This window comes from Heterodontus francisci, chromosome 13, assembly GCF_036365525.1.
Source record: "Heterodontus francisci isolate sHetFra1 chromosome 13, sHetFra1.hap1, whole genome shotgun sequence".
Classification (NCBI taxonomy): Eukaryota; Metazoa; Chordata; class Chondrichthyes; order Heterodontiformes; family Heterodontidae; genus Heterodontus; species Heterodontus francisci.
The window spans coordinates 120,649,418-120,792,817 of NC_090383.1; the positions used below are offsets into that span (position 1 = coordinate 120,649,418).

Below are 143,400 nucleotides of genomic sequence, written 5' to 3' on the forward strand. Positions count from 1 at the left end.
TGAATCTGCAGTACACTCTCAGCCAGGCATGCAGTCAAACCAACCCCTCTGACTAGCAGCAATGGTGTCTATAAATTGAGCCATTACCATCATTTATTGTTAGATTGGGGGGTTCCTGAGTGGCTGGATTTGAAGTTGGTGATGCACTGGGATCTGGGGGAGCTCTGGTCGTGGAGAAGGTCAGCAGCAGGAACATGATGCCACACTTGTGATTCAATGTTGAAAGTGGTTTAATGACATAACAGGGTCGGAAAGGTGAATAAAATGCCACCTTCACCTACATCCTGATGTGTATCGTCCCCTCACTCTGCCTTCTCAAGCCTACTCCAGTACATCACTCCTCACACAACTTATGTCGTATGTGCACCCACCCGTCTCTGTCTATCATTTCCTCACATCCCCATCTGTCTATCCGCCACCGATGGTCACCCTCATCTTTATGCAATGCCATGCCTCTCCCTCAGAGGCAATCTCAAGAAATGCTCTCCATCCATCTGTTCAATACACACAATCACAGAATTGCTACAGCACAGAAGGAGGCCATTCGGCCCATCGTGTCTGCACCAGCTCTCCGAATGAGCAATTCACTTAGTGCCATTTCCCCGCTTTCTCTCCATAACCTGCACATTTTTCCTTTTCATATGTACAGGCTAATTCCCTTTTGAATGCTTTAATTGAACCTGCCTCCACCACTTTCTCAGGCAGCGCATTCCAGACCTTAACCACTCGCTGTGTGAACAAGTTCCTCATGTCACCTTTGCTTCTCTTACCAGATACTTTAAATCTGTGCCCTCTCGTTCTTGATCCTTTCACGAGTGGGAACAGTTTCTCTCTATCTACTCTGTCCAGACCCCTCATGATTTTGAATACCTCTATCAAATCACCTTTCAGCCTTGTCTTCTCCAACGAAAACAGTCCTAACATATGTACATGCCATTACTCTCCCTCATAGGTCTCTGCTGTCCCTGCTTGATGTCAGCAGCAAGTGAAATATGATGATGTGCATAATGATCACTTAAAACATTCTTACCTTGACTGTTCGAATTAATGTCTTTAATCTCCTACACTTTGCACAGGTGGTGGTTCAGAAGGACATGACAATTCCTCGAGGGTGGTCATTCCCTCGGAGGGGGCACCATCACAGGACCCACACAGACTATGCATCAGCTCAGATACTCACTGTGGGGCCATAGGGAAGCTATTTGGGTTTTCACCTGGTGACTCACAGATCACAAGTGAGCAAGAATCTGGGCACAGACACGATGGGCCGAAGGGCCTGTTTCTGTGCTGTATAACTCTATGACTCTAAGAATAGATGGTGGAAACAGGGACAACATTGGAAGTCTGTATCGAAGAGTATAGTGCAAGGTTGTAAATATTAAACAATTCTGATTGGGGATCTTATATGTTGGGGAGGAAAGTGACTTTTGCATGTGACTGGCAGATGGGTGGAATAGTGGAACCTAAGTGAACCGCACAATAATGAAGGAATCCAGGGCAGCAAAGTGCACTGCCGCTGGTATCTTGGCCACATCACGCTCCTCCTTTTCATGATTTTCTGAAGAGACTCTATGCCTTGTTCCTCCTGCAAGTCCAAACCTTGGTGCTGTGCAATGTTGTGCAGCTCAGCGCACCATTACCAATATAGAGACCCTGGTTGGTGCCACCTCCAGAAGGACACCTCCAGATCTGTCCAGCTACCTGATGTGCATCTTCAGCCTGCCGGTGGCTTGCTTAATGATACATCTGGTTTTGTTGTATTACTGCTGGGCCTCATTGGTTGGGTTCTTCGTGGAGTCATTAGCTGCATTTTAAATGGGGCATCCCTTACCAGGCTGTAAATCTGCTTCAAGGTGCAAAATGGTTAGGGAGGGTGAACTGCTGTCGGACAAAAGCCCATCATGGGCAGTTGCCCAGGACTCTTGTGCATGCCTGCTGAAAGATCTTGTGGTTTCATATCAGCTGCATGTTGATGGGGTGGAAGTCCTTTCTGTTGATGAATACTCCTGGTGATCTGGGGATGCCTGGAATGCCTCGTGTGTGCAGCCAATGATGCCCTGCACTTGTAGGAAGCCCGCCAGAGCTGCACACCTGAGCACTCGCTTCTCTGGCTGGCATCATCTGCGGCAGCAATGATATAATTTCCGGTCCTGGCAAACATGCCATCATCCATGTGTAGCATGCACTTGTGAATGGCCAATTGCAAGATTCTGCAAATGTTTCCAGCTGATCCCTGGAAGGATCCAAAGTCAAAGATGTTCAAGGCAGTAGTGACTTTAACAGCCACTGGTAAAGCATGGGCACCAGGTCCAGCAGGGAGCAGGTCTTGTTCCAGTAGGCTGCAATGTGAGACCCTGAACCTCCTGAGACACTGATGTTTCGATATGTTTCCTCTGCCTGTATAGCTGTTGTGGATATCGCCTCTTGTGAGTTGCACCTCTCTGCTCATCCCCTCTTGTGTGAAAGGGTAGGTCTGGGATGAGCAGCCTGTTCCTGTTGATCTGAGGCCCAAAGTAAAACAGCATAAGCGGCACCCTTGCTGATCTGATAGATCAGAGCTGCAAAGTGGAAATTAGACAGACAAACCTCCAAAGTTGTGAAAGTTACCTCTCAGTACAAGTACAGTGAACAAGGATTTTCACACAAGCAGGCAAGATAGCAGCTGTGAGCTTTCATATGGATTGGCATATTTCCTTGTCATGTCTCCAGATCCCTTCATTGCTGCTATGTTTCACTAGTGAGTTCCAGGCATCCCAGGAAACCCGTGCACCCACAGTTAATTTACTGTATCAGAGTGCTTAACATATTGAAATTGACAGCCTACCTCTCCCGAGGCGGTTGCTCGCTCACAGCTTAATCTGCTGTGCTTAAATGTGGAAGTTGGCAGGTTGAACTGGCTTCCCAACGCATTGTCAATTTCCCGCTTTAACCACCCCACCCACTCCCAAACCCATGCACACCTGCAAGTTAAAATTCACCCCATTCTGTCAGTGTGTGTCATAGTGAGAAGGTGAGTTCCTTTTATGAAGAATTGACAATCCTTCTAGACCGTCATTTGTAAAATATACTTTGCGACCATATGCCTGAGTACTTACTTATACAACAGTTCTACTCTAATTTTTTGAACTGGAACAATGAAAGTGGCAAGATTGGTCTAGAAGATGAGTTTGGAGAATGTTTTCGGAACAGTTTTTTAGAGCAATGCGTGGTGGAACCGACTGGAGATAAAGCTATCTTACATCTGGTATTGTATGATGAAGCAGAGATAATTAATAATGTCATAGTAAAAGAACCACTGATCATGATACCATTGAATTCCATGTTAAATTTGAATGTGACATACTCCAATCACCAACAAGAATCTTAAACTTAAACAAAGCCAATTATGTAAGTATGAGTGGAGAACTGGCCAAGGTAAATTGGGTAAATAGACTAAAAGTATGGCAGTAAATGAACAGTGGGAAACGTTTAAAGAAACAATTCAAAATGTTCAACAAAAATACATTCCATTTAAAAACAAAACTCAGCAAGAAAGACGCACTCAGGAAGTTAAGGATAATATTAGATTGAACAAAGAGGCTCACAGTATTGCAAAAAAAGTAACAGGTCTGAAGATTGGGATTGTTTTAGAAACCAGCAAAGGGCCACCAAAAAGTTGATAAAAAAGGAAAAAATAGAATGAGAGTAAATTAACCAGTAATATAAAAACAGATTGTAAGAGCTTTTATAGATATATAAAAAGGAAGAGAGTAGCTAAAGTAAACGTTGGTCCCTTAGAAGCAGAGACAGGAGAAATTATCATGGGGAATGAGGAAATGGCAGAGGCATTGAGCAAATATTTTTTGTCTGTCTTCACAGTAGAAGACACAGGTTTCATACCAAAAATAGAGGGTAACCTAGGGGCTAAAAAGAGTGAACAAATTAAGGAAATTAATGTAAGCAGAGAAAAAGTATTGGAGAAACTTCAGCGACTAAAACCCAACAAATCCCCAGGACCTGACAACCTGCACCCTAGGGTCCTAATAGAGATAGATGCAAAGATAATTTATGTGCAAGCTATGATTTTCCAAAATTCTTTAGAATCCCATCAGATTGGAATTTGGCAAATGTTACACCACTTTTCAAGAAAGGAGGGAGGGAAAAAACAGGGATCTACAGGCCAGTTAGAATAACATCAGTTGTTGGGAAAATGTTGCAATCTATCATTAAGGAATTCTTTACAATGCACATAGAAAAGCACAGTATAATCAGACAAAGTCAACATGGCTTTACTAAAGGGAAATCCTGTTTGACAAATGTATTAGAGTTTTTTGAGGATGTAACTAGTAGGGTAGATAAAGGAGAACCAGTACATGTAGTATACCTGGAATTCCAAAAGGCATTCGATAAGGTACCACTCAAAAGGTTAATGGACAAGATAAGGACTCATGGTGTTGGGGGTAATATATTAGCATGGATAGAGGATTGGTTAATGGACAGGAAGCAAAGAGTGGGTGCAAACAGACATTTTCAAGTTGGCAGGCAGTGAATAGTGGAGTGCCACAAGGATCAGTGCTGGGGCCTCAGCTATTTACTATTTTTATTAATGACTTAGATGAAGAGACAGAGAATAATGTATCTAAGTTTTATGATGATACAAAAATAGGTGGAAAGGTAAGCTGTGGGGAGGATGCAGAGAGGCTTCAAAGAGATATAGACAAGTTAAGTGAGTGGGCAACAAGATGGCAGATGGAGTATAATGAAGGAAAGTGTGAAATTATTCACTTTGGTCGTAAGAATAGAAAATCAGAATTTTTTTAAAAGGTGTGAAATTTGGAAATGTTGATGTTCAAAGAGACTTGGGTGTGCTTGTACAAGGAATGCCGAAAGTAAGCATACAGGTAGAGCAAGCAATTAGGAAGGCAAATGGCGTGTTGGCCTTTATTGCAAGGGGATTGGAGTGCAGAAATACAGAAGCCTTGCTACAATTGTACAGGGTTTTGGTGAGACCACATCTGGAATACTGTGTGCAGTTTTGGTCTCCACATTTAAGAAAGGATGTACTTGCATTGGATGAGGTACAGCGAAGGTTCACCAAATTGGTCCCTGGGATGAGGGGGTTGTCCTATGACGAGAGGCTGAGTAAATTGGGCCTGTATTCTCTGGAGTTTGGAAGAATGAGAGGTGATCTTCTTGATCTTCTGTACCTACCCCACATGGACTGCAACGGTTCAAGAAGGCAGCTCACCACCATCTTCTCAAGCGTAACTAGGGATGGGTAATAAATGCCGTCCTAGCCAGAGATGCTCACTTCCCATGAACAAATAAATTTAAAAAAATATGAAGGGCAAGTGGTTTAGACTTTGTTGTTGAAGATGGTCATTGCCTGGCACTTGTGTAGCACCGACGTTTCTTGCCACTTCTCAGCCCAAGCTTGGATGTTGTTATTTTGAAAGCGAATATAGATATTTGTCCCCACAAGCATGTCTTTACCTTTAAGTGCATATTTGCCTTTAATTGTACCTGTGGGCCAGAATTTCCCTTTGTCCAATTGGACTTGCTCCCTGCACAAAGGAGCAACTGCTTTGGGAGCTACAAATAATTATTCAGATAAGCTGAGTGGTTGAAGGATAAATACTGGATCTGCGTTCCCCAAATGTAAAAACTTCTAGGGGATTCTCCTGTTCAGGCGATGTAAACGATGGAAGATGTGTGGAAGCCCTGGTACCGTACTGTGAATATGGTCCTGAAACTGTTTGCTGAACCCCTCTCTTATGCTGTTTTTGGGGTTTTTTCATGTCTTGTGCTAAAGATGATCTTTAAAGGAGTTTAGTTAATGGGGAAGGAGAGTTCCTGGACCTCTCCTTACTAACTGTAGTGGTACTGTTGGACACGTGGAATAGGAGACCTGTCCCACCAGGCAGCTCCAGTGAGGTCAATGAGGAAAAGGATTCCCTACACACCCAGTCCAGCATGAGCCCCGGGCCCCAGGAAACCGTACCATGAGCCAGGCCTTCCAGCAATGAACACAATGTGACCCCCAGAAAGTGTCATTTTCCATTCAGCTGAACTTTTTGTTGCTGGAAAGCACCGTGACTTCACTTTGTGAATCCGGTAACTTAAGCAACATGTACAACAGTAAGTTAGAAAGGGGGCATGGGGGGGGGGGGGGGGGGGTGGGTGGGGGTGGTCGGTGCGGGGATGTTGGGAGGGAAACCATCTTTGAACTATTGTAATGGCTGAGGCAAAGCAGTGGTTCTTATGCGCTGACTCGGTTAACACTTTCTGTTCAGTGGAAGTTGTGGCTTGTGGTGAGGCTGAGCCTGCACTGAGCCCTGTATCTAGGCCAGGGCTGACACAGCAGGACTCTGCCCCAGGCAGCACAGGAGCTGCAGCTGTGTAGGTGACTTTCGGGAAACAGCCCCACTCTGCAACTCTCTTCCCCACATAGCTTCCTGGCAGTCAGGCAATGCTCTGGAGTCACTTTCCTAAAACTGTCAAATGTTGCCTTCCTCGAAGAAAGGATCAGAGCAGCAAACAGCACCAGACCTCGCTCCCTATAACTTTATTGCTTTATCCTCCCTCCTCTCCCAGGCATTAAGCTACCCAGGGATTTCTTCTCCCCCCTATTTAAAAAAGGTGGTAGAGAGAAAACAGGGAATTATAGAGTGATTAGCCTGACATCAGTAGTAGGGAAAATGCTAGAGTCCATTATAAAAGATGTAATAGCAGAGCACTTGGAAAACAATGACAGGATCGGACAAAGTCAACATGGATTTACAAAAGGGAAATCATGCTTGACAAATCTACTGGAATTTTTTGAGCATGTAACTAGTAGAATAGATACGGGAGAACCAGTGGATGTTCAGCAGGCTTTCGATAAGGTCCCACATAAGACATTAGTGTGCAAAATTAAAGCACATGGGATTGGGGGTAAGGTGGGACATGGATAGAGAACTGGTTGGCAGACAGGAAACAAAGAGTAGGAATAAACGAGTCTTTTTCCGAATGGCAGGCAGTGACTAGTGGGGTACCGCAGGGATCAGTGCTAGGACCCCAGCTATTCACAATATATATTAATGATAAAGATGAGGGAATTAAATGTAATATATCCAAGTTTGCAGATGACACAAAGCTTTGTGGGAGTGTGAGCTGTGAGGAGGATGCAGAGAAGCTCCAGTGTGATTTGGACAGGTTGAGTGAGTGGGCAAATACATGGCAGATGCAGTATAATGTGGATAAATGTGAGGTTATCCACTGCGGAGGCAAAAACAGAAAGGCAGATTATTATCTGAACAGCGATAGATTGGGAAAGGGGGAGGTTCAGCGAGACCTGGGTGTCCTTGTGCACCAGTCGCTGAAAGTAAGCATGCAGGTGCAGCAGGCAGTTAAGAAGGCAAATGGTATGTTGGCCTTCATAGCGAGAGGATTCAAGTACAGGAGCAGGGATGTCTTGCTGCAATTATACAAGGCCTTGGTGAGACCACATCTGGAGTATTGTGTGCAGTTTTGGTCTCTTTATCTGAGGAAGGATGTTCTTGCTATGGAGGGAGTGCAGCGAAGGTTCACCAGACTGATTCCTGGGATGGCAGGACTGACGTATGAAGAGAGATTGGGTCGATTAGGCTTGTATTCGCTAGAGTTTAGAAGAATGAGAGGGGATCTCATAGAAACCTACAAAATTCTAACAGGACTGGACAGACTAGATGCAGGAAGGATGTTCCCGATGGTGGGGTGTCCAGGACCAGGGGTCACAGTCTAAGGATAAGGGGTAAGCCATTTAGGACTGAGATGAGGAGGGAATTCTTCACCCAGAGAGTGGTGAACCTGTGGAATTCTCTATCACAGAAAGCAGTTGAGGCCAAATCATTAAATATATTCAAGAAAGAGTTAGCTATAGCTCTTAGGGCTAAAGGAATCAAGGGATACGGGGAGAAAGCGGGAACAGGGTACTGAGTTTAGATGATCAGCCATGATGGTATTGAATGGTGGTGCAGGCTCGAAGGGCCGAATGGCCTACTCCTGCTCCTATTTTTTTCTATGTTTCAATATTGCTACCTGCTGTCTGGATTGACACAGGGTACAGACATGCTGTGTGCTGAATCCTGAGTGTTACTGTGAGCCTCTTGTAGCTTGGCTGTGAATTGCTGTGGTTGTTGCTGATCTCTAACTGTAACCGTCATGGGAGATAGAATAACAGAGCAGAGAATGAGGCCATTCAGTCCACCACACTTGTGCCAGCTCTTTGAAAATTCTGTCCAATTTGGTGCCACTTCCCTACTCTTCCCCATTACTCTACAAACCAGTCCTCTTCAAGCACATGCCCAATTGCCTTTTGAAAGTGTCTGTGGAACCTGATTCCCTCAGCTTTTCAGGCAGTACATTCCAATGAAGTCCATCTGTGGGAAGAAATTTCTCCTTCTTTCCTCTCTCGTTCTTCAACTGAATATTTTCAATCTATGGCCTTTGGTTACCAAGCGACTTGTCAGAAGAAAATGTTTCTCCCACCTTGCTCTATCAAAACTCCTCATAATTTTGGATACTTATGTCATGTTTCCCCTTAATTGGCAAAGACATCCAGAGAAATGACATGGAGGCTGGTTATAGCACCGACAGTTAAGGCTGATTGTAATCAGAGTCACCAACCCTCCAGTGTTGTCTTGGTGTCGCTAGGAATTAAATATTGATTACCTTGGTACATCTGAAAGAAACCCAGCAGAAAAATATAGCAGTATTTCAAAAAATGGTGCTTTTTTTTTGCATTTGTGAACAGATTTGCTCATTTATTATAGTAATATTGGAGGGGGATAAAAAGCTCTTCAACAATCAAGGATTATCCAATTGGCTAACTGAGCCTGGGAAGGTGGGGCTCCAAGAGGATGGACATGTCTGATGACCAATGTTGGGAGAGCGAAGGCGGGACATTGGTGGCAGGTGGTCATCAAGAGATTGAAAGAACCTGTACAGATATTCCACCGGTTGCGTGTGCAATGACTCATCATCTTTTTATTTTACTTTTATTTTTATTTTATTAAAAGTATGACCAGTGGGTCATACTCTCGCCTCTGAGGCAGATGATTATGAGGTCAAGACCCACTGCACATGAGCACAAAAATCCAGGCTGACACTCCCTGTGCAGTACTGAGGGAGTGCTGCACTGTCAGAGGTGCCGTCTTTCCGATGAGACGTTGAACCAAGGCCTCTTCTGACATCTCAGGTGAACACAGAAGATCCCATGGCACTATTTCAAACAAGACAAGGGGATTTCTCCCTGGTGTCTTGGCCAATATTTATCCCTCAATCAACATCACTAAAAAAGATTATCTGGTCATTACCACATTGCTGTTTGTGGGATCTTGCTGTGCACAAATTGACTGCTGTGTTTCCTATGTTACAACAGTAACTGGACTTCAAAAGCACTTCATTGGCTGTAAAGTGCTTTGGGACATTCGGAGGTTGTGAAAGGTTTGTAGAAATACAAGTCTTTTTTTTTAATCTGTTAAATGAATTTGATCGTGTGGGTGTGATATACTCCAATTCTGGAGTATAGTCTCTATTCAACCCCAGGCTCACTACATTTACCTAAATATTGGAGCCAGGTGAAGGAACATTCCAGATCGTAGGGGTCGTGAAGGACGCCGACATCAGTAGGTGCTGCCAGTGAACTTAGGTAATATCTGGGGTAAAACTCAAGTAATGAATCGTGAATCCATGAGTCTACATCCCTCCGAGCCCTGTGGCCTGGTTTCTCTGGGTGCAGAGCGGAACTTTCCATCAGGGTCACTGAGTGACGAGAGCTCACAGGAGTGGAAATTGCTGATTGTTTAGAAACTCATTATTTTGGTCAGCACACAGTTAACCCTCGCAGCACCACCTCCCTCAGAGTTAACCCTCTCAACACTATCTCCCTCAGAGTTAACCCTCCCAGCACCATCCCCCTCAGAGTTAACCCTCCCAACACCATCCCCTTCAGAGTTAACCCTCCCAGCACCATCCCCCTCAGAGTTAACCCTCCCAGCACCATCCCCCTCAGAGTTAACCCTCCCAACACTATCTCCCTCAGTTAACCCTCGCAGCACCACCTCCCTCAGAGTTAACCCTCCCAGCACCTTCCCCCTCAGAGTTAACCCTCCCAACACTATCTCCCTCAGAGTTAACCCTCCCAGCACCTTCCCCCTCAGAGTTAACCCTCCCAACACTATCTCCCTCAGAGTTAACCCTCCCAGCACCATACCCCTCAGAGTTAACCCTCCCAACACTATCTCCCTCAGAGTTAACCCTCCCAGCACCATCCCCCTCAGAGTTAACCCTCCCAACCCTATCTCCCTCAGAGTTAACCCTCCCAGCACCATCCCCCTTGGAGTTAACCCTCCCAGCACCACCTCCCTCAGAGTTAACCCTCTCAGCACCACCTCCCTCAGAGTTAACCCTCCCAGCACCATCCGCCTCAGAGTTAACCCTCCCAGCACCATCCCCTTCAGAGTTAACCCTCCCAGCACCACCTCCTTCAGAATTAACCCTCCCAGCATCATCTCCCTCAGAGTTAACCCTCTCAGCACCACCCGCCTCAGAATTAACCCTCCCTGCACCATCCCCCTTGGAGTTAACCCTCTCAGCACCATCCGCCTCAGAATTAACCCTCCCTGCACCATCCCTCTTGGAGTCAACCCTCCCAGCATCATCACCTTCAGAGTTAACCCTCTCAGCACCACCCGCCTCAGAATTAACCCTCCCTGCACCATCCCCCTTGGAGTTAACCCTCTCAGCACCATCCCCCTTGGAGTTAACCCTCTCAGCACCATCCGCCTCAGAGTTAACCCTCCCAGCACTATCCCTCTCAGAGTTAACCCTCCCAGCACCACCTCCCTCAGTGTTAACCCTCCCAGCACCACCTCCCTCAGTGTTAACCCTCCCAGCACTATCTCCCTCAGAGTTAACTCTCCCAGCCACCACCTCCCTCAGAGTTAACCCTCTCAGCACTATCTCCCTCGGAGTTAACACTCCCAGCACCACTTCCATTATAGAGTTAATCCTCTCAAAGACATAGTGGTCATTAAGTTAGCCCCCTCAGCTCCATGACAATCTCACTGATAATCTCGTCACAGCAAGGCAGATCTAGCAAAGTTTAAATACCAGACAGAATTCCTACTTTCAGAGCTCCTCACCCAGTTAGATATGGAATTAGGTCACGGATCAGCCATGATCTCATTGCATGGCAGAACAGGCTTGAGGGGCTGAATGGCCTACTCCTGTCCCCATGTTCCATTAACGCCACCTGTTTGGAGTTTGTCAGAGGCTCACTGAGTGATGCAGCATGCAATGTAGGACATGCTGGGTAACAATACTGAGGGAGAGAGGCTACCCATAAAAACATAAGAAATAAGAGCAGGAGTAGGCCATTCAGCCCCTCGAGCCTGCCCCACCATTCAATAAGATCATGGCCGATCTGTCCCAGGCCTCAACTCCTCTTTCAGGCCTGCTCTGCATAATCCTCAACTCCCCGAGATTTCAAAAATCTATCTACATCCTCCTTAAATACATTTAGTGATCTAGTCGCCACAGCTTCCTGAGGTAGAGAATTCCAGACATTCACCACCCTCTGAGAGAAGAAATTCCTTTGTATCTCAGTTTTAATTGTAACTCCTTAATCTGTAACTATGTCCCCTAGTTCGAGATTCCCCCACCAGTGGAAACATATTCTCAACATCTCAACACTGCAGAGTTCAGCTGTCTCAGTGGGAGTTGAGTTTCAGTGGTGGTGGGGGGGGGGGTGGGCCCACCTTGCCCTGTTGTTGGTGAAGGACTAGATTGGTCTGATGCTAATTACCACAACAAGTGACTCACTGGCAATCAGTGGCCAAGGAAAATGGCAGCTTGGGGGAAGAGTGAGTGCTGGGTAGGGGCCCGGAGGAGCACTAGTCCTGACCTCCTGACCTCATGGAAAAACCGGCACCTCAGAAAAGCAATGGTAGAAAAACTGAAAGGGAAAATTAACGGAAAAGTGTGTTGAGGATTGCAATGACCCAGTTATTAATGTAATATGCATCGCACCACTGCTGACATCACTGCGCCTACTCAGTGACTGAATGAGTATCTTTCCACCTTTACACTGCAATGAATTGACATACTGATCTGTCATCATTCAAAAATTGGATCAGTGCCAGGTTCCTGGAAACTCAGCGATGTTAATAGTGCAGTCCATCAATGTACAGCTGTCAGCATCAACCCAGCACGTACTTCGAACAGGACGTGATTGTACACTCGTCTTCCTTATCCCATCGAGGCAGAGTTGTGAGAGGAGGCCGTGTCAGGAGTTAACACCGAGCACCGCACAGGCCTTCACCCTGGGTAGCCAGACAGCCTGGCTCCGAGTTCCTCAGTTAGATTCTGACGACAGACGGCTGGCCCAGACAATAAAATCCCACAACATACTGCCATTCTCTCACCCTCATTCACCGTCCAGCTCTACTCTGTACAATTAATGCTAGTGTTCGCCATCTTGGTTAATACTGACACTCTCCCTCCCTCCCTCCCTCAGTTAACGCTAAGTAACAGAGAGGCTCTGCCTTCATTGTGTCCCGTGAACATCCCATTAACACCAAGTGAAGGGTTAAGGTTAGGATCAGGACAATCAGTGGAAAGGGAACTATGCAGCCAGACACAATGTAGACCCAGAGTCCAGGACACCAGATAATATTTTATTGAGATGAAGTAACAGTTCTGAGCAGGCAGTGAAGGCGGAATTAGGGAGCGAGCAGTTACATTTACACACCGATTACTAGCGTGTGAAGTTTCTGTCAGAGGGGCAGTACTGAGGAAGTGCCGCACTGTCGGAGGGTCAGTACTGAGGGAGTGCCGTCTTTTGAATGAGATGTTAAATTGAGACTCCATTTGCCCTCTCAGGTGGATGTAAACCATCCCATACCCACTATTGAAAGGAGAGCAGGGGAATTCTCCCTGGTGTCCTGATCAATATTTATCCCTTCACCAACTTTACCAAAACATTGCTGTTTGTGGGATCTTGCTGTGCACAAATTGACTGCTGCATTTCCTACATTACAGCCATGACTACACTTTAAAAGTACTTAATTGGCTGTGAAGTGCTCGTGGACGTGCAGACGTTGTGAAAGGCGCTATCGATGTGCAAGTTCTCTCTTCTTTGCTGTGGTGCATCTTACAGATAATACACACTGCAGCCACAATGGGCCCGTGGTGGCAGGCGTGGATTGTTAAGGGGTGTGTGTGTCCGTGTGTGTCGGAGTATGTGTGTGTGTGTCGGAGAGTATGCGCGTCGGAGTGTGTGTGTGTCGGAGTGTGTGCGTGTGTCGGAGTGTGTGTGTGTGTGTGTCGGAGGGTGTGTGTGTGCGTGTGTCGGAGTGTGTGTGTGTGTGTGTCGGAGTGTGTGTGTGTCGGAGTGTGTGTGTGTGTGTCGGAGGGTGTGTGTGTGCGTGTGTCGGAGTGTGTGTGTGTGTGTGTCGGAGTGTGTGTGTGTGTCGGAGTGTGTGTGTGCGCGTGTGTCGGAGTGTGTGTGTGTGTCGGAGTGTGTGCGTGTGTCGGAGGGTGTGTGTGTGCGTGTGTCGGAGTGTGTGTGTGTGTGTGTGTGTCGGAGTGTGTGTGTGTGCGTGTGTCGGAGTGTGTGTGTGTGTGTGTGTGTCGGAGTGTGTGTGTGTGCGTGTGTCGGAGTGTGTGTGTGTGTGTGTGTGTGTGTCGGAGGGTGTGTGTGGGTGTGTGTCGGAGGGTGTGTGTGTGCGTGTGTCGGAGGGTGTGTGTGTGTGTGTGTCGGAGGGTGTGTGTGGGTATGGGCCTCAGGATATCTTTATGGGGAGGTTATTTTTTAAAACTTTACTATCTTGGCAGTGTCATACTAGACCCCCCTCACCTGCCAAGAGTGAGGCATATTAATTTCACCATGTGGACATTAAATTTCAAACTGTTGCTGAAGTGAAGAAAAGATGTGTTTAAAAAAATCACCAGGCCCTTGGCTAGAAAAACATTTTTTGCATACTAACAGCCATTGCTTGGAAAGACAAAGGGGCTATTCCCTGCTCCAATTTAACCCACAATGGACTTTGAGCACCAGGTATTGTGTGTAAGAAGAGACATTTCAGGGGCGGCTAAGACCAGAGAATCCACAAACAGACATGGTCAGACCAGCTAGTCACATGACTAACCTGCTTGGCAACCTGGGTTTTTCTGAATTGTACAAACAGTTTGAAATCAGAGACCGCAGACTGTCTGTTTGCTCCTGGACTGAAAAGACCTCTCCTGTCTGGCTCTCCCTCTCTTTCTCACCGAACTCCAAATCCACTGACGACATATGAACCCCAAGAGAGAAAGGTCTCCTACAATGAACAAGGTTTAAGAAGAAAACTGGGCCCCAATGAAGAGCAAGATCTACCTACAATCAAGGACTCTACAGTGAGCTTGAAGAACTGTAACAAAAACCGTCTTCAGAGATTGCCTCAAACTTTTCCGCTTGATTTTTCTTCTGCTGTTTTCTGTCTCTATCTGCATGTATGTCTCATGTATGCATGCTAGTGTGGGTGTGTCACAGATCCATAGGCACTAACCAAATTAGTGTTAATAAAGTTCAACATTTTTTCTTTAAGCCTAAGAAAACCTGTTTGGCTACTTTCTTTGCCTTATAATTGCAAGTTAGTGAACAAGGATTCGCCAAGGGGGAGCTAAAAACACGGTGTGTTTAAAATTAAACCCAGTTACGGTAAGACCAGGTGACAGCTCAGAGGGACCCCTAGACCCCTTTCTCACCTGGTCGTAACAGAAATTTGGGGGCTACCGCCCTAGATTTTACCCACAGACAAATGAGAGAAATTGGAAGTGGGAAGCCAAATTGTTCCCGATCAAAAAAGGGCAAGATTTCAATGCATGTTTTCTTGTGGTTGTGTGTGATTGAATATGAACATGTCTGCAACTGAAGCTAGTAGCTCTCCAAGCCAGGGTGAAGTAACTTGGGATAAGTTAAAAGCACTGTCTATGGAGGAGTTGAGGAAAATGGCTGAGCAGTGTGGGATCACTGTACGTGGCAAGGCTAGGAGGTCCGAACTCCTAAGGCTAGTGGCCAACCATTTTTCCCTTGAACCTGAAGAAGCAGAAACGGTTAGAAGCAGACTCCGACAGGGTATTGTTAGCAAAGATATAATTGGAACAGAGGAAACTTGAATTAGAGGAAAGGGAAAAAGAGAGAAGGAGGCAGGAGAGGGAGAAAGAAAGAATATTCAGGGCTGGGTACAGAATTGTTAAAACTAGCTCAACTAATCCCAAACTTCAATGAGGAGGATGTAGAAGCATTTTTGTGTCATTTGAGAAACTGGCAAGGCAGCTAAAATAACCAGCTGAGACCTGGCCTCTTATACTACAAAGCAAGCTAATCAGAAAAGCCCATGAGGTTCATTCCCTGTTGCCAGATGAGAGTTCATCAAACTATGAACTGACAAAAAAATGCTATCCTAAGGGCATATGAATTAGTACTGGAAGCCTATCGCCAAAAGTTTAGAACCCTTATGAAGCAAACTAATCAAACTTATCTGGGGTTTGAGAGAAGTAAGCAGCTGGCTTTTGACCAGTGGCTGAGGGATGTAAAAGTACAGCTCAGCTACGAGAATCTCAGAGAAGTAATTCTGTAAGAAGAATTTAAAAACTCTCTCCCACTCTCCATAAAGACCCATGTAGTGGGTTCAGGGAGCCCAGCAAGCAGCCATTCTGGCCGATGAGTTTGCTTTGATTTATAGGTTTGGTTTCCCAGGGGAGAACCTTTCCTAATCACCCCCAGAAATCCGAAAAGGCCAAATGGTGGGAAAGTGATAGGAGCCCAAGCAGTCCTGGGAGAGAAAGAAAAGGAGGAGACACAGGGGGTGATCCTCTAGCCAAAAAGGAAGGGGCCATCCAATCTCTTCTGCAGGGAAAAGGCCTGACCTTTCCCCCTGAGAGTGCCGTGAAGGTCAGAGTGTTAGTGAATGGTATCGGAGGGCGATATCGGCCCGTACATTTACACCGGGTGCACCTGGAATGCGATCTAGTTTCGGGACTAGTGACCGTAGGGATTATCTCTAGTTTGCCTGTGGATGGGATGAACCTGCTCCTAAATAATGATCTGGCGGGGGTGAAGGTAGTATTTTCCCCAGTCGTGTTAGAAAGACCAAAAGAGGTCAGTGAGAACGAGCAATTATAGGAGAAGGTCCCGGGCACCTTCGCTGATTGTGAGGTAACTCGGTCCATGGCCAAATCAGCTCCCCCAGGGGTGACTGACTGGTACTGCAGATAGATGACTTTCCCTTCTGGTTGTCTGAAACATTCTTTGGGGAATTTGATGACCCAAAGGATGAACTAGACAGGTCTCCCCTGGTCGAGGCTCAGCAAGCCGACCCCGTATTAAGGAAATTAGCACAAACTGCCCAAACCGAGAAAGAAGCAGAGGGAGTCCCTGAGTGCTACTATATGAGAAATGTGATTCCGATGAGAAAATGGAGACCCCCTCATAGACCAACCGACGAGGAGTGGGCAGTGGTTCATCAAATAGTGGTGCCCCCGAGGTACCGAAAAGAAATACTAGGACTGGCCCACGAGCTTCCCATGGCAGGACATGTCAGGGTATGGAAAACCCAAGCCCACATAAGGTGGCATTTTGACTGGCCACAACTCCAGAAAGATGTGGTGGAATTCTGCAAAACTGACCACATGTGCCAGGTGGTGGGGAAGCCCCAAACTGCAATAATACCTGGCCCCCTAATTCCCATTCCAACTTTTGGGGAACTCTTCAGACAAGTGTTGGTGGACTGTGTGGAACCCCTCCCGAAAACTGGGGTGGGGGGGCCACCAGTATCTCCTCACCATCATGGATGGCGCTACCCGATTCCCAGAGGCCATTGCCCTACGAACTATCTCTGCAAATGTGGCGGTCGAGGGGCTAACCCAGATCTTCACTGTCTATGGCCTGCTGGTCGAAATCAGGACAGATCAGGGCACTAATTTCACGTCTGGAGTCTTTCAAAACGTCATGGGCAACCTGGGCATAACCCAACTAAAGTCCTCAGCCTACCACCCCCAGGCCCAAGGGGCATTAGAAGGGTACCACCAGACCCTAAAGTCAATGATCAGGTCCCACTGCTATGAGTACCCCCATGACTGGGACAAAGGGCTGGAACTCCTCCTGTTTGCCACCAGGGATTCGCCAATGAGTCCACTGGTTTTAGTCCCTTTGAACAAGTTTATGGACACGAGGTGAGAGGCCCCCTGAAACTAGTCAAAGAGAGGTTTTTGGGGCACCAGGGTGAGTTGCCTATGTTGGATTACATTTCCATGTTCCGGGAGTGGCTCACGAGGGCCTGCGCAATGGCTCAGGAGCACTTCAAGGCCTCCCAGGCAGCTATGAAAAGGCAGGCTGATAAACATGCCAAAGACAGAACCCTTTGGCCTGGGGACCACGTATTGGTATTATTCCCAATTCAATAGCCCATACCAAGTGGCAAAAGGAATCAGCCAGGTAAATTATTTAATCGACACCCCAGACTGAAGAAAAAAAAACAGAGGCTGTACCACATTAACGTATTAAAGCAATATCACAGCTGGGAAGGGGACAGACAGGCACAGGTCTGTCAGACAGTCCGGGAGGAAGGGGACGATCAGGACCATGGGGACGAGCTAGTGGAAGGCTTGGGGGAGTCCCACATTGAACCCCTCCTGCCCGGTTGATTAACAACGTAGTGTTAAATAACCTGGACACCACACTCTCCTATTTAGAGGTGGAACAAAGAGGAGCCCTGGCCAGGCTGCTCACCACCTCTAAGGAAGTCTACAAGGACACACCAGGGTGGACGACTTCAGCCCTACATGAGGCGGAGGTGGGAGAGACCGCTCCCATTAAACAGAACCCTTACTGCATGGGCCCCCAGGAATTGGCCCAGGTTTGGGAGGAAATCAGGTATATGCTAGACAACAACCTGATTGAGCCCAGTCAGAGCAGCCGGAGTTCTCCAGTGGTGCTAGTGCCCAAGCCCAATGGCTCTGCCCGGCTCGGCATTGATTACCGGGAAGTCAATGCCGTGATCAGAGCAGACTCCTATCCCATTCCCCACCTGGAGGACTGCATTGATAGAGTGGGGAATGCCACCTACATCACAAAAATGGATTTACTAAAGGGATATTGGAAAGTTGCCTTAACCCCACCAAGCCAAGGAGATATCCGCATTTGTCACCCCAGATAGCCAATTTCAATGCCAAGTAATGCCTTTTCGGTTAAAGAATGCCTCAGCCACGTTATAAAGACTGGCGATCCGGATGGTGTCTGGCCTACCCAACTGTGTGGTATAACCTAGATGATCTGCTGGTATACAGCGAGACCTGGGGGGATCACTTGGCCCAATTAGACGAATGAGGGCAGCCCACCTGGTAGTAAACTTTGCCAACAGCGGGTTCGCTAAGGCCCAAGTGACCTCGGGCATGTGGTAGGACAGGGGCCAGTGCTACCCAGGGCAGCAAAAGTACAAACCCCTACCTCAAAACGGGAAATCATTGCGTTGCCTGGGGAATGCGCGGGTTTCACCGCAAGTTCGTTCCAAATTTCAGCACTATAGCTGCCCCACTAACGGACTTACAGCAGAAAAAAGTGAAAGTGGTGTTGTCAGAAAAGTGCCAAACTGCTTTCGAGAGGCTAAAGGCCATATTGACGAACGAACCTGTCCTGGCAGTTCCCAACTTCGATAAACCCTATAAAGTGGCAGTTGATGCCAGTGAGCGAGGGGTAGTTGCTGTCCTGCTTGAGGATGATAATACGTGGACTGAGAGACCAGTGGAGTACTTCTCCAAAATCTAAATCGGCACCAGAAAAGATACGCCACCGTAGTAAAGGAGATGCTGGGGATGTTGCTTGCTCTCCAGCACTTCAGCATCTATGTGCAGACGGATACATTGACCATAACCCCCTGACTTCTGTGGAGAGGTTCAAGGCCCAAAATGCCAGGCTGTTTCGCTGGAGCTTGCTCCTATAACCCTACCATTTAAAAATTACCCACATCGCAGGGAAAAGCAACATTATCGCAGATGCCTTGCCCCGGGGTCTCAAATGAAACCAAACCATCACAAAGACCCTAGGCAGCCATGGAAATGGGCAAACTAAAGAGAAACTTCCCCCCCCAAAAAAACACAATATTTACTGGGATGCCAAAAAGGGTGGGGGGGGGGGGGGGGGTGGTAATTTTAATAAGTTTTAGGATTTGTGAATGAATGAGAGAAATGCTTGTTTTTTTCTGTATCTTATATTTTCTCTCGACCCTTTCAATGAAATGCACTTTTCTCAAATTGCATTTCATTCCGCTGGATGTGGAGGTGTCAAGCAGGCCCCCAACTGCCAAGAATGAGACATATTAATTTCGCCATGTATGCATTAAATTTCAAACTGTTGCTGAAGTGAAGAAAGGACTTTCTTAAACAAATCACCAGGCCCTTGGCTGGAAAAACATTTTTTGCATATCAACGACCAGTGTTTGGAAGGACAAAGGGGCTATTCCCTGCTCCAATTTAACCCACAATGGACTTTGAGCACCAGGTATTGTGTGCAAGAAGAGACATTCCAGAGTAGGCTAAGACCAGAGAATCCACAAACAGACATGGTCAGATCAGCTAGTCACATGACTAACCTGCTTGGCAACCTAGGTTTTTCTAAATCGTACAAATAGTTTGAACTCAGAATGTCTGTTTTTCCTGGACTGAAAAGACCTCTCCTGGCTAGCCTGCCACAGCCTCTCCTGTCTGGCTCTCCCTTTCTTTCTCACAGAACTCCAAATCCACTGAAGACACATAAACCCCAAGAGAGAAAGGTCTCCTGCAGCGAACAAGGTTTAAGAAAAATACTGGGCCCCAATGAAAAGCAAGATCTACCTACAATCAAGGACTCTACAGTGAGCTCGAAGCACAGTAACAACAACTGTTCAGATATTGCCTCAAACTTTTCCACTTGATTTTTCTTCCGCTCATTTCTGTCTCTATCTGCATGTGTGTATCACGTATGCATGCTAGCGTGGGTGCGTCGGTTATCCGTAAGCATTAACTGAATTAGAGCTTAAATTTAATAAATTTCAACATTTTTTCTTTAAACCTAAGAAAACCTGTTTGGCTACTTTCTTTGCCTTATAATTGGAAATTGGTGAACAAGGATTCACTGAGGAGGAGCTAAAAACAAAGTGTGTTTAAAATTAAATCCTGTTACGGTAAGACCAGGTGACAGCTGAGAGGGAACCCTAGATCCCTTTCTCACCTGGTTGTAACAACAGCAAGGGTTGAAATAAAAATTAATTTAAAAATATACATTTGTACAAAGTAAGGGTGTTAACCCAGATGGGCCAATGTGAGAGAATTTGGGAGTGGGAGTGGGAGTAGCGTCAGATATTAAGCTCCTGGTTTGTGTTGTCAATCTCTTGCTGCAAGCACAGAAATTAATTTAAAGAGTGGAATTGTTTGTCACAAGTCTGGGTGCGGTTTGTGCTTTTTCATAGCTCAAATGATTTTTTTTAAATATGTAAATTAGTTTCAGTAATAAATTTTAAAAAATCACTTTCCAATCATTGTTGCATCATTGATCACGAATCAGAGGAATCAGATTACAGACCGGGCCAAGACCGGACCAGACCAGACTGCAAACTGGACCAAGTGCAGACCAGACCAGACCATAGACTGGACCAAGACCGAACCAGACTCCAGACTGGACTGCAGACTGGGCCAAGACTGGACTGCAGACTGGGCCAAGACTGGACTGCAGACTGGACCAAGTGCAAGGAATGGAATTTATATTTGATTAAATTTCCCCAGTTGACGGAGTTTCCTCTCCCTCTCAAACTGGCTGTGTTGTTTGTTCTGGTCAAATATTTACAAATAAATGCTTGGTGGGATGTTCAGACAGGAGTCGGTCCTAATCCAGGATCCTCTATCGTGCTGCTTTGGCTCTCAGCCTTTTATTTTCTCGGACCTCCTCTGCACGCCTGTCCTGGAATAAAATAACCAGCTATTAGAGAGTCGATAAACACAGAATACAGTTAGATACAGAGGAAAGCTCCCTCTACACTCACTGTCCCATCAAACACTCCCCAGGACAGGTACAGCACGACGGTTAGATACAGAGTAAACCTCCCTCTACACTGTCCCCCATCAAACACTCCCAGGACAGGTACAGCACGGGGTTAGATACAGAGTAAAGCTCCCTCTACACTGTCCCATCAAACATTCCCAGGACAGGTACAGCACGGGGTTAGATACAGAGTAAAGCTCCCTCTACACTGTCCCATCAAACATTCCCAGGACAGGTACAGCACGGGGTTAGATACAGAGTAAAGCTCCCTCTACACTGTCCCACCAAACACTCCCAGGACAGGTACAACACGGGGTTAGATACTCATTACCTGCCCTTCTTCCCTTCTCTCTGTCTCCTGCCCTCCCAATTAATTGTTAACCCATGTCAAAAGTTATCTCCAATTCCACGTGCTTTTATATTTGTTATTTTCTTGTGCGGATCCTCATCAAATACTTTCAAGAAGTCCTTATCAACAATGTGGCTGGAATCATCTCATCCACCGAGCTACTGATTTGTTCAAATTACTCTTCCATGCTAGTCGGTCATGACCCACACGTCACAAATCTATGCTGAGCCCTCCCCAGCTCCACATACAATCTGCAGGGATGCCCATCCCCTGCAGTCTCTCGACAACCTGAGCTGTTGTCTGACTCAGTCGATCTTGCTGAAACCCTCCCTCACCCTGGGATTGTCATCCAACGTTCACTGGAAATATGAGGCCGATGTACTGATATCCTCCTTGGCCTTGTCTCCAGTCTTGTTCACCATGAGCAGCGTGCATAGCTCTGGGAACATTCCCCATTCTAGTTCAATCCAATTTCGAGGCCAGATACACTGAATCCAAAGTCTGACTCATTACAGCCGGATTTCTTTTATGAGAGAGTGAGTAGTTGTGGAATTAACAGTGAAGAAAAGTTCTGAATCCCTGGAAGCAGACAGTAGAACAGAACTGGAACATCTCACCTTCTCCTGGAGACGTTCCAACATTGCTGCCAGATGGGCCTCACGGTTCTCCTTCTGGATCTCATTTCTCTGCTCCAGTTTCTCTTTGGCCATCTTGATGAAGTTGTTGTTTTCCTCAATGGCTTTCTGGATCACTTCCCGTTCGTGCTCCCGCTTTTCCGCTAGATGCTTCAGTAACTCTGCCTCCTGATACTAGAGCAGGACATTTCATGTTTGATTAAAAGTGGAGCCAACAAGGGTTTGATCATTTCCCTGAGAGGCTGAGACCCCAGTCAGTGTCCAGATATCTCGCTGAGAGACCGAGACCCCAGTCAGTGTCCAGATATCTCCCTGAGAGACCGAGACCCCAGTCAGTGTCCAGATATCTCCCTGAGAGACTGAGACCCCAGTCAGTGTCCAGATATCTCCCTGAGAGACTGAGACCCCAGTCAGTGTCCAGATATCTCCCTGAGAGACTGAGACCCCAGTCAGTGTCCAGATATCTCCCTGAGAGACTGAGACCCCAGTCAGTGTCCAGATATCTCCCTGAGAGACTGAGACCCCAGTCAGTGTCCAGATGTCTCCCTGAGAGACTGAGACCCCAGTCAGTGTCCAGATGTCTCCCTGAGAGACTAAGACCCCAGTCAGTGTCCAGATATCTCCCTGAGAGACTAAGACCCCAGTCAGTGTCCAGATATCTCCCTGAGAGACTGAGAATCCAGTCAGTGTCCAGATATCTCCCTGAGAGACCGAGACCCCAGTCAGTGTCCAGATGTCTCCCCGAGAGACTGAGAACCCAGTCAGTGTCCAGATATCTCCCTGAGAGACTGAGACCCCAGTCAGTGTCCAGATATCTCCCCGAGAGACTGAGACCCCAGTCAGTGTCCAGATATCTCCCTGAGAGACTGAGACCCCAATCAGTGTCCAGATATCTCCCTGAGAGACTGAGAACCCAGTCAGTGTCCAGATATCTCCCTGAGAGACTGAGACCCCAGTCAGTGTCCAGATATCTCCCTGAGAGACTGAGAACCCAGTCAGTGTCCAGATATCTCCCTGAGAGACTGAGACCCCAGTCAGTGTCCAGATATCTCCCTGAGAGACCGAGACCCCAGTCAGTGTCCAGATATCTCCCTGAGAGACTGAGAACCCAATCAGTGTCCAGATGTCTCCCTGAGAGACTGAGACCCCAGTCAGTGTCCAGATATCTCCCTGAGAGACTGAGAACCCAGTCAGTGTCCAGATGTCTCCCTGAGAGACTGAGACCCCAGTCAGTGTCCAGATATCTCCCTGAGAGACTGAGAACCCAGTCAGTGTCCAGATATCTCCCTGAGAGACTGAGACCCTAGTCAGTGTCCAGATATCTCCCTGAGAGACTAAGACCCCAGTCAGTGTCCAGATATCTCCCTGAGAGACTGAGAACCCAGTCAGTGTCCAGATAACTCCCTGAGAGACTGAGACCCCAGTCAGTGTCCAGATATCTCCCTGAGAGACTGAGACCCTAGTCAGTGTCCAGATATCTCCCTGAGAGACTGAGACCCCAGTCAGTGTCCAGATATCTCCCTGAGAGACTGAGAACCCAGTCAGTGTCCAGATATCTCCCTGAGAGACTGAGACACTAGTCAGTGTCCAGATATCTCCCTGAGAGACTGAGAATCCAATCAGTGTCCAGATGTCTCCCTGAGAGACTGAGACCCCAGTCAGTGTCCAGATATCTCCCTGAGAGACTGAGACCCCAGTCAGTGTCCAGATGTCTCCCTGAGAGACTGAGACCCCAGTCAGTGTCCAGATATCTCCCTGAGAGACTGAGAACCCAGTCAGTGTCCAGATATCTCCCTGAGAGACTGAGACCCTAGTCAGTGTCCAGATATCTCCCTGAGAGACTGACCCTAGTCAGTGTCCAGATATCTCCCTGAGAGACTGAGACCCTAGTCAGTGTCCAGATATCTCCCTGAGAGACTGAGACCCCAGTCAGTGTCCAGATATCTCCCCGAGAGACTGAGATCCCAGTCAGTGTCCAGATATCTCCCCGAGAGACTGAGAACCCAGTCAGTGTCCAGATATCTCCATGAGAGACCGAGACCCCAGTCAGTGTCCAGATAGCTCCCTGAGTGACCAAGACCCCAGTCAGTGTCCAGATATCTCCTTGAGAGACCGAGACCCCAGTCTGTGTCCAGATATCTCCCCGAGAGACTGAGACCCCAGTCAGTGTCCAGATATCTCCCCGAGAGACTGACCCCAGTCAGTGTCTAGATATCTCCCTGAGAGACTGAGAACCCAGTCAGTGTCCAGATATCTCCCCGAAAGACTGAGAACCTAGTCAGTGTCCAAATATCTCCATGAGAGACCGAGACCCCAGTCAGTGTCCAGATAGCTCCCTGAGTGACCAAGACCCCAGTCAGTGTCCAGATATCTCCTTGAGAGACCGAGACCCCAGTCTGTGTCCAGATATCTCCCCGAGAGACTGAGACCCCAGTCAGTGTCCAGATATCTCCTTGAGAGACCGAGACCCCAGTCTGTGTCCAGATATCTCCCCGAGAGACTGAGACTCCAGTCAGTGTCCAGATGTCTCCCTGAGAGACTGAGACCCCAGTCAGTGTCCAGATATCTCCTTGAGAGACCAAGACCCCAGTCAGTGTCCAGATAGCTCCCTGAGTGACCAAGACCCCAGTCAGTGTCCAGATAACTCCTTGAGTGACCGAGACCCCAGTCTATGTCCAGATATCTCCCCGAGAGACTGAGACCCCAGTCAGTGTCCAGATATCTCCCTGAGAGACTGACCCCAGTCAGTGTCCAGATATCTCCCCGAGAGACTGAGATCTCAGTCAGTGTCCAGATATCTCCCTGAGAGACTGAGACCCCAGTCTGTGTCCAGATATCTCCCCGAGAGACTGAGACCCCAATCAGTGTCCAGATATCTCCCTGAGAGACTGAGACCCCAGTCAGTGTCCAGATATCTCCCCGAGAGACTGAGATCTCAGTCAGTGTCCAGATATCTCCTTTAGAGACCGAGACCCCAGTCTGTGTCCAGATATCTCCCCGAGAGACTGAGACCCCAATCAGTGTCCAGATATCTCCCTGAGAGACTGAGACCCCAGTCAGTGTCCAGATATCTCCCCGAGAGACTGAGATCTCAGTCAGTGTCCAGATATCTCCCCGAGAGACTGAGATCTCAGTCAGTGTCCAGATATCTCCCCGAGAGACTATCTCAGTCAGTGTCCAGATATCTCCCTGAGAGACTGAGACCCCAGTCAGTGTCCAGATATCTCCCCGAGACTGAGACCCCAGTCAGTGTCCAGATATCTCCCTGAGAGACTGAGACCCCAGTCAGTGTCCAGATATCTCCTTGAGAGACCGAGACCCCAGTCTGTGTCCAGATATCTCCCTGAGTGACCAAGACCCCAGTCAGTGTCCAGATATCTCCTTGAGTGACCGAGACCCCAGTCTGTGTCCAGATATCTCCCCGAGAGACTGAGACCCCAGTCAGTGTCCAGATATCTCCCCGAGAGACTGACCCCAGTCAGTGTCTAGATATCTCCCTGAGAGACTGAGAACCCAGTCAGTGTCCAGATATCTCCCCGAAAGACTGAGAACCTAGTCAGTGTCCAAATATCTCCATGAGAGACCGAGACCCCAGTCAGTGTCCAGATAGCTCCCTGAGTGACCAAGACCCCAGTCAGTGTCCAGATATCTCCTTGAGAGACCGAGACCCCAGTCTGTGTCCAGATATCTCCCCGAGAGACTGAGACCCCAGTCAGTGTCCAGATATCTCCTTGAGAGACCGAGACCCCAGTCTGTGTCCAGATATCTCCCCGAGAGACTGAGACTCCAGTCAGTGTCCAGATGTCTCCCTGAGAGACTGAGACCCCAGTCAGTGTCCAGATATCTCCTTGAGAGACCGAGACCCCAGTCAGTGTCCAGATAGCTCCCTGAGTGACCAAGACCCCAGTCAGTGTCCAGATAACTCCTTGAGTGACCGAGACCCCAGTCTGTGTCCAGATATCTCCCCGAGAGACTGAGACCCCAGTCAGTGTCCAGATATCTCCCTGAGAGACTGACCCCAGTCAGTGTCCAGATATCTCCCCGAGAGACTGAGATCTCAGTCAGTGTCCAGATATCTCCCTGAGAGACTGAGACCCCAGTCTGTGTCCAGATATCTCCCCGAGAGACTGAGACCCCAATCAGTGTCCAGATATCTCCCTGAGAGACTGAGACCCCAGTCAGTGTCCAGATATCTCCCCGAGAGACTGAGATCTCAGTCAGTGTCCAGATATCTCCTTTAGAGACCGAGACCCCAGTCTGTGTCCAGATATCTCCCCGAGAGACTGAGACCCCAATCAGTGTCCAGATATCTCCCTGAGAGACTGAGACCCCAGTCAGTGTCCAGATATCTCCCCGAGAGACTGAGATCTCAGTCAGTGTCCAGATATCTCCCCGAGAGACTGAGATCTCAGTCAGTGTCCAGATATCTCCCCGAGAGACTATCTCAGTCAGTGTCCAGATATCTCCCTGAGAGACTGAGAACCCAATCAGTGTCCAGATGTCTCCCTGAGAGACTGAGACCCCAGTCAGTGTCCAGATATCTCCCTGAGAGACTGAGAACCCAGTCAGTGTCCAGATGTCTCCCTGAGAGACTGAGACCCCAGTCAGTGTCCAGATATCTCCCTGAGAGACTGAGAACCCAGTCAGTGTCCAGATATCTCCCTGAGAGACTGAGACCCTAGTCAGTGTCCAGATATCTCCCTGAGAGACTAAGACCCCAGTCAGTGTCCAGATATCTCCCTGAGAGACTGAGAACCCAGTCAGTGTCCAGATATCTCCCTGAGAGACTGAGACCCCAGTCAGTGTCCAGATATCTCCCTGAGAGACTGAGACCCTAGTCAGTGTCCAGATATCTCCCTGAGAGACTGAGACCCCAGTCAGTGTCCAGATATCTCCCTGAGAGACTGAGACCCCAGTCAGTGTCCAGATATCTCCCTGAGAGACTAAGACCCCAGTCAGTGTCCAGATATCTCCCTGAGAGACTGAGAACCCAGTCAGTGTCCAGATATCTCCCTGAGAGACTGAGACACTAGTCAGTGTCCAGATATCTCCCTGAGAGACTGAGAATCCAATCAGTGTCCAGATGTCTCCCCGAGAGACTGAGACCCCAGTCTGTGTCCAGATATCTCCCTGAGAGACTGAGACCCCAGTCAGTGTCCAGATGTCTCCCTGAGAGACTGAGACCCCAGTCAGTGTCCAGATATCTCCCTGAGAGACTGAGAACCCAGTCAGTGTCCAGATATCTCCCTGAGAGACTGAGACCCTAGTCAGTGTCCAGATATCTCCCTGAGAGACTGACCCTAGTCAGTGTCCAGATATCTCCCTGAGAGACTGAGACCCTAGTCAGTGTCCAGATATCTCCCTGAGAGACTGAGACCCCAGTCAGTGTCCAGATATCTCCCCGAGAGACTGAGATCCCAGTCAGTGTCCAGATATCTCCCCGAGAGACTGAGAACCCAGTCAGTGTCCAGATATCTCCATGAGAGACCGAGACCCCAGTCAGTGTCCAGATAGCTCCCTGAGTGACCAAGACCCCAGTCAGTGTCCAGATATCTCCTTGAGAGACCGAGACCCCAGTCTGTGTCCAGATATCTCCCCGAGAGACTGAGACCCCAGTCAGTGTCCAGATATCTCCCCGAGAGACTGACCCCAGTCAGTGTCTAGATATCTCCCTGAGAGACTGAGAACCCAGTCAGTGTCCAGATATCTCCCCGAATGACTGAGAACCTAGTCAGTGTCCAAATATCTCCATGAGAGACCGAGACCCCAGTCAGTGTCCAGATAGCTCCCTGAGTGACCAAGACCCCAGTCAGTGTCCAGATATCTCCTTGAGAGACCGAGACCCCAGTCTGTGTCCAGATATCTCCCCGAGAGACTGAGACCCCAGTCAGTGTCCAGATATCTCCTTGAGAGACCGAGACCCCAGTCTGTGTCCAGATATCTCCCCGAGAGACTGAGACTCCAGTCAGTGTCCAGATGTCTCCCTGAGAGACTGAGACCCCAGTCAGTGTCCAGATATCTCCTTGAGAGACCGAGACCCCAGTCAGTGTCCAGATAGCTCCCTGAGTGACCAAGACCCCAGTCAGTGTCCAGATAACTCCTTGAGTGACCGAGACCCCAGTCTGTGTCCAGATATCTCCCCGAGAGACTGAGACCCCAGTCAGTGTCCAGATATCTCCCTGAGAGACTGACCCCAGTCAGTGTCCAGATATCTCCCCGAGAGACTGAGATCTCAGTCAGTGTCCAGATATCTCCCTGAGAGACTGAGACCCCAGTCTGTGTCCAGATATCTCCCCGAGAGACTGAGACCCCAATCAGTGTCCAGATATCTCCCTGAGAGACTGAGACCCCAGTCAGTGTCCAGATATCTCCCCGAGAGACTGAGATCTCAGTCAGTGTCCAGATATCTCCTTTAGAGACCGAGACCCCAGTCTGTGTCCAGATATCTCCCCGAGAGACTGAGACCCCAATCAGTGTCCAGATATCTCCCTGAGAGACTGAGACCCCAGTCAGTGTCCAGATATCTCCCCGAGAGACTGAGATCTCAGTCAGTGTCCAGATATCTCCCCGAGAGACTGAGATCTCAGTCAGTGTCCAGATATCTCCCCGAGAGACTATCTCAGTCAGTGTCCAGATATCTCCCTGAGAGACTGAGACCCCAGTCAGTGTCCAGATATCTCCCCGAGACTGAGACCCCAGTCAGTGTCCAGATATCTCCCTGAGAGACTGAGACCCCAGTCAGTGTCCAGATATCTCCTTGAGAGACCGAGACCCCAGTCTGTGTCCAGATATCTCCCTGAGTGACCAAGACCCCAGTCAGTGTCCAGATATCTCCTTGAGTGACCGAGACCCCAGTCTGTGTCCAGATATCTCCCCGAGAGACTGAGACCCCAGTCAGTGTCCAGATATCTCCCCGAGAGACTGACCCCAGTCAGTGTCTAGATATCTCCCTGAGAGACTGAGAACCTAGTCAGTGTCCAAATATCTCCATGAGAGACCGAGACCCCAGTCAGTGTCCAGATAGCTCCCTGAGTGACCAAGACCCCAGTCAGTGTCCAGATATCTCCTTGAGAGACCGAGACCCCAGTCTGTGTCCAGATATCTCCCCGAGAGACTGAGACCCCAGTCAGTGTCCAGATATCTCCTTGAGAGACCGAGACCCCAGTCTGTGTCCAGATATCTCCCCGAGAGACTGAGACTCCAGTCAGTGTCCAGATGTCTCCCTGAGAGACTGAGACCCCAGTCAGTGTCCAGATATCTCCTTGAGAGACCGAGACCCCAGTCAGTGTCCAGATAGCTCCCTGAGTGACCAAGACCCCAGTCAGTGTCCAGATCACTCCTTGAGTGACCGAGACCCCAGTCTGTGTCCAGATATCTCCCCGAGAGACTGAGACCCCAGTCAGTGTCCAGATATCTCCCTGAGAGACTGACCCCAGTCAGTGTCCAGATATCTCCCCGAGAGACTGAGACCCCAGTCAGTGTCCAGATATCTCCCCGAGAGACCGAGACCCCAGTCTGTGTCCAGATATCTCCCCGAGAGACTGAGACCCCAGTCAGTGTCCAGATATCTCCCCGAGAGACTGACCCCAGTCAGTGTCTAGATATCTCCCTGAGAGACTGAGAACCCAGTCAGTGTCCAGATATCTCCCCGAATGACTGAGAACCTAGTCAGTGTCCAAATATCTCCATGAGAGACCGAGACCCCAGTCAGTGTCCAGATAGCTCCCTGAGTGACCAAGACCCCAGTCAGTGTCCAGATATCTCCTTGAGAGACCGAGACCCCAGTCTGTGTCCAGATATCTCCCCGAGAGACTGAGACCCCAGTCAGTGTCCAGATATCTCCTTGAGAGACCGAGACCCCAGTCTGTGTCCAGATATCTCCCCGAGAGACTGAGACTCCAGTCAGTGTCCAGATGTCTCCCTGAGAGACTGAGACCCCAGTCAGTGTCCAGATATCTCCTTGAGAGACCGAGACCCCAGTCAGTGTCCAGATAGCTCCCTGAGTGACCAAGACCCCAGTCAGTGTCCAGATAACTCCTTGAGTGACCGAGACCCCAGTCTGTGTCCAGATATCTCCCCGAGAGACTGAGACCCCAGTCAGTGTCCAGATATCTCCCTGAGAGACTGACCCCAGTCAGTGTCCAGATATCTCCCCGAGAGACTGAGATCTCAGTCAGTGTCCAGATATCTCCCTGAGAGACTGAGACCCCAGTCTGTGTCCAGATATCTCCCCGAGAGACTGAGACCCCAATCAGTGTCCAGATATCTCCCTGAGAGACTGAGACCCCAGTCAGTGTCCAGATATCTCCCCGAGAGACTGAGATCTCAGTCAGTGTCCAGATATCTCCTTTAGAGACCGAGACCCCAGTCTGTGTCCAGATATCTCCCCGAGAGACTGAGACCCCAATCAGTGTCCAGATATCTCCCTGAGAGACTGAGACCCCAGTCAGTGTCCAGATATCTCCCCGAGAGACTGAGATCTCAGTCAGTGTCCAGATATCTCCCCGAGAGACTGAGATCTCAGTCAGTGTCCAGATATCTCCCCGAGAGACTATCTCAGTCAGTGTCCAGATATCTCCCTGAGAGACTGAGACCCCAGTCAGTGTCCAGATATCTCCCCGAGACTGAGACCCCAGTCAGTGTCCAGATATCTCCCTGAGAGACTGAGACCCCAGTCAGTGTTCTGATATCTCCTTGAGAGACCGAGACCCCAGTCTGTGTCCAGATATCTCCCTGAGTGACCAAGACCCCAGTCAGTGTCCAGATATCTCCTTGAGTGACCGAGACCCCAGTCTGTGTCCAGATATCTCCCCGAGAGACTGAGACCCCAGTCAGTGTCCAGATATCTCCCTGAGAGACTGAGATCTCAGTCAGTGTCCAGATATCTCCCCGAGAGACTGAGATCTCAGTCAGCATCCAGATATCTCCCTGAGAGACTGAGACCCCAGTCAGTGTCCAGATATCTCCCCGAGACTGAGACCCCAGTCAGTGTCCAGATATCTCCTTGAGAGACCGAGACCCCAGTCAGTGTCCAGATATCTCCCTGAGAGACTTAGACCCCAGTCAGTGTCCAGATATCTCCCTGAGAGACTAAGACCCCAGTCAGTGTCCAGATATCTCCCTGAGAGACTGAGACCCCAGTCTGTGTCCAGATATCTCCCCGAGAGACTGAGACCCCAATCAGTGTCCAGATATCTCCCTGAGAGACTGAGACCCCAGTCAGTGTCCAGATATCTCCCCGAGAGACTGAGATCTCAGTCAGTGTCCAGATATCTCCTTTAGAGACCGAGACCCCAGTCTGTGTCCAGATATCTCCCCGAGAGACTGAGACCCCAATCAGTGTCCAGATATCTCCCTGAGAGACTGAGACCCCAGTCAGTGTCCAGATATCTCCCCGAGAGACTGAGATCTCAGTCAGTGTCCAGATATCTCCCCGAGAGACTGAGATCTCAGTCAGTGTCCAGATATCTCCCCGAGAGACTATCTCAGTCAGTGTCCAGATATCTCCCTGAGAGACTGAGACCCCAGTCAGTGTCCAGATATCTCCCCGAGACTGAGACCCCAGTCAGTGTCCAGATATCTCCCTGAGAGACTGAGACCCCAGTCAGTGTCCAGATATCTCCTTGAGAGACCGAGACCCCAGTCTGTGTCCAGATATCTCCCTGAGTGACCAAGACCCCAGTCAGTGTCCAGATATCTCCTTGAGTGACCGAGACCCCAGTCTGTGTCCAGATATCTCCCCGAGAGACTGAGACCCCAGTCAGTGTCCAGATATCTCCCCGAGAGACTGACCCCAGTCAGTGTCTAGATATCTCCCTGAGAGACTGAGAACCTAGTCAGTGTCCAAATATCTCCATGAGAGACCGAGACCCCAGTCAGTGTCCAGATAGCTCCCTGAGTGACCAAGACCCCAGTCAGTGTCCAGATATCTCCTTGAGAGACCGAGACCCCAGTCTGTGTCCAGATATCTCCCCGAGAGACTGAGACCCCAGTCAGTGTCCAGATATCTCCTTGAGAGACCGAGACCCCAGTCTGTGTCCAGATATCTCCCCGAGAGACTGAGACTCCAGTCAGTGTCCAGATGTCTCCCTGAGAGACTGAGACCCCAGTCAGTGTCCAGATATCTCCTTGAGAGACCGAGACCCCAGTCAGTGTCCAGATAGCTCCCTGAGTGACCAAGACCCCAGTCAGTGTCCAGATAACTCCTTGAGTGACCGGGACCCCAGTCTGTGTCCAGATATCTCCCCGAGAGACTGAGACCCCAGTCAGTGTCCAGATATCTCCCTGAGAGACTGACCCCAGTCAGTGTCCAGATATCTCCCCGAGAGACTGAGATCTCAGTCAGTGTCCAGATATCTCCCTGAGAGACTGAGACCCCAGTCTGTGTCCAGATATCTCCCCGAGAGACTGAGACCCCAATCAGTGTCCAGATATCTCCCTGAGAGACTGAGACCCCAGTCAGTGTCCAGATATCTCCCCGAGAGACTGAGATCTCAGTCAGTGTCCAGATATCTCCTTTAGAGACCGAGACCCCAGTCTGTGTCCAGATATCTCCCCGAGAGACTGAGACCCCAATCAGTGTCCAGATATCTCCCTGAGAGACTGAGACCCCAGTCAGTGTCCAGATATCTCCCCGAGAGACTGAGATCTCAGTCAGTGTCCAGATATCTCCCCGAGAGACTGAGATCTCAGTCAGTGTCCAGATATCTCCCCGAGAGACTATCTCAGTCAGTGTCCAGATATCTCCCTGAGAGACTGAGACCCCAGTCAGTGTCCAGATATCTCCCCGAGACTGAGACCCCAGTCAGTGTCCAGATATCTCCCTGAGAGACTGAGACCCCAGTCAGTGTCCAGATATCTCCTTGAGAGACCGAGACCCCAGTCTGTGTCCAGATATCTCCCTGAGTGACCAAGACCCCAGTCAGTGTCCAGATATCTCCTTGAGTGACCGAGACCCCAGTCTGTGTCCAGATATCTCCCCGAGAGACTGAGACCCCAGTCAGTGTCCAGATATCTCCCTGAGAGACTGAGATCTCAGTCAGTGTCCAGATATCTCCCCGAGAGACTGAGATCTCAGTCAGCGTCCAGATATCTCCCTGAGAGACTGAGACCCCAGTCAGTGTCCAGATATCTCCCCGAGACTGAGACCCCAGTCAGTGTCCAGATATCTCCTTGAGAGACCGAGACCCCAGTCAGTGTCCAGATATCTCCCTGAGAGACTTAGACCCCAGTCAGTGTCCAGATATCTCCCTGAGAGACTAAGACCCCAGTCAGTGTCCAGATATCTCCCTGAGAGACTGAGAATCCAGTCAGTGTCCAGATATCTCCCTGAGAGACCGAGACCCCAGTCAGTGTCCAGATGTCTCCCTGAGAGACTGAGAACCCAGTCAGTGTCCAGATATCTCCCTGAGAGACTGAGACCCCAGTCAGTGTCCAGATATCTCCCCGAGAGACTGAGACCCCAGTCAGTGTCCAGATATCTCCCTGAGAGACTGAGACCCTAATCAGTGTCCAGATATCTCCCTGAGAGACTGAGAACCCAGTAAGTGTCCAGATATCTCCCTGAGAGACTGAGACCCCAGTCAGTGTCCAGATATCTCCCTGAGAGACTGAGAACCCAGTCAGTGTCCAGATATCTCCCTGAGAGACTGAGACCCCAGTCAGTGTCCAGATATCTCCCTGAGAGACCGAGACCCCAGTCAGTGTCCAGATATCTCCCTGAGAGACTGAGACCCGAGTCAGTGTCCAGATATCTCCCTGAGAGACTAAGACCCCAGTCAGTGTCCAGATATCTCCCTGAGAGACCGAGACCCCAGTCAGTGTCCAGATATCTCCCTGAGAGACTGAGAACCCAATCAGTGTCCAGATGTCTCCCTGAGAGACTGAGACCCCAGTCAGTGTCCAGATATCTCCCTGAGAGACTGAGAACCCAGTCAGTGTCCGGATATCTCCCTGAGAGACTGAGACCCTAGTCAGTGTCCAGATATCTCCCTGAGAGACTAAGACCCCAGTCAGTGTCCAGATATCTCCCTGAGAGACTGAGAACCCAGTCAGTGTCCAGATATCTCCCTGAGAGACTGAGACCCCAGTCAGTGTCCAGATATCTCCCTGAGAGGCTGAGACCCTAGTCAGTGTCCAGATATCTCCCTGAGAGACTGAGACCCCAGTCTGTGTCCAGATATCTCCCTGAGAGACTGAGACCCTAGTCAGTGTCCAGATGTCTCCCTGAGAGACTGAGACCCTAGTCAGCGTCCAGATATCTCCCTGAGAGACTAAGACCCCAGTCAGTGTCCAGATATCTCCCTGAGAGACTGAGAACCCAGTCAGTGTCCAGATATCTCCCTGAGAGACTGAGACACTAGTCAGTGTCCAGATATCTCCCTGAGAGACTGAGAATCCAATCAGTGTCCAGATGTCTCCCTGAGAGACTGAGACCCCAGTCAGTGTCCAGATATCTCCCTGAGAGACTGAGACCCCAGTCAGTGTCCAGATATCTCCCTGAGAGACTGAGACCCCAGTCAGTGTCCAGATATCTCCCTGAGAGACTGAGAACCCAGTCAGTGTCCAGATATCTCCCTGAGAGACTGAGACCCTAGTCAGTGTCCAGATATCTCCCTGAGAGACTGACCCCAGTCAGTGTCCAGATATCTCCCTGAGAGACTGAGACCCTAGTCAGTGTCCAGATATCTCCCTGAGAGACTGAGACCCCAGTCAGTGTCCAGATATCTCCCCGAGAGACTGAGATCCCAGTCAGTGTCCAGATATCTCCCTGAGAGACCGAGACCCCAGTCAGTGTCCAGACATCTTGAGAGACTGAGACCCCAGTCAGTGTCCAGATATCTCCATGAGAGACCGAGACCCCAGTCAGTGTCCAGATAGCTCCCTGAGTGACCAAGACCCCAGTCAGTGTCCAGATATCTCCTTGAGAGACCGAGACCCCAGTCTGTGTCCAGATATCTCCCCGAGAGACTGAGACCCCAGTCAGTGTCCAGATATCTCCCCGAGAGACTGACCCCAGTCAGTGTCTAGATATCTCCCTGAGAGACTGAGAACCCAGTCAGTGTCCAGATATCTCCCCGAAAGACTGAGAACCTAGTCAGTGTCCAAATATCTCCATGAGAGACCGAGACCCCAGTCAGTGTCCAGTTAGCTCCCTGAGTGACCAAGACCCCAGTCAGTGTCCAGATATCTCCTTGAGAGACCGAGACCCCAGTCTGTGTCCAGATATCTCCCCGAGAGACTGAGACCCCAGTCAGTGTCCAGATATCTCCTTGAGAGACCGAGACCCCAGTCTGTGTCCAGATATCTCCCCGAGAGACTGAGACTCCAGTCAGTGTCCAGATGTCTCCCTGAGAGACTGAGACCCCAGTCAGTGTCCAGATATCTCCTTGAGAGACCGAGACCCCAGTCAGTGTCCAGATATCTCCCTGAGTGACCAAGACCCCAGTCAGTGTCCAGATATCTCCTTGAGTGACCGAGACCCCAGTCTGTGTCCAGATATCTCCCCGAGAGACTGAGACCCCAGTCAGTGTCCAGATATCTCCCTGAGAGACTGACCCCAGTCAGTGTCCAGATATCTCCCCGAGAGACTGAGATCTCAGTCAGTGTCCAGATATCTCCCTGAGAGACTGAGACCGCAGTCTGTGTCCAGATATCTCCCCGAGAGACTGAGACCCCAATCAGTGTCCAGATATCTCCCTGAGAGACTGAGACCCCAGTCAGTGTCCAGATATCTCCCCGAGAGACTGAGATCTCAGTCAGTGTCCAGATATCTCCTTTAGAGACCGAGACCCCAGTCTGTGTCCAGATATCTCCCCGAGAGACTGAGACCCCAATCAGTGTCCAGATATCTCCCTGAGAGACTGAGACCCCAGTCAGTGTCCAGATATCTCCCCGAGAGACTGAGATCTCAGTCAGTGTCCAGATATCTCCCTGAGAGACTGAGACCCCAGTCAGTGTCCAGATATCTCCCCGAGAGACTGAGATCTCAGTCAGTGTCCAGATATCTCCCCGAGAGACTGAGATCTCAGTCAGTGTCCAGATATCTCCCCGAGAGACTATCTCAGTCAGTGTCCAGATATCTCCCTGAGAGACTGAGACCCCAGTCAGTGTCCAGATATCTCCCCGAGACTGAGACCCCAGTCAGTGTCCAGATATCTCCCTGAGAGACTGAGACCCCAGTCAGTGTCCAGATATCTCCTTGAGAGACCGAGACCCCAGTCTGTGTCCAGATATCTCCCTGAGTGACCAAGACCCCAGTCAGTGTCCAGATATCTCCTTGAGTGACCGAGACCCCAGTCTGTGTCCAGATATCTCCCCGAGAGACTGAGACCCCAGTCAGTGTCCAGATATCTCCCCGAGAGACTGACCCCAGTCAGTGTCTAGATATCTCCCTGAGAGACTGAGAACCCAGTCAGTGTCCAGATATCTCCCCGAAAGACTGAGAACCTAGTCAGTGTCCAAATATCTCCATGACAGACCGAGACCCCAGTCAGTGTCCAGATATCTCCTTGAGAGACCGAGACCCCAGTCTGTGTCCAGATATCTCCCCGAGAGACTGAGACCCCAATCAGTGTCCAGATATCTCCCTGAGAGACTGAGACCCCAGTCAGTGTCCAGATATCTCCCCGAGAGACTGAGATCTCAGTCAGTGTCCAGATATCTCCTTTAGAGACCGAGACCCCAGTCTGTGTCCAGATATCTCCCCGAGAGACTGAGACCCCAATCAGTGTCCAGATATCTCCCTGAGAGACTGAGACCCCAGTCAGTGTCCAGATATCTCCCCGAGAGACTGAGATCTCAGTCAGTGTCCAGATATCTCCCCGAGAGACTGAGATCTCAGTCAGTGTCCAGATATCTCCCCGAGAGACTATCTCAGTCAGTGTTCAGATATCTCCCTGAGAGACTGAGACCCCAGTCAGTGTCCAGATATCTCCCCGAGACTGAGACCCCAGTCAGTGTCCAGATATCTCCCTGAGAGACTGAGACCCCAGTCAGTGTCCAGATATCTCCTTGAGAGACCGAGACCCCAGTCTGTGTCCAGATATCTCCCTGAGTGACCAAGACCCCAGTCAGTGTCCAGATATCTCCTTGAGTGACCGAGACCCCAGTCTGTGTCCAGATATCTCCCCGAGAGACTGAGACCCCAGTCAGTGTCCAGATATCTCCCTGAGAGACTGAGATCTCAGTCAGTGTCCAGATATCTCCCCGAGAGACTGAGATCTCAGTCAGCGTCCAGATATCTCCCTGAGAGACTGAGACCCCAGTCAGTGTCCAGATATCTCCCCGAGACTGAGACCCCAGTCAGTGTCCAGATATCTCCTTGAGAGACCGAGACCCCAGTCAGTGTCCAGATGTCTCCCTGAGAGACTTAGACCCCAGTCAGTGTCCAGATATCTCCCTGAGAGACTAAGACCCCAGTCAGTGTCCAGATATCTCCCTGAGAGACTGAGAATCCAGTCAGTGTCCAGATATCTCCCTGAGAGACCGAGACCCCAGTCAGTGTCCAGATGTCTCCCTGAGAGACTGAGAACCCAGTCAGTGTCCAGATATCTCCCTGAGAGACTGAGACCCCAGTCAGTGACCAGATATCTCCCCGAGAGACTGAGACCCCAGTCAGTGTCCAGATAGCTCCCTGAGTGACCAAGACCCCAGTCAGTGTCCAGATATCTCCTTGAGTGACCGAGACCCCAGTCAGTGTCCAGATGTCTCCCTGAGAGACTTAGACCCCAGTCAGTGTCCAGATATCTCCCTGAGAGACTAAGACCCCAGTCAGTGTCCAGATATCTCCCTGAGAGACTGAGAATCCAGTCAGTGTCCAGATATCTCCCTGAGAGACCGAGACCCCAGTCAGTGTCCAGATGTCTCCCTGAGAGACTGAGAACCCAGTCAGTGTCCAGATATCTCCCTGAGAGACTGAGACCCCAGTCAGTGACCAGATATCTCCCCGAGAGACTGAGACCCCAGTCAGTGTCCAGATATCTCCCTGAGAGACTGAGACCCTAATCAGTGTCCAGATATCTCCCTGAGAGACTGAGAACCCAGTCAGTGTCCAGATATCTCCCTGAGAGACTGAGACCCCAGTCAGTGTCCAGATATCTCCCTGAGAGACTGAGAACCCAGTCAGTGTCCAGATATCTCCCTGAGAGACTGAGACCCCAGTCAGTGTCCAGATATCTCCCTGAGAGACCGAGACCCCAGTCAGTGTCCAGATATCTCCCTGAGAGACTGAGACCCGAGTCAGTGTCCAGATATCTCCCTGAGAGACTAAGACCCCAGTCAGTGTCCAGATATCTCCCTGAGAGACCGAGACCCCAGTCAGTGTCCAGATATCTCCCTGAGAGACTGAGAACCCAATCAGTGTCCAGATGTCTCCCTGAGAGACTGAGACCCCAGTCAGTGTCCAGATATCTCCCTGAGAGACTGAGAACCCAGTCAGTGTCCAGATATCTCCCTGAGAGACTGAGACCCTAGTCAGTGTCCAGATATCTCCCTGAGAGACTAAGACCCCAGTCAGTGTCCAGATATCTCCCTGAGAGACTGAGAACCCAGTCAGTGTCCAGATATCTCCCTGAGAGACTGAGACCCCAGTCAGTGTCCAGATATCTCCCTGAGAGACTGAGACCCCAGTCTGTGTCCAGATATCTCCCTGAGAGACTGAGACCCTAGTCAGTGTCCAGATGTCTCCCTGAGAGACTGAGACCCTAGTCAGCGTCCAGATATCTCCCTGAGAGACTAAGACCCCAGTCAGTGTCCAGATATCTCCCTGAGAGACTGAGAACCCAGTCAGTGTCCAGATATCTCCCTGAGAGACTGAGACACTAGTCAGTGTCCAGATATCTCCCTGAGAGACTGAGAATCCAATCAGTGTCCAGATGTCTCCCTGAGAGACTGAGACCCCAGTCAGTGTCCAGATATCTCCCTGAGAGACTGAGACCCCAGTCAGTGTCCAGATGTCTCCCTGAGAGACTGAGACCCCAGTCAGTGTCCAGATATCTCCCTGAGAGACTGAGAACCCAGTCAGTGTCCAGATATCTCCCTGAGAGACTGAGACCCTAGTCAGTGTCCAGATATCTCCCTGAGAGACTGACCCCAGTCAGTGTCCAGATATCTCCCTGAGAGACTGAGACCCTAGTCAGTGTCCAGATATCTCCCTGAGAGACTGAGACCCCAGTCAGTGTCCAGATATCTCCCCGAGAGACTGAGATCCCAGTCAGTGTCCAGATATCTCCCTGAGAGACCGAGACCCCAGTCAGTGTCCAGACATCTTGAGAGACTGAGACCCCAGTCAGTGTCCAGATATCTCCATGAGAGACCGAGACCCCAGTCAGTGTCCAGATAGCTCCCTGAGTGACCAAGACCCCAGTCAGTGTCCAGATATCTCCTTGAGAGACCGAGACCCCAGTCTGTGTCCAGATATCTCCCCGAGAGACTGAGACCCCAGTCAGTGTCCAGATATCTCCCCGAGAGACTGACCCCAGTCAGTGTCTAGATATCTCCCTGAGAGACTGAGAACCCAGTCAGTGTCCAGATATCTCCCCGAAAGACTGAGAACCTAGTCAGTGTCCAAATATCTCCATGAGAGACCGAGACCCCAGTCAGTGTCCAGTTAGCTCCCTGAGTGACCAAGACCCCAGTCAGTGTCCAGATATCTCCTTGAGAGACCGAGACCCCAGTCTGTGTCCAGATATCTCCCCGAGAGACTGAGACCCCAGTCAGTGTCCAGATATCTCCTTGAGAGACCGAGACCCCAGTCTGTGTCCAGATATCTCCCCGAGAGACTGAGACTCCAGTCAGTGTCCAGATGTCTCCCTGAGAGACTGAGACCCCAGTCAGTGTCCAGATATCTCCTTGAGAGACCGAGACCCCAGTCAGTGTCCAGATATCTCCCTGAGTGACCAAGACCCCAGTCAGTGTCCAGATATCTCCTTGAGTGACCGAGACCCCAGTCTGTGTCCAGATATCTCCCCGAGAGACTGAGACCCCAGTCAGTGTCCAGATATCTCCCTGAGAGACTGACCCCAGTCAGTGTCCAGTTATCTCCCCGAGAGACTGAGATCTCAGTCAGTGTCCAGATATCTCCCTGAGAGACTGAGACCGCAGTCTGTGTCCAGATATCTCCCCGAGAGACTGAGACCCCAATCAGTGTCCAGATATCTCCCTGAGAGACTGAGACCCCAGTCAGTGTCCAGATATCTCCCCGAGAGACTGAGATCTCAGTCAGTGTCCAGATATCTCCCCGAGAGACTGAGATCTCAGTCAGTGTCCAGATATCTCCCCGAGGGACTGAGACCCCAGTCAGTGTCCAGATATCTCCCCGAGACTGAGACCCCAGTCAGTGTCCAGATATCTCCCTGAGAGACTGAGACCCCAGTCAGTGTCCAGATATCTCCCCGAGAGACTGAGATCTCAGTCAGTGTCCAAATATCTCCCCGAGAGACTGAGATCCCAATCAGTGTCCAGATATCTCCCTGAGAGACTGAGATCCCAATCAGTGTCCAGATATCTCCCTGAGAGACTGAGACCCCAGTCAGTGTCCAGATATCTCCCCGAGACTGACCGCAGTCAGTGTCCAGATATCTCCCTGAGAGACTGAGACCCCAGTCAGTGTCCAGATATCTCCTTGAGAGACCGAGACCCCAGTCAGTGTCCAGATAGCTCCCTGAGTGACCAAGACCCCAGTCAGTGTCCAGATATCTCCTTGAGTGACCGAGACCCCAGTCTGTGTCCAGATATCTCCCCGAGAGACTGAGACCCCAGTCAGTGTCCAGATATCTCCCTGAGAGACTGACCCCAGTCAGTGTCCAGATATATCCCCGAGGGACTGAGATCTCAGTCAGTGTCCAGATATCTCCCTGAGAGACTGAGACCCCAGTCTGTGTCCAGATATCTCCCCGAGAGACTGAGACCCCAATCAGTGTCCAGATATCTCCCTGAGAGACTGAGACCCCAGTCAGTGTCCAGATATCTCCCCGAGAGACTGAGATCTCAGTCAGTGTCCAGATATCTCCTTGAGAGACCGAGACCCCAGTCTGTGTCCAGATATCTCCCCGAGAGACTGAGACCCCAATCAGTGTCCAGATATCTCCCTGAGAGACTGAGACCCCAGTCAGTGTCCAGATATCTCCCCGAGAGACTGAGATCTCAGTCAGTGTCCAGATATCTCCCCGAGAGACTGAGATCTCAGTCAGTGTCCAGATATTTCCCCGAGAGACTGAGATCTCAGTCAGCGTCCAGATATCTCCCTGAGAGACTGAGACCCCAGTCAGTGTCCAGATATCTCCCCGAGACTGAGACCCCAGTCAGTGTCCAGATATCTCCCTGAGAGACTGAGACCCCAGTCAGTGTCCAGATATCTCCCCGAGAGACTGAGAACCCAATCAGTGTCCAGATATCTCCCCGAGAGACTGAGAACCCAGTCAGTGTCCAGATATCTCCCTGAGAGACTGAGACCCCAGTCAGTGTCCAGATATCTCCCCGAGAGACTGAGATCCCAATCAGTGTCCAGATATCTCCCCGAGAGACTGAGATCTCAGTCAGTGTCCAGATATCTCCCCGAGGGACTGAGACCCCAGTCAGTGTCCAGATATCTCCCCGAGACTGAGACCCCAGTCAGTGTCCAGATATCTCCCTGAGAGACTGAGACCCCAGTCAGTGTCCAGATATCTCCCTGAGAGACTGAGACCCCAGTCTGTGTCCAGATATCTCCCCGAGAGACTGAGACCCCAATCAGTGTCCAGATATCTCCCTGAGAGACTGAGACCCCAGTCAGTGTCCAGATATCTCCCCGAGAGACTGAGATCTCAGTCAGTGTCCAGATATCTCCTTGAGAGACCGAGACCCCAGTCTGTGTCCAGATATCTCCCCGAGAGACTGAGACCCCAATCAGTGTCCAGATATCTCCCTGAGAGACTGAGACCCCAGTCAGTGTCCAGATATCTCCCCGAGAGACTGAGATCTCAGTCAGTGTCCAGATATCTCCCCGAGAGACTGAGATCTCAGTCAGTGTCCAGATATTTCCCCGAGAGACTGAGATCTCAGTCAGTGTCCAGATATCTCCCTGAGAGACTGAGACCCCAGTCAGTGTCCAGATATCTCCCCGAGAGACTGAGAACCCAATCAGTGTCCAGATATCTCCCCGAGAGACTGAGAACCCAGTCAGTGTCCAGATATCTCCCTGAGAGACTGAGACCCCAGTCAGTGTCCAGATATCTCCCCGAGAGACTGAGATCCCAATCAGTGTCCAGATATCTCCCCGAGAGACTGAGATCTCAGTCAGTGTCCAGATATCTCCCCGAGGGACTGAGACCCCAGTCAGTGTCCAGATATCTCCCCGAGACTGAGACCCCAGTCAGTGTCCAGATATCTCCCTGAGAGACTGAGACCCCATTCAGTGTCCAGATATCTCCCCGAGAGACTGAGATCTCAGTCAGTGTCCAAATATCTCCCCGAGAGACTGAGATCCCAATCAGTGTCCAGATATCTCCCTGAGAGACTGAGACCCCAGTCAGTGTCCAGATATCACCCTGAGAGACTGAGACCCCAGTCAGTGTCCAGATATCTCCCCGAGGGACTGAGAACCCAATCAGTGTCCAGATATCTCCCCGAGAGACTGAGAACCCAGTCAGTGTCCAGATATCTCCCTGAGAGACTGAGACCCCAGTCAGTGTCCAGATATCTCCCCGAGAGACTGAGATCTCAGTCGGTGTCCAGATATCTCCCCGAGAGACTGAGACCACAGTCAGTGTCCAGATATCTCCCCGAGAGACCGAGACCCCAGTCAGTGTCCAGATATCTCCCCGAGAGACCGAGACCCCAGTCAGTGTCCAGATATCTCCCTGACTGTTTGGTTTTCCAGTATTTTAGGTTCACTCAGATTCTTACCTTCCTCCTCTCTTCAGCTGCCTCCAGTTTCTTCTGGATTTCTTCCAGTGATGGATCTCGCTTCTTCGGAAAAGCAGCGTGGAATTCCGGGACTCCCTCAAATGACGGTGGTTTCAGGATCACTTCAAATGACAGGCCAGATGCTCTCTTGTTCAGCTCCTTCACCTCCATGTCAGATATAAAGCACCAGTTCAGATCCACTGGATCTGAAAGGAAAAGGATCCACATTAAGTGTAAGTTACATTGGAACAGGCGGAGGCCATTCTGCCCATTGAGCCTGTTCAACAGTTTCATTTAGATCACGGCTGATCAGTACCTCAGCCCCAATTTCCTGCGTTTGCTTCATATCCCTTGATACCTTTACCCAACAAAAATCTATTGATCTTGGTCTTGAAAGCAGGTTCCCAGCCTCAACAGGGGAGAGAATTCCTGATTTCCACTCCTCATTATCTGATAAATCATTTCCTGATTTCACTGCTGAATGGCTCGGCTCCAATTTTATGATTTACATCCACTTCAAGATTCCTCCAGCAGAGAGAATAGTTTTTCTCTTTCTCTCCTATCAAATCCCTGTATCATTTTAAATACCTTGATTAATCACCTCTTAACCGTATAAATTGACGGAAATAAAGCCAAATTAATACAACCTGTCCTCATAATTTATCCCCCGCTCCCCCCCCCCCCCACCAAGCACCCCCCCCACCAAGACCCTGTTATTATTCTGATGAATCTGTTCTGCACCCCCTCCAAAGCCAATATCCTTGCGGTGCCCAGAACTGAAAGCAGTGCTCTAAATAGGGTCTAACCAGAGCTTTATATGACTTTAACTAACTTCCAGCTCTTTGTATACTAGCCCTCTTCAGATAAAGGCCAACATTCCAATAGCCTGCCAACATTTTTTTTGTACATGTCCACTAGCTTTTAGTGGTCCATTTACCTGAACACTCAAATCCCTCCACATCTCCTGGTCTCTTGCCATTTAGAAAATATTCAGATTTTTCTTTCTCAGATCCAAGGTGGATGACCTCACAATTCTCCACATTGAACTCCATCTGCTACAGTTTAGTCTGCTTATATAATCTGTCTATGTCCCTTTGTAACTTCCTACTCTATTTACTGTCCTTCGTGACTTAGTGTCAATAGTAAATTTGAACTTTAACTCCCTATTCCTTGAGCCATCATTGATAAGTCAACATGGGCTTATGAAAGGGAAATCATGTTTGACGAACCTGTTGGAGTTTTTTGAGGATGTTACTAACACAATGATAAAGGGCAGTTGGTGGACATGGTATACTTGGATTTTCAGAAGGCTTTTGATAAAATCCCCCACAGGAGGTTGGTTAGCAAAATTAAAGCACATAGGATAGGAGGTAATATACTGGCATGGATTAAGGATTTGTTAACAGGCAGAAAACAGAGAGTAGGAATAAACTGGTTATTCTCACATTGGCAGGTTGTGACTAGTGGAGTACTGCAGTGATCAGTGCTTGGGCCCCAGCTGTTCACAATATATATCAATGATTTGGACGTGGGGACCAAATGTAGTATTTCCAAGTTCGAAGATGACACAAAACTAGGTGGGAATGTGTGTTGTGAGGAAGATGCAAGGCGGCTTCAAGGGGATTTGGACAGACTTAGTGAGTGGGCAAGAACATGACAAATGGAAGATAATGTGGAAAAATGTGAGATTATCCACTTTGGTAGGAGGAATAGATGTGCAGAGTATTTCTTAAATGGTAAGAGATTAGAAAGTGTAGATATACAAAGGGACCTGGGTGTCCTTATCAATAAGTCACTGAAAGCTAACATGCAGGTGCAGCAAGCAATTAGGAAGGCAAATGGTAAATTAGCCTTTGTTGCAAGAGTTTCAATTGTATCGAACCTTGGTTAGACCGCACCTGGAGTACTGTGTGCAGTTTTGGTCCCCTTACCTTAGGAAGGATATTATTGCCATAGAGAGAGTGCAATGAAGATTCACCAGACTTGTTCCCGGGATGATGGGACTGTCCTATGAAGAGAGATTGGGGAAACTGGGCCTGTATTCTCCAGAGTTTCGAAGAATGAGAGGTGATCTCATTGAAACCTACAAAATACTTAAAGGGATAGACAGGGTAGATGCAGCTAAGATGTTTCCCCTGGTTGGGGAGTCTCGAACCAGGGGACACAATTTCAAAATAAGGGGGAAACCACTTAGGACAGAGATGAGGAGAAATTTCTTTACTCAGTGGGTTGTGAATCTTTGGAATTCTCTACCCCAGAGGGCTGTGGAAGCTCAGTCATTGAGTATGTTTAAAGCAGAGATTGACAGATTTCTAAATACCAATGACATAAAGGGATATGGGGATAGTGTGGGAAAAAGGCATTGAAGTGGATGATCAGCCATGATCATATTGAATGGCAGGGCAGACTTGATGGGCTGAATGGCCTACTCCTGTTCCTATGTTCCTATGATAAATATGGTGAAAGATGCAGATCAAGGCTTCATCACAATAGCTAAACTCACATGCAGGAAAATGAAGTGTCTGGGACATAGTCAATTTTAAAAATCTGTGCTCACTTCCGATATAAATTCCTGTGATCACATTTAGAATGAAAATGGATTGTGCAAATGCGTCACACTGTTGTAATGCCCTCCCAGCAATGCAGGGTGCTGTTTCAACTCTGTTTCTCAGCGTAACTGCAGATGTCTCTATCTGCCCCCAGAGTCAAGCACTGTACTGACAGCACAGACACCAGTGCAATCACTCACCATCAAATTTATAGAGAGTTTTGTTGCGTGGCTCAGGGTTGAAGCAGGAACACAGCAAGTTGAACAGAGGCAGTTCCCTCATCTTCTGTTTGTAGGCTGGAAATGAAAGGATGTTGAGCAATTAGAGTACAGCAGGGTGTGACGTAGGGTGCTCACCCCCAATTATTGAAACACACCACTATTCTTATATTCTATTGTAGTATTCCTAAAGACATCATGTTAAAGTGTAACGTGAAGTTACAGCTCTGTAATAAAAAGGACACTGGCTGTTACAAGATTAGTTACTGCATTGTCACTATTGCTGCAACTGTGGATATTACAAGCCCTGTAACTGTACAGTCAGTGTTCGGGACTGGATTGTGCACACCCCAAGAAAAATCCTTTTAAATCTCATAATTTACGCTTTTGAGAGTTAAGCAATATTCTTCTTTCAGATCTGGCTTGCTGCTTTGTAATGATGAAATGTCTGCCTCCAATTGTCTTCCCTTTAATGTTTATAGGCTCTCTCCCTCTCTCTCTTTCTCTCTCTCTCTCTGGTCTTTCTCTCTCTCTCTCTCTGGTCTTTCTCTCTGGCTCTCTCTCTGGTCTTTCTCTCTGGCTCTCTCTCTGGTCTTTCTCTCTGGCTCTCTTTCTCTCTCTCTGGTCTTTCTCTCTCTCTCTCTGGTCTTTCTCTCTCTCTCTCTGGTGTTTCTCTCTCTCTCTCTCTCTCTCTGGTCTTTCTCTCTGGCTCTCTCTCTCTCTCTCTGGTCTTTCTCTCTCTCTCTCTCTCTGGTCTTTCTCTCTGGCTCTCTCTTTCTCTGATCTTTCTGTCTGTCTCTCTCTCTCTCTCCCTCTGTCTGGTCTTACTCTCTCTCTCTGTTCTCTCTCTCTCTCTCTCTCTGGTCTTTCTCTCTCTCTCTCTCTCTCTCTCTCTCTCTCTGGTCTTTCTCTCTCTCTCTCTGGTCTTTCTCTCTCTCTGGTCTTTCTCTCTCTCTATGGTCTCTCTCTCTCTGGTCTTTCTCTCTCTCTCTCTCTCTCTCTCTGGTATTTCTCTCTCTCTCTGGTCTTTGTCTCTCTTTCTCTCTGGTCTTTGTCTCTCTCTCTCTCTCTCTCTCTCTCTGGTCTTTCTCTCTGGCTCTCTCTCTCTCTGATCTTTCTGTCTGTCTGTCTCTCTCTCTCTGGTCTTTCTCTCTCTCTCTGGTCTCCCTCTCTCTCTCTCTCTGGTCTTTCTCTCTGGCTCTCTCTCTCTCTCTCTCTCTCTGGTCTTTCTCTCTCTCTCTCTGGTCTTTCTCTCTCTCTCTCTCTCTCTCTCTCTGGTCTTTCTCTCTCTCTCTGGTCTCTCTCTCTCTGGTCTTTCTCTCTCTCTCTCTCTGGTCTTTCTCTCTCTCTCTCTGGCTGGAGTAATCTCTACAAGTCAGGTTAAAATAATTGTGCAGTCCCTTTGTTGGGATGGCATTGTGAGTTTCAGGGTGATACGTACCAGACAGTGACATGGTAACTGAATGAATCAGCGCGACCTGACCCAGAAACAGAGGACAATGGAAAACGGCAGCTCAGAAAAAACGTCTGTGGAAAAAGAAGAGAGAAAATGAACAGAGGCTAAAGATAATGAACCGACTGGTGGAGACCCACGAAGCTCAATACAACACCTGGGCGACACACCTGGGAAATCCTGCAAATCATTTGAGGAGCTGGAAATGAAAATCAACAACTCGAAGAGAATTCAAGCAGTTAGATCAGGCAGACTGACTGATGTGAGAGAATGTTGAGAGTGAATGCCTGACACAGCAAGGAGCTCAACACCACAAATTACAGACTGTTACGACAGTCATTGTTTGGGACTATGGATATTACAGACTGTTAATGCAGTCATAAGAACATACGAAATAGGAGTAGGAGTAGCCCATTCAGCCCCTCGAGCCTGCTCCACCATTCAGCACGATCATGACTGATCTGATCGTGGCCTCAACTCCACTTTCCTGTTGGCCCCCCATAACCCTGCAGATCAAAAATGTGTCTAACTCAGCCTTGAATATACTCAATGACCCAGCCTCCACTGCTCTCTGGGAAAGAGAATTCCAAAGATTAACGACCCTCAGAGAAGAAATTCCTCCTCATCTCCATCTTAAATGGGAGACCCCTTATTTTCAAACTATGCTTCCTAATTATAGATTACTCCACGAGGGGAAATATCCTCTCAGCATTTACCCTGTCAAGCCCCCTCAGAATCTTATATGTTTCAATAAGATCATGTCTCATTCTTCTAAACTCCAATGAGTATGGGCCCAATCTCCTCAACCTTTCCTCATAAGAAAAACCCCTCATCCCAGAAATCAGCCCAGTGAACCTTCTCTGAACTGTCTCCAATGCAATATATCCCTTCTTAAATAAGGAGATCAAAACTGTACACAGTACTCTAGGTGCGGTCTCACCAATGCCCTGTACAGTTATAGCAAGACTTCCTTACTTTTATACTCCATCCCTCTTGCAATAAAGGCCAACATTCCATTTGCCTTCCTAATTACTTGCGCACCTGCTTGATAACTTTTTTGTGATTCATGTACAAGGATACCCGGATCCCTCTGTATCACCGCATATTGCAGTCTCTCCCCATGTAAATAATAATTTGAATAATATTTTGCTTTTCTATTCTTTCTACCTCACATTTTCCCCCATTATACTCTATCGGCCAAATTTTTGCCCACTTACTTAACCTATCTATATCCCTTTACAGACCTCCTCATTTTTTTAAAATTCATTCATGGGATGTGGGCGTCACTGGCTATGCCAGCATTTATTGCCTATCCCTAATTGCCCTTGAGAAGGTGGTGGTGAGCTGCCTTCTTGAACCGCTGCAGTCCATGTGAGGTAGGTACACCCACAGTGCTGTTAGGAAGGGAGTTCCAGGATTTTGACCCAGCAACAGTGAAGGAACGGTGATATAGTTCCAAGTCAGGATGGTGTGTGACTTGGAGGGGAACTTGCAGGTGGTGGTGTTCCCATGCATCAGCTGACCTTGTCCTTCGAGGTGGTAGAGGTCGCGGGTTTGGAAGGTGCTGTCTAAGGAGCCTTGGTGCGTTGTTGCAGTGCATCTTGTAGATGGTACACACTGCTGCCACTGTGCCTCGGTGGTGGAGGGAGTGAATGTTTGTGGCTGGGGTGCCAATCAAGCGGGCTGCTTTGTCCTGGATGGTGTCGAGCTTCTTTGGTGTTGTTGGAGCTGCACCCATCCAGGCAAGTGGAGAGTATTTCATCACACTCCTGACTTGTGCCTTGTAGATGGTGGACAGGCTTTGGGGAGTCAGGAGGTGAGTTACTCGCCGCAGGATTCCTAGCCGCTAACCTGCTCTTGTAGCTACGGTATTTATATGGCTACTCCAGTTCAGTTTCTGGTCAATGGTAGCCCCTAGGATGTTGATAATGGGGGATTCAGCGATGGTAATGCTGTTGAATGTCAAGGGGAGATGGTTAGATTCTCTCTTGTTGGAGATGGTCATTGCCTGGCACTTGTGTGGCGCAAATGTTGCTTGCCACTTATCAGCCCAAGCCTGGATATTGTCCAGGTCTTGCTGCATTTCTACACGGACTGCTTCAGTATCTGAGGAGTTGCGAATGGTGCTGAACATTGTGCAATCATCAGCGAACATCCCCACTTCTGACCTTATGATTGAAGGAAGGTCATTGATGAAGCAGCTGAAGATGGTTGGGCCTAGGACTTTGAAAATAACTTCCTTTCCCTTTTATCTTATATCATCAGCAAATTTCTCTGCAATACACTGTCCATTCATTAATATAGATTGTAAATAGTTGAGGCCCCAGCACTGATCCCTGTGGCACCCCACTAGTTACAGTTTTCCAACCTGTAAATAACCCATTTATCCCTACTCTCTATTTCCTGTTAGTTAGCCAGTCCTCTATCCATGCTAATATATTATCCCCAAACACCAACAACTTATCTTGACCAGTAACCTTTGATGTGGAACCTTCTCAAATGCCTTTTGGAAATCCAAATAAACTACATCTACTGGTTCCTCTTTATCCACCCTGCTCATTACATCCTCAAAGAACTCTGATAAATTTGTCAAACACAATTTCCCTTTCATAAAACTGTTGTCTCTGCCTGATTGCATTCTGATTTTCTAAATGTTCTGCTACTACTTTCTTAAGAATGGATTCCAGCATTTTCCCACTGACAGATGTTCAGCTAACTGTCCTATAGTTTCCTGCTTTCTGTCTCCCTCCTTTCTTGAATAGAGTTGTTACATTTGCAGTTTTCCAATCCACTGGGACCTTTCCAGAATCTAGGGAATTTTGGAAGATTACAACCAATGCATCCACTATCTCTGCAGCCACTTCTTTTCTTCTTTCAAGGCTCTAGGATGCAGGCCATCAGGCCCAGGGACTTGTCAACCTTTAGTCCCATTAGTTTTCCCAGTACAATTTCTCCCGTGTTAGTGATTGTTTTAAGTTCAACCCTCCCTTTTGCCCCCTGATTCTCTACTAATATTGGGATGTTTTTAGTGTCTTCTACTGTGAAGAAAGATACAGAGTATTTATTCAATGTCTCTACCATTTCCATAGAACCATAGAAAAATTACGGCACAGAAGGAGGCCATTCAGCCCGCCGTGTCCATGCCGGCCAAAAATAAAATGCTGCCCATGTTGGAATCATGTTGGTTTAGTGATTGTTCTGGATTGTGTGGGATCTGTGTTAGGTTGGTGATTGTTTTGGATAGTGTGGGATCGGTGTTGGGTTGGTGATTGTTCAGGATAGTGTGGGATCGGTGTTGGGTTGGTGATTGTTCTGGAATGTGTGGGATCTGTGTTGGGTTGGTGATTGTTCTGGATAGTGTGTGACCGGTGTTGGGTTGGTGATTGTTCAGGATAGTGTGGGATCGGGGTTGGGTTGGTGATTGTTCCGGATTGTGTGGGGTCTGTGTTGGGTTGGTGATTGTTTTGGATGGTGTGGGATCGGTGTTGGGTTGGTGATTGTTCCGGATTGTGTGGGATCTGTGTTGGGTTGGTGATTGTTCTGGATAGTGTGGGATCGGTGTTGGATTGGTGATTGTTCTGGATAGTGTGGGATCGGTGTTGGATTGGTGATTGTTCTGGATTGTGTGGGATCTGTGTTGGGTTGGTGATTGTACTGGATTGTGTGGGATTGGTGTTGGGTTGGTGATTGTTCTGGATTGTGTGGGATCTGTGTTGGGTTGGTGATTGTACTGGATTGTGTGGGATTGGTGTTGGGTTGGTGATTGTTCTAGATAGTGTGGGATCGGTGTTGTGTTGGTGATTGTTTTGGATAGTGTGGGATCGGTGTTGGGTTGGTGATTGTTCTGGATAGTGTGGGATCGGTGTTGGGTTGGTGATTTTTCTGGAATGTGTGGGATCATGTTGGGTTGGTGATTGTTCTGGATTGTGTGGGATCTGTGTTGGGTTGGTGATTTTTCTGGAATGTGTGGGATCATGTTGGGTTGGTGATTGTTCTGGATTGTGTGGGATCGGTGTTGTGTTGGTGATTTTTCTGGAATGTGTGGGATCATGTTGGGTTGGTGACTGTTCTGGATTGTGTGGGATTGGTGTTGGGTTGGTGATTGTACTGGATTGTGTGGGATTGGTGTTGGGTTGGTGATTGTTCTGGATAGTGTGGGATCGGGGTTGGGTTGGTGATTGTTCTGGATTGTGTGGGATCGGTGTTGGGTGGGCGAATGTTCTGGATAGTGCGGGATCGGTGTTGGGTTGGTGATTGTTCTGGATTGTGTGGGATCTGTGTTGGGTTGGTGATTGTTCTGGATTGTGTGGGATCACTGTTGGGTTGGTGATTGTTCTGGATAGTGTGGGATCGGTGTTGGGTTGGTGATTGTTCTGGATTGTGTGGGATCTGTGTTGGGTTGGTGATTGTTCTGGATTGTGTGGGATCACTGTTGGGTTGGTGATTGTTCTGGATAGTGTGGGATCGGTGTTGGGTTGGTGATTGTTCTGGATAGTGTGGGATCGGTGTTGGGTTGGTGATTTTTCTGGAATGTGTGGGATCATGTTGGGTTGGTGATTGTTCTGGATTGTGTGGGATCGGTGTTGGGTTGGTGATTTTTCTGGAATGTGTGGGATCATGTTGGGTTGGTGATTGTTCTGGATTGTGTGGGATTGGTGTTGGGTTGGTGATTGTACTGGATTGTGTGGGATTGGTGTTGGGTTGGTGATTGTTCTGGATAGTGTGGGATCGGGGTTGGGTTGGTGATTGTTCTGGATTGTGTAGGATCGGTGTTGGGTTGGCGATTGTTCTGGATTGTGTGGGATCGGTGTTGGGTTGGTGATTGTTCTGCATAGTGTGGGATCGGTGTTGGGTTGATGATTGTTCTGGATTGTGTGGGATCGGTGTTGGGTTGGTAATAGTTCTAGATTGTGTGGGATCGGTGTTGGGTTGGTGATTGTTCTGGATAGTGTGGGATCGGTGTTGGGTTGATAATTTTTCTGGAATGTGTGGGATCATGTTGGGTTGGTGATTGTTCTGGATTGTGTGGGATCGGTGTTGGGTTGGTGATTGTTCTGGATTGTGTGGGATCGGTGTTGGGTTGGTAATAGTTCTAGATTGTGTGGGATCGGTGTTGGGTTGGTGATTGTTCTGGATAGTGTGGGATCGGTGTTGGGTTGATAATTTTTCTGGAATGTGTGGGATCATGTTGGGTTGGTGATTATTCTGGATTGTGTGGGATCTGTGTTGGATTGGTGATTGTTCTGGATAGTGTAGGATCGGTGTTGGGTTGGTGATTGTTTTGGATAATGTGGGATCGGTGTTGGGTTGGTGATTGTTCTGGAATGTGTGGGATCAGTGTTGGATTGGTGATTGTTCTGGATTGTGTGGGATCGGTGTTGGGTTGGTGATTGTTCTGGATAGTGTGGGATCGGTGTTGGGTTGGTGATTGTTCTGGATAGTGTGGGAATGGAATTGAGTTGTTGATTGTTCTGGATAGTGTGGGATCGGTGTTGGGTTGGTGATTGTACTGGATAGTGTGGGATCGGTGTTGGGTTGGTGATTGTTTTGGATGGTGTGGAATCGGTGTTGGGTTGGTGATTGTTTTGGATGATGTGGAATCGGTGTTGGATTGGTGATTGTTCTGGATGGTGTGGGATCGGTGTTGGGTTGGTGATTGTTCTGGATAGTGTGGGATCATGTTGTGTTGTTGATTGTTCTGGATTGTGTGGGATCTGTGTTGGGTTGGTGATTGTACTGGATAGTGTGGGATCGGTGTTGGGTTGGTGATTGTTTTGGATGGTGTGGAATCGGTGTTGGATTGGTGATTGTTCTGGATGGTGTGGGATCGGTGTTGGGTTGGTGATTGTTCTGGATAGTGTGGGATCATGTTGTGTTGTTGATTGTTCTGGATTGTGTGGGATCTGTGTTGGGTTGGTGATTGTTCTGGATCGGGTGGGATCGGTGTTGGGTTGGTGATTGTTCTGGATCGGGTGGGATCGGTGTTGGGTTGGTGATTGTTCTGGATTGTGTGGGATTGGTGTTGGGTTGGTGATTGTTCTGGATAGTGTGGGATCAGTGTTGGGTTGGTGATTGTTCTGGATTGTGTGGGATTGGTGTTGGGTTGGTGATTGTTCTGGATAGTGTGGGATCGGTGTTGGGTTGGTGATTGTTCTGGATTGGGTGGGATCGGTGTTGGGTTGGTGATTGTTCTGGATAGTGTGGGATCCGTGTTGGTTTCGTGATTGTTCTGGATTGTGTGGGGTCTGTGTTGGGTTGGTGATTGTTTTGGATTGTGTGTGATCGGTGTTGGGTTGGTGATTGTTCAGGATAGTGTGGGATCGGTGTTGGGTTGGTGATTGTTCTGGATAGTGTGGGATCGGTGTTGGGTTGGTGATTTTTCTGGAATGTGTGGGATCATCTTGGGTTGGTGATTGTTCTGGATTGTGTGGGATCTGTGTTGGGTTGATGATTGTTTTGGATAGTGTGGGATCGATGATGGGTTGGTCATTGTTTTGGATGGTGTGGGATCGGTGTTGGGTTGGTGATTGTTCTGGTTCGAGTGGCATCGGTGTTGGGTTGGTGATTGTTCTGGATAGTGTAGGATCGGTGTTGGGTTGGTGATTGTTCTGGATTGTGTGGGATCATGTTGTGTTGGTGATTGTTCTGGATTGTGTCGGATCATGTTGGGTTGGTGATTGTTTTGGATTGTGTGGGATCGGTGTTGGGTTGGTGATTGTTCTGGATAGTGTGGGATCGGTGTTGGGTTGGTGATTGTTCTGTATAGTGTGGGATCGGTGTTGGGTTGGTGATTGTTCTGGATAGTGTGGGATCGGTGTTGGGTTGGTGATTGTTTTGGATGGTGTGGGATCGGTGTTGGGTTGGTGATTGTTCTGGATTGTGTCGGATCATGTTGGGTTGGTGATTGTTCTGGATAGTGTGGGATCGGTGTTGGGTCGGTGATTGTTTTGGATTGTGTGGGATCGGTGTTGGTTTGCTGATTGTTCTGGATTGTGTTCGATCGGTGTTGGGTTGGTGATTGTTCTGGATTGTGTGGGATCGGTGTTGGGTTGGTGATTGTTCTGGATAGTGTGGGATCGGTGTTGGGTTGGTGATTGTTTTGGATGGTGTGGGATCGGTGTTGGGTTGGTGATTGTTCTGGATTGTGTCGGGTCATGTTGGGTTGGTGATTGTTCTGGATAGTGCGGGATCGGTGTTGGGTCGGTGATTGTTCTGGATTGTGTGGGATCAGTGTTGGATTGGTGATTGTTCTGGATAGTGTGGGATCGGTGTTGGGTTGGTGATTGTTCTGGATAGTGTGGGATCGGTGTTGGGTTGGTGATTGTTCTGGATAGTGTGGGATCGGTGTTGGGTTGGTGATTGTTTTGGATGGTGTGGGATCGGTGTTGGGTTGGTGATTGTTTTGGATGGTGTGGGATCGGTGTTGGGTTGGTGATTGTTTTGGATGGTGTGGGATCGGTGTTGGGTTGGTGATTGTTCTGGATAGTGTGGGATCGGTGTTGGGTTGGTGATTGTTATGGATAGTGTGGGATCGGTGTTGGGTTGGTGATTGTTTTGGATGGTGTGGGATCGGTGTTGGGTTGGTGATTGTTCTGGATTGTGTGGGATCGGTGTTGGGTTGGTGATTGTTCTGGATTGTGTGGGATCGGTGTTGGGTTGGTGATTGTTCTGGATAGTGTGGGATCGGTGTTGGGTTGATCATTGTTCTGGATAGTGTGGGATCGCTGTTGGGTTGGTGATTGTTCTGGATTGTGTCGGATCATGTTGGGTTGGTGATTGTTCTGGATAGTGTGGGATCGGTGTTGGGTCGGTGATTGTTTTGGATTGTGTGGGATCGGTGTTGGTTTGCTGATTGTTCTGGATTGTGTTCGATCGGTGTTGGGTTGGTGATTGTTCTGGATTGTGTGGGATCGGTGTTGGGTTGGTGATTGTTCTGGATAGTGTGGGATCGGTGTTGGGTTGGTGATTGTTCTGGATAGTGTGGGATCGGTGTTGGGTTGGTGATTGTTCTGTATAGTGTGGGATCGGTGTTGGGTTGGTGATTGTTTTGGATGGTGTGGGATCGGTGTTGGGTTGGTGATTGTTCTGGATTGTGTGGGATCGGTGTTGGGTTGGTGATTGTTTTGGATGGTGTGGGATCGGTGTTGGGTTGGTGATTGTTCTGGAATGTGTCGGATCATGTTGGGTTGGTGATTGTTCTGGATAGTGTGGGATCGGTGTTGGGTCGGTGATTGATTTGGATTGTGTGGGATCGGTGTTGGTTTGCTGATTGTTCTGGATTGTGTTCGATCGGTGTTGGGTTGGTGATTGTTCTGGATTGTGTGGGATCGGTGTTGGGTTGGTGATTGTTCTGGATAGTGTGGGATCGGTGTTGGGTTGGTGATTGTTTTGGATGGTGTGGGATCGGTGTTGGGTTGGTGATTGTTCCGGATTGTGTCGGGTCATGTTGGGTTGGTGATTGTTCTGGATAGTGCGGGATCGGTGTTGGGTCGGTGATTGTTCTGCATTGTGTGGGATCGGTGTTGGGTTGGTGATTGTTCTGGATAGTGTGGGATCGGTGTTGGGTTGGTGATTGTTCTGGATAGTGTGGGATCGGTGTTGTGTTGGTGATTGTTCTGGATTGTGTGGGATCGGTGTTGGGTTGGTGATTGTTCTGGATATTGTGGGAACGGAATTGGGTTGTTGATTGTTCTGGATAGTGTGGGATCGGTGTTGGGTTGGTGATTGTTCTGGTTCGAGTGGCATCGGTGTTGGATTGGTGATTGTTCTGGTTCGGATGGCATCTGTGTTGGGTTGGTGATTGTTCTGGATAGTGTAGGATCGGTGTTGGGTTGGTGATTGTTCTGGATTGTGTGGGATCGGAGTTGGGTTGGTGATTGTTCTGGATTGTGTCGGATCATGTTGGGTTGGTGATTGTTTTGGATTGTGTGGGATCGGTGTTGGGTTGGTGATTGTTCTGAATTGTGTGGGATCGGAGTTGGGTTGGTGATTGTTCTGGTTCGAGTGGCATCGGTGTTGGATTGGTGATTGTTCTGGTTCGGATGGCATCTGTGTTGGGTTGGTGATTGTTCTGGATAGTGTAGGATCGGTGTTGGGTTGGTGATTGTTCTGGATTGTGTGGGATCGGAGTTGGGTTGGTGATTGTTCTGGATTGTGTCGGATCATGTTGGGTTGGTGATTGTTTTGGATTGTGTGGGATCGGTGTTGGTTTGCTGTTTGTTCTGGATTTTGTGGGATCCGTGTTGGATTGGTGATTGTTCTGAATTGTGTGGGATCGGTGTTGGTTTGCTGTTTGTTCTGGATTGTGTGGGATCCGTGTTGGATTGGTGATTGTTCTGGATAGTGTGGGAACGGAATTGGGTTGTTGATTGTTCTGGATAGTGTGGGATCGGTGTTGGGTTGGTGATTGTTCTGGATAGTGTGGGATCGGTGTTGGGTTGGTGATTGTTTTGGATGGTGTGGGATCGGTGTTGGGTTAGTGATTGTTCTGGATTGTGTGGGATCTGTGTTGGGTTGGTGATTGTTCTGGATTGTGTGGGATCTGTGTTGGGTTGGTGATTGTTCAGGATTGTGTGGGATCGGTGTTGGGTTGTTGATTGTTCTGGATAGTGTGGGATCGGTGTTGGGTTGGTGATTGTTCTGGATTGTGTGGGATCGGTGTTGGGTTGTTGATTGTTCTGGATAGTGTGGGATCGGTGTTGGGTTGGTGATTGTTCTGGATTGTGTGGGATTGGTGTTGGGTTGGTGATTGTTCTGGATAGTGTGGGATCGGTGTTGGGTTGTTGATTGTTCTGGATAGTGTGGGATCGGTGTTGGGTTGGTGATTGTTCTGGATAGTGTGGGATCGGTGTTGGGTTGGTGATTGTTCTGGATTGTGTGGGATCGGTGTTGGGTTGGTGATTGTTCTGGATTGTGTGGGATCGGTGTTGGGTTGGTGATTGTTCTGGATAGTGTGGGATCGGTGTTGGGTTGGTGATTGTTCTGGATTGTGTGGGATCGGTGTTGGGTTGGTGATTGTTCTGGATTGTGTGGGATCGGTGTTGGGTTGGTGATTGTTCTGGATAGTGTGGGATCGGTGTTGGGTTGATCATTGTTCTGGATAGTGTGGGATCGGTGTTGGGTTGGTGATTGTTCTGGATTGTGTCGGATCATGTTGGGTTGGTGATTGTTCTGGATAGTGTGGGATCGGTGTTGGGTCGGTGATTGTTTTGGATTGTGTGGGATCGGTGTTGGTTTGCTGATTGTTCTGGATTGTGTTCGATCGGTGTTGGGTTGGTGATTGTTCTGGATTGTGTGGGATCGGTGTTGGGTTGGTGATTGTTCTGGATAGTGTGGGATCGGTGTTGGGTTGGTGATTGTTCTGGATAGTGTGGGATCGGTGTTGGGTTGGTGATTGTTCTGGATAGTGTGGGAGCGGTGTTGGGTTGGTGATTGTTCTGGATAGTGTGGGATCAGTGTTGGGTTGGTGATTGTTTTGGATGGTGTGGGATCGGTGTTGGGTTGGTGATTGTTTTGGATGGTGTGGGATCGGTGTTGGGTTGGTGATTGTTCTGGATTGTGTCGGATCGTGTTGGGTTGGTGATTGTTCTGGATAGTGTGGGATCGGTGTTGGGTCGGTGATTGTTTTGGATTGTGTGGGATCGGTGTTGGGTTGGTGATTGTTCTGGATTGTGTGGGATCGGTGTTGGGTTGGTGATTGTTCTGGATAGTGTGGGATTGGTGTTGGGTTGGTGATTGTTCTGGATAGTGTGGGATCGGTGTTGGGTTGGTGATTGTTTTGGATGGTGTGGGATCGGTGTTGGGTTGGTGATTGTTCTGGATAGTGTGGGATCGGTGTTGGGTTGGTGATTGTTTTGGATGGTGTGGGATCGGTGTTGGGTTGGTGATTGTTCTGGATTGTGTGGGATCGGTGTTGGGTTGGTGATTGTTCTGGATTGTGTGGGATCGGTGTTGGGTTGGTGATTGTTCTGGATAGTGTGGGATCGGTGTTGGGTTGATCATTGTTCTGGATAGTGTGGGATCGGTGTTGGGTTGGTGATTGTTCTGGATTGTGTCGGATCATGTTGGGTTGGTGATTGTTCTGGATAGTGTGGGATCGGTGTTGGGTCGGTGATTGTTTTGGATTGTGTGGGATCGGTGTTGGTTTGCTGATTGTTCTGGATTGTGTTCGATCGGTGTTGGGTTGGTGATTGTTCTGGATTGTGTGGGATCGGTGTTGGGTTGGTGATTGTTCTGGATAGTGTGGGATCGGTGTTGGGTTGGTGATTGTTCTGGATAGTGTGGGATCGGTGTTGGGTTGGTGATTGTTCTGGATAGTGTGGGATCGGTGTTGGGTTGGTGATTGTTCTGGATAGTGTGGGATCGGTGTTGGGTTGGTGATTGTTTTGGATGGTGTGGGATCGGTGTTGGGTTGGTGATTGTTTTGGATGGTGTGGGATCGGTGTTGGGTTGGTGATTGTTCTGGATTGTGTCGGATCATGTTGGGTTGGTGATTGTTCTGGATAGTGTGGGATCGGTGTTGGGTCGGTGATTGTTTTGGATTGTGTGGGATCGGTGTTGGGTTGGTGATTGTTCTGGATTGTGTGGGATCAGTGTTGGGTTGGTGATTGTTCTGGATAGTGTGGGATTGGTTTTGGGTTGGTGATTGTTCTGGATAGTGTGGGATCGGTGTTGGGTTGGTGATTGTTTTGGATGGTGTGGGATCGGTGTTGGGTTGGTGATTGTTCTGGATAGTGTGGGATCGGTGTTGGGTTGGTGATTGTTTTGGATGGTGTGGGATCGGTGTTGGGTTGGTGATTGTTTTGGATGGTGTGGGATCGGTGTTGGGTTGGTGATTGTTCTGGATTGTGTGGGATCAGTGTTGCATTGGTGATTGTTCTGGATAGTGTGGGGTCTGTGTTGGGTTGGTGATTGTTCTGGATAGTGTGGGATCGGTGTTGGGTTGGTGATTGTTCTGGATAGTGTGGGATCGGTGTTGGGTCGGTGATTGTTCTGGATTGTGTGGGATCAGTGTTGCGTTGGTGATTGTTCTGGATAGTGTGGGAACGGAATTGAGTTGTTGATTGTTGTGGATAGTGTGGGATCGGTGTTGGGTTGGTGATTGTACTGGATAGTGTGGGATCGGTGTTGGGTTGGTGATTGTTTTGGATGGTGTGGGATCGGTGTTGGATTGGTGATTGTTCTGGATGGTGTGGGATCGGTGTTGGGTTGGTGATTGTTCTGGATAGTGTGGGATCGGTGTTGGATTGGTGACTGTTCTGGATAGTGTGGGATCGGTGTTGGATTGGTGATTGTTCTGGATAGTGTAGGATCGGTGTTGGTTTGGTGACTGTTCTGGATAGTGTAGGATCGGTGTTGGTTTGGTGATTGTTCTGGATTGTGTGGGATCGGTGTTGGGTTGGTGATTGTTCTGGAATGTGTGGGATCGGTGTTGGGTTGGTGATTTTTCTGGAATGTGTGGGATCATGTTGGGTTGGTGATTGTTTTGGATGGTGTGGGATCGGTGTTGGGTTGGGGATTGCTCTGGATTGTGTCGGATCATGTTGGGTTGGTGATTGTTCTGGATAGTGTGGGATCGGTGTTGGGTTGGTGATTGTTTTGGATTGTGTGGGATCGGTGTTGGTTTGCTGATTGTTCTGGATTGTGTTCGATCGGTGTTGGGTTGGTGATTGTTCTGGATTGTGTGGGATCGGTGTTGGGTTGGTGATTGTTCTGGATAGTGTGGGATTGGTGTTGGGTTGGTGATTGTTCTGGATAGTGTGGGATCGGTGTTGGGTTGGTGATTGTTCTGGATAGTGAGGGATCGGTGTTGGGTTGGTGATTGTTCTGGATAGTGTGGGATCGGTGTTGGGTTGGTGATTGTTTTCGATGGTGTGGGATCGGTGTTGGGTTGGTGATTGTTTTGGATGGTGTGGGATCGGTGTTGGGTTGGTGATTGTTCTGGATTGTGTCGGATCATGTTGGGTTGGTGATTGTTCTGGATAGTGTGGGATCGGTGTTGGGTCGGTGATTGTTTTGGATTGTGTGGGATCGGTGTTGGTTTGCTGATTGTTCTGGATTGTGTTCGATCGGTGTTGGGTTGGTGATTGTTCTGGATTGTGTGGGATCGGTGTTGGGTTGGTGATTGTTCTGGATTGTGTGGGATCGGTGTTGGGTTGGTGATTGTTCTGGATAGTGTGGGATCGGTGTTGGGTTGATCATTGTTCTGGATAGTGTGGGATCGGTGTTGGGTTGGTGATTGTTCTGGATTGTGTCGGATCATGTTGGGTTGGTGATTGTTCTGGATAGTGTGGGATCGGTGTTGGGTCGGTGATTGTTTTGGATTGTGTGGGATCGGTGTTGGTTTGCTGATTGTTCTGGATTGTGTTCGATCGGTGTTGGGTTGGTGATTGTTCTGGATTGTGTGGGATCGGTGTTGGGTTGGTGATTGTTCTGGATAGTGTGGGATCGGTGTTGGGTTGGTGATTGTTCTGGATAGTGTGGGATCGGTGTTGGGTTGGTGATTGTTCTGGATAGTGTGGGATCGGTGTTGGGTTGGTGATTGTTCTGGATAGTGTGGGATCAGTGTTGGGTTGGTGATTGTTTTGGATGGTGTGGGATCGGTGTTGGGTTGGTGATTGTTTTGGATGGTGTGGGATCGGTGTTGGGTTGGTGATTGTTCTGGATTGTGTCGGATCGTGTTGGGTTGGTGATTGTTCTGGATAGTGTGGGATCGGTGTTGGGTCGGTGATTGTTTTGGATTGTGTGGGATCGGTGTTGGGTTGGTGATTGTTCTGGATTGTTTGGGATCGGTGTTGGGTTGGTGATTGTTCTGGATAGTGTGGGATTGGTGTTGGGTTGGTGATTGTTCTGGATAGTGTGGGATCGGTGTTGGGTTGGTGATTGTTTTGGATGGTGTGGGATCGGTGTTGGGTTGGTGATTGTTCTGGATAGTGTGGGATCGGTGTTGGGTTGGTGATTGTTTTGGATGGTGTGGGATCGGTGTTGGGTTGGTGATTGTTCTGGATTGTGTGGGATCGGTGTTGGGTTGGTGATTGTTCTGGATTGTGTGGGATCGGTGTTGGGTTGGTGATTGTTCTGGATAGTGTGGGATCGGTGTTGGGTTGATCATTGTTCTGGATAGTGTGGGATCGGTGTTGGGTTGGTGATTGTTCTGGATTGTGTCGGATCATGTTGGGTTGGTGATTGTTCTGGATAGTGTGGGATCGGTGTTGGGTCGGTGATTGTTTTGGATTGTGTGGGATCGGTGTTGGTTTGCTGATTGTTCTGGATTGTGTTCGATCGGTGTTGGGTTGGTGATTGTTCTGGATTGTGTGGGATCGGTGTTGGGTTGGTGATTGTTCTGGATAGTGTGGGATCGGTGTTGGGTTGGTGATTGTTCTGGATAGTGTGGGATCGGTGTTGGGTTGGTGATTGTTCTGGATAGTGTGGGATCGGTGTTGGGTTGGTGATTGTTCTGGATAGTGTGGGATCGGTGTTGGGTTGGTGATTGTTTTGGATGGTGTGGGATCGGTGTTGGGTTGGTGATTGTTTTGGATGGTGTGGGATCGGTGTTGGGTTGGTGATTGTTCTGGATTGTGTCGGATCATGTTGGGTTGGTGATTGTTCTGGATAGTGTGGGATCGGTGTTGGGTCGGTGATTGTTTTGGATTGTGTGGGATCGGTGTTGGGTTGGTGATTGTTCTGGATTGTGTGGGATCAGTGTTGGGTTGGTGATTGTTCTGGATAGTGTGGGATTGGTTTTGGGTTGGTGATTGTTCTGGATAGTGTGGGATCGGTGTTGGGTTGGTGATTGTTTTGGATGGTGTGGGATCGGTGTTGGGTTGGTGATTGTTCTGGATAGTGTGGGATCGGTGTTGGGTTGGTGATTGTTTTGGATGGTGTGGGATCGGTGTTGGGTTGGTGATTGTTTTGGATGGTGTGGGATCGGTGTTGGGTTGGTGATTGTTCTGGATTGTGTGGGATCAGTGTTGCATTGGTGATTGTTCTGGATAGTGTGGGGTCTGTGTTGGGTTGGTGATTGTTCTGGATAGTGTGGGATCGGTGTTGGGTTGGTGATTGTTCTGGATAGTGTGGGATCGGTGTTGGGTCGGTGATTGTTCTGGATTGTGTGGGATCAGTGTTGCGTTGGTGATTGTTCTGGATAGTGTGGGAACGGAATTGAGTTGTTGATTGTTGTGGATAGTGTGGGATCGGTGTTGGGTTGGTGATTGTACTGGATAGTGTGGGATCGGTGTTGGGTTGGTGATTGTTTTGGATGGTGTGGGATCGGTGTTGGATTGGTGATTGTTCTGGATGGTGTGGGATCGGTGTTGGGTTGGTGATTGTTCTGGATAGTGTGGGATCGGTGTTGGATTGGTGACTGTTCTGGATAGTGTGGGATCGGTGTTGGATTGGTGACTGTTCTGGATAGTGTGGGATCGGTGTTGGATTGGTGATTGTTCTGGATAGTGTAGGATCGGTGTTGGTTTGGTGACTGTTCTGGATAGTGTAGGATCGGTGTTGGTTTGGTGATTGTTCTGGATTGTGTGGGATCGGTGTTGGGTTGGTGATTGTTCTGGAATGTGTGGGATCGGTGTTGGGTTGGTGATTTTTCTGGAATGTGTGGGATCATGTTGGGTTGGTGATTGTTTTGGATGGTGTGGGATCGGTGTTGGGTTGGGGATTGCTCTGGATTGTGTCGGATCATGTTGGGTTGGTGATTGTTCTGGATAGTGTGGGATCGGTGTTGGGTTGGTGATTGTTTTGGATTGTGTGGGATCGGTGTTGGTTTGCTGATTGTTCTGGATTGTGTTCGATCGGTGTTGGGTTGGTGATTGTTCTGGATTGTGTGGGATCGGTGTTGGGTTGGTGATTGTTCTGGATAGTGTGGGATTGGTGTTGGGTTGGTGATTGTTCTGGATAGTGTGGGATCGGTGTTGGGTTGGTGATTGTTCTGGATAGTGAGGGATCGGTGTTGGGTTGGTGATTGTTCTGGATAGTGTGGGATCGGTGTTGGGTTGGTGATTGTTTTCGATGGTGTGGGATCGGTGTTGGGTTGGTGATTGTTTTGGATGGTGTGGGATCGGTGTTGGGTTGGTGATTGTTCTGGATTGTGTCGGATCATGTTGGGTTGGTGATTGTTCTGGATAGTGTGGGATCGGTGTTGGGTCGGTGATTGTTTTGGATTGTGTGGGATCGGTGTTGGTTTGCTGATTGTTCTGGATTGTGTTCGATCGGTGTTGGGTTGGTGATTGTTCTGGATTGTGTGGGATCGGTGTTGGGTTGGTGATTGTTCTGGATAGTGTGGGATTGGTGTTGGGTTGGTGATTGTTCTGGATAGTGTGGGATCGGTGTTGGGTTGGTGATTGTTTTGGATGGTGTGGGATCGGTGTTGGGTTGGTGATTGTTCTGGATTGTGTCGGGTCATGTTGGGTTGGTGATTGTTCTGGATAGTGTGAGATCGGTGTTGGGTTGGTGATTGTTCTGGATAGTGTGGGATCGGTGTTGGGTTGGTGATTGTTCTGGATAGTGTGGGATCGGTGTTGTGTTGGTGATTGTTCTGGATTGTGTGGGATCGGTGTTGGGTTGGTGATTGTTCTGGATATTGTGGGAACGGAATTGGGTTGTTGATTCTTCTGGATAGTGTGGGATCGGTGTTGCGTTGGTGATTGTTCTGGATAGTGTGGGGTCTGTGTTGGGTTGGTGATTGTTCTGGATTGTGTGGGATCGGTGTTGGGTTGGTGATTGTTCTGGATAGTGTGGGATCGGTGTTGGGTTGGTGATTGTTCTGGATTGTGTGGGATCGGTGTTGGGTTGGTGATTGTGCTGGATAGTGTGGGAACGGAATTGAGTTGTTGATTGTTCTGGATAGTGTGGGATCGGTGTTGGGTTGGTGATTGTACTGGATAGTGTGGGATCGGTGTTGGGTTGGTGATTGTTCTGGATAGTGTGGGATCGGTGTTGGGTTGGTGATTGTTCTGGATAGTGTGGGATCGGTGTTGGGTTGGTGATTGTTCTGGATTGTGTGGGATCGGTGTTGGGTTGGTGATTGTGCTGGATAGTGTGGGAACGGAATTGAGTTGTTGATTGTTCTGGATAGTGTGGGATCGGTGTTGGGTTGGTGATTGTTCAGGATAGTGTGGGATCGGTGTTGGGTTGGTGATTGTTCTGGATAGTGTGGGATCGGTGTTGGGTTGGTGATTTTTCTGGAATGTGTGGGATCATCTTGGGTTGGTGATTGTTCTGGATTGTGTGGGATCTGTGTTGGGTTGATGATTGTTTTGGATAGTGTGGGATCGATGATGGGTTGGTCATTGTTTTGGATGGTGTGGGATCTGTGTTGGATTGGTGATTGTTCTGGATAGTGTGGGATCGGTGTTGGATTGGTGATAGTTCTGGATGGTGTGGGATCGGTGTTGGGTTGGTGATTGTTTTGGAATGTGTGGGATCGGTGTTGGGTTGGTGATTTTTCTGGAATGTGTGGGATCATGTTGGGTTGGTGATTGTTCTGGATTGTGTGGGATCTGTGTTGTGTTGGTGATTGTTCTGGATTGTGTGGGATCGGTGTTGGGTTGGTGATTGTTCTGGATAGTGTGGGATCGGTGTTGGGTTGGTGATTGTTTTGGATGGTGTGGGATCGGTGTTGGGTTGGTGATTGTTCTGGATTGTGTGGGATCGGTGTTGGGTTGGTGATTGTTCTGGATAGTGTGGGATCGGTGTTGGGTTGGTGATTGTTCTGGATAGTGTGGGATCGTTGTTGGGTTGGTGATTGTTTTGGATGGTGTGGGATCGGTGTTGGGTTGGTGATTGTTCTGGATTGTGTGGGATCGGTGTTGGGTTGGTGATTGTTCTGGATAGAGTGGGATCGGTGTTGGGTTGATCATTGTTCTGGATAGTGTGGGATCGGTGTATGGTTGGTGATTGTTCTGGATAGTGTGGGTTCGGTGTTGGGTTGGTGATTGTTTTTGATGGTGTGGGATCGGTGTTGGGTTGGTGATTGTTCTGGATTGTGTCGGATCATGTTGGGTTGGTGATTGTTCTGGACAGTGTGGGATCGGTGTTGGGTCGGTGATTGTTTTGGATTGTGTTCGATCGGTGTTGGGTTGGTGATTGTTCTGGATAGTGTAGGATCGGTGTTGCGTTGGTGACTGCTCTGGAATGTGTGGGATCGGTGTTGGGTTGGTGATTTTTCTGGAATGTGTGGGATCATGTTGGGTTGGTGATTGTTCTGGATGGTGTGGGATCGGTGTTGGATTGGTGATTGTTCTGGATTGTGTGGGATCGGTGTTGGATTGGTGATTGTTCTGGATGGTGTGGGATTGGTGTTGGGTTCGTGATTGTTCTGGAATGTGTGGGATCGGTGTTGGGTTGGTGATTGTTCTGGATGGTGTGGGATCGGTGTTGGGTTGGTGATTGTTCTGGAATGTGTGGGATCGGTGTTGGGTTGGTGATTTTTCTGGAATGTGTGAGATCATGTTGGGTTGGTGATTGTTCTGGATTGTGTGGGATCGATGTTGGGTTGGTGATTGTTCTGGATTGTGTGGGATCGGTGTTGGGTTGGTGATTGTTCTGGATAGTGTGGGATCGGTGTAGGGCTGTTGATTGTTCTGGATAGTGTGAGATCGGTGTTGGGTTGGTGATTGTTCTGGATAGTGTGGGATCGGTGTTGGGTTGGTGATTGTTCTGGATAGTGTGGGATCGGTGTAGGGCTGTTGATTGTTCTGGATAGTGTGAGATCGGTGTTGGGTTGGTGATTGTTCTGGATGGTGTGGGATTGGTGTTGGGTTGGTGATTGTTTTGGATGTTGTGGTATCGGTGTTGGGTTGGTGATTGTTCTGGATTGTGTCGGATCATGTTGGGTTGTTGATTGTTCTGGATAGTGTGGGATCGGTGTTGGGTTGGTGATTGTTTTTGATGGTGTGGGATCGGTGTTGGGTTGGTGATTGTTCTGGATTGTGTCGGATCATGTTGGGTTGGTGATTGTTCTGGATATTGTGGGATCGGTGTTGGGTCGGTGATTGTTTTGGATTGTGTGGGATCGGTGTTGGTTTGCTGATTGTTCTGAATTGTGTTCGATCGGTGTTGGGTTGGTGATTGTTCTGGATAGTGTGGGATCGGTGTTGGGTTGGTGATTGTTCTGGATAGTGTGGGATCTGTGTTGGGTGGGTGATTGTTCTGGATTGTGTGGGGTCTGTGTTGGGTTAGTGATTGTTCTGGATAGTGTGGGTCGGTGTTGGGTTGGTGATTGTTCTGGATTGTGTTCGATCGGTGTTGGGTTGGTGATTGTTCTGGATTGTGTGGGATCGGTGTTGGGTTGATCATTGTTCTGGATAGTGTGGGATTGGTGTTGGGTTGGTGATTGTTCTGGATAGTGTGGGATCGGTGTTGGGTTGGTGATTGTTTTGGATGGTGTGGGATCGGTGTTGGGTTGGTGATTGTTCTGGATTGTGTCGGATCATGTTGGGTTGGTGATTGTTCTGGATAGTGTGGGATCGTTGTTGAGTCGGTGATTGTTCTGGATTGTGTGGGATCAGTGTTGGATTGGTGATTGTTCTGGATAGTGTGGGATCGGTGTTGGTTTGGTGATTGTTCTGGATTGTGTGGGATCGGTGTTGGGTTGGTGATTGTTCTGGATAGTGTGGGATCGGTGTTGGGTTGGTGATTGTTCTGGATAGTGTGGGAACGGAATTGGGTTGTTGATTGTTCAGGATTGTGTGGGATCGCTGTTGCGTTGGTGATTGTTCTGGATAGTGTGGGATCGGTGTTGGGTTGGTGATTGTTCTGGATAGTGTGGGATTGGTGTTGGATTGGTGATTGCTCTGGATAGTGTGGGATCGGTGTTGGTTTGGTGATTGTTCTGGATTGTGTGGGATCGGTGTTGGGTTGGTGATTGTTCTGGATAGTGTGGGATCGGTGTTGGGTTGGTGATTGTTCTGGATAGTGTGGGATCGGTGTTGGATTGGTGATTGTTCTGGATGGTGTGGGATCGGTGTTGGGTTGGTGATTGTTGTGGATAGTGTGGGATCGGTGTTGGGTTGGTGATTGTTCTGGATAGTGTGGGATCGGTGTTGGATTGGTGATTGTTCTGGATGGTGTGGGATCGGTGTTGGGTTGGTGATTGTTCTGGATTGTGTGGGATCGGTGTTGGGTTGGTGATTTTTCTGGAATGTGTGGGATCATGTTGTGTTGTTGATTGTTCTGGATTGTGTGGGATCTGTGTTGGGTTGGTGATTGTTCTGGATTGTGTGGGATCGGTGTTGGGTTGGTGATTGTTCTGGATTGTGTGGGATCGGTGTTGGGTTGTTGATTGTTCTGGATAGTGTGGGATCGGTGTTGGGTTGGTGATTGTTCTGGATAGTGTGGGATCGGTGTTGGGTTGGTGATTGTTTTGGATGGTGTGGGATCGGTGTTGGGTTGGTGATTGTTCTGGATAGTGTGGGATTGGTGTTGGGTTGGTGATTGTTCTGGATAGTGTGGGATCTGTGTTGGGTTGGTGATTGTTTGGATAGTGTGAGATCGGTGTTGGTTTGGTGATTGTTCTGGATTGTGTGGGATCTGTGTTGGGTTGGTGATTGTTTGGATAGTGTGGGATCAGTGTTGGTTTGGTGATTGTTCTGGATTGTGTGGGATCTGTGTTGGGTTGGTGATTGTTCTGGATTGTGTGGGATCTGTGTTGGGTTGGTGATTGTTCAGGATAGTGTGGGATCGGTGTTGGGTTGGTGATTGTTTGGATAGTGTGGGATCGGTGTTGGTTTGGTGATTGTTCTGGATTGTGTGGGATCGGTGTTGGGTTGGTGATTGTTCAGGATAGTGTGGGATCGGTGTTGGGTTGGTGATTGTTCTGGATTGTGTGGGATCGGTGTTGGGTTGGTGTTTTTTCTGGAATGTGTGGGATCATGTTGGGTTGGTGATTGTTCTGGATTGTGTGGGATCTGTGTTGGGTTGATGATTGTTCTGGATTGTGTGGGATCGGTGTTGGGTTGGTGATTGTTTTGGATAGTGTGGGATCGGTGTTGGGTTGGTGATTGTTCTGGATAGTGTGGGATCTGTGTTGGGTTGGTGATTGTTTGGATAGTGTGGGATCAGTGTTGGATTGGTGATTGTTCTGGATTGTGTGGGATCTGTGTTGGGTTGGTGATTGTTCTGGATTGTGTGGGATCGGTGTTGGGTTGGTGATTGTTCAGGATAGTGTGGGATCGGTGTTGGGTTTGTGATTGTTCTGGATCGGGTGGGATCACTGTTGAGTTGGTGATTGTTCTGCATAGTGTGGGATCCGTGTTGGTTTCGTGATTTTTCTGGATTGTGTGGGGTCTGTGTTGGGTTGGTGATTGTTTTGGATTGTGTGGGATCGGTGTTGGGTTGGTGATTGTTCTGGATTGTGTGGAATCGGTGTTGGGTTGGTGATTTTTCTGGAATGTGTGGGATCATGTTGGGTTGGTGATTGTTCTGGATAGTGTGGGATCGGTGTTGGGTCGGTGATTGTTTTGGATTGTGTGGGATCGGTGTTGGTTTGCTGATTGTTCTGGATTGTGTTCGATCGGTGTTGGGTTGGTGATTGTTTTGGATTGTGTGCGATCATGTTGTGTTGGTGATTGTTCTGGACTGTGTCGGATCATGTTGGGTTGGTGATTGTTCTGGATAGTGTGGGATCGGTGTTGGGTTGGTGATTGTTCTGGATAGTGTGGGATCGGTGTTGGGTTGGTGATTGTTCTGGATAGTGTGGGATCGGTGTTGGGTTGTTGATTGTTCTGGATAGTGTTGGATCGGTGTTGGGTTGGTGATTGTTCTGGATACTGTGGGATCGGTGTTTCACTGGTGATTGTTCTGGATAGTGTGGGATCGGTGTTGGGTTGGTGATTGTTCTGGATAGTGTGGGATCGGTGTTGGGTTGGTGATTGTTCTGGATAGTGTGGGATCGGTGTTGGGTTGGTGATTGTTCTGGATAGTGTGGGATCGGTGTTGGGTTGGTGATAGTTCTTGTTCGTGTGGCATCGGTGTTGGGTTGGTGATTGTTCTGGATTGTGTGGGATCGTTTTTGGGTTGGTGATTGTTCTGGATAGTGTGGGATCGGTGTTGGGTTGGTGATTGTTCTGGATTGTGTGGGATCGGTGTTGGGTTGTTGATTGTTCTGGATAGTGTGGGATCGGTGTTGGGTTGGTGATTGTTCTGGATAGTGTGGGATCGGTGTTGGGTTGTTGATTGTTCTGGATAGTGTGGGATCGGTGTTGGGTTGGTGATTGTTCTGGATAGTGTGGGATCAGTGTTGGGTTGGTGATTGTTCTGGATAGTGTGGGATCGGTGTTGGGTTGATGATTGTTCTGGATAGTGTGGGATCGGTGTTGGGTTGTTGATTGTTCTGGATAGTGTGGGATCGGTGTTGGGTTGGTGATTGTTCTGGATAGTGTGGGATCGGTGTTGGGTTGGTGATTGTTCTGGATACTGTGGGATCGGTGTTTCACTGGTGATTGTTCTGGATAGTGTGGGATCGGTGTTGGGTTGTTGATTGTTCTGGATAGTGTGGGATCGGTGTTGGGTTGGTGATTGTTCTTGTTCGTGTGGCATCGGTGTTGGGTTGGTGATTGTTCTGGATTGTGTGGGATCGGTTTTGGGTTGGTGATTGTTCTGGATAGTGTGGGATCGGTGTTGGGTTGGTGATTGTTCTGGATTGTGTGGGATCGGTGTTGGATTGGTGATTGTTCTGGATAGTGTGGGATCGGTGTTGGGTTGGTGATTGTTCTGGATAGTGTGGGATCGGTGTTTGGTTGGTGATTGTTCTGGATAGTGTGGGATCGGTGTTGGGTTGTTGATTGTTCTGGATAGTGTGGGATCGGGGTTGGGTTGGTGATTGTTCCGGATTGTGTGGGATCGGAGTTGGGTTGGTGATTGTTCTGGATTGTGTCGGATCATGTTGGGTTGGTGATTGTTCTGGACTGTGTCGGATCATGTTGTGTTGGTGATTGTTCTGGACTGTGTCGGATCATGTTGGGTTGGTGATTGTTCTGGATAGTGTGGGATCGGTGTTGGGTCTGTGATTGTTTTGGATTGTGTGGGATCATGTTGTATTGGTGATTGTTCTGGATAGTGTGGGATCGGTGTTGGGTTGGTGATTGTTCTGGACTGTGTCGGATCATGTTGGGTTGGTGATTGTTCTGGATTGTGTGGGATCGGTGTTGGGTCGGTGATTGTTTTGGATTGTGTGGGATCGGTGTTGGTTTGCTGATTGTTCTGGATTGTGTTCGATCGGTGTTGGGTTGGTGATTGTTCTGGATGGTGTGGGATCGGTGTTGGGTTGTTGATTGTTCTGGATAGTGTGGGATCTGTGTTGGGTTGGTGATTGTTCTGGATAGTGTGGAATTGGTGTTGAGATGGTGATTGTTCTTGATTGTGTGGGATCGGTGTTGGGTTGGTGATTGTTCTGGATAGTGTGGGATCGGTGTTGGGTTGATGACTGTTCTGGATAGTGTGGAATTGGTGTTGAGATGGTGATTGTTCTTGATTGTGTGGGATCATGTTGTGTTGGTGATTGTTCTGGAATGTGTCGGATCATGTTGGGTTGGTGATTGTTCTGGATAGTGTGGGATCGGTGTTGGGTTGGTGATTGTTCTGGATTGTGTGGGATTGGTGTTGTGTTGGTGATTGTTCTGGATTGTGTCGGATCATGTTGGGTTGGTGATTGTTCTGGATAGTGTGGGATCGGTGTTGGGTCGGTGATTGTTTTGGATTGTGTGGGATCGGTGTTGGTTTGCTGATTGTTCTGGATTGTGTGGGATCGGTGTTGGGTTGCTGTTTGTTCTGGATTGTGTGGGATCTGTGTTGGATTGGTGATTGTTCTGGATAGTGTGGGATCGGTGTTGGGTTGGTGATTGTTCTGGATTGTGTGGGTTCATGTTGGGTTGGTGCTTGTTCTGGATTGTGTGGGATCTGTGTTGGGTTGGTGATTGTTCTGGATTGTGTGGGATCGGTGTTGGGTTGGTGATTGTTCTGGATAGTGTGGGATCGGTGTTGGGTTGGTGATTGTTCTGGATAGTGTGGGATCGGTGTTGGGTTGGTGATTGTTCTGGATAGTGTGGGATCGGTGTTGGGTTGGTGATTGTTCTGGATTGTGTGGGTTCATGTTGGGTTGGTGCTTGTTCTGGATTGTGTGGGATCTGTGTTGGGTTGGTGATTGTTCTGGATTGTGTGGGATCGGTGTTGGGTTGGTGATTGTTCTGGATTGTGTGGGATCGGTGTTGGGTTGGTGATTGTTCTGGATAGTGTGGGATCGGTGTTGGGTTGGTGATTGTTCTGGATAGTGTGGGATCGGTGTTGGGTTGGTGATTGTTTTGGATGGTGTGGGATCGGTGTTGGGTTGGTGATTGTTCTGGATAGTGTGGGATCGGTGTTGGGTTGGTGATTGTTTTGGATGGTGTGGGATCGGTGTTGGGTTGGTGATTGTTCTGGATAGTGTGGGATCGGTGTTGGGTTGGTGATTGTTCTGGATAGTGTGGGATCGGTGTTGGGTTGGTGATTGTTTTGGATGGTGTGGGATCGGTGTTGGGTTGGTGATTGTTTTGGATGATGTGGGATCGGTGTTGGGTTGGTGATTGTTCTGGATTGTGTGGGATCGGTGTTGGGTTGGTGATTGTTCTGGATTGTGTGGGATCGGTGTTGGGTTGGTGATTGTTCTGGATACTGTGGGATTGGTGTTCGTTTGGTGATTGTTCTGGTTTGTGTGGGATCGGTGTTGAGTTGGTGATTATTTTGGATTGTGTGGGATTGGTGTTGGGTTGGTCATTGTTCTGGATAGTGTGGGATTGGTGTTGGGTTGGTCATTGTTCTGGATTGTGTGGATTCGGTGTTGGGTTGGTCATTGTTCTGGATTGTGTGGATTCGGTGTTGGGTTGGTCATTGTTCTGGATAGTGTGGGATTGGTGTTGGGTTGGTCATTGTTCTGGATTGTGTGGATTCGGTGTTGGGTTGGTCATTGTTCTGGATTGTGTGGATTCGGTGTTGGGTTGGTCATTGTTCTGGATTGTGTGGAATCGGTGTTGGGGGTTGGTGATTGTTCCGGATAGTGTGGGATCGGTGTTGGGTTGGTCATTGTTCTGGATTGTGTGGAATCGGTGTTGGGGGTTGGTGATTGTTCCGGATTGTGTGGGATCGGTGTTGGGTTGGTGATTGTTCTGGATTGTGTGGGATCGGTGTTGGGTTGGTGATTGTTCTGGATTGTGTGGGATCGGTGTTGGGGGTTGGTGATTGTTCCGGATTGTGTGGGATCGGTGTTGGGCTTTTCAGTTGTGTGGGGACTCCCTGTGGTGATATTTATTTCACTGAGCTCTGCTTGAGACAGTACAATCCTCATTTTTGAATTTCATGATTTCTCTTACCTGATTTACACAGCCACCAAAGTTTGGTGGCACAGTAAACAGTGAAGATGGGAACGGAAAGTTGCAAAGGGACAGGGATGGATTTAATAAATGGGTAAGATGGTGGCAGATGGAGTTCAAGTGGAGAAGCCTGAGGTCACCCACTTCTGAACCGTGAATGATGAATCACAGATGAATCAAATGGTGAGAAACTCAGAACTGTGGAAGAGCAGTTAAATTTCAGGGTCCAAATACAGAAATTATGGAAATCCAGTAGACAGGTTTAAAAAATTAACAGACAATAGAATGTTGACTTTATCTTAAGCAGATGTACAAAGGGACCTGGGTGTCCTTGTCAATAGGTCACTGAAAGCTAATGTGCAGGTGCAGCAAGCAATCAGGAAGGCTAACGGTATGTTAGCCTTTGTCACAAGAGGGTTTGAGTACAGGAGTAGTGAAGTCTTGCTTCAATTGTATAGAACCTTGGTTCGACCGCACCTGGAGTACCGTGTGCAGTTTTCAGTCCCTTTACCTTAGGAAGGATATTATTGCCATAGAGGGAATGCCATGAAGATTCACCAGACTTGTTCCCGGGATGGCGGGACTGTCTTATGAAGAGAGATTGGGGAAACTGGGCCTGTATTCTCTAGAGTTTCGAAGAATGAGAGGTGATCTCATTGAAACCTACAAAATACTGAAAGGGATAGACAGGGTAGATGCAGGTCAGACGTTTCCCTGGTTGGGGAGTCTCGAACCAGGGGACACAATTTCAAAATAAGGGGGAAGCCACTTAGGACAGAGATGAGGAGAAATTTCTTCACTCAGAGCTTTGTGAATCTTTGGAATTCTCTACCCCAGAGGGCTGTGGAAGCTCAGTCATTGAGTATGTTTAAAGTAGAGATTGACAGATTTCTAAATACCAATGTCATAAAGGGATTTGATGATAGTGTGGGAAAAAGGCATTGAAGTGGATGATCATCCATGATTATATTGAATGGCGGGGCAGACTTGATGGGCTGAATGGCCTACTCCTGCTCCTATGTTCCTATGAATACAAAAGAATAGAAGTTATGTTACAGTTATATAAAAAGCTGGTTAGACTCCAACGGGGGTACAGCGTTCAGCTCTGGGCACTGCAGCTCAGAAAGGTTATACTGATCTTGGACGGGTGCAGACTGATTCACCTGAATGATACCAGTTACATTTGACCCCAAGATCAGCTTCGACCACATGCTCTATCACTAAGACCATCTATTTCCACCTCTGTGCATCGCCCAACTCCACCACTGCCTCAGCTCAGCTGCTACTGAAACCCTCATCCATGCCTTTGTTACCTCTAGACTTGACTATTCGAATGCTCTCCTGGATGATCTGCCATCCTCCACCCTCCATAAGCTTGATCTCATCCAAAACTCTGCTGCCTGTACCCACTCTCGCACCAAGTCCCATTCACCCTTCACCCCTATCCTGGCTGACTTATATTGGCTCTCAGTTCAGTAATTAAAAATTCTCATCCTTGATTTCAAATCCCTCCATGGCCTCGTCCCTCCCTATCTCTGTAATCGCCTCGAGCCCCACAACCCTCCGAGATCTCTGCGCTCCTCTAATTTTGGCTTCCTGAGCATCCCTGATTCTAATCGCTTCACGATTGGTGGCCGTACCTTCAGCTGCCTGGGCCCTAAGCTCTGGAATTCCCTCTCTAAACCTCTCCGCCTCTCTGTCCTCAAGACACTCCTTAAAACTCTTTGACCAAGCTTTTGGTCACCTGATCTAATATCTCCTTATGTGGCTCGATGTCATACTTTGTTTTATAATTGCTCCTGTGAACCACCTTGGGACGTTTTACTACGTTAAGGGCACTATATAACTGTAAGTTGTTGTTGTTTGGGGCTCAGAGGGTTAAATTATGAAGACAGTTACATTGGGCTGGATTCTAGGTGGCCCTAGAGACGGGGGGCAGGGAGGCGGAGGGCCCATTTCTGTTTTGTCACCATGCGATTTTGCCCATGGCGGGATAGGCTGACGACGGCCTTCCAGCCCAGAGGCCAACTGAGGCCCTTAAGTGGACTATTAATGGCCAATTAGTTTAGTTTTAGTTTAGTTTAGAGATACAGCACTGAAACAGGCCCTTCGGCCCACCGAGTCTGTGCCGACCATCAACCACCCATTTATACTAATCCTACACTAATCCCATATTCCTACCACATCCCCACCTGTCCCTATATTTCCCTACCACCTGCCTATACTAGGGGCAATTTATAATGGCCAATTTACCTACCAACCTGCAAGTCTTTTGGCTTGTGGGAGGAAACCGGAGCTCCCGGAGAAAACCCACACAGACACAGTGAGAACTTGCAAACTCCACACAGGCAGTACCCAGAATTGAACCCGGGTCGCTGGAGCTGTGAGGCTGCGGTGCTAACCACTGCGCCACTGTGCTGCCCGAATTAAGGGCTTCTTCCCCCCACCCCCCCCAACCCCACCACCGCTGGGATTTAACCAGCAGCGGGCGGGCCTCCGCCACTTGGGGATGATGCCTTGTAATACAAGATGACCTCCCTGCAGGCATGGGGGGCAATCTGCAGCCCATGGAGGACCCCCACCAGCAAAACCGCCACCTCCCTAGACCCTCTCTCCCCTGCACTTCATGCTCACCCTCCCACCCCACCTCGCCGGGGCCTTCTGGACTGGTCCCAGCGAGCCTGCCTCACTTACCTGAGATCCAGGGTTCCAGCACTGGGCCTGGGTCCAAGGCCTCTGCAGTACCAGTAGCGGCTAACCCTCCTGGTGGCGCTGTCGATACTGCTGAGCTGCCAGCCCTGTGATTGGCTGGCAGCTTTTGGAGGTGGGATTCCTGCCTTTAAAGGAACTGGGATCCTGGCAACGGACACTTTATTTCAGGAACAATGGAGGATCGGGGTGGGGGTGGGTAATGCTTCCCCCACATTTTCGACCTGGCTCCAGGAGCCTCACCGGCTATTTGATTAAGGGATTCAGTAGGGTAGATAGAGAGAATAATGGGGCCAAACCTTAACATTAGAACCAGGCCATTTAGGAGTGAAATCGGGAATAACTTTATCACACAAAGGGTAGTGGAAATCTGGAACTCTCTCCCCTAACAAGCTGGGATGCTAGGGGCCAATTGAAAATTTCAAAATAGAGATTGATAAGATATTTGTTGGGTAAGGGCATCAGGAATATAGAGCAAAGGTGCTTAAATGGGGTTAATGTGCAGATTGACCATGATATAATTGAACAGCAGAACAGGCATACAGGACTGAATGGCCTATTTTATAATTTCACCCCATTGATTATGTAAATTCAAGGGCGTTCCGTTTGCCTCAAGGCACCAAGACGGCAGGAAGTGAGCTGCGCCAAAGTGCCATCTCACCTTGCCCCTGTTCTGGTTTCCCCGAGATATCCCCGGTTTTCAGAGTCCTCCTTCCACAGTGCTGCTGAATTTCACAGGAAGTTGGTCTCCATTTTAATGACCGGGAGCCATTTTGGAAAGGAGTGATTCTGTGGGTTTAGGAAACACAAGAGATGATCTTCCTCCCCACTCCTCTAACCTGTTCATACTTCGAGTTATATGGTCTGCCCGCCTGCCTTTAGATTCCTCTCTCATTAGGTCACTTGCAAGACCTTAGGTGAGAGAGAGGAGCCACGCTATTTTAGGCCTCTGCCTCTCTGTGACCTGCTGTTCGGAATTACAAATTGGCGAAGGGGAGAAGCCACTCAAATGCAGAGGGAATCTGCAGACCCCTGTTTTTGCCTCTTTTTCCTCAGGAAACTCGGAATTCCTGGGGTAAGAGAATCCTGCCCCGTAGCTGTGGCATAAAAAGACACAGGCCCAAATTCAAAAGCAATCTAGGAATGGTAGCATAGTGGTTATGTTACGACACTAGCAACCTATGATTATGGTAAATGTGCGTTCAAATCCCACAGCAGCTAGCGAATTTATATTCAATTCATGAAATAAATCTGGAATTAAAAAGCTGGTCTCAATAATGGTGACTATGAAACTACCAGATTGTTGTTAAAAACCCATCTGGTTCTTTAGGACCTTTATAGAATATATCTTCTGGCCATATGGTCTATATATGATTCCTGATCCACAGTAATGTGGTTGACTCTGAAATGGCCCAGCAAGACACTCAGTTGTATCAACTGCTACACTGGACTGTAGTGGTTCAAGAAGGTGGCTCACCAACAATGAACAGTAAACGCTGGTCTTGTCAGCAATGGCCACATCCCGTGAATGAATAAAAAATAAAGTACTGCTTGAATCTGCACAGACTGTGACCAACACAATGGACAGCTCCTCCCCATTATCTATCCAGCATTTTAATCTCACTACATTCTGACTGCTCAGTATTCAATCCCATTAAGGGAAATAATATGATTTAAAACCCAGCATTGACGTAACCTTGCAATAAATTCCCTCAACGTGAGGCCAGGTCGGGAATATTGAAAAACCTTCACAGCACAAAGGAAAATTCACCATAACAAAACCTCTCCAAACCATCTATACCTACACAGGCTACCAAGGTGAACAGTACTTTTCACTATCTCGATAGAATATAATAGAATGAAGAAGGACGCTCACCATTTTCCCAAACACACTGGATTAAAATACATTCAGACTGAACGAAATCATTTTCAATATACCTGACACCATTTTATAATTATCATACTGTAAGCTACGTACTACCAGAGAGCTCATTCACATAGAATTCAACAACAGGAATTTAAGACCAGGACTGGGTGGGGTGGTCAGTTAGAATGCTGACATCTCACCTCCAGCCCGGATATTTGAGATGGGAATCTCCAGTCTGCACACTGAAATCGTCTTACGAGAATTGAAGGATACACATCTCAATCCCAGCCCTAGTCTGTGACTGAAAAAACAAGATTGATCATAAATCACAAGAAATTCATTAAAATCATCAGTCCCACATAAGGCTTCACAGATGGCTAAACAGTGGAAAAATAAGTGTCAAACTGGTGTTGTATGGGGAATTCTGAGATTGGAGTAGAACTAGTCACCTGTGCATTTAACCTAGAATGATCTGGTAATGCTTAATGGGACAGTGTAGAGGGAGCTTTACTCTGTATCTAACCCCATGCTGTACCTGTCCTGGGAGTGTTTGATGTGGACAGTGTAGAGGAAGCTTTACTCTGTATCTAACTCCTTTTTTTTTTCTTTTTTTCTAGCTTTACTCTGTATCTAACCCCTGTGCTGTACCTGTCCTGGGAATGTTTGATGGGGACAGTGTAGAGGGAGCTTTACTCTGTATCTAACCCCATGCTGTACCTGTCCTGGGAATGTTTGATGGGGACAGTGTAGAGGAAGCTTTACTCTGTATCTAACACCTTTTTTTTTTCTTTTTTTTCTCTTTTTTTTGTGTTTGATGGGACAGTATAAAAGGAGTTTTACTCTGTACCTAACCCATTCTGTATCTGTTCTGGGAGTGTTTGATGGGGACAGTGTAGAGGGAGCTTTACTCTGTATCTGACCCATGTTGTACCTGCCCTGGGAGTGTTTGATGGGGGACACAATTTTAAAATATTGAGCATACTGTGTCATACTTGCACTATATTTCCAAGCAGAATGTTAGCTCAATAATTAGTTTAAGCAGGGGAAATAAACCTGTGAGATCAGAAAATGACCAGTTTAGAGGAATAAAAATTGATAATTAGCTGGGTTCAGATAAACTCATCGCATTCAAGAGATAAGAGCTTGGACGAGGCTCGTGTCTGAGAGATTCCTGTAACCCTGTAGGAAGACAATAACAGCCTCTCTCTGATGTCATACTGTCTGCACATTTGTCAACAGTCCATGTCAACATGTGTTTGAGACATAGATTATGTTAAAATGAATCAAGGGAGTTTAATATTGGAGCCCAACCATGTGGTTCAGCCATCAGCCAAGCAGACCTGACCAGATCCACCATGATGATAATTCAGCAATTTGAACTGGTCCAATCTGAATGCTGAAACATTGGAATATTGCAGAGCTGTGCAGTCTCAGAGCCGAGGCATTAATCCAGGGTTAAAAGTGACATCCAAAGATGGGAGGCTCAATGGGCACAGGGATTAACACAAGGCAGAATCAAATGAGGAAGAGAAAAATTAAATTTAAAAAAAGCTGTCTTCATTTTACGTCACACATAGACGCTCAGACATATACACAGACAGACAGGCAGACATGTACACGGAGAGACATAGACGCTCAGACATATACACAGACAGACAGGCAGACATGTACACGGAGAGACATAGACTCTCAGACACGTACACAGACAGACAGGTTACAGCCACAGTCTGATCTTGCCCATTCCACTGAGATCCTTTTTTGTAAACTAAATTAAACCTCCTGTTTTTTTTAATAAAACATGCAGCTGGAAATTTCTGTCCCCCGCCCCCCACAATGCGGAGAGACATTAAAAATGGAAAAATACGACATCCTGTCTTCAGTCCCAGCATGCCTCCCAACACACAAGAAAACCTTATAGAATTCAATCCAATCCTTTACATTTAATGTAAAAACTCAATAGATCATGAGATTTATTCATTCACTGACTTAAAGATATTCCTTAAAAATAAATGTCTTTGCTCATCTCACAGAAAAACCATCTCAACCATAAATGTTAACATTAAACAATGTAAAAATCAATTGTCATCAAACCACAGCCAGTGCAGAAATTTACTTAAAATAATTCAGAACAATCAAGTTATTATATATAAAATAGATCCCGATTTCAGCTAATATTGTAGTTGCTATGATGGCAGAGGATGTTTGCATCTCACTGCAGGATTGCTGAATTCCAGCAATAATCTCCTGCCTTTTGTCCTGTCTGTACTTACCTCAGCCCGAGAAGGAGCAAAGAGAGAGTCTGTCCCGAATGGACCAACTGCTAAACTCCAGTCTCCTTCATTACATCACATCTCCACCACCTGATTGGACTACAACCAGGCTGAACACTGATTGGCCAATGGATAAAAGGCTGTGTCTTGGGTGATTAACCCTATTCAAGCTGAGCACTTTCCCACATCTCGACATCACAGGGGCATTTTAATCAGTTTCACATACTGGACAGTGTCTCAGAGGGCAGGGAATGATGGTGAGATATCAGTCAATTCTTCCACAGGACAGGATCCCGACTCTCAAGACCTCCTCACAAAAAACAAACCTCCAACTGACTCACGACCCCAAACTGACCCCTCACCCCAAACTGACCCATCAGCCTAATCTGACCCCTCACCCCAAACTGACCCATCAGCTCAATCTGACCCCTCATCCCAAATTGACCCCTCACCCCAAACTGACCCATCAGCTCAATCTGACCCCTCATCCCAAATTGACCCCTCACCCCAAACTGACCCACCACCCCAGTTCTTAATAGTGTCACGCTCATGGAAAGTGCAGCAATGGAAATACAAAAAAAAACTGGAGAGTTATGAAAAAAAAAACAATTTAAAAGACTGGTACACTTGCTTTCAACAAGATGGAGGACAAAGTCACATGATACCTATTCTGCTAACCTGAAATACACATTCATGTCTGCTAGAACTAAAACTCGTCAACCCGTCTGCATTGAAATTATAGGCAGCTCATCACACATGGATGTGAGCTATCTACAACAACGAGCGAAAGGAAAGGCACTCACAGACTCCCCGTCTCCGGCTACAATCACCACAATAAAGTTTGAAAATACCTCATCTTATCAAAATGGGCTGCAATTAGAAGCTATTTTATAGCACCCCCCCCCCCCCCCCCAGGAACCGAAACCTAAGCCACAAGGGAGAAACTAACATCTAATGAGTTTTTCCTTTAAAGGCAACCTTTTTGGGAAAACAAAGAGAATACCAGGATATCAGCCAGAAATCTCCAGCCACAGAGAGAACATCAGAAGCCATCTTCAATTCCAGCACAAGGCTGGGAGAGAGAAAGATCAATTCCAGCTAAGACAGTTGAACCCTGCTGAGACAAGTTTCCAACCAACAGCAGCAGAGAAATAGGAGATAAACTTTTAAACAACTCCTCCACCTGTGAAAATTGAACTAAGAAATACCAACACTGTCTTCGAACTGAAGTGTTGACTGCCAGAAGACTTCAGCAACTCAGCAAATGCAAGGCAACCATCAAACAGGCCTGCAACTTTAACAATTTACCTTCCAAGAGGATTCCACGGGTTTTTCCTGAAAACAGCTGTCTTTTACATCTTGAACTTTTAAAGCCTCTTACCCTTTACCTTCTATCTATCTTTCTTTGGGTGTGCACGTGAGAGTGAATGTATGCGTGGGTGGTTTTGCTATCATTTCAGGTAATTATTGTTCAATGAATATTTAATCTTCTGTTTCAAACCTATGGGAAAACCTATTTATTTGACTAACAAAGAACAGGGACTGAAACACTAGTTTAACAAAAACAATACCTGCGGTCAGTTGGGAGATGGCCAGTGGAAACCAGCCACGCCATTTCCCACCTGTCCATAACAATGGATATTTGGGAAATAAGTGAATTAATGGATGTGGGGATAATGCAGGATGGTGGAGTTGAGATAGATCAGTCATGATCTTATTGAATGGTGGAGCAGGCTAGAAGGGCTGAATGGCCTACTTCAGCTCCTATTTCTTATGTTCTTATACCTTCAGTTGTCAATAGGTACTGACAGGGGAATGATGCTTCAGATCACCCAGCTCAACTGGGCTGCTAGTTCTGATATTTCAATTAGCCTCAGTGTCCCTGGGCTTAGGTTAGTCGTTGATTCCTGCAGGAAGGTGTATGGGGGTTTGAGGTGGGGGCGGGGTGATCACGTTGAGATCAGCTCACATGCCCACTCACTCCCCCTGCACTGTCACCCCTGCCACCTCACCCCTCACCCCTGAACTCTCACCCTCACTTCCAACCCCTTGGTCTCACACTCTCAATCTCTGCCCCCTCACCCCTCCCCCTGCCCCTCACTTCCTGCCACCTCACCCCCTCCCCCTCCCCTGCCCCATCACTCCTTGCCGCCTAACTGCCAGGGCTCTCTGTCTTGGGATGGGCTGTTACTGAACATTGTGCTAGGTCCTGTGTGTTGACTGTGAACATGGGTGAGGCAGCGGATGGTGAGAATCATAAACATCAAGGCAGAATATTCAGAGGGAGGGTCACTAAAATTCACTGCCCCAGCATCAATCACTGGCCTGGCTCAATCACTGGCCTGGGTCAATCAATACTCCTGGGGGTCAATCACTGGCCCTTTGGGTCAGTCACTACCCCTGGGGGTCAATCACTGCCTGGGGGTTAATCACTGACCCTTGGGGGTCAATCACTTGCCTGGGGATTGTCCTACTCTCTCCCCCATCCCCCCACCCCCACATGCATTAGAATCATCATGGTATCTTACAGCATAAAGGGAGGCCATTCAGCCCATTGTGTCTGTGCCAGCTCTTTGAAAGAGCTATCCAATTAGCCCCACTCCCTGGCTCTTTCCCCATAGCCCTGCAAAATAATTCTCTTCAAATACATTCCCAAATGCCTTTTGAAAGTTACAACGGAAACTGATTCCACTTCCTTTTCCAGCAGAGTGTTTCACGTCTCAAATCCCTGTGAGGACAGATTTCCCCTTGAGTTCTTATGCCAATTATTTTTCATCTCTAGCCTCTGGTTACTGGCCCACATGCCCGAGGAAAAGGTTTCTCCTACTTGTTCTATTAAAGCTCCTCATATTTTCGAATACCTTGAGTAGGTCTCCCCTTAACCCTCCCTGCTCTAAGGAGAACAACCTCAACTCCTCCAATCTCTCCCCCTCTAGTTGATTAATTCTCAGCCTTTATGCTATGGGCTGACACTGTTTGTATCGATCATTTTCCTGGCTGCTCCCACAGCAATTGATTACATCCATAACCACTTGCATCAAACTAGATGAAGAGACAGAATCCTTCCTGCTTCTGACTGTATATCCAGAAATGAATGGAGATTTTAATTTGGGCTGAGGGCAGTGAGAGGTTTTGGCTGTTGCCTGATTTAAATGTTTCAGGAAATGCACCATCAACATCAGTGACGCCATCATTTCAGGAAACCACTGATGAGGCGACAGACCAGTAGACTTAATTATTCCAACGCACTCCTGGACGGTCTTCCATATTATATCCTCCGTAACCTTTAGATCAGCCTGTGTCCTTACTCCCATGAAAAACCCATTCACCCATCACCCCTGTGCTCACTGACCTGCACTTGTTCCTGGTCCAGCATCTCCTCATTTTTAAAATTCTCATCCTTGTTTTCAAATCCCTCCATCGCCTCGCCCCTCCCTATCTCTGTAATCTCCTCCAGCCCCACAACCCTCCTAGATCCCTGCGCTCCTCTAATTCTGGCCTCTTGAACATCCTCGATTTTAATCGCTCCACCATTGGCGGCCGTGCCTTCAGCTGCCTGGGCTCTAAGCTCTCGAATTCCCTCCCTAAATCTCTCCACCCCTCCCTCCTTTAAGATGCTCCTTAAAACCGACCTCTTTCACCAAGCTTTGAGTCACCTGACCTAATACATTGGCCAGTAACTTTTATTTCCTTTCTTTAACCATCTTCTTGTCGATGCTGCCACACACTCTTTTTAATACCACGTGCCTTAATTTTATCATCAAGCTTTCTAATACATAGGAACATACGATTTAGGAGCAGGAGTAGGCCACTCAGCCCTTCGAGCCTGCTTCGCCATTCAATAAATTCATGGCTGAACTGATTACTCCACATCTCCACCCACCCTCAATAACCTTCCACCCCCTTGCTTATCAAGAATCTATCCAACTCTGCCTTAAAAATTTTCAAAGACTCTGCTTCCACAGCCTTTTATTTATTTAGAGATACAGCACTGAAACAGGCCCTTCGGCCCACCAAGTCTGTGCCGACCAACAACCACCCATTTATACTAATCCTACATTAATCCCATATTCCCTACCACATCCCCACCATTCTCCTACCTACACTAGGGGCAATTTACAATGGCCAATGTACCTATCAACCTGCAAGTCTTTGGCTGTGGGAGGAAACCGGAGCACCCGGTGGAAACCCACACAGACACAGGGAGAACTTGCAAACTCCACACAGGCAGTACCCGGAACTGAACCTGGGTCATTGGAGCTGGGAGGCTGTGGTGCTAACCACTGCGCCACTGTGCCACCCATTTTGAGGATGAGAATTACTCTTTACATCTTGCCAACCAGAAAATGACCCATTTACGCCTACTTTCTGTTTGCTGTTAGCTAAACAATCTTCTATCTATGCCAATATGTTACCCCCTACACCATGAGCTTTTATTTTCTGCAATAACCTTTGATGTGGCACCTTATCAAATGCCTTCTGGAAATCTAAGTACAATACATCCACTGGTTCCCCTTTATCCACAGCACATGTTACTTCTTCAAAGAACTCCAATAAATTGGTTAAACATGATTTCCCTATCACAAAACCATGTTGACTCTGCCTGATTACCTTGATTTTTTCTGAATGCCCTGCTAATACATCTTTAATAATAGCTTCTAACATTTTCCCGAAGACAGATGTTAAGTTAACTGGCCTGTAGTTTCCTGCTTTCTGTCTCCCTCCCTTTTTGAATAAAGGAGTTACATTCGCTATTTTCCAATCTAACGGAACCTTCCCCGAATCCAGGGAATTTTGGAAAATTAAAACTAACGCATCCACTACCTCACTAGCCATTTGTTTTAACACCCTAGGATGAAGTCCATCAGGACCTGGGGACTTGTCAGCTCACAGCTCCAACAATTTGTTCAGTACCACTTCCCTGGTGATTGTAATTTTCTTGAGTTCCTCCCTCCCTTCCATTTCCTGACTTTCAGCTAATACTGGGATGTTACTTGTATCCTCAATAGTGAAAACTGATGCAAAATATCTGTTCAATTCATCTGCCATCTCCTTATTATCCATTATTAATTCCCCAGATTAACTTTCTATAGGACCAACGCTCACTTTGTTAACTCTATTCTTTTTAAAATATCTATAGAAACTCTTACTATCTGTCTTTATATTTCGAGCTAGCTTTAATTTTACCTTCCTGATCAATCTTTTAGTCATTCTTTGCTGTTTTTTATATTCTGTCCAATCTTCTGACCTGCCTCCCATCTTTGCGCAGTTATAGGCTTTATCTTTAAGTTTGATGCTATCTTTAACTGATTTAGTTATCTCTTTAAGTGGCTCAGTATCTAATTTTGCTTGATAACCCTCCTGTGAAGCACCTTGGGACATTTTATTACATTAAAGATGCTATATAAATACAAGTTACTGTGCAAACATTGTCACAATCTCATTGAGTTCACTATGGATGTGCTCTTAGCAATGGTGGTGATTTGGTCTGAGGAGATGGAGCTCTATCTACCTCTTCCTTAAAAATATTCAAAGACTCTGCTTCCACCCCCTTTTGATGAAAAGAATTCCAAAGACTCACGACCCTCTGAGAGAAAACATTTCTCACCATCTGTCTTAAATGGTGACTCCTTATTTTTAAACAGTGACCCCTAGTTCTAGATTCTCCCACAAGAGGAAACATCCTTTCCACATGCACCCTGTCAAGACCCCTCAGGGTCTTATATGTTTCAATCAACTTGCCTCCTACTCTTCTAAACTCTAGCAGATACAGACTTAGCCTGTCCAATCTTTCCTCATAAGACAGCCCGCCCATTCCAGGTATTAGTCCAGTAAACCTTCTCTGAACTGCCTCCAATGCATTTACATCCTTCCTTAAATAAGGAGACCAGTACTGTACACAGTACTCCAGATGTGGTCTCACCAATGCCCTGTATAGCTGAGGAATAACCTAGCTGTTTTTGTATTCAATTCCTTTCGCAATCAATTATAGCATTCTATTAGCTTAAATAAGGCCAGTAGGACTAAGAGGAAGAGCAGGCAGGGAGATGTTGCTGAGCACAGCGGGACTGGTGGTCTGAAGTGCATTTGTTTCAATGCGAAAAGTATAACAGGTAAGGCAGATGAACTTAGAGCTTGGATTAGTACTTGGAACTATGATGTTGTTGCTATTACAGAGACTTGGTTGAGGGAAGGGCAGGATTGGCAGCTAAATGTTCCAGGCTTTAGAAGCTTCAGGCGGGATAGAGGGGGATGTAAAAGGGGTGGGGGAGTTGCATTACTGGTTAAGGAGAATATCACAGCTGTACTGCGGGAGGACACCTCAGACAGGTCATGCAGCGAGGCAATATGGGTGGAGCTCAGGAATAGGAAGGGTGCAGTCACAATGTTGGGGATTTACTACAGGCCTCCCAACAGCCAGCGGGAGGTAGAGGAGCAGATATGTAGACAGATTTTGGAAAGATGTAACAGGGTTGTGGTGGTGGGTGATTTTAACTTCCCCTATATTGACTGGGACTCACTTAGTGCGAGAGGCTTGGATGGGGCAGAATTTGTGACGAGCATCCAGGAGGGCTTCTTGAAACAGTATGTAGATAGTCCAACTAGGGATGGGGCCGTACTGGACCTGGTATTGAGGAATGAGCTGGTCGAAGTTTCAGTGGGGGAGCATTTCGGGAGCAGTGACCATAATTCCGTAAGTTTTAAGGTACTTATGTATAAGGATAAGAGAAGTCCTCGGGTGAAGGTGCTAAATTGGGGGAAGGCTAATTATAACAATATTAGGCAGGAACTGAAGAATTTAGATTGGGGGCGGTTGTTTGAGGGTAAATCAACATCTGACATGTGGGAGTCTTTCAAACGTCAGCTGATTAGAATCCAGGACCAGCATGTTCCTGTGAGGAAGAAAGACAAGTTTGGCAAGTTTCGGGAAGCTTGGATAACGTGGGATATTGTGAGCCTAGTCAAAAAGAAAAAGGAAGCATTTGTAAGGGCTGGAAGGCTAGGAACAGACGAAGCACTTGAGGAATATAAAGACAGTAGGAAGGAACTTAAGCAAGGAGTTAGGAGGGCTAAAAGGGGTCACGAAAAGTCATTGGCAAACAGGATTAAGGAAAATCCCAAGGCTTTTTATACGTATATAAAGAGCAAGAGGGTAACCAGGGAAAGGGTTGGCCCACTCAAGGACAGAGATGGGAATCTACGCGTGGAGCCAGAGGAAATGGGTGAAGTGCTAAATGAGTACTTTGCATCAGTATTCACCAAGGAGAAGGACTTGGTGGATGATGAGCCTAGGGAAGGGAGTGCAGATAGTCTCAGTCATCTCATTATCAAAAAGGAGGAGGTCTTGCAAAGCATTAAGGTAGATAAGTCCCCAGGTCCTGATGGGATCTACCCTTGAATACTGGGGGAGGCAAGGGAGGAAATTGCTGGGGCCTTGACAGAAATCTTTGCATCCTCATTGGCTACAGGTGAGGTCCCAGAGGACTGGAGAATAGCCAATGTTGTTCCTTTGTTTAAGTAGGGTGGGAAGGATAATCCAGGAAATTATAGGCCAGTGAGCCTTACGTCAGTGTTAGGGAAACTATTAGAGAGGATTCTTTGGGACAGGATTTACTCCCATTTGGAAACAAACAAACTCATTAGCGAGAGACAGTATGGTTTTGTGAAGGGGAGGTCGTGTCTTCCTAATTTGATTGAGTTTTTTGAGGAAGTGACGAAGATGATTGATGAAGGAAGGGCAGTGGATGTTATCTATATGGACTTTAGTAAAGCCTTTGACAAGGTCCCTCATGGCAGACTGGTACAAAAGGTGAAGTCACATGGGATCAGAGGTGAGCTGGCAAGATGGATACAGAATTGGCTCGGTCATAGAAGACAGAGGGTATCAGTGGATGGGTGTTTTTTCTGAATGGAGGGATGTGACTAGTGGTGTTCCGCAGGGATCAGTGCTGGGACCTTTGCTGTTTGTAGTGTATATAAATGATTTGGAGGAAAATGTAGCTGGTCTGATTAGTAAGTTTGCGGATGACACAAAGGTTGGTGGAGTTACGGATAATGATTAGGATTGTCAGAGGATACAGCAGGATATAGATCGGTTGGAGACTTGGGCGGAGAAATGGCAGAGGGAGTTTAATCTGGACAAATGTGAGGTAATGCATTTTGGAAGGTCTAATGCAGGTGGGAGGTATACAGTAAATGGCAGAACCCTTAGGAGTATTGACAGGCAGAGAGATCTGGGCGTACAGGTCCACAGGTCACTGAAAGTGACAACGCAGGTGGATAAGGTAGTCAAGAAGGCATACGACATGCTTGCCTTCATCGGTCGGGGCATAGAGTATAAAAATTGGCAAGACATGTTGCAGCTGTACAGAACCTTAGTTAGGCCACACTTAGAATATTGCGTGCAATTCTGGTCACCACACTACCAGAAGGACGTGGAGGCTTTGGAGAGGGTACAGAAGAGGTTTACCAGGATGTTGCCTGGTCTGGAGGGCATTAGCTATGAGGAGAGGTTGGAAAAACTCGGATTGTTTTCACTGGAACGACGGAGGTGGAGGGGCGACATGATAGAGGTTTACAAAGTTATGAGCGGCATGGACAGAGTGGATAGTCAGAAGCTTTTTCCCAGGGTGGAAGAGTCAGTTACTAGGGGACATAGGTTTAAGGTGAGAGGGGCAAAGTTTAGAGGGGATGTGCGAGGCAAGTTTTTTGCACAGAGGGTGGTGAGTGCCTGGAACTTGCTGCCAGGGGAGGTGGTGGAAGCAGATACGATAGCGACGTTTAAGAGACATCTTGACAAATACATGAATAGGAAGGGAATAGAGGGATATGGGCCCCGGAAGTGCAGAAGCTGTTAGTTTAGGCAGGCATCAAGATCGGCGCAGGCTTGGAGGGCTGAATGGCCTGTTCCTGTGCTGTACTGTTCTTTGCTCTTTGTTCTTTGTTCTTTGTTCTTAATTATTTGCTGTACCTGCATACTAACCTTTTGCGATTCATGCACTAGGACACCCAGATCCTTCTGCATCTCAGAGTTCTGCAATTTCTCACCATTTAGATAATATGCTTCTTTTTTATTCTTCCTGCCAAAGTGGACCATTTCACTTTTTTCCACATTATACTGCATTTGCCAGATCTTTGCCCACTCACTTAACCTATATATATCCCTTTGTAGCCTCCTTATGTCCTCTTCACGAGTTATTTTCATACCTATCTTTCTGCCATCAGCAAATCTAGCAACTATACCTTCGGTCCCTTCATCCAAGTCATTTATATGAATTGTAAAAAGTTGAGGCCCCAGCGCTCATCCCTGTGACACACCACTCGTTATATCTTGCCAACCAGAAAATGAACCATTTATGCCTACTGTGTTTCCTGCTAGCTGGACAATCTTCTATCCATGCCAATATGTTACCCTCTACACCATAAGCATTTATTTTCCGCAATAAGCTTTGATGTGGCACCTAATCAAATGCCTTCTGGAAATCTCAGTACAGTACGTTCACCAGTTCCCCTTTATCCACAGCACATGTTACTTCTATATGTTACTTCTTCAAAGAACTCCAATAAATTGGTGAAACATGATTTCCCTTCACAAAACCATGTTGACTCTGCTGATTATCTGGAATTTTTCGAAGAGCCCTGCTGTAAAGTCTTCAATAATAGCTTCTAACATTTTCCCGAAGACAGATGTTAAGCTAACTGGCCTGTAGTTTCCTGTTTTCTGTTGGCCTCCCTTTTTGAATAATGACCTTGGTAGTGCGTGGCACGGATGATTTTGACTCCCACACCCAGGCCCAAGTTTGCTCCCAGCTGATTTCTGTGTGCCTGTGTATTTCTGTGTGTCTATCTGTGTGTGTGTGTGTGTGTGTGTGTGAGTATTTCTGTGTTTTTTTTTATTCATTCATGGGATGTGGGCATTGCTGGCCAGGCCAGCATTTATTGCCCATCCCTAATTGCCCTTGAGAAGGTGGTGGTGAGCTGTGTGTCTGTGTATTTCTGTGTGTCATAGAGTCATAGGGTTACATGGCACAGAAACAGGCCCTTCGGCCCATCGTGGCCATGTTGGCTATCACGCACCTATCTATTCTAATCCCATTTTCTCGTACTTGGCCCGTAGCCTTGTATGCTATGGCATTTCAAGTGTTCATCTAAATACTCCTTAAATGTTGTGAGGGTTTGTGCCTCTACCACCCCTTCAGGTAGTGTGTTGTAGATTCCAACCACCCTCTGAATGAAAAATGTTTTCCTCAATTCCCCTCTAAACTCCTGCACCTTACCTTAAATCTATGCCCCCTGGTTATTGACCCCTCCACCAAGGGAAAAAGTTTCTTCCTATCTAACCTATCAATGCCCCTCATAATTTTGTATACCTCAATCAGGTCCCCCCTCAGCCTTCTCTGCTCTAAGGAAAACAACCCTAGCCTATCCAGTCTCTTTTCATAGCTGAAATGCTCCAGCCCCGGCAACATCCTGGTGAATTTGGGGCGGCACAGTGGCACAGTGGTTAGGACTGTAGCCTCACAGCTCCAGCAACCCAGGTTCAGTTCTGAGAACTGCCTGTGTGGAGTTTGCAAGTTCTCCCTGTGACCGTATGGGTTCCTGCCAGGTGCTCTGGTTTCCTCCCACAGCCAAAACCTGCAGGTTGATAGGTAAATTGGCCATTGTAAAATTGCCCCTAGTGCAGGGAGGTGGTAGGAGAATGGTGGGGATGTGGTAGGGACTATGGGATTAATGTAGGATTAGTATAAATGGATGATTGTTGGTTGGCACAGACTCGGTGGGCCAAAGGGCCTGTTTCAGTGCTGTATCTCTAAATAAATAAATCTCCTCTGCACCCTCTCCAGTGCAATCACATCCTTCCTATAGTAGGGTGACCAGAACTATACACAGTACTCCAGCTGTGGCCTAACTAGCATTTTATACAGCTCCATCATAAACTCCCTGGGGCTCTTATATTCTATGCCTCGGCTAATAAAGGCAAGTATCCCATATGCCTTCCTAACCACCTTATCTACCTGTGCTTTTGCCTTCAGTGATCTATGGACAAGTACACCAAGGTCCCTCTGACCCTCTGTACTTCCTAGGTTCCTCCCATCCATTGTATATTCCCTTGCCTTGTTAGTCCTCCCAAAATGCATCACCTCACACTTTTCAGGATTAAATTCCATTTGCCACTGCTCCGCCCATCTTACCAGCCCATCTATATCGTCCTGTAATCTAAGGCTTTCCTCCTCACTATTTACGACAACACCAATTTTTGTGTCATCTGCGAACATACTTATCATACCTCCTATATTCACATCTAAATCATTAATGTACACTACAAACAGCAAGGGTCCCAGCACCGATCCCTGTGGTACACCACTGGTCACAGGCTTCCAATCGCAAAAACAACCCTCGACCATTACCCTCTGCCTCCTGCCACTAAACCAATTTTGGATCCAATTTACCAAATTGCCCTGGATCCCATGGGCTCTTACCTTCTTGACCAATCTCCCATGCGGGACCTTATCAAAAGCCTTGCTGAAGTCCATGTAGACTACATCAATTGCCTTACCCTCATCTACGCACCCAGTCACCACCTCACAAAATTCAATCAAATTTGTTAGACATGATCTCCCCCTGACAAAGCCATGCTGACTATTTTTGATTATTCCCTGCCTCTCCAAGTGGAGATTAATCCTGTCCCTCAGAATTTTTTTCAATATTTTCCCTACCACTGATGTTAGACTCACCGGCCTGTAATTACCTGGTTTATCCCTGCTACCCTTCTTGAATAATGGTACCAAATTCTCTGTCCTCCAGTCCTCTGGCACCTCTCCTGCAGCCAGAGAGGATTTGAAAATTTGTGTCAGAGCCCCTGCTATCTCCTCCCTTGCCTCACATAACAGCATCTCATCTGGGCCTGGGGATTTATCCACTTTTAAGCCCACTAAAACCGCTAATACTTCCTCCTTTTCAATGCTAATTTGTTCAAGTATATCACAATCCCCCTCCCTGATCTCTGCACCTACATTGTCCTTCTCCATAGTGAATACAGATGCAAAGTAATCATTTAAAACCTCACCTATGTCCTCCCGCTCCACACACAGATTGTCACTTTAGTCCCTAATGGACCGTACTCTTGCCCCTAATATACTTATAAAACAGCTTGGGATTTTCCTTTATCTTTCCCGCCAGTGTTTTCTCATGCCCCCTCTTTGCTCTCCTAATTATTTTTTTAAGTACCCCCCTACACTTTCTATACTCCTGTAGGGCCTCCGCTGTTTTCAGCACTCTGAATCTGCCATAGGCCTCCTCTTTTTTCCTTATCCATCCTCTATATACCTTGACATCCAGGGTTTCCTGGACTTGATGGTCCTACCCTTCACCTTTACGGGAACATGTTGGCTCTGAACTCTCACTATTTCCTTTTTGAATGACTCCCACTGGTCTGATGTAGACTTTCCTACAAGTAGCTGCTCCTAGTCCACTTTGGCCAGATTTTGTTTTATCAGATTGAAATCTGCCTTCCCTCAGTTCAGTACCTTTATTTCTGGCCCGCCTTTGTCCTTTTCTATAACTACCTTAAATCTTACAGGGTTATGGCTACTATCCTTGAAATGCTCCCCCATTGACACTTCTACCACTTGTCCAGCTTCATTCTCTAGGATTAGGTTCCAGTACCTGGGCTGGAGCATTTCAGCTATGAAGAGAGACTGAAAAGGCTCGGGTTGTTTTCCTTAGAACAGAGAAGGCTGAGGGAGGACATGATTGAGGTATACAAAATTATGAGTGGCATTGATAGGTTAGATAGGAAGAGACTTTTTCCCTTGGTGGAGGGGTCAATAACCAGGGGGCTTAGATTTAAGGTAAGGGGCAGGAGGATCAGAGGGGATTTGAGGGAAAAAAATTTTCACCCAGAGGGTGGTTGGAATCTGGAATGCACTGCCTGAAGAGGTGGTAGAGGCAGGAGATTCCACAACATTTCAGAAGTATTTAGATGATCACTTGAAATGCCATAGCATACAAGGCTACGGGCCAAGTGCTGGAAAATGGGATTAGAATAGTTAGGTGCTTGATGGCCGGCACGGACACGATGGGCCGAAGGTCCTGTTCCTGTGCCATATAACTCTATGACTCCACCACCCCTTCTCTTGTAGGACTTTCTACGTGCTGGCTCAAAAAGCTCTCCTGTATGCACTTTAAGAATTCCGCCCCCTTTAAGCCTTTTGCACTAAGACTATCCGAGTTAATAATAGGGAAATTAAAATCCCCTACTATTATTACCCTATTATTTTTACACCTCTCTGAGCTTTGCCTACATATCTGCTCCCCTATCTCTCCCTGACTGTTTGGAGGTCTGTAGTACACTCCCAGCAAAGTGATTTCCCCCTTTTTGTTTTTAAGTTCTACCCATATGGCCTCATTTGAGGAACCTTCTAAGATATTATCCCTCCTTACTGCAGTAATTGACTCCTTGATCAACAGTGCAATGCCACCTCCTCTTTTACACTCACCTCTCTCATGCCTGAAGATTCTATACCCTGGAATATTGAGCTGCCAGTCCTGCCCCTCCCTCAACCATGTCTCTGTGATAGCAATAATATCATAATCCCATGTGTTAATCAATGCCCTCAATTCACCTGCCTTATTTGTAAAACTCCTTGCGTTAAAATAGATGCAATCCAGCCTTGCATTTTTCACTTGTGCCTTAACAGGTCTATATTTCCTCTGCCTTCCAGACTGACTCAGTTTCTCTTCTATATTTGGCTGTGCATCACCTCTTACTGTACCTCCACTCTGTATCCCATCCCCCTGACAAATTAGTTTAAACCCACCCCCCACAACAGCACTAGCAAACCTGCCAGCAAGGATGTTGGTCCCGTTCCAGTTCAGGTGCAACCCATCCGACGTGTACAGATCCCACCTTCGCCAGAAACAGACCCAGTGATCCAGGAAGCTAAAGCCCTCCCTCCTGCACCATGTCCTCAGCCACACATTCATCTGCTCCATCCTCCTATTCCTATACTCACTGTGTGTTTTTGTGTCTGTCTGTGTATTCAGTGTGTCTTTCAGTCTGTATGTGTCTGTGTGTGGCTGGAATTCAACATTCAGGTGGTGGCCCCGCCCACAGGCTAAAAAGTCGGGGTTGAGTCCTCCTCCACTGGACCTGGAAGTCATGCAGGAATTTTACACGGCCCAGGCCCTTAACTGGCCTCGGCTGGGGCTCCGCCTGCTGAGACAAATAGCCCCACCTCCAAGAGCTGCTGGCCAATCAGAGGGCTAGCAGCTCCTCAGTCCAACAGCACCATGGGGAGCAGTGGCCACTGCCGGGTCTGCACCCAGCGAGAGGAGCCATGACGGACATTGGCTTGGGAACAGGTAAGTGATGATTGGGCCTCGCCGGGGACAATTGGTTGGGCCCCAGCAAAGGGAGTAGGTATTGGCTCTAGGATGGGGAAGCAGTTTATGCCGGGGCGGCCTGTGTTGCTGGAGGGACCCTCCATGGGCACAGAGAGCCTGATCAGGAAGGCCCCACCCCCAGCCCGCAAGGAGGATGCCATGTATTAATTGTCGGCCTCCTCAGGCACTGAAGTGCCTGCCCGCCACTAATAAAATACCAGTGGCGGCAGCAGGAGGTCCTTGAGTGGCAATTAATTGGTCATTTAAGGGCCTCAATTGGCCTTGGGTGGGCGGGCCGTTTGCCACCTCCCCCGTTGCTGGTAAAATAACAGCGCGGGTGGATAAGTGATGGGAACGGCGTCCCCTGCCTCCCACTCAATTTTACTCCCCTTCACCCCCACCACCCCCCGCCTTCCAGCTAACTTCCGGGGGGGGGGGGGGAGGGGCGGCGGCAATGGGCGTAAAATTTCAGCCCATGTGTGTCTGTGTATTTCTGTGTCTGTATATTTCTGTTTGTGTGTGTCTATATATTTTTGCGTGTGTGTCTGTGTATTTCTGTGTCTGTATATTTCTGTGTCTGTGTGTGTCTGTATATTTCTGTGTGGGTCTGTATGCTTCTGTGTGTGTGTGTCTGTGTGTGTGTGTGTCTTTCTGTGTTTTTCTGTGTCTGTATGTTTCTGTGTCTGTGTATTTCTGTGTCTGTATGTGTATGTGTATGTGTCTGTGTGTGTCTGTGTCTGTGTGTGTCTGTATTTCTGTGTCTGTGTATTTCTGTGTCTGTATGTGTCTGTGTATTTCTGTGTCTGTGTCTTTCTGTGTCTGTGTATTTCTGTGTCTGTATGTGTCTGTGTATTTCTGTGTATTTCTGTGTCTGTGTGTGTCTGTGTCTGTATGTGTCTGTGTATTTCTGTGTCTGTGTCTTTCTGTGTCTGTGTATTTCTGTGTCTGTGTGTGTCTGTGTCTGTATGTGTCTGTGTATTTCTGTGTCTGTGTCTTTCTGTGTCTGTGTATTTCAGTCTCTGTGCATTTCTGTGTCTATGTATTTCTGTGTCTACCTATCCTGATTTCATGGCTCTTAACTCTGACGCTGTTAATGAGGGTGTGTGATGCTGTTCACTGCCTGACTGCGGCTGGTACTTGCAGACATCTGTCTGACTTGACAGGCTGAATACAGATTAGGGGTTTGCAGTAAATTGCAGCAATCAGACATTTTACCGTCATTGATCAGTCGTTTGGACAGCTGCAGACTCGCTCCTGGGCAACGGGTAACGTGAGAACACAAGACATATTTTATAATGAATTGTATACAGTCAGCAGCCAAAGCCACCAATCTGAACAGCAAATGCTCTGATTAACAAAAATAATTTGTATTTCACAGGAGGGTAAATCAGACAAACATTGACATCGAGCCGCAGAAAACGATGTTAGGTCAGGTGACCAAAAGAGATAGGCTTCGGGAGGGTCTTAAAGGAAGGGCAGCAGCGAGGTTTGAGAAGGGAATTCCAAAGCTTAGGGTGCAGACAGCCGAAATGAGAGAAAAATGCGAGTTCAAGGCTGGGAGAGAGGGGAACCTTGCGGGAAGTTTGGCTCGTTGGCCCAGTGGAAGAGAGGACTCGGCAGAGGCAGCTGATCGGATGATCTCCATCTTGATGACGAAGGTATCCGTGAGCTCCTCACACTTACTGTTGGAGGTGAAGGTGGAGGGGACAGGAAAGAGGGGTTTAAGGAGATCATTGGCAAGGCAAAAAGAAGCAGAAGGTTATCTTTATATTCCATGAAGATACTGGGCTAGTGTGCAGATTTGCTCAAGAGAGGAAGATCCACATAGTCCTCGCAGAGCCCTCAGACACTGTAACATGTACAGTTTGATTGCTGGGTTAATTAAATCTCCTACCATAACATTTATCCTTACCTGCAATGACATAACCCTGTAACTAAAAAATCCCAACGCGCTTTCATAAAGCTCATTGAAGGAAACAGACCCCAAGTAGATTAGGAGTGGTGGCAGAAAGCTTGTTCAGAGGAACAAAGAACAAAGAAAACTACAGCACAGGAACAGGCCCTTCGGCCCTCCAAGCCTGCGCCGATCCAGATCCTCTATCTAAACATGTCGCCTATTTTCTAAGGGTCTGTATCTCTTTGCTTCCTGCCCATTCATGTATCTGTCTAGATACATCTTAAAAGACGCTATCGTGCCCGCGTCTACCACCTCCGCTGGCAACGCGTTCCAGGCACTCACCACCCTCTGCGTAAAGAACTTTCCACGCATATCCCCCCTAAACTTTTCCCCTTTCACTTTGAACTCGTGTCCCCTTGTAATTGAATCCCCCACTCTGGGAAAAAGCTTCTTGCTATCCACCCTGTCTATACCTCTCATGATTTTGTACACCTCAATCAGGTCCCCCCTCAACCTCCGTCTTTCTAATGAAAATAATCCTAATCTACTCAACCTCTCTTCATAGCTAGCGCCCTCCATACCAGGCAACATCCTGGTGAACCTCCTCTGCACCCTCTCCAAAGCATCTACATCCTTTTGGTAATGTGGCGACCAGAACTGCACGCAGTATTCCAAATGTGGCCGAACCAAAGTCCTATACAACTGTAACATGACCTGCCAACTCTTGTACTCAATACCCCGTCCGATGAAGGAAAGCATGCCGTATGCCTTCTTGACCACTCTATTGACCTGCGTTGCCACCTTCAGGGAACAATGGACCTGAACACCCAAATCTCTCTGTACATCAATTTTCCCCAGGACTTTTCCATTTATTGTATAGTTCACTCTTGAATTGGATCTTCCAAAATGCATCACCTCGCATTTGCCCGGATTGAACTCCATCTGCCATTTCTCTGCCCAACTCTCCAATCTATCTATATTCTGCTGTATTCTCTGACAGTCCCCTTCACTATCTGCTACTCCACCAATCTTAGTGTCGTCTGCAAACTTGCTAATCAGACCACCTATACGTTCCTCCAAATCATTTATGTATATCACAAACAACAGTGGTCCCAGCACGGATCCCTGTGGAACACCACTGGTCACACGTCTCCATTTTGAGAAACTCCCTTCCACTGCTACTCTCCGTCTCCTGTTGCCCAGCCAGTTCTTTATCCATCTAGCTAGTACACCCTGGACCCCATGTGACTTCACTTTCTCCGTCAACCTACCATGGGGAACCTTATCAAACGCCTTACTGAAGTCCATGTATATGATATCTACAGCCCTTCCCTCATCAATCAACTTTGTCACTTCCTCAAAGAATTCTATTAAGTTGGTAAGACATGACCTTCCCTGCACAAAACCATGTTGCCTATCACTGATAAGCCCATTTTCTTCCAAATGGGAATAGATCCTATCCCTCAGTATCTTCTCCAGCAGCTTCCCTACCACTGACGTCAGGCTCACCGGTCTATAATTACCTGGATTATCCCTGCTACCCTTCTTAAACAAGGGGACAACATTAGCAATTCTCCAGTCTTCCGGAACCTCACCCGTGTTTAAGGATGCTGCAAAGATATCTGTTAAGGCCCCAGCTATTTCCTCTCTCCCTTCCCTCAGAAACCTGGGATAGATCCCATCCGGACCTGGGGACTTGTCCACCTTAATGCCTTTTAGAATACCCAACACTTCCTCCCTCCTTATGCCGACTTGACCTAGAGTAATCAAACATCTATCCCTAACCTCAACATCCGTCATGTCCCTCTCCTCGGTGAATGCAAAGTACTCGTTTAGAATCTCACCCATTTTCTCTGACTCCACGCATAATTTTCCTCCTTTGTCCTTGAGTGGGCCAATCCTTTCTCTTGTTACCCTCTTGCTCCTTATGTATGAATAAAAGGCTTTGGGATTTTCCTTAACCCTGTTTGCTAAAGATATTTCATGACCCCTTTTAGCCCTCTTAATTCCTCGTTTCAGATTGGTCCTACATTCCCGATATTCTTCCAAAGCTTCGTCTTTCTTCAGCCGCCTAGACCTTATGTATGCTTCCTTTTTCCTCTTAGCTAGTTTCACAATTTCACCTGTCATCCATGGTTCCCTAATCTTGCCATTTCTATCCCTCATTTTCACAGGAACATGTCTCTCCTGCACGCTAATCAACCTCTCTTTAAAAGCCTCCCACATATCAAATGTGGATTTATCTTCAAACAGCTGCTCCCAATCTAAATTCCCCAGCTCCTGCCGAATTTTGGTATAGTTGGCCTTCCCCCAATTTAGCACTCTTCCTTTAGGACCACTCTCGTCTTTGTCCATGAGTATTCTAAAACTTACGGAATTGTGATCACTATTCCCAAAGTAGTCCCCTACTGAAACTTCAACCACCTGGCCGGGCTCATTCCCCAACACCAGGTCCAGTATGGCCCCTTCCCGAGTTGGACTATTTACATACTGCTCTAGAAAACCCTCCTGGATGCTCCTTACAAATTCTGCTCCATCTAGACCTCTAACACTAAGTGAATCCCAGTCAATGTTGGGAAAATTAAAATCTCCTATCACCACCACCCTGTTGCTCCTACATCTTTCCATAATCTGTTTACATATTTGTACCTCTATCTCACGCTCGCTGTTGGGAGGCCTGTAGTACAGCCCCAACATTGTTACCGCACCCTTCCTATTTCTGAGTTCTGCCCATATTGCCTCACTGCTCGAGTCCTCCATAGTGCCCTCCTTCAGCACAGCTGTGATATCCTCTTTGACCAGTAATGCAACTCCTCCACCTCTTTTACCTCCCTCTCTATCCCGCCTGAAGCATCGATATCCTGGGATATTTAGTTGCCAATCATGCCCTTCCCTCAACCAAGTCTCAGTAATAACAATAACATCATACTCCCAGGTACTAATCCAAGCCCTAAGTTCATCTGCCTTACCTACTACACTTCTTGCATTAAAACAAATGCACCTCAGACCACCAGTCCCTTTGCGTTCATCATCAGCTCCCTGCCTACTCTTCCCCTTAATCATGCTGACTTCATTATCTAGTTCCTTACAGGCTTTAGTTACTACCTCCTTACTGTCCACTGACCTCCTCATTTGGTTCCCATCCCCCTGCCACATTAGTTTAAACCCTCCCCAACAGCGTTAGCAAAAGCACCCCCAAGGACATTGGTTCCAGTCCGGCCCAGGTGTAGACCGTCCAATTTGTAATAGTCCCACCTCCCCCAGAACCGGTCCCAATGTCCCAAAAATCTGAACCCCTCCCTCCTGCACCATCTCTCAAGCCACGCATTCATCCTGACTATTCTTTCATTTCTACTCTGACTATCACGTGGCACTGGTAGCAATCCTGAGATTACTACCTCTGAGGTCCTACTTTTTAACTTGGCTCCTAACTCCCTAAATTCTGCTTGTAGGACCTCATCCCGTTTTTTACCTATATCATTGGTGCCTCTGTGCACAACGACAACTGGCTGTTCACCCTCCCCCTTTAGAATGTTCTGCAGCCGATCTGAGACATCCCTGACCCGTGCACCTGGGAGGCAACATACCATTCGGGATTCTCGTTTTCGACCACAGAACCGCCTATCTACTCCCCTTACAATCGAATCCCCTATGACTATAGCCCTTCCACTCTTTTTCCCGCCCTTCTGAACAGCAGAGCCAGCCACGGTGCCATGGACCTGGCTACTGCTGCCTTCCCCTGGTGAGCCATCTCCCTCAACAGTATCCTAAACGGTATACCTGTTTTGGAGGGAGATGACCGCAGGGGATACCTGCGCTGCCTTCCTGCTCTTTCTCTGCCTTTTGGTCACCCATTCCCTTTCTCCCTCAGCAATCCTAATCTGCGGTGTGACCAATTCGCTAAACGTGCTATCCACTACCTCCTCAGCATCGCGGATGCTCCAAAGTGAGTCCATCCGCAGCTCCAGAGCCGTCATGCGGTCTAAAGATTTCTTAAGGAGATTTCTAAAGTTGAGGACTGAAGTAGGGATGTGGAGATGTTTAGTCAGAAGAATGAAGCATATTTTAATGGCCGTGTGGCTGGAGGAGGGCATTGAGATGGAATGGGATGAAGCTGTAGATTGAACTTCATTTTCTTCATTATCGCGAGGGGAATTGAATACAAAAGTAGGTAGGTTATGCTGCAGTTATACAGGGCATTGGTGAGACCACATCTGGAATACACAGAACACGATGGTGGGTACTCTCGATGTGAAGACGGGACTTCATCTCCACAAGGATTGTGCGGTGGTCACGCCTACCAATACTATCATGGACAGATGCATATGCTGCAGGTAGACTGGTGAGGACGAGGTCAAGTATGTTTTTGCCTCTTGTTGGTTCCCCCACCACCTGCCGCAGACACAGTCTAGCAGCTATGTCCTTTAGGACGCGGCCAGCTCGGTCAGTACTGGTGCCACCAAGCCACTCTTGATGATGGATATTGAAGTCCCCCACCCAGAGTACATTTTGTGCCCTTGCTACCGTCAGTGCTTCTTCCAACTGGTGTTCAACACAGTACTGTCACCGTGCTAAATGGGATAGATTTCAAACAGATCTAGTAACTCAAAACTGGGCATCCATGAGGCCCTGTGGGTCATCATCAGCAGCAGAATTGTAGTCAACCACAATCTGTAACCTCATGGCCCAGCATATCCCCCACTCTACCATTACCATCAAGCCAGGAGACCAACTCTGATTCAATGAAGAGTGCAGGAGGGCATGCCAGGAGCAGCACCAGGCAGACCTCAAAATGTCAACCTGGTGAAGATACAACCCAAGACTACTTGTGTGCCAAACAAAGTAAGCAGCATGCGATAGACAGAGCTAGGCGATTCCACAACCAACAGATCAGATCTAAGCTCTGCAGTCCTGCCACATCCAGTCATGAATGATGGTGGACAATTAAAACAACTAATTGGAGGTGGTGGCTCCACAAATATCCCCATCCTCAGTGATGGGAGTGCCCAGCACATCAGTGTGAAAGATAAGGCTGAAGCATTTGCAACAATCTTCAGCCTGAAGTGCCGAGTTGATGATCCATCTCGGCTTCCTCCTGAAGTCCCCAGCATCACAGATGCCAGACTTCAGCCAATTCGATTCACTCCACGTGATATCAAGAAACGACTGAAGGCACTGGATCCTGCAAAGGCTATGGGCCCTGACAATATTCCGGCAATAGTATTGAAGACCTGTGCTCCAGAACTTGCTGCGCACTTAGCCAAGCTGTTCCAGTACAGCTACAACACTGGCATCTACCCGGCAATGTGGAAAATTGCCCAGGTATGTCCTGTACACAAGAAGCAGGACAAGTCCAACCCGGCCAATCACCACCCCATCAGTCTACTCTCGATCACCAGCAAAGTGATGGAAAGTGTCATTGACAGTGCTATCAAACGGCACTTATTCAGCAATAACCTACTCACCAATGCTCAGTTTGGGTTCCACCAGGGCTAATACATCCTTGGTGCAAACATGGACAAAAGAGCTGAACTCAAGAGGTAAGGTGTGAGTGACTGCCCTGGATATCAAGGCAGCATATGACCGAGTATGGCATCAAGGAGCCCTAGCAAAACTGGAGTCAATAGAAATCAGGGGGAATACTCTCCGCTGGTTGGAGTCATACCGAGCACAAAGGAAGCTGGTTGTGGTTGTTGGAGTTCAATCATCTCAGTCCCAGGACATCACTGCAGGAGTTCCTCAGGGTAGTGTTCTAGGCCCAACCATCTTCAGCTGCTTCATCAATGACCTTCTTTCAATCATAAGGTCAGAAGTGGGGATGTTCACTGATGATTGCACAATGTTCAGCACCATTCGTGACTCCTCAAATACTGAAGCAGTCCGTGTAGAAATGCAGCAAGACATAAACAATATCCAGGCTTGGGCTGATAAGTGGCAAGTAACATTTGCACCAAACAAGTGCCAGACAATGACCATCTCCAACAGGAGAGAATCTAACCACCACCCCTTGACATTCAATGGCATTACCATCGCTGAATCCCCCACTAACAAAAAAAAATAACTGAATAAAAATAAATAAATAACGACATCCTAGGGGCTACCATTGACCAGAAACTGAACTGGAGTAACCATATAAATACCATGGCTACAAGAGCAGGTCAGAGGCTAGGAATCCTGCGGCGAGTAACTCACCTCCTGACTCGCCAAAGCCTGTCCACCATCTACAAGGCACAAGTCAGGAGTGTGATGGAATACTCTCCACTTGCCTGGATGGGTGCAGCTCCAACAACACTCAAGACGCTCGACACCATCCAGGGCAAAGCAGCCTGCTTGATTGGCACCCCATCCACAAACATTCACTCCTCCACCACCAATGCACAGTGGCAGCAGTGTGTACCATCTACAAGATGCACTGCAGCAACGCACCTGGGCTGCTTTGCAGCACCGTCCAAACCCACAACCTCTACCACCTAGAAGGACAAGGGCAGCAAATGCATGGGAACATCACCACCTGCAAGTTCCCCTCCAAGTCACACACCATCCTGAATTGGAACTATATCGCCGTTCCTTCACTGTCGCTGGGTCAAAATCCTGGAACTCCCTTCCTAACAGCACTGTGGGTGTACCTATATCCCATGGACTGCAGCGGTTCAAGAAGGCAGCTCACCACCACCTTCTCAAGGGCAATTAGGGATGGACAATAAATGCTGGCATAACCAGTGACGCCTTCATCCCATGGAAGAATAAAAAATATCTACTCCTAGTTTTTTGTCCCTCCTTGTCTCTGTGAAGCTCCTTAGGATACTTTCGACATTAATTGCACTCCAGGAGACTCGGAATTGCTATTGTTGTTGGACAAATTTCTGGTCACATTGAATCAATGTTGAAACAGAAGCTTTTCCAAAGTGAAGCCAGCAGTCCACTGTGACTCAATTTGCTCCTTCCTTCATTTCATCAAACTGACAGTCATCAACATTCGATTAGCCAGCTCTGCAGTGACACTCCTGACATAATGACATTTTCACAGTGATAAAGTAAGTTTCAGCAGAAAATGCTTTCTCTCATATTACTGCTGAATGAATTGCCATTTCACTTGGTCACATAGCTTCAAATTAGAATCATACTGTGCTGTATAAATTATTTCTGGAATTCAATGAGATTCCAACAGTTTCCCAGCAGGCTGTGAGTGAGTGTGACATTTGATTTTGGCTGCACTGGATGGAATATGTTAGAGACTGGCTTTGTTGCTGTGTTTGGAGCCTCTGCCTCATTTGGATCAGTCTGAACTCAGGCTCTGAGCAGATTCTGAAGTTCCTTAGATTGTGATTGTTCCTGTGTTGCTATCCAGCACTGATCCTGCTGCAGTTAATGGGGCGGGAGCCTCACTTGAATGGGGCAGATGGCGAGGATCAGTTGTCACTTTGGGTGTATCAAGAATTGGGGGAAGGGGGAGTGTTATCAAGACCCACCTCAGCCCTACCAATGGTTCAATCTGTTGAATGTTCTTCAGACAAATTTTGAATTTTTTTTAATTCATTCATGGGATGTGGACGTCACAGGCCAGACCAGCATTTATTGCCCATCCCTAATTGCCCTTGAACTGAGTGGCTTGTTAGGCTATTTCAGAGGGCAGTTAAGAGTCAACCATATTGCTGTGGGTCTGGAGTCACATGTAGGCCAGACCAGGTAAGGACAGCAGATTTCCTTCCCTAAAGGACATTCGTGAACCAGATGGGTTTTTACAACAATCGACAATGGTTTCATGGCCATCATTAGACTAGTTTTTAATTCCAGATTTATTAATTGAATTCAAATTCCACCTTCTGCTGTGGTGGGATTCGAACCCAAGTCCCCAGAGCAATACCCTGGGTCTCTGGGTTACTAGTCCAGTGACAATACCAGTACGCTACCGCCGCCCCCTCATTTCTTTGAGGTCCAGGCTGCTTGCATGGCCCAGCCCCTACAAGTGGGACCCATATCTACCCTTGTGGAGGCTGGTGTGTCTCAGCTCACTGATCTTATCAGCCATAACTAATACAGCACAGTCCTTTCCGGTCTGAAGAGCAGGAACCCCTCATTAGGGAGATTCCTCCCCTCGCTGCCTGTCCACTCACCCCGAGGACTCTGTTTGATTCATTGATAGTCCCCTGATCACTGTTAAGAAGAATGGATCAATGAATTGGATAGACCAGAGATTTGCAGCTCGATCCCTGCTGAACTCAACCATCTGCCAGTTTATGGGGTCTACAATTGTCGTCTCCAATAGGAAAATCACTCATCGTTCCCATATCTGATCACTGAGCCCAGCTGAATAGAGTACACACAGACAATGCACGATGAGAAACTTGAGCTCGGCTATGATGCTTCCGACTTAGTTGTACAACCTGACAGCAGTGGCTTGTCGAAGCGTACCTGGAAGAATGGCTATTTGGGAAGAGGACACCTGGAGTCCCTTTTAAAGATAAATCATCACCTTCAAGAAAGCGGGGCAGAAAACTTGAGGGGAAGAACTAACAAATGAGAAGATGTTCAGATTGGAAGGCTTGCCAAGACTGAGATTGATAGATAAAAACAGAAAATGCTGGAAATACACAGAGGGTCTGGCAGCATCTGTGGAGAGCGAAACAGAGTAAATGTTTCAGGTCGATGACCTTTCATCAGAACTGGCAAAGCTTAGAAATGTAATGGTCAAATGGGGGAGGGGGAAAAGAACAAAAAGGAAGGTCTGTGTTTGGGTGGAAGATGGGAGACATTAAATTACAGTTGGTGGGGCAGAGCCAAAGGGAGTGGTAATGGGATAAGTAAACAAACAAAAGATGTGTCCAGCAGAGGTGTGAATGGCAGAATCATGAACAGCTGCAGCGAAAGCAAAAAACAAGAGAAAAAAAGACAAAATCAAAATTAAGGTTGAAACATAGAAAGAATAGGAATCAAAATGGGGGCAGAGATTATGCTCTGAAATTGATGAACTCAATGTTGAGTCCAGAAGGCTGTAAAGTACCAAATACCCCTCGTGGGGAATCTAGAACCAGGGGGCACATTTTAAAAATAAGAAGTCTCACACTTAAGACCAAGGTGAGGAGAAATTTCTTCTCTCAGAGGGTCATTAATCTTTGGAATTCTTTTCCCCTGAGAGCAGTGGAGGCTGGGTCATTGAATATATTCAAGGCCGAGTTAGACAGACTTTTGACCCACAAGGGTTTATGGCTTACGGGCAACAGGCAAGAAAGTGGAGTTAAGACCACAATAGATCAGTCATGATCTTATTGAATGGCAGAGCAGTCTTGAGGGGCCGAATGGCCTACTCCTGCTCCTAATTCTTAAGATGTTTTAATGAAGTGCTGTTCCTCAAGCTTGCATTAAGCTTCATTGGAACACTGCAGTAGGCCGAGGACTGAGATGTCAGTGTGAGAGCAAGCTGGAGAATTAAAGTGGCAGGTCACTTGAAGCTTGGGCTCATGCTGGTGGACTCTTTTTATTTCAGGGTTTCGCATCCACAGTACTTTTATTTTGTGCTGAGCTTGATAGATTTTTGTTGGGTAAGGCTATCAAGGATACACAGGCGAGTTGGGTAAATGGAGTTGAGATACAGATCAGCCATGATCTGACTGAATTGCTGAACAGGCTGGAGGGCTGAATGGCCTCCTGTTCCCCTGATATAATCATTTGCATTTCCTCACTCTGCCAGCAGGTGTCTCACATTAGCAAATACCGATTTCTTCCAAATGACCAAATCAGAAAGATAATATATATAATATAATCCAATATAATATATAATATAATTCAATATTATATATAATATAATTCAATATGTAATATAATATATAATATAATATATACCAGTTGAGAATGTTCTACTCAAACATTTTATAAATGGGGCAGAGGGTACAAACTCAAAGAAGTAGCTCTGAAGTCAGATAAATCATTGGTTAGACCACAGTTACAATATTAGAGTCATAGTTATAGAGAGATACAGCACTGAAACAGGCCCTTTGGCCCACTGAGTCTGTGCTGACCATCAACCACCCATTTTAATAATCCTACATTAATCCATATCCCCTACCACATCCCCACCATTCTCCTACCACCTACCTAGACTAGGGGCAATTTACAACGGCCAATTAACCTATCAACCTGCAAGTCTTTGGCTGTGGGAGGAAACTGGAGCACCCGGCGGAAACCCATGCGGTCACAGGGAGAACTTGCAAACTCCACACAGGCAGTACCCAGAATTGAACCCCGGTCACTGGAGCTGTGAGGCTGCGGTGCTAACCACTGCGCCACTGTGTCACCCCTCCAGTTATATTATGTTGTGTCCAGTTTTGGGTGCCTTACTTCAGGAAGGACCTTGGAGAGGGTGGAAAGCAAACTGATGAAGGTGAAAGGTGAAGGTGAGAGACCAGAGAAATGGGCTCTTTTCATCAGAACAGAAAAAGGTAAATTTTGATGGGTTCTGATTAGGTAAATTGAGAGAAACTATTGATACTGGTTAATGATTTGGTAAAGAGGGAACATAAATTTAATATCATTATTACCATAGCAGGGGAAGAGGTTCGGAGAACATATTTAAGCGTGGAATTGTGGGGACATGGAATGCCCGAGCATTGCTGAAAGCAGAAACCCTTTTAAAGAGGAAGGGGATGCGTGTTTGAAAAAGAAAACATCTAGTAGAGTCTTCAGGAAAGGTTAGGTAAATGGAACTGATTGGGGAGCACTTCCACAGAACCAGCACAGGCAGAATGGACCAATGGCTTCCTTCTGTGCTGTAAATTTCTGTCATTCTATTTAAGCTATTTATAAAGCTTTGCTGATGGATCAACTCTTCTCCTCTTTGGCCTCCCTGTCTCCAGAGACAATGGGTAAGCGCCTGGAGGTGGTCAGTGGTTTGTGAAGCAGCGCCTGGAGTGGCTATAAAGGCCAATTCTAGGGTGACAGACTCTTCCACAGGTGCTGCAGAAAAATTTGTTTGTCGGGGCTGTTACACAGTTGGCTCTCCCCTTGCGCTTCTGTCTTTTTTCCTGCCAACTGCTAAGTCTCTTCAATACACCATTGTATTCCAATGACATCCTGTAGAGGGACATTGAGCAGAGACAGTAGTGCAGAGACAGTAGTGCACAGGCAGTAGTGCAAGGTAGTAGTGCACAGGCAGTAGCACACAGGTAGTGCACAGGCAGTAGCACGCAGGTAGTGCACAGGCAGTAGTGCACAGCTAGTAGTGCCCAGGCAGTAGTGCACAGGTAGTGCCCAGGCAGTAGTGCACAGGTAGTGCACAGGCAGTAGTGCAAAGGTAGTTGTGCAAAGGTAGTGAAAAGGTAGTAGCACGCCGGTAGTGCACAGGCAGTAGTGCACAGGTAGTGCACAGGCAGTAGTGCAGAGGTAGTACACACCTAGTGCACAGGCAGTAGTGCATAGGTAGTGCACAGGCAGTAATGCACAGGTAGTGCACAGGTAGTGCACAGGCAGTAGCACGCAGGTATTGTACAGGCAGTAGTGCACAGGCAGCGCACAGGCAGTAGCATATAGGTAGTGCACAGGTAGTGCACAGGCAGTAGCTTGCAGGTAGTGCACAGGCAGTAGTGCACAGGTAGTGCACAGGCAGTAGCATGCAGGTAGTGCACAGGCAGTAGTGCACAGGCAGTAGCATGCAGATAGTGCACAGGTAGTAGTGCACAGGTAGTAGGATGCAGATAGTGCACAGATGGTAGTGCACAGGCAGTAGTGCACAGGTAGTGCACAGGCAGTAGCATGCAGATAGTGCACAGATAGCAGTGCACAGGTAGTAGGACGCAGATAGTGCACAGGTAGTAGTGCACAGGTGGTAGTGCACAGGCAGTAGTGCACAGTAAAGCCTGGTGACCTGACTCAAACCGGACCACATGTGTCGGGTTCGAGTTGGGTTCGGGTTGGGTCTATACTCTGTGTCCAGCATTCCAGCTCTGGTCGGGTCGGGCTCAGGTTGGCTGTGGTCGGGTTTTGTTTTGTATTGTTTTCTTTTTAACCTACGTTTTGATGCGACTTTATTGCTCTGTATTAATAACATCTTTGATATTTTCGGGACGTGTCAGGCGCGAAAAATAATTAAAGGACTCGGGCTTGGGTTGGGTTCGGGTTGGCTGTGGTCGGCTTGGGCCCGGGTTGGGTTTTTATTTTATACCCAAGCCAGGCTTTAGTACACAGGCAGTCGCAAACAGAGGGCTGCATTTTACTGGCCCCTCGATGCTGCGGGTCGTGGCACGGGGCCAGGAAAATGCTGCGGGGAGAGGCCCGCCTCGACCTGTAACGTCGAGAAGGGCCTGCTGCATAATACCGGTGGCGGTGGGTCCTCTGTGCGGCCCCCCACCCCCCTGCCGCCAGGTGGCGGGCCCTTCATCTCCATATTAAAATGAGGCCTAATGAAATTCAAATTAACCTACCTGCAGGCAGTGTCCGTCCCACTCCGATATTACGGCCGCTGTTCATTCCCCGCACGCCTTCGGAACTCCGCACGGAGTTCCGGTCGAGAACCTGGTGGGGAGGGGGGAAGCAATAGGATTTTCAGGATGGGAGGGGTGGAGGAGTGGGGAAATCAATTTTAATTGGGTGTGGGGATGGTGGGAAGGGGTTGAGGATCATAGGGAACTAATTTCGGGGGGGAAAGGTTTTTTTTTATTCGTTTGTGGGATGTGGGCATCACTGACTAGGGCATCATTTATTGCCCATCCCTAATTGTCCTTTAACTGAGTGTCTTGCTAGGCCATTTCAGAGGGCAGTTAAGAGTTAACCACATTGCTGTGGGTCTGGAGTCACATGTAGGCCAGACCGGGTAAGGACAGCAGATTTCCTTCCCTAAAGGACATTGGTGAACCAGATGGATACTAATAAAAGTTTATTATTGGGGGGAGAGGGCAATTAATATATAAATTACCTATTGCGATGTGGGAGATGGGATTTAGAATTGAAATTTAAATTTATTTTCATTTCCTGGAGATTGGGACCTTTAAATTTTAAAATGTTACAGAAGGGCTTGAAGCCCTTTAAAAATGGCGCAGATGCAATTGTTGGGGTCCCCTTACGTCATCGGTGGCAGCTGCTCTGCCCCCTCTATTTAAATGAGCCCCCGAGCGAACTATTGCGGGGGCTCCTCGGCAGCCACTGAATGCGCGCACCGCGCTGAGTTGTAAGGGGCCGCGGCGGTGCCCGAATAAAATTCAACCCAGGTCGTGCATTTCTGACACTGAGAGGCAGTGGGTCCAGTGTCAATATTCACATTTAGAAGGGAGCTTATTAATGCAAAGAAAGAAATTGTATTTCGAGAAAACTCTTCTCCAATCTCAGGATGTCCCAAAGTGCTTCACAGTCAATGAAATACTTATGAAGTGTAGTCACTGTTGTAATGTAGGAAATGCAGCAGCTAATTTGCACACAGCAAGATCCCACTAACTGAAATGAGACAATGACTGGATTACCTGTTTTTTGGTGATGATTGCAGGATAAATATTGTCCAGAACATTGTGAGAACTGTTGCGTGTTCCTTGTACTCTCTGTTACTATAGACTGTACACAAAGACTGCCACTCCTGATGGGATCAGTAATGTAATCTAGTGGGTTCTTTATTGAGTACTGAAAGAGCAGCTACACACTGAAATGTTCACTCTACAAGCGTTTCTTCAAGAATGCTAAACACCCAGAGTCAGGTGGTGTGTTATATCGTAGCTCTTACATGACTAAGGTGGTCTTGTAACCACACCTCCTAAAGGTGTACACAGACAACATCCCCCTTTTTCCAAAAGGAAAAGATGAAGAACATATTTACAAATTTAAACATCTCCTTTAGGTGAGTAGAAGTTAACTATATACAGGCACAAGAAAGTATTAGGAGATAATAAAAAAAACAATAAGAATATGCAAGAACATCAATTGTGAAAATGTAAAGGTGGTTTAAAAACTCTGCCACATTGCGAAACAGGGTAGCAGTTCTCAGATAATAAAAGCAAAACACTGCGGATGCTGGAACTCTGAAATGAGAACAGAAAGTGCTGGAAATACTCAGCAGGTCTGGCAGCATCTGTGGAGAGTGAAACAGAGTTAATGGCTGGAATTTACACCACCTCAATGAGCCGGATGGTGGTGGTGGTGGGGGGAGGGGAGGTGTGGTGTGAAATAGAGCGGGAGGCTCTGGGAGGCTTTCCCGACCCGCTCCCGTCTCCGCTCCACTCTACGTAGGGCAGAGGTGGGGCGAAAAACGGCCCGCTCGCCCCAGGCCAATCAAAGCCCTTAAGTGGCCACTTAACAGCCTTCACCTGCCTCCACACGGATGTTACACGTGGCAAGCGGACATCCTGGAGCTGGGAAAAGCCGCCTGGGAAAACCAGGCAGCTGTGATCGTCCTGAGGGGGCGGCCGTGCTCATTGGGCATAGGGTGCCAGATGGAGGGCCGCCCCCGCTACCCCAACCACCCCCAGCACCCAACACGCACCCCCGTCCCCACAACCAACCACCCTTGCCTTGCCGCGGCACAATTGATTACCCCCGGTGAGGCAACCAAAACCTACCTGTCTTTCCTGCTCCATGTCTTTTATCTTTGGCTGGGCTGCAGTCCCAGCAGTGGCCACTGCTCCTAGTGGCGCTACTGGGACTAAGAACTGCCAGCCTGCTGATTGGCCGACAGCTCAATGAGGTGGGACTTCCTCCCTCGAGCGGGTGAAAGTCCTGCCTCAGAACAATTAAAGCCTAGGGACCCGTAAAATACGGAACGGATCCCCAGGTGAGGTGGAAGTGGGTTCACCACCAACCTTTACATCGGAGGCTGGCTCCTGTCCGCCCACCGTAAAATTTCGGCCAATGTTTCAGGTCTGAAGGGTTGCAGATTTGAAATGTTAACTCTGTTTCTCTCTCCACAGATGCTGCCAGACCTGCTGAGTATTTCCAGCACTTTCTATTCTCATAGCAGTTCTCAGATACTGGAACAGATGTTTGTGAATTGGATGTCATGCAAGAAGATTGTGTAGAATCTGCCCGAGATATAGTTTTGATCTTGTACAAGTTGCAATGGAGTCTTCCATGGACTTGGAATTATGAACATCTCTGATTTGACCTCCGTTATGATGCAGTGTAGCACCAGCAGGTGCAGTTACTTCGTAATTGGTTGAACTTTGGATATTGTTGCAGAATTGAGTATACCAGTGATTGGGTTTTGGATGGTAACTTATGGGCCAATAGTTAATTTGGGAAGTTCACTCCCAGTGTGATTGCCATGCATTTCTTTCATTTTCCTGCGGTGTTCTGGAAGAAGATCTCTAACTTCATGCACTGGATACAGTTGGCACTGGAGGTGCTGAATGTCGGATGTAACAGGCTCATTCTCATTCTCACCCTCAGGAATCTTGAAAACGCAAGACGGGCAGAATTGGAAAAGCAGGGAAATCACATCCATATTGCACTCCTTTGTTGCAAGGCTGCTTCTAGTCACTGTCTGAGGACTGGAAAGAGATAGCACGTGCATGGATGGTAATCAGAGCTCGGTCATTGCATGTTCACAGTCCAGCAATAGCAGGTCCAGTTGTTTGAACAATATAGAAAAGTTCGGGTATCCAATTGGAATCATTATAATAGCACTTAATGGTAATGGATCCAAGACATGGGATTGGGGACCCATTGTAAGCAGTTAGCTGAGTGTTGGTCACAGGTATCTCAGAATGCCATTGACCCGGATACATGTGTTTTAGGATGCGTCAGGGTAAAATGTTTGCACTGGCACCAATGTCCACTTCTGCCAAGAGCAAATGTGTGCCTACTTTGCCTGGACAGGAAATATGAATGGATGCAAATGCTTCTAGTGGAGTAACGGAATCAATGTGTTCGGTAACATTGATGACATGGGATGTCTGTTCTGCCTGCTCACTTGTGCTTGTGTTCTGATCTTCAGGATCAGTAGTGTTAGTGTTACCCGCATTTTTGTGGATGAACCAGTTGTGTCATGATGGAAAGTTACGAAGCTTGTCAGGGCGTGAAGATATCCTGCAGGTCGATTGTTTGTACTCAGGACTCTTGCCCATAGTGTCTGTCTTGGCTTTATGACATTGTTGTTTTCACTGACCTCTGTCTCCGCATGCTTTGCATGGACAGTCTTTAGGTGAATGCAAAAGCCTACACCTTGTGCATGGTGTATTGGATTTGGAATCCCTATTCAATGCACCTGTGGAGATTGAAGGCTTTGCTGATCTGCGATGATGGACTCAAATTTGCGGCCATTCCTCAATAAGACGTCAACCATGTACTCTTTGGGTTTGTCCAAACGATCCTTTTGGTAGAGCTCCATCAGTGCAGATGCAATCACACATTCAGTGATGTAATCTGCCAGTTTAGAGTCAGTAGAATCACATTCTTGGCCTTTGGTACAACAATGACTAACAAACTGGTCTATGGATTCTCTATGCTGTTGTCTGAAAGACATGAATTCAAGTCAGTGTACTCGAAAATTGAGCTTGAGGCGTAATTAGTCTTCTAGAGTGGACCAACTCTTTGCAGGATCCTTCTGTTCTTCATCTTTCGGACCAGATGTGTTGAGACAATGTAATCTTCATTGCCAATGACTATACGAATCTTTACTGCTTCCTTTTGTGGATCATCAATGGCTAGGTCATCGAAACAAAACTTGACTCTCTGCTTGAAAAGAAGAAATTCTGAAAGCAGGTCAGACTTTCCAACTAATAGCAGGAAAAAGTGTTGCCATGATAGCAATGATGCTGTGTCATTATACCTACAGAAGAAAAGATAAGCTATGAAGGAAAATAATAGAAAGACTTGCAGTACCACTTCTTAACACACTTGGATGGTGTGGTGCTGTCTTTTGCAATGAAACAAAATTGCATTTCCACTGGTGAACTGATTTAGAGGTTTTGGCGCTGTCTCTTGCTGTGGAACTTGTTGTAATGCCACAATTGAACAGGCTTGGAGGTTGTTGCGCTGTTGCCGAATTCACAATTGGCTTAGCCCCATCCATGAAGGGTGGATTTGATGCGAAGGCCCAAAGCTGTAATAGCAATTTTCCCTCGAAAAATAGCAATAGTGATTGCTGCCCCTGAAACAATGAAAAACTTTCCTCCGTTCTGTGTCTTGACTGTCACCCATTCCGCTGTTCACCAACGGATTGCGACACTCCCCATATCAAAACTATGCTGATAGCCCATTGCCGTGATGGTGCTAAACCGTCCGATGCTCCCCGCAAATGTAATGGAATCTATTACCTCTGTATAACGTTCACTCACCCAGACTTCTTAAGTTGCTCCAAATGTGAGAAACTGACCTCAGATTTCCTGTGTCAATTGAGTCAACAGGAGTCAGTAACCACCTGACTTCACAGCCCACAGTGAAAAGAAGCTAACTCAGCCGCTGACTGCACTGCTTCGAAGGTACGAAGGCTGGAAAGATTCGGGTGTTGGAGATTCCGATGGTTGCTGAGTGGACTTGGGAGGAAAAATGGCTTGAAATGTGATCTGATCTTCGAAGAGGAAAAGAAACGTTCTCTTCAGAATCCTGACACCATTATCAGCTTGTAACATGTCTAGTTTTTCTAAACACCCAGTGGTGCCGATGTGTTACATCGTTGGGTCTTCACAAATCTCACCGCTGCCAACATGTTGCATGTTGCTTGAATCTCTGTGTTAGTGTAGGCTGTTCACAAAGACTGACCACTCCAGATGGGATCAGTAAGACAATATTGTGTATTCTTTATTGAGTATTGGTAGTGCAGCAAGTACCTCAAGATATTCACTGTACAGTGTTTCTTCAAGACTGATTAACACTCAGAATCACATGCTGTACTACATTATAGCTCTTACATGACATTGTAGCACACCTCTTAAAGTGTATACACACAAGAGCTCCCCTGTTCTTTTACATCCACCTGAGAGGGCAGATGGGGCTTTGATTTCACATCTCATCCAAGCGATGGCACCTTTGACAATGCTGCACTTCCTCTGTACTACACTGACAGTGTCAGCCTAGATTATGGGCTCAAGTCTCTGGAATGAGGCTTGCACCTATGAAGTTGTGACTCAGAGCAGAGAGTGTGACCATTGAGCCAATATGCATTGAGAAAGTGGATTGAGTATTGGCAACATGTGAATTACAATGCTTGATTTTGGTAGAGCTGTGGTACTTTAGTAAGTGGTGCTAGGAGGGTAGTTCATTGACAACTTATAGATGGAGCAAGTTTGATGCAGCAAATGCAAAGTCCTCATGTATAATCATTAGGCCATGAGGTCCTGCTTGAAGGAACGTGGCAAGTGGATTGAGAGTTAAAATTGGTCACACGCCAATGGGAAACTATTATAGACCAGTGTGAGAAAAATCTGTGCAGTGGGTGCATCATGCATGTGATGTAATGCTGGCTTGTAGGCTTCACATTAAATACTTAACATCAAAATAATCAAGCCTTGATGTCTCAATGAGAATTAAAGACTTGAGCAAAATGACAGTGGAGTTAGATGATACCTCTTTACGATAAGTGTGATTGTAGGAGCAGTTTTGCTATAGAAAGAATGTTTGAGTGAAACTGTTGCAAGGTTTGATGATAGCCTTTCATTGATTCCTGTTTGATGATATTAATCCTGCAAAATCACCTTCTGAGGATAGATTTTCATTAGTGAAAGATTATTAGTGTCTAGGACTAGGTACGGACAGAAGTACGGATAGAGCTTCTCGGTAAATGTGTCTGTGAAGGTGTAGAGTAGGGCCATGTTTTCAAGGTTATAAAAAGACACCTTTCCACCTTTGTAATCTAGGTAAACTCGGATGATCTTGGGACTAATACTAAGGTCCGTGCGCCAGGGTGAAGTGCATGCGTAGTATTCATTGCCATCCATCAGCCCAATGGCCCAGAATCCGTTCTCCGGGTCCACTTTAATGATTCCTTTCCTTCTGATGGATTCCCTGGCTACTCCCAAACACCAGCTGCTCTGTCCCATCACATCCACATCCCAATGATGCCTTCCTGAAGTGAAGCCCTCCGATCCCAGCACAGAAACACAGGAGTCAAACCTCTCTGGGTTGTCTGGTAGCTGTTGTTTGATTGGGCTGTATCCCATAATTGTCAGGTCCTCAGACAGAGAGAGCCAAGGGGCTGCAGTGTTCGGATCCAGAGTCACAGAGGCTGAAGAGATGGGAAATGACAAGTTAAGTACGATCTTTGCAATGTGCAACACATGTAAACTAAGAGCACTGCACAGGTCACATGCACAAGTATGCATCTAATAGCACCTGTACACACCTGAAGTGCAGGTAATGAGCTATAGGATGGCATTCTCACCTGTCTGGGCAGTAATCTGGAGGAGCAAATCACCTGTCTGTTATAGAAGCTGCCTCAATTCCATTTCTGTTGAATTCAAGAACAACAACTGTATTTATATAGCACCTTTAACAAAGTGTAAGGTGTCAGGATGCTTCACAGAAGTGTGATCAGACTAAAATTGACACTGAGCCAAAGAAAGATATATAACACATTTGGCCAAAAGCTTGGTCAAATACGTAGGTTTTAAAGAGTGTCTTAAAGGAGGAAAGAGAGGTAGAGAAAAGGGAGAGATATAGGGAGGGTAATCCAGAGCTTGGGGCCTTGGCAGCTGAAGGCACGGCCACCAATGGTGGAATGATTAAAATCGGGGTGCTCAAGAGGCCAGAATTAGAGGAGCGCTGATATCTCGGAGGGTTGTGGGGCTGGAGGGGATTACAGAGATAGGGAGGGGTGAGGCCATGGAGGGATTTGAAAACAAGGATGAGAATTTTAAAATTGAGGCATTGCTTGCCTGGGAGCCAACACAGGTCAGTGAGAACGGGGTGATAGGTGATCGGGACTTGGTGTGAGCTAAGAAACAGGTAGCAGAGTTTAGGACGAGCTGGTTTATGGAAGGCAGAATGTGGGATGCTAACAGGAGAGCTTTGGAATAGTCAAGTCTGGAGGGGAAAAAAGCCTGGATGAGGGTTTCAGCAGCAGATGGGCTGAGGAAGGGGAGGAGTCAGGCGATATTATGGAGGTATAAGCCAAAAAGGTGAGATTGTGAACAGCCTGGTTCAGTTTGATACAGTGGCCAGGTAAATATCGAGTGAGTTCTTTAACAGGCCAGAGATTGATTCCCCCAGTTTATGGCCAAGCAGTGGTGAGAATTACCACCATGGATTCTTTCAATATATTATACAATAACACATTCTCCCAGCTAGAGGTATACAATATTTCTAAGAGAATATTCTGCAATTATATGTTGTGTCCAACAGGGTACAAGCCTCATGCATATATTTTATAGAATGGTTTACTATTGGAGTATAAGTCTTGATTATATAAGGACACACCTGGATTACATTACTGTTATATAATGATATATCGCCATTATAATACACACCTGTATTGACAATGTTCAGCATCTTCTTCCAGACTTTGTACTGTAAGGACCCTACATAGTGTCCCACATTAATCACAGCAGAGATAGTCTCTGGGTCTTGAGGACTGCAGTTAGCTCTGTAATTAAAGAGTATGTTGGAGATGCTAAAAGTGTGCATTTCGATCTAGATTGTGTGAGATGGTGACCGGTCATTACAAGGTTACTAGCATGCGTTAAGTGAGGAAATCCCTGACTAAAGCTAACCCCAGCGAGACTGTGGCAAGAAACATAAGAATAGGAACAAGGGAAAAACATTCATCTATCACCGGACCGTTCTTCAGGATTATTTGTACATTCAATCCCTGATCCTAATGTCAACGCTTTTGATTCCACACGATCATAGAAACTCACTCATTCCTTTATCGTATCCTCCTGCTGAGTGCTAGCTGACTGTCTTTTTTTGTAAGTTAAGAGCTCCACATTTGAAATGGTTGCAACTTAAAATAGAAAATAAAGATTTAAATTTGTACAACTCTTGCCACAATCTCAGAACCTCTCCATTCACCAAACGCTTAGCTCAACTCCAGAGAGGAACACCCGTGAGACACATTATAGTCATAGAATCTTACAGCACAGCAGCTGGTTATTTAGCCATTGTGCTTAGTCCCACATTGTCCGTAACCCTGGAAGTTCCTCATCCTCTAGTACCTGTCCACTCTCCTTTAAAATTATTTATGGAATCAGATTCCACCACCTTTTCAAGTCGGGCATTCCAGATCCCAACAACTCTCCGAGTGAAAACATTTCTCCTCATCTCCCCTCTAAATCTTTTGCCAATGATTTTGAATGTATGACCTCTGGATATTGACCCACGCATCAGAGGGAATAGTTTTCCTCTGTCATGTTCATACCTTTTTCTAGTTGCTGGAAGATTCTGAAAGACAAAAAACACAATTCTAACTAACTTGGACTGGTTTGTTAATCCAATACCAAATAGAATGGAGTACATAGGAAGACAATCAGATCTTTGTAAAATAGTCAGTTGAATGATATATTGTCATTGGGTAAGAGCTGTGCTTTAAATGATAACCAATACAAGGATGGATATGTAAATATCTGCCTTTGTAAGCAAACTGAGGTGAGAATACAAACTGAAGAATAAGAATGTGATTGAAAGTTAGAAGAATTAATATTGAATACAAGTCCACAGGAGATGATGGTAACTTTGTGGTTTGGACTGTAAAAATGTTAACTGTGGAATCCATGTTGAATTCTGCAGCTGGTAATTCTGGAACAATATCTCAGACTTTGATTCAGGGACCAGTGGGAAAGATCACAGATTTTAAAAAAAACATTTTTAGGGTAAGAATGCAGGAGATTATGGAATGAGCCAGGGTCACTTGGCGCATTGAGATCACTTTGTCTACAGACTGTGCAATTATCTTTGCCATGGTCCCTCCTTACTAGAGGGCATTGAATAAAGTTTCAGTGACTCCCTGACCATAACTGAACGAAAACACCAGACCATCAATCTAACACTGGAATCCACACTACTCAGCCTGCCCTGTTACAGCCCACAGGTATCATTCATATGTTGCCAGAAATACAGGACCCACTACATCCAGGGGAGTATTTGGTCATTTGACTGGTGTAAGTTTTACATCCTGCTCATAAACCAGATATTCACCAATTTCAGAATCGAGTTAATCAGCAAAGCATTAAGAGAACTCTCTGGGTTCAAGGCCCGCTGCATGAACTAAGCAAGTCTCCAGGCTGACATTCCCGGGAGACACTGGGGGAATGTTATATTATTGGGGTTGATGTCCTCTGGGTAATTTGTTAAACTGACGTCCTGTCTGTTTCAGCTCTAGAAATTCCATGACACTATTCAAAATGGAGCTGAAATGTCAGATTGGGACTGTAATAGGTGTTTTGTCTGACATTTTGGGTTGAAACTGTACAACATGATAATAAAAATAAATTCTTTAAAGAGAGAAGCTGCATTTATATAGTACCTTTCATGTCTTCAGAATATCTCAAACCACTTACAGCCAATGAGGTATTTTAGAAATGTCATCATCATTTCTAATGTCAGGAAACTGAACAGCTTATTTGCAAACATGGTCCCACAAACAGGTTATGTTGGTTGGGGACATATATTAGCCAGGACACGAGGAGAACTCCCCTGTTCTTCTTCAAATTGTGCCTTGTCATCTTTCACACACTCCTGAGAGAGAAAGTGGAATCTCACCTTAACATCACACCTGGAAATTGGCACCTCTGACAATGCAGCACTCTCTCAGTATGTACACAGGCCACTGGGATGGGGCTCGAAGCCACAACCTGATGATTAACCAATGCAAGTTCTACCACGAAGCCATGTCTGACACTTCACAATGAAGTCCACAAAGTTCACCTTGTGTCCTAGTCAATTTTTCTCCCTCAACCTCCACCCCATAAACAATAGCTATTTTTCTCAAAGTTGTTTGTGGAATATTGCTGTGTACAAAATATTCCTACTTTAAAGTCATAAATGCACTTCAAAGTTATTCATTGCATGTGGAACACTTTGAAGTGTTTCTGGGAGATATGATAAAATGTCATATAAATCAATCCTTTGATTCATATCTACTTGTTCATTTTCTAGTCAAGTCTTCAAGCCCTGTGCTCACATTCTATTTTAACCTCCTCCAACAGCTGCTATTACTCACCAGTAGAAAAAGTGTCGAGTCCTGTTGGCTGAGCTCATTCTCAATAGACTGAATGGTAGAATCCAGTGAGGTTATTTCCTCAGAGATTGCCTTCATTTTTTGCTGCATTAACTGAACATGATGTTCTTCTTCCTTTCGGAGATTGTTCATCAGACTCTTCTCTTCATTGTGAAGAAAAAAGTGAAGCTTCAGAAATTCCTGTTTGATGTGTTTTTCAGTTCTCAAAGCCTGGTTCTGTTAGAACAAAAAATATTTGAGTGTAAAGAATTTGTATTTAGCTGGTTCTTGGATACTAGGTGGAATGCCTATCCCAGTGTGAGATGTTTTAGGAGTTTGGGACTGTTGGAGAGAGTTTTATATTTTGGGCGATTATTATAATAAGGGGATGTTATATTAGGGGGAGATGCTGTATTTGTGTTCAAGTTATGACAAGCAAATTACAGGCTGTTTTATGGCAGGGTCTGGATCAGTCACAGCTTGCTGCATGAGTCAGGCAGCAAACCAGGCCAAGGAAAACACTCAACAATAAATATTATTTCATTTCTCAGATGCTAACACTCCCAACCTGAGGGTTATGGGAGGTTGTGGGGGGAGCGGGGAAGCAAGAGGTACAGATGGAGAGACCATTGTTCCTGATAAGTGACAGGGTGATACACTGTGCTGGACACTATCCTTTCTCCTTAGTATCATCACATTGTAATCCAGATCTGACAAACTGGAGGGAATTGTGCCCACTGATTGCTGAAAAATTCTAATTGTAATTTATTGGAAACGAGAGCCGAAACTGTGTATATTTGAGCCAGACCCATGGCGTAGCTACATGAGAATGGCTGAGGACTCTGTCAATGCAAACAGGCTTCAAGACAAGAAAGATTATCTCGCAGACTTCTTCGTGTATCAGCTGATGTGAAGTCCATTTATTAAACTTCTTTCTTAAAGGGTTTAAAAAGCCCAGCCAGTTCTCTGTGTTCAACTTCAATGGGTTTGAATGGTGAAATACATCTCACAATGCAGTCACATTGCATGGGCTGGATTTTCACTTTGGGGGCGGGAAACTGGAGTCGGGACTCTTTCTGGGTCCTGAACCCGCCCCCGGGGGAGGTCACTCTTTGGGATTTTCACAGAAGCGCCCCCTTAATTGGCCTGGAGACAGGTTCCCTCTCCAATTAAGGGAGGTGGGCAGGCGTGCAAAGCTGGAGAGCCAATCGGAGGCCTTGCAGCTTCAGAGAAGCAGTTGACTTCAGTAGAGGGTAAGTAACTGAGAGGGCACTTCAACATGAAAAATCAACATTTAAATCTTTAATTAAAAAACAGAAAAAAGCAGCCAGGCCAACACTCTTGGGGGGAAATCCCTGTACAGAGCAGTCTTTGACTGCACCCACAACTAGGCAGGCAGGGAGGGCCTATAGGTCTGCCTGGAGCACTGCCCCCCAACCTCACCTACCGCCGCGCCCCCCCCCCTCCCCCGAGCTGCTGCTGGGTGCCTGCCTCTAGGCAGGTAAACTGCCTCTCGCAACCTCTGAGAACTTGGAGGTAAACTGAAAAATCACAGTCAGTCGCCTTCAACTCTGGTTAACAAGGTTCTTATAGAGTCATAGAATCATTTACGGTGAAGCTAATATGCAGGTGCAGCAAGCAATTAGGAAAGCAAGTGATACGTTGGTCTTTATTGTAAGAGGATTTGAGTACAGGAGTAAAGAAGTCTTGCTGCAATTGTATAGCGCCTTAGTGAGACTGCGCCTGGAATATTGTGTACAGTTTTGGTCTCCTTGCCTAAGGAAGGATATACCTGCCATAGAGGGAGTGCAATGGAGGTTCACCAGGCTTAATTCCTGGGATGGAGGGATTGTCCTATGAGGAGAGATTGAGGAGACTGGACCTATATTCTGTAGAGTTTAGAAGAATGAGAGGTGATCTCATTGAAACATACAAAATTCTTATAGGACTCGGTCAGGGTAGATGCAGGAAGGATGTTTCCTCCGGCTGGGGAGTCTAGAGCCGGGGACACAGTCGCAGAATAAGGGGTAGGCCATTTAGGACTGAGGTGAGGAGGAATTTCCTTACTCAGAGAGTGGGGAACCTGTAGAATTCTCTACCCCAGAGGGCTGTGGAGGCTCAGTCATTGATTTAGATTTTTTTAGATTTAGATATACAGCACTGAAACAGGCCCTTCGGCCCACCGAGTCTGTGCCGACCATTAACCACCCATTTATACTAATCCTACACTAATCCCATATTCCTACCACATCCTCACCTGTCCCTATATTTCCCTACCACCTACCTATACTAGGGGCAATTTATAATGGCCAATTTACCTATCAACCTGCAAGTCTTTTGGTGATGGGAGGAAACCGGAGCACCCGGAGGAAACCCACGCAGACACAGGGAGAACTTGCAAACTCCACACAGGCAGTACCCAGAATTGACCCGGGTCGCTGGAGCTGTGAGGCTGCGGTGCTAACCACTGCGCCACTGTGCCACTGTTCAACACAGAAATTGATAGATTTCCAGATATTAAAGATATCAAGCAATATGGGAGAGTGTGGGAAAATGGTGTTGAGATAGAAGATCAGCCATGATCTAGTTGAATGGCAAAGCAGGCTCAAGGAGCCAAAGAGCCGACTCCTGTTCCATTTGGCCCATCGAGTCTATGCCAGCTCAACACGGAGTCCCACTCCCGGGCTCGATCCCTGTAGCCCTGTGACTCTATTTCTCTCAGATGGCCATCCAACTTCCTCTTGACATCATTGATTGTCTCCACTTCCACCATCCTCAGAGGCAGCAAGTTCCAGGTCATTACCACCAGCTGTGTAAAAAAGATCTTCCTCACATCCCCCTGCATCTTTTGCCCAAACCTTCATTCTGTGTTCCCTAGTCTTGGACCATTTGTTTATGGGAACAGTTTTTCCTTGTCTAACTTATCTAAGCCTGTCATAATTTTGCACACTTCTATTAAATCTCCCCTCAATCTCCTTCGCTCTAAGGAGAACAAACCTAGCTCTCCAACCTAACCATGTTGCTAAAATCCCCTATCCCTTATCCATTTTATTGAGCCGAATTTGCTACCCACTTTGTGGGGGTTGGAAGCCCTGCCGGCCCCGAACCCACCCCAGCAAAAACAGGAACAGCCTCGGGAATTTGGCACGTTGGCTGGCACCAGTATTTTTGGTCTCCGTCCACCTCTATTCCCGATCTCAGTGGAGCCTGAAAATTCAGCCCCATGAGTTTGCGACTGGTGTGAAGCTGAAATTACTTTACACCAATACTAAACTTGGAGTGTAATTCAGGTGTAAAATCTGAATTACTCCAAAGTGACGTGTAGCAAGACTCTGCCTCTGGGTTAACTTCATTCTTTGGTAGCACTCTCACCTCTGAGTCAGAAGGTTTGTGGGTTCAAATCCCACTCCAGAGAGTTGAACACAAAATATAGGCTGATGCTCAGTGCAGGACTGAGGGGGTGCTGCACTGTTGGAGATGCTATGTTTTGGATGAGACATTAAATCGAGGTCCTGCCTGTCGTCTCATATGGATGTAAAAAATCCCATGACCACTATTGGAAGAGACACAGGGGAAATCTCCGCAGAATCCTGACCAATATTTATGCCTCAACCAACATCATTAAAACTGATTATCTAGTTTTGTATCTCACTGTGGGATCTTGCTGTGCACAAATTGGCTTCCGCATTTGAGGGAGATTGAGGGAGCTAGGGCTTTTCTCATTGGAGCGAAGAAGGATGAGAGGTGACTTGATAGAGGGGTACAAGATGTTGAGAGGCATAGATAGAGTGGATAGTCAGAGACTTTTTCCCAGGGTGGAAAGGGCAATCACCAGGGGGCATAATTTTAAGGTGATTGCAGGAAGGTTTCGGGGAGATGTCAGAGGTAGGTTCTTTACACAGAGAGTGGTGGGTGTGTGGAATGCGCTGCCAGCGGTGGTAGTAGAAGCAGATACATTAGGGACATTTAAGCAACTCTTGGATAGGTACATGGATGATAGTAGAATGAAGGGTATGTAGGTAGTTTGATCTTAGAGTAGGTTAAAGGTTCGGCACAACATCGTGGGCCGAAGGGCCTGTACTGTGCTGTACTGTTCTATGTTCTATGTTCTATTTCCCTACATTACAACAGTGACTACACTTCAAAAGTACTTCATTGGTTATAAAGTGCTTTAGAACATCCTGACGTCATGAAAAACGCGATAGAAATGTAAGTCCTTCCTTTTTAGATTAGATTAGAGATACAGCACTGAAACAGGCCCTTCGGCCCACCGAGTCTGTGCCGAACATCAACCACCCATCCATACCAATCCTACACCAATCCCATATTCCTACCAAACATCCCCACCTGTCCCTATATTTCCCTACCACCTACCTATACTAGTGACAATTTACAATGGCCAATTTACCTATCAACCTGCAAGTCTTTTGGCTTGTGGGAGGAAACCGGAGCACCCGGAGAAAACCCACGCAGACACAGGGAGAACTTGCAAACTCCACACACAGGCAGTACCCGGAATCGAACCCGGGTCGCTGGAGCTGTGAGGCTGCGGTGCTAACCACTGCGCCACTGTGCCGCCCTAACCCGTCAGGTTAGGCCCTGACACTAGATTCAACAATAATATTTCTATAGCACCATTAATGTAGAAAATCACCCCAATTTGTCTCGCAGAAACACACACAAAAGAAAATGGACAATGAGTCAAAGAAGGAGACCGTAGGAAGGGTGACCAAAAAGCGTAGATTTTAAGGAGAGTCTTAAAGGAGGAGAGGGAGGTGTAAATCAGGGATTTACAAAGTCTGGGGTCTGGGCAGTGGCCACCAATGGTGAGATGCACAAGAGGCTGGAGTCAGAGGAAGGGAGAGTTTGGGGAGGGGTTGTAGGGCTGAAGGAGCTTACAGAGACAGAGCATTCAGGTTACACTATAACTGCAGCATCAGAAGGAAGCAAATTGTTTGCGACTAACATCACTTGAAGTGTAAATGCACTCACAAGCACTAAAAATTTCACCTGAAAAATGCACATAATGTCCATCAAAAGCACCAATGGGAGGAGTGAAGAGGGAATTTCAAAGGGAAAAGTAGAAGAATGAAAAATAATTGAGGATTGTGGTCGAGAAAACTGATGAAATGGAAATCTAAATGTAGAATGTGGAGTTGACAGGTGCGCTGATATTTCTGACTGAGGAAATCCAATCCAGATCATATCTTTCCTCACTACAGCTGCTTGCTGACCTGCCTTTCCAATGTTTTCTATTTTTATTTCACCTGCAGAATTTTCAGGCAAGTTTTTTGGTCTGTGTGTTGATAAGAAGAACATAAACTCACCTAAAAAGCGGCATGAGGTGAAGACTGGGGAATGTGTCCAGGCAGCTGAGGAGACCAGCTTCATCCATGGCCACATGGTGTCTCCTGCAGCCACAGGAGGGAGAAGACTAAAACTTGACCATTGGTGCCAAGGTGGTCGTGTGCTTCACAACCTGGGCCATGACTGGTGGGGCAGGGTCCACAGGGTTCCTCCTCCCAGCGTACAGGGGCATGCACAGGCTGGATTCGACGTGACAGGAAGCGAGGAGAGACAGCCAGGAGGATACAGGGCACAGGGGAGGAAAACCCAGTTCAGCGTATCAGTGCCATCTGCAACTGCTCCCATTCCAAATCCTGCTACACTAATGACAAAGGAATAACTCATTTTACCAATGTACTAATTTATTTATTTCTGTTCTTGGATTGTTAAGTTGTTTTATTCCAACTTGACAGGAATGACGATTTCTGCTTTCTCCCTGGGTATCCTGAACTCATAGATAGGTGACACTATAATTCCAATATAAAAGCAAAATACTGCGGATGCTGGAAATCTGAAATAAAAACAAGAAATGCTGGAACCACTCAGCAGGTCTGGCAGTATCTGTGGAAAGAGAAGCAGAGTTAACGTTTCAGGTCAGTGACCCTTCTTCGGAGTTCCGAAACGTTAACTCTGCTTCTCTTTCCACAGATGCTGCCAGACCTGCTGAGTGATTCCAGCATTTCTTGTTTTTATTACTATAATTCCAATGTTGGGTTTTGAGATTACAAAATACTTCTTCACACAAAGAATGATCAACAGGAGATTTGGGTTACAGCCGTGGAGGCAAAAACCCTTCAATCCTATAAGTGACAGCTGGATAGTGCAACGGGGTATTTTTAGATGAATCAAAAGACCTCCCTCATCCATGATTATCTTATGATCACTGTGAATTCTTTTAGATTGGATTCAGACTTGGGTAACAAGAAGAACAGGGCTGCACTGTTTCCAGGTCCTTTCCTAGCTTCCAGCAAGCTCCAGAAGATGCCTTTTGCACAACCTCATAAACTCGAGTATTCCAGATCCTTCCATCTTGAATGATTCAACACTTCCTTTGCTGCTTTAACTGTGTCTGTGACAGGATGGAAGACAGGAGAGATTAAATGACAAAAGGGATGGTGCAGGGTTAAAGGGCGTATGGTAATGGAACAAATAAAGAATCAAAGATGTGTCTATAGGAGGTGTAAATGGGAAAATGCAGGATGATCACCAACAGCTGCTGTCTGAAAAGATTGTGGGCAGTGATTACAATTTGAAATTTTTTGAAGTCAACGTTGAGTCTGGAAGGCTGTAAAGTTCCTAATCAATATTCTATGTTCCTACGTCATCTTGAGCACCAAACCTAGCATGACCAATAAAACAGTCTTCAAGGGAAGGAATTTCCATTCAAAAAGTCAAGAGGTTTGAAAGGATTTTTTTATTTATAGATACAGCACTGAAACAGGCCCTTCGGCCCACCGAGTCTGTGCTGACCAACAACCACCCATTTATATTAATCCTACATTAATCCCATATTCCCTACCACATCCCCACCCTTCTCCTACCACCTATCCTGGTCCTAGTCCTGGTCCTGGTGCTGGTCCTGGTGCTGGTGCTGGTCCTGGTCCTGGTGCTGGTCCTGGTGCTGGTGCTGGTCCTGGTGCTGGTGCTGGTCCTGGTGCTGGTCCTGGTGCTGGTCCTGGTTCTGGTGCTGGTGCTGGTGCTGGTGCTGGTCCTGGTGCTGGTCCTGGTGCTGGTCCTGGTCCTGGTGCTGGTCCTGGTCCTGGTGCTGGTGCTGGTTCTGGTGCTGGTCCTGGTGCTGGTGCTGGTGCTGGTGCTGGTGCTGGTGCTGGTCCTGGTGCTGGTGCTGGTCCTGGTGCTGGTCCTGGTCCTGGTGCTGGTGCTGGTTCTGGTGCTGGTCCTGGTGCTGGTGCTGGTGCTGGTGCTGGTTCTGGTGCTGGTCCTGGTGCTGGTGCTGGTGCTGGTGCTGGTGCTGGTCCTGGTCCTGGTCCTGGTGCTGGTCCTGGTTCTGGTGCTGGTCCTGGTGCTGGTGCTGGTGCTGGTGCTGGTTCTGGTGCTGGTCCTGGTGCTGGTGCTGGTGCTGGTGCTGGTGCTGGTCCTGGTCCTGGTCCTGGTGCTGGTCCTGGTGCTGGTGCTGGTGCTGGTCCTGGTGCTGGTCCTGGTGCTGGTGCTGGTCCTGGTGCTGGTGCTGGTTCTGGTGCTGGTCCTGGTGCTGGTGCTGGTGCTGGTGCTGGTGCTGGTCCTGGTGCTGGTGCTGGTTCTGGTGCTGGTCCTGGTGCTGGTTCTGGTGCTGGTGCTGGTGCTGGTCCTGGTGCTGGTGCTGGTCCTGGTGCTGGTCCTGGTGCTGGTGCTGGTGCTGGTCCTGGTCCTGGTCCTGGTGCTGGTCCTGGTGCTGGTGCTGGTGCTGGTCCTGGTGCTGGTCCTGGTGCTGGTGCTGGTCCTGGTGCTGGTGCTGGTTCTGGTGCTGGTCCTGGTGCTGGTGCTGGTGCTGGTGCTGGTGCTGGTCCTGGTGCTGGTCCTGGTGCTGGTGCTGGTGCTGGTGCTGGTCCTGGTCCTGGTGCTGGTGCTGGTCCTGGTCCTGGTGCTGGTCCTGGTCCTGGTCCTGGTGCTGGTCCTGGTGCTGGTGCTGGTGCTGGTCCTGGTGCTGGTGCTGGTGCTGGTCCTGGTCCTGGTGCTGGTCCTGGTCCTGGTTCTGGTTCTGGTGCTGGTCCTGGTCCTGGTCCTGGTTCTGGTTCTGGTGCTGGAGCCTCTGCTTCTTGTCTTCACTAATACAGGATTGCTGAGAATGGGGAAGGACAATTACTAAACTTGTCAGCTGTCCTTTACTCTTTGACCTGAAGACAATAACTTTCTGACCTTCCTCTCAGGTCCGAGTAGAGAGTAGGTTACATTACTTTATCCCTTTTCAAAAATGCTTGGTGTCACAAGGAACTGAAACCTTTTGGTGTGTGGTCCGAGAAAACAGCAAAACTGCAAATTCACACGAGTTTACTGAAGATTTGTATCTCGATACATTTATAGGCCACGGATTTGCAATTCAAATTCTAAATGGTAAAAAAAATTGTTTTGGGTTTATTTAAAAAATAGGTTTGCTAAATCTTATATTCATGGAACTGATTGCAAGCAGCAATTAATCCTAATATTTAGTAACTTACTTTAACATGCTTTAAAGTTAGCTCATAGTCATTTCTAACGCTACTGAATTTCACCATCTTGGATTTTAGGGACTTCATCAAGGTCTTCAGCTCTTCCTGAAAGAATAATTGTTGAAAAACTCAGTTTAATAACATTTCATAGCAAAAAAAATAAGTGGAAGAATTTATTTCGAGCATGTTAGCATAATAATGAAACAGGATGGTGACATGCATTACAATTAAAGCATCAGGGACTAGTATGTTGTACAGAGATTAACGAGACTAGACGTGTAGGTTATTTTCTCACCTGCCAACAGGATGCAGCTGCAAAATATATTAAGGTTCGCTGCTTCATGAGTTTCTGTTTGTGATGCTATAAGGACATTATAGGCTACAATATTTTGTCGCTGACATTACGAGAATACTCAACATGTCCGCAAACCATTTTTCTTTTATAATAAAGGTACTAGTGCTTTTAATATAAGGGGGTTAATACAGGCACAATAGTTTAAGAAGTGATGGCTAACTTTGGGTTTGAACTTCCATTCAATCAAATGCCAGCATAAAAAAATTAACTGAAGCTGACCAGCAGCTTTAACAATGCTGGTCCACTCCCCAAAGGCATAACAACATAGGAATGGTCTTGATGATAAATCTATGATGTGAAAGCAAGCATTCCCCTGTGTTTGTAAAATAAGCTGTAACTACAATAAGGAGATAAAAAGATAGGCCGGGATTTTAGAGCCCCCCCCCCCAGAGACAGGCACGGAGGCAGAGAGGCTGTAAAATTGAGTGGGAGGCGAGGGGTGGGTGGTGACGTGCCCTTTGCCCACTTGCTCCTGCTTCTATTTCACCAGCGGTGGGGGAGGGGGCAAGAGGCCTACCTGCCCTTAGACCAACTGAGGCCTTTAAGTTGCACTCGGCTGCTGCAGCACCTGAGGAGGCTGCCCAGTGATACCTGGTGGCCTCCTTGTTCCTTGTGGGCTATGACTGGGGTGGGGGGGGTGGGGCTCTGCCTCGTCGTGCACCCTGTGCCCCATGGAAGGCACCCCCAGCAGCATGGGCCACACCTGCTAACACTATCCCCCCCGCCCTGCTGTCTGACCCACCACCTCCCTCACCAGGGCCTAGCTGATTGCCCACGGTGAGGCCTGACTCCCACTTGCCTCTTTGAAGCATGACATCCATGTTGCTCCTCATGTTGAGTGCAGTCCCAGCAGTGGCCATTGCTCCCGGTGGCACTTCTGGGACTGAAGAGCTGCCAGTCCTCGGATTGGCCAGCAGCTCTTGGAGGAGGGACTTACTGCCTCAGAGGGGAGGAGCCCTGATTACAGTCAATTAAGGGCCTGGACCATACAAAATAGAATGGTGGCTTCCAGGCACAGCAGGGGCAGGCTTGCCCCTGCACTTTCAGCTGGTGGTTGGGCCTAAATACTGGGGTTCCCCAGGGGTCGGTGTTGGAACCCCTGCTTTTCTGATCTATATTAATGAACTAGACTTGGGTGTGCGGGGCACAATTACAAAACTTGGAAATATTGTGAACTGTGAGGAGGATAGTGATAAACATTAAGAGGACATAGACAGGCTGATGGAATGGGTGGACAAGTGGCAGATGAAGTTTAATGCAGAAAAGTGTAAAATGATTCATTTTGGTAGGAAGAATGAAGAGAGGCAACATGAAAAAAAGGTACAATTGTAAAGTGGGTGCAGGAGCAGAGGGACCTGGGTGTATATGTGTATAAGTCATTGAAGGTGGCAGAACTGGTTGAGAGAGCAGTTAATAAAGCATACAATATCCTGGGCTTTATTAATTGGGGCATAAAGTACAAGAGCAAGGAAGTTATGCTAAACTTGTATAAAACACTGGTTCAGCCTCAACTGGAGTATTGTGACCAGTCTGGGCACCACACTTTAGGAAGGATGTTGAAGCATTAGAGAGAGTGCACAAAAAATTCATGAGAATTATTCCAGGGATGAGGAACTTTAGTTACATGGATAGATTGGAGAAGCTGGGGCTGTTCTCCTTGGAGAAGAAAAGATTAAGAGAAGATTTGATAGAAGTGTTCAAAATCATGAGGGGTCTGGACAGAGTAGATAGAGAGAAACTGTTCCCATTGGCACAAGGATCCAGAATCAGAGGACACTGATTTAAGGTGATTGGCAAAAGAAGCAACAGCGACAGGAGGAAAAACATTTTTACACAGCGAGTGGTTAGGATCTGGAATGCACTGTCTGAGAGTGTGGTGGAGGCAGGTTCAGTGAGTGTTTAGGATCTGGAATGCTCTGCCTGAGAGTGTGGTGGAGGCAGGTTCAGTGTGTGTTTAGGATCTGGAATGCACTGTCTGAGAGTGTGGTGGAGGCAGGTTCAGTGTGTGTTTAGGATCTGGAATACACTGTCTGAGAGTGTGGTGGAGGCAGGTTCAGTGCGTGTTTAGGATCTGAAATGCTCTGCCTGAGAGTGTGGTGGAGGCAGGTTCAGTGAGTGTTTAGGATCTGGAATGCACTGTCTGAGAGTGTGGTGGAGGCAGGTTCAGTGCGTGTTTAGGATCTGGAATGCTCTGCCTGAGAGTGTGGTGGAGGTAGGTTCAGTGAGTGTTTAGGATCTGGAATGCACTGTCTGAGAGTGTGGTGGAGGCAGGTTCAGTGTGTGTTTAGGATCTGGAATGCTCTGCCTGAGAGTGTGGTGGAGGTAGGTTCAGTGAGTGTTTAGGATCTGGAATGCACTGTCTGAGAGTGTGGTGGAGGCAGGTTCAGTGCGTGTTTAGGATCTGGAATGCTCTGCCTGAGAGTGTGGTGGAGGCAGGTTCAGTGAGTGTTTAGGATCTAGAATACACTGTCTGAGAGTGTGGTGGAGGCAGGTTCAGTGCGTGTTTAGGATCTGGAATGCTCTGCCTGACAGTGTGGTGGAGGCACGTTCAGTGAGTGTTTAGGATCTGGAATACACTGTCTGAGAGTGTGGTGGAGGCAGGTTCAGTGTGTGTTTAGGATCTGGAATACACTGTCTGAGAGTGTGGGGGAGGCAGGTTCAGTGCGTGTTTAGGATCTGGAATGCTCTGCCTGAGAGTGTGGTGGAGGCAGGTTCAGTGAGTGTTTAGGATCTGGAATACACTGTCTGAGAGTGTGGTGGAGGCAGGTTCAGTGAGTGTTTAGGATCTGGAATACACTGTCTGAGAGTGTGGTGGAGGCAGGTTCAGTGAGTGTTTAGGATCTGGAATGCACTGTCTGAGAGAGTGGTGGAGGCAGGTTCAGTGAGTGTTTAGGATCTGGAATGCACTGTCTGAGAGTGTGGTGGAGGCAGGTTCAGTGCGTGTTTAGGATCTGGAATGCACTGTCTGAGAGTATGGTGGAGGCAGGTTCAGTGAGTGTTTAGGATCTGGAATACACTGTCTGAGAGTGTGGTGGAGGCAGGTTCAGTGTGTGTTTAGGATCTGGAATACACTGTCTGAGAGTGTGGTGGAGGCAGGTTCAGTGAGTGTTTAGGATCTGGAATGCTCTGCCTGAGAGTGTGGTGGAGGCAGGTTCAGTGAGTGTTTAGGATCAGGAATACACTGTCTGAGAGTGTGGTGGAGGCAGGTTCAGTGTGTGTTTAGGATCTGGAATACACTGTCTGAGAGTGTGGTGGAGGCAGGTTCAGTGAGTGTTTAGGATCTGGAATGCTCTGCCTGAGAGTGCGGTGGAGGCAGGTTCAGTGAGTGTTTAGGATCTGGAATGCACTGTCTGAGAGTGTGGTGGAGGCAGGTTCAGTGAGTGTTTAGGATCTGGAATACACTGTCTGAGAGTGTGGTGGAGGCAGGTTCAGTGAGTGTTTAGGATCTGGAATGCACTGTCTGAGAGAGTGGTGGAGGCAGGTTCAGTGAGTGTTTAGGATCTGGAATGCACTGTCTGAGAGTGTGGTGGAGGCAGGTTCAGTGCATGTTTAGGATCTGGAATGCACTGTCTGAGAGTGTGGTGGAGGCAGGTTCAGTGAGTGTTTAGGATCTGGAATACACTGTCTGAGAGTGTGGTGGAGGCAGGTTCAGTGTGTGTTTAGGATCTGGAATACACTGTCTGAGAGTGTGGTGGAGGCAGGTTCAGTGAGTGTTTAGGATCTGGAATGCTCTGCCTGAGAGTGTGGTGGAGGCAGGTTCAGTGAGTGTTTAGGATCAGGAATACACTGTCTGAGAGTGTGGTGGAGGCAGGTTCAGTGTGTGTTTAGGATCTGGAATACACTGTCTGAGAGTGTGGTGGAGGCAGGTTCAGTGAGTGTTTAGGATCTGGAATGCTCTGCCTGAGAGTGCGGTGGAGGCAGGTTCAGTGAGTGTTTAGGATCTGGAATGCACTGTCTGAGAGTGTGGTGGAGGCAGGTTCAGTGAGTGTTTAGGATCTGGAATGCTCTGCCTGAGAGTGTGGTGGAGGCAGGTTCAGTGCGTGTTTAGGATCTGGAATGCACTGTCTGAGAGTGTGGTGGAGGCAGGTTCAGTGAGTGTTTAGGATCTGGAATGCACTGTCTGAGAGTGTGGTGGAGGCAGGTTCAGTGTGTGTTTAGGATCTGGAATGCACTGTCTGAGAGTGTGGTGGAGGCAGGTTCAGTGAGTGTTTAGGATCTGGAATACACTGTCTGAGAGTGTGGTGGAGGCAGGTTCAGTGAGTGTTTAGGATCTGGAATACACTGTCTGAGAGTGTGGTGGAGGCAGGTTCAGTGAGTGTTTAGGATCTGGAATGCTCTGCCTGAGAGTGTGGTGGAGGCAGGTTCAGTGAGTGTTTAGGATCAGGAATACACTGTCTGAGAGTGTGGTGGAGGCAGGTTCAGTGAGTGTTTAGGATCTGGAATGCTCTGCCTGAGAGTGTGGTGGAGGTAGGTTCAGTGAGTGTTTAGGATCTGGAATGCACTGTCTGAGAGTGCGGTGGAGGCAGGTTCAGTGAGTGTTTAGGATCTGGAATGCACTGTCTGAGAGTGTGGTGGAGGCAGGTTCAGTGAGTGTTTAGGATCTGGAATGCTCTGCCTGAGAGTGCGGTGGAGGCAGGTTCAGTGAGTGTTTAGGATCTGGAATGCACTGTCTGAGAGTGTGGTGGAGGTAGGTTGAGTGAGTGTTTAGGATCTGGAATGCACTGTCTGAGAGTGTGGTGGAGGCAGGTTCAGTGAGTGTTTAGGATCTGGAATGCTCTGCCTGAGAGTGTGGTGGAGGCAGGTTCAGTGAGTGTTTAGGATCTGGAATGCTCTGCCTGAGAGTGCGGTGGAGGCAGGTTCAGTGAGTGTTTAGGATCTGGAATGCACTGTCTGAGAGTGTGGTGGAGGTAGGTTGAGTGAGTGTTTAGGATCTGGAATGCACTGTCTGAGAGTGTGGTGGAGGCAGGTTCAGTGAGTGTTTAGGATCTGGAATGCTCTGCCTGAGAGTGTGGTGGAGGCAGGTTCAGTGAGTGTTTAGGATCTGGAATGCACTGTCTGAGAGTGTGGTGGAGGCAGCTTCAGTGAGTGTTTAGGATCTGGAATGCACTGTCTGAGAGTGTGGTGGAGGTAGGTTGAGTGAGTGTTTAGGATCTGGAATGCACTGTCTGAGAGTGTGGTGGAGGCAGGTTCAGTGAGTGTTTAGGATCTGGAATGCTCTGCCTGAGAGTGTGGTGGAGGCAGGTTCAGTGAGTGTTTAGGATCTGGAATGCACTGTCTGAGAGTGTGGTGGAGGCAGGTTCAGTGAGTGTTTAGGATCTGGAATGCTCTGCCTGAGAGTGTGGTGGAGGTAGGTTGAGTGAGTGTTTAGGATCTGGAATGCACTGTCTGAGAGTGTGGTGGAGGCAGGTTCAGTGTGTGTTTAGGATCTGGAATGCTCTGCCTGAGAGTGTGGTGGAGGCAGGTTCAGTGAGTGTTTAGGATCTGGAATGCTCTGCCTGAGAGTGTGGTGGAGGCAGGTTCAGTGAGTGTTTAGGATCTGGAATGCTCTGCCTGAGAGTGTGGTGGAGGCAGGTTCAGTGAGTGTTTAGGATCTGGAATGCTCTGCCTGAGAGTGTGGTGGAGGCACATTCAATCATGGCTTTCAAAAGAGAATGGGATAATTATCAGAAGAGAAAAAAATTTGCAGGGCTGAAGAGAAAAGGCAGGGGAGTGGGACGAGGTGAGTTGCTCTTGCAGAGACCTGGCACAGACACGATGTGACGAATGGCCTCTTTCTGTGCAGTAACTGTTCTATGATTCTAAACACTCTACGGAAACCGGATGGGTAGGTAATTAAATCCAGGATTACTCAACCAAAAAAAAATCATGCCAATCTAACCATTTCCATTATTCACAGACACTTCTGAACAGGCGGCTAAGCCCAAAGCTGCCAGGGTCCTAATTCATGTATGTAAATTAGGGTCCGATAATGTCATCAGAGTACGAGGAATAAATTGAATGAATTGCAGTCGCAAATTCAACTTGGAGGGTAGGACATGGGAGCCATTACTGAGACATGGCTATAAGACAGTCAGGACTGGGAACTAATTATACCAGGTTATAGGAGAGACAAGAAAGATAGAGAAAATGGTATTGGGGGAGGAGTAGCCTTAATGATTAAGGATGAAAGTACTTTAATGATCAGAGAAGATAGCATGAAAGGTAAGCAGGCATTGGAGACTTTATGGATAGAATTAGAAAATAGAAAAGGATTTAAGAGTGTAATGGGAGTTGTGTAGAGGCTGCCTGGTAGAAGCTGTGAAGTGGTAGATTGTATAAATGCAGAGATTAGACAAGCAAGTAGTAAAGGCAGAAAGGTTTTAATCGGGGATTTTAACTTTCAGATAGTTTGGGATAAGCAGACAAGCACTTGTCAGAAAAGTAGTAAATTTCTCGAGTGTGTTCAGGATAGTTTTCTACAACAATGTGTTCCAGAACCAACAAGGGGGAATGCTATAAAAACAGAAAGTGCTGGAAATACTCAGCAGGTCTGGCAGTGTCTGTGGACAGAGAGCAGAGTTAACGTTTCAGTTCAGTGACCTTTCATCTGTTCTGATGAAAGGTCACTGACCTGAAACGTTAACTCTGTTTCTCTCTCCACACACCGGCTGAGTATTTCCAGCACTTCCTGTTTTTATTTCAGATTTTGAGCATCTGCAGTATTTTGCTTTTATACACTAAGATTCTAGATTTAATTAATGCTGACTTCAATGTAATGAAACAGAGACTGTCCACAGTAAACTGGGAAACCTGTTAATGGGGAAAACAACAGAAGATCAGCGGAATGTGTTCAAAAAAGAATTTAACGTGATATAGCATTAGTTTATACCCCTAAAGGGCAAGAGCTCGATTTACCCAAATAAATCATAGGCAACTAAAGAGGTAAGAGACAACATAAAACCAGAAGAAAAAGCATACAAAAATGTAAAAAACAGTGCACACCCTGGCAAGTGGGAAAGATACAAAGAATAGCAAATGGTGACAAAGCAGATAGTAAGAGCTACAAAAAGGGAGTATGAAAAGAAACTGGCAAGGGATGCCAAAATCAACACAAAAAATGTTTACAATTATATTAGGAACAAGAGGGTAATTGAGAGCAATGTTAAAAACTGAAAATGATGATATTACAAATAAAGATAAAGAAATGGTGAACATGCTGAGTAATGACTTTGCTTCTGTATTTACAGTAGACGAATAGGTCAGAATGACAGACATCCCAAGGAAACTAATATTGATTCAGGGACAGGAACTCACCAAATTTAATGTAAGAAAAATAACAGCAATGAAGGAAATAATGGCCTAAAAAGTGACAAATCCCCAGGACCAGATGGTTTCCATCCCAGGGTTTGAAAGGACGTAGGTGTGAACATTGTACACGGCCTAACCATAATCTTCCAAACTTCCCTCGATTTGGGAACTGTTCCTTTAGATTGGAAAATTGCACATGTCACTCTGATGTTTAAGAAAGGTGAGAGAGGGAAACAAGGAAATTATAGACCAGCTGGCCTAACATCGGCTGTTGGGAAATTACTAGAGACTATAATTAAGGATAGAGTGACTGAACACCCAGAAAAGTTTTAGCTGATCAGAGAGAGCCAGCTTTCCAGCCATTCGGTCTGGAATGCACTGCCTGGGAGTGTGGTAGAGGCGGGTTGCCTCACATCCTTTAAAAAGTACCTGGATGAGCACTTGGCACGTCACAACATTCAAGGCTATGGCCAAGTGCTGGCAAATGGGATTAGGTAGACAGGTTAGGTGTTTTAATGCATCGGTGCAGACTTGATGGGCCGAAGGGCCTCTTCTGCACTGTATTATTCTGTGATTCAGCATGGATTTGTAAAGGGTAGGTCATTCCTGATGAATCTGATCAAATTTTTTGAAGAGGTGACTAAAGTGGTGGACAGGAGAATGTCTATGGATGTTATTTATATGGACTTCCAGATGGCATTCAATAAATTCCCTCATAAGAGATGTTTGTTAAAGTTGACACTCATGGAATTGAGAGCAAATTATTGACCTGGTTTGGAAATTGTCTGAGTGACAGGAGACAGAGAGTAGGGATAATGGGCAGTTGGCAATTGAATCTAGATCAATTCGGAAGAGGAATTGGGAAGCTGGAAATGCCTTTCACTTTCTTGCTTTTACTTTCCCTTGTGGAGAAGGAGTTTCAGCCTCCCCTCCCCCGGATATGCCTCCACCTTTCCCTCCTGCTCCACCCTCTGGAATCTATCTTCCCACACTTACCCGAGTGTTGGTTGGTAGAAAATGGTAGCAGGTTAATGGTACCTGATGGTTAATATTGCTGTGCCCTCACACTGCTGTGAACTGGTGAGTGTAGGGAGATAGGGTCACATGATATAGGATGAGATAGGTTCCTGTGGATCATAAACACCAGCACAGACCAGTTGAGTTGAATGACCCTGTTTCTGTGCTGTAAATTCTATGTAATATTGATGTAATACTCCCCTGGAAATTATGAATTGTTAGATTATAAAATGATGGATTCTGTTTCAGTTTACAGTTGATAGATTTCCAATCTTAAAAAGACTTGTCAGACCAAAACGTCCTAAAAAGTGACTTCACCACTCCACTCTCTGGCACTCTCCTCCCCGCTCAGTTAGTGTGTAACTCTGCTGTGTAGCCTAGGGTTCTCCATCTGTAATCACTACTGTCAATTGTCTGTGCAGCAAATTGTCCTCTCCTTTATTGAATCTTACTCTCACCATACCTTGCATTCTTTCATTGCTTCCTCCAAAGGACGACATGTATGGCTTTCATGCTTCCTTGAGTGCAGACAAACGACACACATCACCTCCTGGTCCTCCTGACAGAAGAGCTTCAGCACCTCTTTGTGTTGACTGCAGACATGGCCTGCCGCTCTCACCTCCTGATCCTTTGTAAATTCTTTGAGGAATGACTCAACAATGTTGGCCAGTGTGCGATTCCATTTTAAATCATTGGTAGAATAAATCTCTCTACAAACTGGGCACTCACAGCTTCCCTTCTGCTTCCAGTACCTCATCAAGCAAGCACAGCAGAAGTTGTGCTGACATGGTGGAGAAACAGGGTCCTTGAAGATATCCTGGCATATCGGACATGAGAGTTCATCCTCCAACCAAGATATCTTTCCTCCTGCTTCCATCTCTCAGAAAATGTTACTCAAACTAACCTGCTTCCTGTTTACAGTACAGCCAGCAGAAATTCATTCCAATGTAACAGTTCTAGTTTCTGTTCCTGTTTCGAATTAAAAGGGCATTGCTTTACTAAAAGTATTGGACAGGCCTTTCTTTAATTGTAAAGACTTGATGCAAAGTTGGAAATCTCATTTTAAAAAAAACATGGAGGAGGATTTTGGCTTCACCACCTCGAACGAGCACTGCACAAATAAAATATTTAACTTGAATGTGTTTTGAATTGGGCTTAGATTGTTTTCCACGCTTCTGTCTGCTGCACTGTGAGTTGATGGACTCATTGGCTTTTGCCAACATATCCATTTAATCCTTGTAGAGCTCTTGGTCTCAGCTGGGGCCATGTCTGCAGAGCCCAGATGGGAAGTCTAGCTGGACAAAGGCAGTAAGTATCTACCAGAGGGAGAAAGATCATTGTGAGAATAAAAGATGAAATTCAACATGGTAAATGGCCAGGGTAGAAGAGGGCTCTTGACCTCTGCTCCACTTCCTGTATGTGGCTGAGTGAATGAACTGATTGCTACTCCTTCTAAACACAGCAGCTGGTGACAGGAATCCAAGCAGACAAGAAAAAGGGACTTAAACAAGTAAATATTCAGGTGACATTTTGCTTGAATCTGTCACTCAACTGTTTATGAAAACAGTTTTAGTATTTCAGTGAAGCAGGAATTTAGTTTTTCCTGTAATGTCCTCACCAACTCTGAATGCTAAATCTTTGGAAGTGTAAAATTGATTTTTGGGTCTAAAGATTGGACCATGTCAGAATCGAGTGCCCATTGCTGAGGCTGGCAGCAGAACCACAGCTGATTGGCCCTCCTGGCCTCATTAGCATAATGTCAGCAAGCATTGGCTGCCCGTTACAGCTCAAGGGGAAGCTCCTGCTCACGAGAACAACAGGAGTGGCCGCGATGCACAAACTGGAACAGGGCTTGTGGGCCCTCCTCTGGGACTTACCTCATCACAGAAAGGTACCAAATAGCAAACTGCTTTTATCTGAATTGTAACAGCATGAAGATAGGAGGGGACATGTATGAAGCATGCACTTACCACTCATTGGCAGAAAGAGTTGTGCTTTGTGAAGTATTGTTTACTGGGGGAATATCTTAAGCCCCCATTGAACTTGGGATGAGAATCAGGGTTCATGGATGAAATGAATGCAATCTTTTACCTCCCGGAGCCTGAGACCTGGCAGATTTTAACTCCAGGGCTATGTCAGTGTGCTCTGATACTGACTCCTACCTGAAGCCAGGTGACTACTGGAAGGTGGTTATTGGGGAGGGGAGGGGAGTGATTGGGGTCTTTGTGGGGGTGGGTGGAGCCTAAGGCATCCTTGTGCGGCTAGGAAGAGCAGAATCTTTAAAATATATATACTTACCTGGGCCTCCTATGGTCCTGGTGGGTGATGGCTGTGCAATCTTAGTCACACCTACAAAGTAAATGCTGCGCAGGTCCCAGTGATGTCATTGGCATGTGGTTTTGCCATTTTAAATTTGGCCTCAATCCTCTGAGTGAGGAGCCTACCCCTGCCTCAATTCAGGTCAGTTAAATGGTCAGGGAGGGTGGGAATGCATTCGGAACATTGAGCAGAATACTCCTGTCTTGTTAATGGGAGCTAAACTCCACCTTTTGTTTCTGGATGAGAGGATATACAAGGATCTGTCCCACTTTCATTATGTGTAAATAACACAGCCAATGATTTGTTTCGATGTAAATTGTTGCTTCAACCTATTTACTAAATGAAACAAAATAAAAAGGTGCAATTTTGACTCAAGACAGCGTCACTTTGACAAGTAACACCTATGATCTGTTTGCTTTTATAACAAACAGTAATAGACTGTCAATCTGTATGGACTGCGATTGCATGTACTTGCTCCTCAGTGGCAGTCTTTACCCCTGGGGTATCTGCTTAAACACAGTGGGGCAAAATTCAATATCAGCCCAAACAAGCTGCTTTGCCCTCAGTATACACCACGTCTAATAATAGCAATATGAAGAATAATGGAACGTATTGTATAATGGGTGGATGATCAAAGTTTCCACACTCACCTATCAATCTGCAGACTGAACACACAGCCCCCTGCAGTCACTATAATCTCTTATCAATTCACTGCATCCCCATCTCACTCTCTACAATATCACAACTGCCTACTGGAAAATGACTTGGTAAGATTGACTCATACCTGATTACAACACATCATGAATCAGTTTCCATAAAAGGGTAGAACTGTGTGCAGGCTGCCTCAGCCCTTTACCATCCTTGTATTTTGTGGCTGATTTCATAGCTGGGTGCAGAGCCGAGTTGATTCCCATCACCCTGATCGCTCCTCCTCCCTCTTCCTGCTTCCAGTAAAACCAGTAATCAGCTGATATCATTTATATCAGTCACTGTGGGCTAAACAATGTTCGCTGTCAAAGTATTACCTGTTATTTAGCAAAATAGACAGGGGCAATCTCTGTTCTCAATAGGCTGATTGTCTATAGTGAAGCCAGGTCAAAGAATGCTTTGAAACATTATGATCTAGTTAGCAGGTACAATTCCTGACAGACAGGGCTCAAGCTGAGACATTAACACCCCTGCAGGCTTTTTAGAAGTCAGTATGTTAACACACATTAGGGTCATTCCATGATCCAGCATTCTCAGCATGGATCTGCACGGACAGTCTGTGCACTTTGGGAAATCTTGATCACATAACCCTGTTCATTAATATCAGAATTAGAACATTACAGCGCAGTACAGGCCCTTCGGCCCTCGATGTTGCGCCGACCTGTGAAACCATCTGACCTACACTATTCCATTTTCATCCATATGTCTATCCAATGACCACTTAAATGCCCTTAAAGTTGGCGAGTCTACTACTGTTGCAGGCAGGGCGTTCCACGCCCCTACTACTCTCTGAGTAAAGAAACTACCTCTGACATCTGTCCTATATCTATCACCCCTCACCTTAAAGTTACGTCCCCTCGTGTTTGCCATCACCATCCGAGGAAAAAGACTCTCACTATCCACCCTATCTAACCCTCTGATTATCTTGATAGATTGAAAGTCATGGGCTGCACGCCAATGTTAAGACGGGCTCTCCCCACTGGGAGGGAGCAGCAGTCACAGAGTCACATCAATTAACTTTCTCTGGCTTTACCACCGGCAATATGAAGAATAATGGAGCGTTTTGTATAACGGGCGAGGATCTGTTTCCACACACACCTGTCGATCTGCACAGTGAACACACAGCCCCCTGCACTCACTTGAACCTCTTATCAATTCACTGCATCCCCATCTCACTACTGAGCAAATCAGCTCCTATTTTATTCCCAAATGTCTTTGATGCCATTAGCTTGACTGGCTTCCAAAAGTGCAGGTAATTGCATCAAATGTACATGTGAAGCATTCCCTGAGCCACTGCGGCCTGTTGTATTGTCTTTACTATTGCTTTGCCGTTGTCTTCCATCAACTAATTTCATTTATTACAATCTAAACTAATTTAAAATAAAAGAGTTTGTTCTACTGCTTTTCAAAGACTAGATTGTGCTTTTTACATAACGTAACCCAATCCTAGTGAAAGCAGACACAGTGGCCAGGATTTTATCGGGGTCACGGGGGTCTCAGTGTTTGGCAAAAGTGCCGCTGAGAACCCCCTTCTGTGGGAGGCCCTCAGAATCAAGTGCCAATTAGACAATTAGTAGTGGGCCTTCCATGGGATCAAGGGCCCCGGCAACAGAAGTCCTGGCCTTTGAGAGCTGCCAGCTAATCAAAGGCCAGCAGCTCTCTAACTGAGCAGTGCCACCATGGAGGCAATGCCTGCTGCCGGTGGAGTACCCACCCGAGGCCCAGGAGTGGCACTGGATTCAGGCCACAGGTAGGTCAGGACAGGAGGCATTTTGCAAGGTGAGGGTTGTGGGGAGGAAGGTGTAAAGTGGTCAGCAGCATGGGCAGGGGTGTCTTTCTTTTTTTAATTCATTCATGGGATGTCTGCATCGCTGGCCAGACCAGCATTTATTGCCCATCCCTAATTGCCCTTGACAAGTCGGAGGAGAGCTGCCTTCTTGAACCGCTGAAGTACATAGCCACAGATGCTGCCAGACCTGCTGAGTGATTCCAGCATTTCTTGTTTTTGTTTCAGATTTCCAGCATCCGCAGTATTTTGCTTTTATCACACAGCTGCTAGACTGGGTATGCGGCAGGTGGTGAGGGAACCAACAAGAGGGAAAAAACATACTTGACCTCGTCCTCACCAATCTGCCTGCCGCAGATGCATCTGTCCATGACAGTATTGGTAGCAGTGACCACCGCACAGCTTGTGGAGACGAAGTCCCGCCTTCACATTGAGGATACCCTCCTTCGTGTTGTGTGGCACTATCACCGTGCTAAATGGGATAGATTTCAAACAGCAATGTAAAACTGGGCATCCATGATGTGCTGTGGGTCATCAGCAGCAGCAGAATTGTACTCAACCACAATCTGTAACCTCATGGTCCGGCATATCCCCCACTCTACCATTACCATCAAGCTAGGAGACCAACCCTGGTTCAATGAAGAGTGCAGGAGGGCATGCCAGGAGCAGCACCAGGCATACCTCAAAATGAGGTGTCAACCTGGTGAAGCTACAACCCAGGACTACCTGCATGCCAAACTGCATAAACAGCATGTGATAGACAGACCTAAGCGATCCCATAACCAACGGATCAGATCTAAGCTCTGCAGTCCTGCCACATCCATCCGTGAATGGTGGTGGACAATTAAACAACTAACTGGAGGAGGTGGCTGCACAAATATCCCCATCCTCAATGATGGGGGAGCCCAGCACATCAGTGCGAAAGATAAGGCTGAAGCATTTGCAACAATCTTCAGCCAGAAGTGCCGAGTTGATGATCCATCTCGGCCTCCTCCTGAAGTCCCCAGCATCACAGATACCAGACTTCAGCCAATTCGATTCACTCCACGTGATATCAAGAAATGACTGAAGGCACTGGATATTGCAAAGGCTATGGGCCCTAACAATATTCCAGCAATAGTACTGAAGACCTGTGCTCCAGAACTTGCCGTGCCCCTAGCCAAGCTGTTCCAGTACAGCTTCAACACTGACATCTACCCGGCAATGTGAAAAATTGCCCAGGTATGTCCTGTACATAAAAAGCAGGACAAGTCCAACCCAGCCAATTACCACCCCATCAGTCTACTCTCAATCATCAGTAAAGTGATGGAAGGTGTCATCAACAGTGCCATCAAGCGGCACTTGCTTAGCAATAACCTACTCACTGACGCTCAGTTTGGGTTCCGCCAGGGCCACTCAGCTCCTGACCTCATTACAACCTTGGTTCAAACATGGACAAAAGAGCTGAACTCAAGAGGTGAGGTGAGAATGACTGCCCTTGACACCAAGGCAGAATTTGACCGAGTATGGCATCAAGGAGCCCGAGCAAAACTGGAGTCAATGGGAATCAGAGGGAAAACTCTCCACTGGTTGGAGTCATACCTAGCGCAAAGGAAGATGGTTGTGGCTGTTGGAGGTCAATCATCTCAGTCCCAGGACATCACTGAAGGAGTTCCTCAGGGTAGTGTCTAGGCCCAACCATCTTCAGCAGCTTCATCAATGACCTTCCTTCAATCGTAAGGTCAGAAGTGGGGATGTTCACTGATGATTGCACAATGTTCAGCACCATTCATGACTCCTCAGATACTGAAGCAGTCTGTGTAGAAATGCAGCAAGACCTGGACAATATCCAGCTTGGGCTGATAAGTGGCAAGTAACATTTGTGCCACACAAGTGCCAGGCAATGACCATCTCCAACAAGAGAGAATCTAACCATCTCCCCTTGACATTCAAGGGCACTACCATCACTGAATCCCCCACTATCAACATCCCTAGGGGCTACCATTGACCAGAAACTGAACTGGAGTAGCCATATAAATACCATGGCTACAAGAGCAGGTCAGAGGCTAGAAATCCTGTGGCGAGTAACTCACCTCCTGACTCCCCAAAGCCTGTCCACCATCTACAAGGCACAAGTCAGGAGTGTGATGGAATACTCTCCACTTGCCTGGATGGGTGCAGCTCCAACAACACTCAAGAGGCTCGACACCAACAAGAACAAAGCAGGGGACTGCTGGGTAAGTAAAAACTATATATTTGGGTGGTGGCTGTACCCGAGACACTACACGTGTAGTTTCTCCCACCCACCCTCCTCCTCTAACCAAAAAAAAAGGACTCTGTTGTGTTGATAAGGTAAGCTTTTTATTTAAGAAGTTCTGTCCGTTGGATTGCTAACCTAACAAGTTTTGACATTTTGTTTTGGTTTTTCAGTAGTTTTGTTGGGAATTTAGAAGAGTGGGAATGGAGGTTAAGGCAGTTGTATGTTCCTCCTGCAGAATGTGGGAGGTAAGGGTCGCCAAGAGTGTCCCTGCTGACTGCATCTGCGGGAAGTGCACCCAACTCCAGCTCCTCGAGAACCGCGTTAGGGAACTGGAGCTGGAGCTGGATGAACTTCGGATCATTCGGGAGGCGGAGAGGGTTATTGAGAGGAGTTATGGGGAGGTAGTCACACCTCAGGTAAAAGAAGTAGGTAGATGGGTTACCTTCAGGGGAAGGAGAGGGAAACAGCAGGCAGTGCAGGGATCCCCTGTGGCCGTTTCCCTCAACAACAGGTATACCGTTTTGG

The 143,400-nt window shown here is 47.3% G+C and overlaps 3 protein-coding genes across 4 annotated transcripts; all 3 read right to left on the reverse strand.

The window, feature by feature from the left end:
• Positions 1–19,106: 19,106 nt before the first annotated feature.
• On the reverse strand, positions 19,107–77,340 carry LOC137376663 (stathmin-4-like). 2 transcript variants are annotated; one of them, XM_068045638.1, is made up of 6 exons: positions 77,265–77,340; positions 47,131–47,216; positions 45,672–45,767; positions 42,923–43,128; positions 22,022–22,213; positions 19,107–20,974 (listed from the first exon to the last, which is right to left on the reverse strand). In XM_068045638.1, exons 2-6 carry the CDS (start codon positions 47,141–47,143, stop codon positions 20,915–20,917), a joined length of 567 nt encoding a protein of 188 aa, XP_067901739.1. In that variant the 5' UTR covers positions 47,144–47,216; positions 77,265–77,340; the 3' UTR covers positions 19,107–20,914. The 2 variants fall into 2 exon arrangements, with proteins under 2 accessions (XP_067901739.1, XP_067901740.1); XM_068045639.1 differs by having other exon boundaries at positions 20,868–20,969.
• Positions 77,341–109,189: 31,849 nt separating this feature from the next.
• Positions 109,190–118,089, reverse strand: LOC137376738 (zinc-binding protein A33-like). Its single transcript, XM_068045715.1, has 4 exons — positions 118,017–118,089; positions 117,064–117,118; positions 116,879–116,901; positions 109,190–114,748 (listed from the first exon to the last, which is right to left on the reverse strand). The coding sequence occupies exons 1-4, from the start codon at positions 118,087–118,089 to the stop codon at positions 114,201–114,203; spliced, it is 699 nt and encodes a 232-aa protein (XP_067901816.1). The 3' UTR covers positions 109,190–114,200.
• Positions 118,090–118,841: 752 nt separating this feature from the next.
• LOC137376739 (alpha-protein kinase 1-like) lies at positions 118,842–136,700 on the reverse strand. Its single transcript, XM_068045717.1, has 4 exons — positions 136,287–136,700; positions 127,174–127,269; positions 125,563–126,878; positions 118,842–118,912 (listed from the first exon to the last, which is right to left on the reverse strand). The coding sequence occupies exons 1-3, from the start codon at positions 136,698–136,700 to the stop codon at positions 125,577–125,579; spliced, it is 1,812 nt and encodes a 603-aa protein (XP_067901818.1). The 3' UTR covers positions 118,842–118,912; positions 125,563–125,576.
• Positions 136,701–143,400: the final 6,700 nt, after the last annotated feature.

Bases quoted from the DNA above. Each gene is read 5' to 3' on its own strand.
- LOC137376663 (XM_068045638.1), bottom strand. The intron at 43,129-45,671 runs GTGAGTGATTGC...TTTTCCTTTCAG, and splicing joins AACTCTCTATAAATTTGATG to ATCCAGTGGATCTGAACTGG. The intron at 20,975-22,021 runs GTGAGATGTTCC...ATTTTATTCCAG, and splicing joins TGGAACGTCTCCAGGAGAAG to GACAGGCGTGCAGAGGAGGT.
- LOC137376738 (XM_068045715.1), bottom strand. From the start codon at position 118,089: ATGTTTGCAAATAAGCTGTTCAGTTTCCTGACATTAGAAATGATGATG. The intron at 116,902-117,063 runs GTATTGGTTATC...TTTGTCTTTCAG, and splicing joins ATATTTACATATCCATCCTT to AATCTTCCAGCAACTAGAAA. The intron at 114,749-116,878 runs GTATGAACATGA...CCATCTCTTCAG, and splicing joins CTTCCAGCAACTAGAAAAAG to CCTCTGTGACTCTGGATCCG.
- LOC137376739 (XM_068045717.1), bottom strand. From the start codon at position 136,700: ATGGAAGCAGGAGGAAAGATATCTTGGTTGGAGGATGAACTCTCATGT. The intron at 127,270-136,286 runs GTATGGTGAGAG...TTATTCTTTCAG, and splicing joins AAGCAATGAAAGAATGCAAG to GAAGAGCTGAAGACCTTGAT. The intron at 126,879-127,173 runs GTAAGTTACTAA...CGGACCTGAGAG, and splicing joins TAACTTTAAAGCATGTTAAA to GAAGGTCAGAAAGTTATTGT.